Source organism: Camellia sinensis, chromosome 9 (genome assembly GCF_055761805.1).
Source record: "Camellia sinensis isolate YWXY chromosome 9, ASM5576180v1, whole genome shotgun sequence".
NCBI classification, from domain to species: Eukaryota; Viridiplantae; Streptophyta; class Magnoliopsida; order Ericales; family Theaceae; genus Camellia; species Camellia sinensis.
This window is the reverse complement of record NC_138969.1, coordinates 193,276,721-193,411,972: the sequence shown is the minus strand read 5'-3', so window position 1 is coordinate 193,411,972 and position 135,252 is coordinate 193,276,721. Positions and strand designations below refer to the sequence as shown.

At 40.6% G+C, this 135,252-nt stretch overlaps 3 protein-coding genes and 2 long non-coding RNA genes across 9 annotated transcripts; 1 reads left to right on the top strand and 4 right to left on the bottom strand.

The window, feature by feature from the left end:
- Positions 1-5,205: 5,205 nt before the first annotated feature.
- Positions 5,206-5,757, bottom strand: LOC114271028 (uncharacterized). Its single transcript, XM_028212650.2, has one exon. The coding sequence runs from the start codon at positions 5,755-5,757 to the stop codon at positions 5,206-5,208; it is 552 nt and encodes a 183-aa protein (XP_028068451.2).
- A 13-nt stretch (positions 5,758-5,770) lies between these two features.
- LOC114271029 (uncharacterized) lies at positions 5,771-6,598 on the bottom strand. Its single transcript, XM_028212651.2, has one exon. It carries the CDS (start codon positions 6,596-6,598, stop codon positions 5,771-5,773), a length of 828 nt encoding a protein of 275 aa, XP_028068452.2.
- A 4,140-nt stretch (positions 6,599-10,738) lies between these two features.
- On the bottom strand, positions 10,739-13,732 carry LOC114271012 (uncharacterized). 2 transcript variants are annotated; one of them, XR_014340819.1, is made up of 5 exons: positions 13,138-13,732; positions 12,248-12,326; positions 11,419-11,512; positions 11,261-11,332; positions 10,739-11,157 (listed from the first exon to the last, which is right to left on the bottom strand). It is a non-coding gene; the product is annotated as an uncharacterized LOC114271012 (long non-coding RNA). The 2 variants fall into 2 exon arrangements; XR_003632176.2 differs by lacking the exons at positions 12,248-12,326; positions 13,138-13,732 and having other exon boundaries at positions 11,419-12,146.
- A 9,786-nt stretch (positions 13,733-23,518) lies between these two features.
- On the top strand, positions 23,519-23,911 carry LOC145800013 (uncharacterized). The gene has a single exon (XM_082889669.1). It carries the CDS (start codon positions 23,519-23,521, stop codon positions 23,909-23,911), a length of 393 nt encoding a protein of 130 aa, XP_082745795.1.
- A 25,419-nt stretch (positions 23,912-49,330) lies between these two features.
- LOC114271013 (uncharacterized) lies at positions 49,331-112,105 on the bottom strand. Of its 4 annotated transcripts, XR_014340817.1 has the most exons (5): positions 111,775-112,038; positions 111,064-111,154; positions 110,466-110,867; positions 110,306-110,395; positions 109,540-109,678 (listed from the first exon to the last, which is right to left on the bottom strand). It is a non-coding gene; the product is annotated as an uncharacterized LOC114271013 (long non-coding RNA). The 4 variants fall into 4 exon arrangements; XR_014340818.1 differs by lacking the exon at positions 111,064-111,154 and having other exon boundaries at positions 109,552-109,686; positions 110,466-110,498; positions 111,775-112,030; XR_014340816.1 differs by lacking the exons at positions 109,540-109,678; positions 110,306-110,395; positions 110,466-110,867; positions 111,064-111,154 and adding exons at positions 49,331-49,609; positions 51,170-51,208 and having other exon boundaries at positions 111,775-112,066.
- Positions 112,106-135,252: the final 23,147 nt, after the last annotated feature.

Here is a 135,252-nt window from a genome sequence, read left to right as displayed (position 1 = left end):
TGAAACGAAGGTGAAAGTAGAGATTGTGACATAGTGGTGGGTGATGGCGGTGGTGATGGTAGTGGCTATGGTGATGGTAGTGGCTGTGATGAAGGTGAGAATAGTGGTGATAGTGTTGCGAAATTAGTAAAAATTTAATTGAAAAAATACTTTTTGTTTTTTAAAAGTAACAAACAACAAAATTAGTGGGGGACTAAAAGAAGAAGATGGAGGATGGATTGGGTGTGGTAAGGCATAGATATCTTAAAATGAGTGGTTCAGATTTGTTAAAAGGTATAATTAGATTTTGGATAAATTAAAATGAATGGTTCAAATTTGCTAAGAGAAAGATGGTTGAATGTCTAACAGGTTCTTTCACATTTTATTTCTTCAAACAGGCTCTTATAACATTGTAAACAGGTTCTTATAACATGTAGGGGAAAAGAGTGAGAGAGAGAGAGAGAGAGATGGTTGTAATTTTTTTTTAATCTTCCACGTTCTTCCACATTTTTTTTTAATTACTAAAACTTATTTGATTGTCTCAAAATTATATATTTGATTATCATAAAACAAACTTTTTAATTAATTAATTAATGTGTATTTGATTTTGTTGTTGAACCAAATAAAATAAATAAGATTGAATGTATATTTAGCTTTTGTTGTGAACTTAAAAAAAAATAAAAAAATAAGTTGTTAATATTAAATATATTAAAAAAGAAATAAAAAAGATTGAAGGTATATTTAGCTAAAACCTTAAAAAAAAGAAAAAAGAAAAAAGAAGTTGTCAACATTAAATATATTAAAAAAGAAAGAAAAAAGATTGAAGGTATATTTAGCCTTTATTGTGAATCTTACCCAAAAAAAAAAATTGTTAACATTAAATATATTTAAAAAGAAAGAAAAAAGATTGAAGGTACATTTAACTTTTGTTGTGAACCTTAAAAAAAAAAAAAAAAAAAAGTTGTTAACATTAAATATATTTAAAAAGAAAGAAAAAAGATTGAAGGTATATTTAGTTTTTGTTGTAAACCTTAAAATAAAAAAAAATAAAAAACAAAAATTGTTGTTAACATTAAATATATTAAAAAAGAAAGAAAGAAAATTGAAGGTACATTTAGCTTTTGTTGTGAACCTTAAAAAAAAAAAAAAAAAAAAAAAAAAAAAAAAAAAAAAAAAAAAGTTGTTAAACATTAAATATAAAAAATAAAAATAAAATAAAAATAGGGATTAAAGTGAGTTGGGGAAAATCCAAACCCATTAAGAAATGGGGAGAGTGGTACCCATGGAAAATGGGGAATAGAGAATGGAAAAAATTTATTATAGGGGAATGAAAATAGGGAATTAATATCCACCCCATTAATCCCCATTGCCATCCCTACATGTCAAAACTACTTCCAAAAACTAGGTCGTTGTCTAAAGACTACTATACCAACGCCAACACCAACACATTAATGATATGGGGGCATGGGCGGGCCACTACAAATCCGCCCCGCTATGCTACATTGCCATTTATAATTGGAACTTGGAAAGTGTGCTATGAGAGTTTATAGAGTTCATCACAGATTTTACTTTAATGATATATACTATCAATTTTGTTTGTTTGTTTGTTTTTTTATTTATTTATTTTTATTATTGTAAATCAACCACAAAAAATTTGATTGATATGATATTCATAATCATATAATTTGATCATATTTATATTAAAAAAAGAATGATCTATTTTAAAAAATGTATTTATTGTCAATTTTTATAAGATAATGAAATTATATAGTTATGAATATCAAATTAATAATATTTCTATGAATGATCTTCACACAAAACTCCACAAATGAAAAGTTCATATCATTAGAGTGGATCCGCAGTGAGCTCGCAGACCCAAATGTCACCTCTCTGGTCCACAATTCTTTTTCTTAAAAATAATATATATAAATTTAACATAAAAATAGATGTAATAAAAAAATTGAAGGTGGATTCCCTCTGATCCATCTGGGCCCATGGACTCATCACGAGTTTCGTTTTGATAATTTATACTGTTGAATTTGTCAGACATTTCTGATGGAAATAGAGATGATCAACATAATATGGTGTGACTCTCCGCATCCAATTATTTCCCATAGCTTGGTGATTGATCCTTCTGGCAAGAAGGATGTAAATCTAGAAGGTTTGGTTTTAATTCCAAAATGAAGAGATAAGATTATATGAAGCATTGTGACTATTGGGTTTGGAGACTCAATACCAATGGTTATAACCATTGATGAAGAGATATCATGTAGCGTATAAATAGATGGCCGGAACAATGGAACAACATACTTGGAATTGTTAATTATTTTCTCTCTTTGATTTAACTTTTGGATTGTATATTCTTTTTTTTTTTTTTTGATCAGCAAAATGAAAATATATTGAAGATAAAGCAATATACAATCGACAAAACAGCAACAAGTCCGCCGGGGGGGGTTACAAAGTTTGGCGAGGAGCCAATCAAACACCCGAACTCCAAAACTGGACTACTGAACAAAAAACAAAAGAACAAACAAACAGCAGCAAGGCGAAATTGCAACTGAAGGCCTGAGAATTAGCACAACAACAATCCTAACAACAATCCATACATCACCACCTGCTGAAGGCCTGAGAATCATCATTAGTGGCTGCAAACAAGACATCAACAACAAACCAAACTCCAAGCCAAAACCAATTTCCTAACAAGCATAAACCAAACAGAGCAACTCTGCAATGCTGGAGCTTCCTGCGCAACAATCTCTGGGCCTGAGAATCTGCACTAGTGGCTGTGAGTTCCTTCTTAACCTCTTCAGACTTAGGCAGCTAAATCTGCTACAGGGAAAATCTGCTACAGCTAAATTAATCAATGAACACAGAGCTGCACCCAGGAAGGCCCACTACAAGAAACAGCGGACTGCCTGATCTGATTACCTACACAGAATCTGCTTACAGATTTGCCTGCTAATTGACGCACTGCCTGATCTGATGGAGGTTTGAGACAACGTCATGGACTGAGTAATCGACCCTGAAGGACCACTTCACCCACAGAGCAATCTGCAGTTTCAACCTCTCACTTAGACCTGCAAAATCTGGATTAACCCCCTTAAATCTGCACTCGTTTCTTAACTTCCATACAGACCACATCACTAGTGCTGGAACAGCCTACCAAGCTTTGTGAACCCAAGACTTCGCTTTACTCCCAGACCAGCATTGGAGCAAACCCTCAACTGAACCCGGGATGACCCAATGCTGATCCCATCAACTAGCCATGGCTGCCCAGCACTTCCAAACCTGTGGGCAAAACAGCAGCACATGCTCCAACGACTCCACAACAGATTGACAAAAAACACACTGGGTCTTTGCATTGGGAGGGAGAACCCCAATCCTCTGAAGGAAGAGAGAAGTCTTAATGCGGCCTCTCCAAGCAAGCCAGCAAAGGAACTGCATCTTGGGAGGTACCAGGCTTACCCATACCCCAGCTGGCACTCTCGACTCAGGGCCTTTATTTGCACCCCACCAACTCCACACCGATAATGTTGAGAACTTACCAGATGTTGATGCTAGCCAAGAGCAAGAGTCTTCAGATTCGACTCTAAGAACAGGAGATGAGTCCAGGAATGCAGTCAGCCTCTGCAGCTCCTCTTCCTCCCGTGCCAACAATCTCCTTCTGAACTGGAGCTGCCATACCCCGAGTTTCTTTTTGGCACTAATTTGCTGTAATGTTCCATCCTTCTCAGTGGATAGACTGAACAGTCTAGGATAATCCTCATTCAGACTTCTACCATTGAGCCAAGCATCCAACCAAAACTGGATCCTTCTCCCGTTTCCCACTGATAGCTTGAAGTTCTGGGAATAAAACTCACCCAAAGACTGGTTATTTAAATTGAGCTGCACAATATCCTTCCATACAGTAGACGCCCCATCTGTGTTGGGCAAAGTTGGTGCCCAATCCCCTCCTGAACGCCCATACCTTGAGCAAACAACTGATTTCCACAAGGTTTTATCCTCTGACCCAAATCTCCACCACCATTTTAACAACAAACAGTCGTTCACCTCACCCAAATCTCTCACACCCAAGCCCCCTTGACTTTTATTCCTAGTTACCTCACCCCAATTAACTAAGTGTACACACCTCCCATCCTTTGCTCCGCCCCACAAGAAATTTGATTGAATTTTAGCCAATGCCTTAGCAACCCCCTTAGGCATCTTGAAAATAGATAGAAAGTAAGTAGGCAAATTGGAAAGGACTGATTTAATTAAAGTCAAACGCCCAGCAAAAGACAGCAGCTTACTCTTCCAAGATGACAACCTCTTGCTCACCTTTTCCAGTATTGGGTTCCAAGTGCACTTCCTCTTTGGGTTAGCCCCTAGAGGCAAACCTAAAAAGTTAAAAGGTAAGTTCTTCAAATGGTAATTCAAACTTAGAGCTAAACCCAAAATTTCATCTTCTTGGAAGCCCACACCGCATATAGCGCTTTTGTGATAATTTATTTTTAATCCAGACATCACTTCAAAACACCTCAACACCCTCTTAATATTAATCACCTCCTCATGATCACCCTCACAAAACACTATAGTATCGTCTGCAAACTGGAGGTGAGAAATACGCAAATCATTACCTCCCACAGAGGCTCCTCTAAACAAGCCCTTCTCTACCGCCCTTGCTAGTAAGAGGTTAAGAGCTTCCGCTGCTATTATAAACAAAAAGGGTGATAGGGGGTCGCCCTGCCTTAGCCCCTTCTGAGGCTGGAATTCCTCTGTCGGAGAGCCATTAACCAACACTGAAACCCTGGCTGTAGCAATGCAACTCCTCATCCAAACTAACCATTTCTCTCCGAAACCCAGATTATTCATCATCGACCACAGAAACTCCCAATTGAGTGAGTCATAAGCTTTTTCAAAGTCCAATTTTAGGATAATGCCTTTCTTCTTCGATCTTTTCCAAGCATCTACAACTTCATTAGCTATTAGCACACCATCTAGGATTTGCCTCCCACACACAAAAGCGGACTGAACCTCGTTGATCACTGCTGGCAACACTCTCTTAAGCCTCCTTGAGAGCACTTTTGCCAAAATTTTATAGACCGAGCTCACCAAACTGATAGGTCTATAATCTCCCAAGCCTATGGGATTAACCTTCTTAGGTATAAGAACTATGAAAGAGCTATTAACCCCTCTCGCTAGCTTACCATTTTGGTGAAATTCATTGACCATACTAATGATCTCCCCTTACAAGATTGACCAGCAACTTTTAATGAAATTAAGATTAAAACCATCTGGGCCTGGGGCTTTGTTCCCATCGCAAGCCTGCACAGCTTCCCAAACCTCATCTTCTGTGAAAGCAGCTTCCAAACTACCAACATCCGCAGGGCTAATAATAGCAAAAGGGCCAAGAAGTTTTGGCCTTAGCTTCCAATCCTCAGAGAATAGTTGACTAAAATGCCTAACCACTTCCTGCTTGACCTGAACCGGATCCTCCACTCTCCTACCCTCCACTACAACAGAGTCAAGAAAATTCTTCCTCTGCCTTCTGCTAGCCATAATGTGAAAGAACCTAGTGTTTTTATCACCAGACTGAGCCCACATCTGCCTAGACTTTTGGTGCCATAGCCTCTCCTTGCTTCTACCCAGCTGCCACACCTGGCTCCTTACTTCTCTTCTTCTCATCAGTTCCACTTCCTCTAGAGATCTAGACTCTACCTTCAAATCCCATTCATGAAGCTCCTCCTCAGCCTTCTGTAATTGAGTATCAATATTACCAAACACCACCTTGTTCCACATCCTTAAGTGGCTCCTAAGCAGGTTTAGTTTTCTTATCACACCCTTGAACTTGAGCTTCCTCCCACCTCTTCTTTACCTCTGAAATGAAGGATGGATGAGATAACCAGGCATTGATAAATTTAAAAGGCTTTGGTCCCCAATCCCTACCATCTTCCTGTATCAAAATGGGACAGTGATCTGAGATAGACCTTGGGAGACCCCATTGCTTAAACGAAAATTTTTCCATCCACTTCACATCTAACAAAAATCTATCAATCCTACTCCACCTGTTCCCATCCATGGCATTACACCAAGTATACTGCCTCCCAAGCAGAGGCATATCAGTTAGTTCCAATTTTTCCACAAGTTCATTAAAATCCTTCATCCCTCTATCTCTGGATAAGCAACCCTTCCTTTCCCCCATAAATCTAATTTCATTAAAATCCCCTCCAACACACCACGGATTTGGAAAATGATGATGAATACCCACAAGAGCTTTCCATAACTGCCTCCTCCCAAGAACGTCATTAGGAGCATAGATATTTACAAGGGAACACTGAAAAGAAGGACTAGAGGTACCTGATAAAATGATGAAGTTTTTACCACTGCAGCAACACTTAAGCTCGAAGATTTGTGGCCTCCATATAGACAGTAGACCTCCAGCACTTCCCACAGAATCCACCACCATATATTCCATTTCTTCATAGGGCCAAATTGATTTCACAAAATGATCCTCCATAATTCTTCTCTTGGTCTCCTGAAGAAAGAGCACATCAACCCCTCTCTCCCTCACCAATCTCTTTATCTTTCCCCTCTTTTCTGGTCTTCCCAAACCTCGCACATTCCAAGATAATATCTTCATTTAAGCACACTATTGATTCCCAATCTCCTCCGGACAGCCCTCTAAACTTCGGTTGCCCTGCCTCCTCCTCCAAATCTGCTCCTATCCTTCTCTTCCAGCTCCACAATTCTGCCCACAACCTCTTCCTCTTTGCCTTGGTAGTCCATACCCAGCTCGGTGCCTACTCTCACTGTTGCCAAAGCCTCCTCAACCAGTTGTTTCCTTCTGTTCGGTGCTAGGGACTGAGAATTAGAAACCATTAGTGAAGCTGCTGCTTCTGCCGAAGCTCTGAGGATAGCTCCCCGTTGGAAGCCCAGCCTACCAACTACACCTCTCCTTCGGTCTGTGCCTTTTTTCCAAGACTTTCCCCTCCTCTGTGCTTCTCCAACCCGTATAAGACTCCCATTTGCAGTCCGTTGAACCCTTTTTCTCTGATTTGGTTTATTTGTTTGGGCCTCATCTGGTCTACTTAAAAGCTGGGCCATATTCTCACTTAAATCCGAGCCCAACTCCTGAATCAGTCCAATGGGCTCAACCTCTTTCTGTACTCCTTCAATTAAAACTTCTAAATTTATGCTGGGCCTTTCCTCTACTGGCCCACTCAGCTCCCTAAGTAGGCCCATGCTGCGTATGTCCTCTTCTCTACTATGAACTCCGCTCGTTCTTGCCAGGTGGGAGTTGACTTCCTGCCCCATCCCTCTCACCTTGGAACATGCGCCTACACGGTCATTCCCCACGTTCCTCCCAACTGCAACCCCTGCATTTGCATGCTCCCCATCATTATCCCTACCCTGCACCTCTGAGCTACCCATCACTGTCTCCACAACCCGAGAAGCCGCTTCCAGCTCTTCACTCACCATCCCCTCCCTTCCCGCATACGCTACCTGAGCACTCTTGCAAGTTCCACCATTGCCTTCCACCTGGTCTACCTCATCTTCACCTTTGGAGTGCATCCAACTATGGTCTTTACCTCTGCTCTCGAAAGAACTATGACATAAGCTTTTAGGCAACTCTTCACAGACTCTAACCGGGATTAGACTTCCTTTGTGCTGCAAAAAAATTGTTGTGTTGATCCACTCCATACATCTCGTAATCACTCTGACTCGAGTCTGTTGAAAAGTTAAAGGGTTATTGAAGTCCTCTTCATATTGAACAACAAGCCTCCAATTACTGCCTATGCTTCGAACTGTCGTGATACTCCATAAGTTAATGGGGATGCCAAAACAATGCAGCCATACACACCTCTCTTGCTCTAAGAACTGGCCTTTGTCCCACTCAGTGATTGATTCGCACCACTGCTTTCCCCACCTCTGCAACTCTTTCATACCTTCCTGCTTTTGCTGTTCTGTGGGAAAAGTTACCAGAACTATTTTACCTCCCCCCTCTCTAGCAATTACATCTTTCATGCCTCTGCATCTCATTTCCTCTTGAAATGCCTCGAATGCTAAGAAGCTGTTCAACTGAACTAGTAGACTTTCACTCCCCCACCCATTCCCTTCCTCAAAGACTTTTAACACCACCCTATCCTTATCCCTTACTTCATCACTTAGTACTGCCTCTGCATAGGATTTCTAGACTCCCTTTCCTTTCCACTGTTTGATTGCACCCACCGATTCACTATACGACCTTCATCTTCTCTGCTCTGCCCCTTAGACTTCTGCTGCCCCACTGACAGTGGTTTTTGATACTCAGCACACTTGACCCTCAGTGCCTTGTTTCCACACCACAATCCATCTGCCTTTTGAATCGCCACCCGTGCAGCTACCTCACAGTCGTATCTAACGAACCCAAACCTGGAATTTGTTGCTTTCCTCCTCTTCCCCGGGATGAACACATCTTTAACTAGACCAAACTTCCGAAAAAGATAGAACAAGCCTGGAGGATCCATTGATTCAGGGATGTTATCCACGAAAACTGTGATCAGAACTCCTTCCCTTGACTGACCACTATGATTGCCCACGCTTCTCCTTCGAATGACTGGGTTCCAGCCCCCCCGATCCAACTCACTTCTCATTATACCTTTAACTCTCAATATATGTAGTACTCTTCCCCAACTCTTCTTGATTGTATATTCTTCTTACGTGATAAACACCCTCACGGGATTATCAAACTTTGCCATTGTTTATTTTTCTTTCAACTTTATATATATCATTCACACAAAAAATTAAGTCAATCTAACAATCATAGCCTATTTCATTTATCGCGTTTGTCAAAAAAAAAAAAAATTGATATATAAATCCACTTTTTAGACCTATTTTCTAAACCTAATGATGTATAAGTGATATGATTGATTGATGATTAGAGAAGATACAAGAGAAAATATTACCTTTAATATCCTAATTGAATGTCACATCATTGGTCTAAAAAGTGAGTCTAATTTTTGGTTTTTAATAGCAATGCTAAAAAAAAAAATGGTCTACTTGAAAAAACACAATTGTCATTCAATTTTTTATTTATTTAATAACAAATGCGATAAATTGAATAGTTTACGATTATTAGATCAATCTAATATTTTTTTATAAATAATAAATATGAAGTATAGTACCAGACAAAATGAAGAATTTAAATTATTAAAAAAAAAGACCTTAATAAACCCTAAAAATTTGAACAGTGTCTACTAATCCAGATTATGAATTGAAAGAAGTCCACCTAAAAAAACATAGGTTATTAGATGGTACCTCGCGTCACGGAAGGATGGCGCTTTGTCACTAATTATGTTATTTTTTCTCTTTACAGTTGGTAAATGTTGCTTTTGCAATAAAAATAAACTACCATAAAATCTGTGCTATGTATGGTTTTAAATAATTAATTAAAAAATTATTTTAAAAATTAAATACAATATTTTTAAAATTTAAAAGAAAAAATATAATTGAAATCATGTAAATAAGTTATTTTCATTTAAATTGCACTGAAATTGTGTCTAATTATGTTATGATTAGGACTGAGCATAGGGTTATCTGAGCCATCCAACCCATCCAACCTGAACCGATCCGCATACAAATGGACGGTCTCACAAACACAATACAGGTGGATGCGGTTTGAAATATGGCATAATTGCGAGTTGCGGGTGGGTTGCGGGTTTAACCCGCACTCGCAAGAACTCGCCTGCACTTAGATTATTTATTTATTTATTTATTTTAATAAAAAAAACTTGAACCGTTGATTTCATTCGTCCTATTCTAGATATTTTTGGTCAACACACCAAACCCTAATTTCATGATGAACATTGTTTTTGAATGTTTTTGTTTTTCTTTGTTTTGTAAACATTGTAGGAAATTAAATCTACTTCTTCATGGAAAGAAAATTGAATCTGTTAATTACTTTTGAAATTGAAATCAATCTTCTATTATATTGAATCTGAAAATTGAAAAAAGTCCAATCTGCAAACTGTCTGCACATTCGTGAACCCTATCCGCACAAACTGCAACCCACACTGCGGGCGGTTGTGGGTTGAATTTTTCCCAAACTACATATATGCAGGCAGGTCCAAACTGATCTGCAAACAGTCCAAAATCGAACCGCAAACACCCCTAGTTATGATTAATGTTTTATTTAAGTACTGACTAATAAATATGTGTGTCATCTTGTGATACACTACAAAAAAATTGACTTTTTGCGACGGCAAAATGCCGTCGCAAATACTCAAATTGCCGTCTCAAAAGGTTTTTTACGACGGCAGATGACTTTTAGCGACGGTAAGTAGGGGGTCGCAACAAAAGGGGTTGCAAAAAGGTTTTAGCGACGGCACGTTGCCGTCGCCTTTTTTTTTGTGACGGCAAAGCTGCCTTTTTGCGACAGCAAAATTCCATCGCCATTAATATGGAAAAATCTGTCATTTTTTGAGACGGCACTATGTTGTTGTCGCTAAAGGTGTTATTTGCGACGGCAAAAAGGCCGTCGCTAAAGAACTTTCATTGCGACGGATACCTACCGTCGCTAAAAAAATATTTGAGACAGCATGATATGCCGTCTCTAAAAGATTATTTGCGACGACAAAGAGTACCGTCGCAAAAGGCTTTTGTCTCAACTCTGCCGATATCATTTGCGACGACAATGTGGTGCCGTCTCAAAAAAAAAAAAAAAAAAAACCATAAATGGTTGATAGGCAGGTGAATTATAAGATTTTCTTCAACTAGATAATGATTTTGGAAAGGAAAGATATTAATAGATATGCAGTTCTCACATTTCATTTCAAATTCTTGTAAACCCTATGAACGAAACTGAATTTCATAAACGAGTACATAAATAAATAATCTACACAGCCAAAAAGACTAAAATGGCACTGTATAGATGCAACCATAAGGCGATGGTGTCTTCAGCCCAAAATAAAGATCAACAAATCCTCTTACAAATTGAAAACTACTTGACACATTTATCATATATGATGGAGCCAAAAATAATTAAATGTGAAGTTCGTTTTTCTTCTCATTGAGTAGGGTTAGGGTTTCTGCTTTCCTCTTCTTGATTTCACCAACCAGCCTCTTAACTTAAGCAATGTATCCATCAACATCAGATTTCCTTTTACAGCCAGTGTAGTTCATGTATCGTATTTTCCCGAAAACTGGTCGTTCTTGCCAACCCTGCAAAGCCATTCAAGGACACAACTCGATGCAATCATTGAGAGTTTTACAAGCATTTAAAGAGTTGGTTATTATTTTCTTAAAAAAAAAAAATCATCTAGACCTGATCATGCACACCACATATTGACCACATTCAACCAACATATCCATTTGGATCTCTTCCATCTATTTTATACTGTATGCAAAGTTCATATTAGCAATGAAACTTGACGGAAATTCAATCATAGCTACATGCACACAGTGAAGAAATGCTTAATTTACCTTATCATTTAGATATATTGATATTGCAAGAGCATCTTCAGGCCCACTTGTCCATTCAAGAATCTTTTTTGCCCAGTACATCTAGATTACAGTTCTTGACCTCATTAGATTAACAGATTAAAATTGACAAATAATAATAATAATAATAATAATAATAATAATAATAATAATAATAATAATAATAATAATAATTGGAAAGCAAGCAGAAGAATAAATTTCCAATCTACTTTAGAGATCAGCAAACCAACTCCACATGAATCATTGACTTTGCTTATTATTCAGTAGTTGATGATGATGCATCAAGATTATATTTTTAACTTGATCGCTGAGACATGGTCCTTCCAGATGAAAAGTCACAAAGACTTGTAAATGAAGTGTGATCGAGTTTTCTTATGAAGTATTTGGAGATAGGAGTTCTATTAGTTGTGTCTACCATTCCATATCCGTGTAAAGTGCAACAACTTGATTTCCACAACCCTTCATGAGCGACAGCTCAAAGTGAAAACCAAACTATACGTAATTAAGCCTAATATATCCTCGTTTCAACATCCTATCATACAAAGGCATCTCCAATAAGAACCGATTATTTTGACAAAAACCACTGTCAAATATATGACATTTGTGGCAATTCAAGATTCAAAGAAGCACAGATATCATGCAGTAGAAACACTCAGTTGACAAATTATTTCAATAGTTGAAGAAAATCTTATAATTCACCTACCTATCAAAAAAATTGGAATCACAAAACATATACTAATCTCCAATATCAACAACATTGACAAATCAAATATATTTGCATATACTATTCTGTTGATGAATAGGAATATACCTGGTTTCCATATAATAGAGTTCAGCGTGACAGAGTGAATTCATACTATTTTGGAAGCATGTCCTGTGTAAGGTAACCACTAACAAAAAGAAATGTTTTTGAATAAACAAGTAAAGATGAGTTAATGGAACAACAACTATTCACGAAATATAATGCTTAATCAACTGAAAATTATGTCCTATATTGCTGGTATTAGCAAGAACATACCAAAACAATACAAGATTAGAAATTTGATAGTAGAGGAACAAAAAAAAAAAAAAAAAAAAAGGCACTGAAGAGTTAACTATGAAAGTATAAAGTTAAAAAAAAATGAAACTGCTTTGACTGCATAAGACAGCATGTTTTTGATATTGCATTAAACCTTACCAAATAACACACACAGTTTCTAATTTTGTAAAGAAATGTATCTAGTATACAACATACATGTCAGAGGATATTTGATCTCCAGGATGAATGCTGGAGGGAAATATAATAATGATTGGCAAGTGAAACTCAACCCTAACAATATCATCCAAGAAGGCAAGAACCTTACAAGCAAATAAACAAGCTTATGCTATCTTTTGTGTAAGTAAAAAAACATTCATTCAAGAAGGCAAGAACCTTACAAGCAAATAAACAAGCTTATGCTATCTTTTGTGTAAGTAAAAAAACATTCATTCAATCATATGAACAGTAAACAGGAAATGAATACTCAATTTTGAAATAACTTCAGAACAAGACATCCTCACAATCTATGAAAATTTCTAGAACCAAATCATTTTGAGTTATCAATTTTGCAGTTAATTTTAAGTACTATATACATTCAGAAACAAAGTAAATAAAAATAAAAAGTCAAAATCAAACAAAAATAAAAAAAACAATCGAAAAAATGAAGGAGAAAGAGATCAAACCAGGATGAGATCGAAGAGTGCCTTGATCGACTTTGATGAACTCGGAATCAAAGTTCTTGAGTTCATCCTCGGTAGTCTTGTCATCAGACTTGGGAGTATCGACATGCTTTTTGCTCGATGCCGTCACGCTGCTCACTACCGTTGCTCGACACCGTCGATTCGATGCTCGCCATTGTCTGCCTCTGCTCACAGTCGAGAGACAGAGAGAGAGAGAGAGAGAGAGACGTAAGAAGAGATAGGGATTTTTGATAGGGTTTTTGGTTCAAAAGATTAGGGATTTTTGAGACTGGGGATTTTTGGTTGAGACGGAGTGAATTGGCTTCTTTGCAGGTTCTACTTGAGCGATTCAGTGATCAGAAATTGGTGATTCCCATCTGGAGACGAATAGTTTCCATGGATGACGGGAAATAGTTTCCATACTCATCGGCGAATCACACGAAGATGAGTTGCGTGAAGGTGTGGTGGGGAGAACTTAGGAAAATGATAAATCGCATGAAGAAAAGGCATTAGAGTTGAGCGTGAAAAGAAAGAGAGGGAAAACGAAATCAGAGAGCTAGGGTTTTGTGGGAAATTCGAACATTGGGAAATTTGAGATGGAGGTAAAAAATTGAGTTGCTGTTTGGTTGATTTTTTTTTTTTAAAAAAAGGTATTTTTAAATTTTAAAAAATTGTTTGATTTCGATTTTTTTCATTTAATTTTTTAAAAATTGAGTTTTTTATTTTTCTTATTTTTTTATTTTTAGTGAATTTTTAAAATTTAAAGTAATTTTTATTTTTTATATTTTTAGATGCACCTTATTTAGATGTATCTAAAAAGTAAAATATTTGTTCAAAAAAAATTTAAAAATCAATAAATGCACAAGAATACGAAAATGTAATAAATTTTCATATATATATATATATATACACACATATATACTTATAGTATTTAGTGAATTTTATAAATATCTTTTTTTTTTCTCAAATATTATATTTTTAAAGTGTATTTATGTGTGGTGTATTTAAAAATTAAAAAAAAATGCTTAGAATATTAAAAAAAATTACTGAAAGTAAATAAATAACACACATAACAAAAAAATTCAATTTCCTGAAAAATAAATACTGAAAATCTAAACCAAACAAGCTAATTATATCCTTCATAAAATTATATAAAATTGACAGGTATGGTAGTTTTGATTTTTAAAATTTTTTCATGAAACTAATTTTTAGTATATAAAAAATAAATTTGAATCAAGTTTCAGAAGGAGCGGCAGTAGTGGTGAAGTTGTGGTAGTGGTAGAGGAGATGGAGTGGCAATGGTGGATGAGAGATAATGGTAGTAATAATGGCAATAGCGGTGGTGGTCATATATAGTTCTACTCATTGATTTAAGTATGGCGTTTGTTTTGAGTTTCCAAATCATAATTCTACATCCATTTTTCAAAACTCAATTCAAAATATAATCATTACTTTTCAAAACTCATAACCAAACACATAATTCAAAATTCTTTTCAAAACTTAATTCAAATCTGTTTTTAAAATTGTTTAAATATTTAAATATTTAAATATTTTTAAAATATTTTAATTTTGTAAGAGACAGATAAAGAAGAGAGAAAGAGAGAGACAGAGTGATGAGCGAGAGACAGACAAAGTGGATGCTAAAAGTGTATTTTCTTATAGTGGATCGATAAATTGAGAAGGAGCTCAATAAATAGGGAAGATGGGAGGGAGAGAGTGAGCAAGGCGAACATAGTGAGGGAGAAATAGGGAAATATACAAGCAGAAAGAGAGAGAGAATAGTGATGAGTGAGAGAGAGACAAGGCGAGAGAGAGATAGACAGAGAAAGAAAGAGAGAGAGAGATAGAGGGAGAGATGAAAAGGAGAGAGAAACAAGAGATGAGCGAGAGATAGACAAAAAGAGAGAGAAATAGAGCGAAAAGAGATGAGGGAGAGAGAGACATAGAAAAAAAGAGAGACATAGAGAGAAGAGAGATGGTCGAGAGAGAGAGAGAGAAAAGAAATGAGAGAGATAGAGAGAAGAGAGATGAGCGAGAGAGACAGAGAGAGAAAACAGATGAGAGAGATAGAGAGAAGAGAGATAGACGAGAGACACAGAGAGAAAATAAGAAAGAGAAACAGATTGACAGAGAAAGAAGAGTAATGAGTGAAAGAGATAAAGAGAAGAGAGAGAGATAGAGATAGAGAGACAGGAAGATGAAAAAATGAATGAAAAGAGAAATGTTATATCAAAAGAGTAAGACGACATCATTTTTTTTTTTTTTTTTTTTTGTGATAGAAAAATACCGTTGCATTTATTCAAACCATTTTGTGACTGTATATATGAAGCTGTCTCAAAACCACAATCACTATGCTAGGTTAGAGTTTTCCAAAAACTCTTTTGAGAAAATTATACTTTCTTGTTTTTCGTGTTATATTTTTTTTACTAAATATTTTTAATATTTTAAGTAATTTTTTTAATTTTTAGACACACCTAACATAAATACACCTAAAAAGTAAAAAAAAAAATTGTAAAAAAAATCTTTTAAAAATTCACTAAATACCAAAAATACAAAAAAAATACAATAATTCAATACATTTTTTTTTGTATTTTTATGTATTTATTAATTTTTAAAAATATTTTTTCATAAATTTTTTTATTTTTTAGATGCATCTAAATAAGGTACATCTAAAAAATTTTTTAAAATTTTAAAAATATTCGCTAAAAAAAAAACACGAAAGTCACTTTTTGCAACGGCATAAAATGCCGTCGCGAAAAAGGAGAGTATTTGCGATGGCACAATTTGCCGTCTAAAAAAAGCAGAGTATTTGCGACAGCAGAAAATACCGTCTCAAAAAAAGAAAGTATTTGCGATGGCAAAAAATACCGTCGCAAATACTCTGCTTTTTTGAAACAGTATTTTCTGCCGTCGCAAATACTCTGCTTTTTTGAGACGGCAAATTGTGCCGTCGCAAATACTCTGTTTTTTTGAGACGGCATTTTCTGCCGTAGCAAAAAGTGACTTTTTGAGATGGCAAGTGTGCCGTCGCAAATAGTTCCATATTTTAAGCCCACTTTTCTTGTAGTGATAGTAACATATTAGAGCTAATAAATTAAGTGATTTCTTTAAAAAATAATTTATCACATGATAAAAATAAATTTATGTGGATTATCAATGAACCGGTGCTACGTATGAAGAGAATTTTTTTAATTTTAACTACAAATGGTTTTACAAAATAAAATTAATTTATTTTATTATTTAACTCAATAAACCGTGCATAGCCAAATAATTAAATCATTTATTTAATTTAAAAACGTGCTAAATGAAAATATTTAACTAATTGGTTATGCAAGGGATAATTTTTTATAGCTCAATGAGTAAATTTTTCCGCACAAAGCATGGGATATATGTTATATATGGAAATAAAAAACACCAATGGTGGTGCCAATTCAACTTTTTTTGAAAATTGCAGTTAAGTCATAGTTTTGAAAATATCTTTCAATTAGCACCCTCTAAATTATATACATCCTTAACATTTATTAAAATTTCATCCTATCTTTTTTATTTTTTCAAAAAAAAAAAAAAACTCTACAATTTATTTGTTTAATTTTTATTTTGCTATAAAATTTCTTTATATATATATATATATATTAATTTTTTTTTATTTTCTACTCAAATAGAATAGGGGTTTTATTAATTTGTCTATGAGATCATTTAAGATGTTAAAATTATTGAAATTTTGTTAAATAATGGATTGGTTGTGTGAATTATTTACTTTTTTTTCCATTGTCCCTCCTTCAATACACCATTGTCTTGAACATAGATATAGGTTTTTTTAATCTAAGAAAACATTTTGACACAGATTGTATTTTGTTAGCATTATATATTTTTATTTTTGTATTTCTAATGGTTGATAATGATGATTCTTTAGATTTTAATGTTACATTAGTTTGTTGCAGAGATACGTGTAATAGTTTTTATAAATAAAGCAGATTACTTCTAATGAAGGTAAGGGATGGAAAATAAAATTAAAAAAAGAAGAAGTGATACACTAAAAAATAGTGAAAACCCGAAAAAGAGATTAAAATATAAAATTTACCATTATAAAAACAAACCCTCTATTCAAATGGGAGAGAAACTTTTTGAGACATTAAATGATAAAAACTATAAAACCAAAATGTATAAGTAATATAGTACAAACCCAAAATAATCAATGTAAGGCCAAGATTCATTCTATATATGAAACCACAACATAACAGTTAATCTGAACTACACACATATCTTCATGGTAGCTTTGGTGTCCTTTTATTTTTATTTTTATATATAGTAATAGTGTAATCCAGAAAAATATACACATAAAGTTATCAAATTTTTATGCACATATGATAAAATAAAATATCCAAATGGACCCTTTGGACAAAGAAGATACTTACACTAAAAACTTGTTAATGATCGTATAGTAAACTACCATAATACCCATGCTATGCACGGGTTAAAATAAATAATTAAAAATTATTTTTGAAATTAAATTATAACAAAAAATTTGTTTATAACATAAAAGAAAATTGATTTAACATTAATTAGTTCCCATATAATTATTTTTATGAGTGGGTAATTTACGTAGACAAATTGGGCCGAGCTAAGTAGAATCATTTGTGGATGTTGGGCCGTGCAGTGGGCTAAGACAAGAGCTTAGATAGCTCAGTCCTAGGCTGAACGGTTGCAAGGCCGGTCGATGGGCTTGGATCCAGCTATGTATAATCGGGGAACAGACCGAAGTGAAATCCTCGTTAAAAGAGAAAGGTCGATCTAAGGGTAGCTCGGTAGGGTAAGCTCACAGTGGATCGGGATCGCGCAGCTCGGTCAGAAGGATAGCAGAACTAGGTAGCTCGGTTAGGCATGGTTAGCTGAGCAGGGTGTTTGGCCATCTCCGTTGGCTTGCAGTGAGGAGGGTGTTCTAAAGATAAGCATTATCCTAAAATTATGTGACTCTTAGAAGGATTGTGCTAAGGAGAGGTATAGTCCTACTAGGATTGTACCATGCGAAATCTATAAAAGCTCATGACAGAATCTGTTCCTAGGTATTGCAATTCTTACTCTCGACTACACAGAGCTTTTTGTCTGTTGTCTACTTGCTGACTTAGGCATCGGAGGGGTTTCCAGCACACACCTACTGGTAGGCTCACGTTTGTGTTTTCTGGTGATTGGACGTTGGCATTTGGAGGAGTGCAAACTTGATCAACAAGATTATATGAGAAGAATTATTTCATGCATGTAGAATTGGCGTCGTCTGTGGGAAGGATATAGAGAACTTACCTCTTGATTAAGTTTTCTTTCAACTAGCTTCAATGGCGCACAACGAAGACCTACCGTAGTCTGCCGTCAATGGATAAACTCCAAAGGGGAATAAGAGGCGTGAGGATTTGCCTTTTGTTCCACCTGTGGCAGACCTAGACCCTCAACAACGGAACCCTCATAGGGGCGCACGGGAAAATTAAGGCTTGAGTCCTTGTTGCTCTCAAAGCCTAGATGGACAAAGAAGGAGAATGGATGCCCAGATTCTGGAGGATCGTGTGAGGGAGCAAGACGGATTAATTAGGAGAATGGCGGCTGACATAGAAGCCATGAAACGCCAGATCAAGGGTAAAGACGTGGCAAAGATGGAAATCTGCGACGACAAAACGCGTTCTCGGCATTCAAAAGAACATGATATGTAAGCCATGCCAACATATTCTAAGAGCAGGAGCCTCTGGACAAGCAATACACGTTTAAGGACCTCCAGGACTTGTTACTCCAGGTCTGAAAGAAGGAGGACTAAAAGGTCTTGCACAAAGGGAAGCAATTATTGACCCTCACATACTCACCAAACCACCTCTTAGCACACCAAGCTGCTCAGATTGGTGGATCTACGAACCATTCTACAAGAAAGGGCGCGAAGAAGAGAAGACTCCTAGATCCATGATCCTCAAAGGATCTTAGCTCTGTAGCGACTGGCGCCTAGGACACAGAGAAGCGTCGAGGTTAGAACGCCAGTATTGTGGCTTGTCTAGGAACTAGTTGATAAGGCATTGACAAGGTTGCAAAGCTCACCGTTCGTTCTGGCAATAGAGAACGCACCACTTCCATTAGGCTTCAACTAACCTATGTTCATGATCTACGATGGGAAAACAAATCCCTATATGTATTTAAGCCACTTTCACCAAGTTATGGCCATACACTGGCGGAACGAGGCTCTAATATGCATCTTGTTCCCATCCAGCCTTAGAGATTTGGGCTTAACTTGGTTCAAAAAGTCGCCAGAAAGCAACATAGCCTCCTGGGCACAACTTGCGGAGGCGTTTGTTACGAGGTTCAAGACGAACACCAAGACGTTGGTTGAAATAGATCAGTTGCTCGCCATCGACGTAGGCGAGAAAGAAATATTGAAGTCTTACAGCAACAGATATTGGGAGACCTTCAACTAGATAGGCGATTGCCCCACCAACCTAGCTATCGTGCAATATAAGCGGGGTTTGCCAGTGGGCCATAAGTTGAGGGATTCAATGACAATGAGGTCGCCCCTTACTATGGAGGTCGTGATAGAGAGAGTGAACCAGCATATCAGGGTAGATGAAGATGGCGCTCGTGCAAACTAAAGCCAGGCACAATAGCGACGTTGGACAAGAAACTTGTGGAAAAGGTTAATATAGTCGGAAAGAAGGGCCGACCTACCAATAACAATCACGGTGCACCGCCCAATGGTGAAGACGCCCAAGCAAGGAGGTTGAGGGTCTGCACCGCCATTACGATCGTTTTTAAGAAGCCCATCTACCGAATTCTTAATGAAATACGTGATGAACCTTTCGTTCGGTAGCCTGCCAAGTTGGGAGAAGCACAGAGGGGCTATGACAAGAGGTATAGGTGCACCTTCCATGATGAAGTAGGGCACCAAACTTAAGATTGTGCACCTTTAAGGCAACATGTAGAAGAATTGGTGGCAGCTAGCCACTTAGATCGATACATTGAAGTGGGAGTTTGGCATGCCCCTCAAGGTGGCAATGCGGTAGATGGGATACTGGTAGATGGTCCACCTCAAGGCGTGATCGATGTGATTCGTGGGATCATAGAACCTGAGTGAGTTTGTGAGCTTAGAGGGATGATCAAAAAAGTGAAACAAATGAGGGAAGTGCTGAGTGTTCAACCAACAATAAAGAAAGGAAAGACGGAAGCAAAGAACATCATCACTTTCTCTGATAGGGACTTAGCAAGGTTGTAGAACCCTCACAATGACGTGATAGTTATTACTTTGCACATCAAAAAAGTTTGATATCAAGCGGATCTTGATAGACCAGGGAAGCTCATGCGAGATAATGTACTATAAAACCTTCAAGCACTTGAAATTGGAGGTCAAAGACTTGGCACCAGCAACTTCCCCGTTGGTCAGCTTTAATTCGATGCCAGAATGGCTAGTTGGCAAGATAATTTTGCCGGTTAAAACTGGATCGATGACAAAACATGTGGAGTTCTAGGTGTTGAAAGTTCCTCCCACTGATAACCTCATTTTGGGAAAAGCATGTTTGCATGCCATGCGAGCTGTAGCATTGACTTACCATCAAGTGATGCGGTTCCCATTCAATGCCAGAGTAACTGAAGAGGTCCTGGCAGACCAAATCATGTCCGATCATTGTTTCATGATCATGAACGGTAGCCGAGCTGCCAAAGGATTTGAGTAGATGGTAGAAGAACCAGAGAGCAACGAGATGTTCGCAGACGTCGTCAAAGCAACCGAACAGAAAGCAATAGAAGATCTGGTAGAAGTAAGAATTGACGAGAAAGACCTCGAGAAGTTCTTCTTGCTTGACTCATCTTTATCTGCATTGAAAGAACAGAGATCATGGAATTTTTGATCTCCAATATCGAAATGTTTGCCTAGATGCCTTACGATATGCCTAGCATTGACCCAAATCTGTTATTAACTTAACATCAACCCCAATTGTACAACGAATATGCAGGTCAGCTCTACATCACGTCGAGATAGTATCGGAAGATGTGGGAAACTTGTTGGATACGGGGGTGACCAAAGAGGTTCACTATCCCAAGTGGATCTCTAACACGGTGGTGGTGGCAAATGACGCATTTGTGTGGACTACAAGATAGTCAACAAAGCATGCCCAAAATATTGTTTTCCTCTACCAAGGATAGACCAAGTAGTGGACCTAACTGCAAGCCACAACCGACTTAGCTTTCTTGATGCGTATCGTGGATACCATCAGATTGCTATGTATGAACTAGACTAGGAGGTCACATCCTTCACGACTCCTAGGGGGTTGTATTGCTACAAGGTCATGCCTTTTAACCTAAAAAATGCAAGGGTAACCTTTCAGCGAATGGTTACCAAAATGTTTGAACCATTGTTATACAGAACAATGAAGGATTACATTAACGACATGGTGGTCAAAAGTAAGAATGAAGTAGACCATCTTAACGACCTAGCTGAGATGTTGTAAATTTTGAAGACCCACAAGCAGCAATTAAACGCTTCAAAGTGTGCATTTGCCGTACGGTCAGCAAGTTTCTTAGCTTTCTAGTGACCAACTGCGGTATAGAAATAGATCCCTCCCAAATCAAGGCCATTCAAGAGCTCGAAAAGCCTAACACGGTCAAGGAATTGCAACACTTGACAGGCCTGGCTGCAGCACTAAACTGATTCATAAGTCAGTCATCAAATAGATGTCGGCCATTCTTCTGAGCGCTTAAAGCAAAATTTGAGTGGGATGAAAAGTGTGACCAACATGCAGTTAGGAACTTTACTTATACTTGTTAGTGACCCCAGTGCCTAGAGAGGAACTTTACTTATACTTGGCAGTTTCCCAACATGCAGTTAGTGCAGTGTTAGTACACGTAGAAGGAATACAACACTCGCCCATCTTCTATGTGAGCAAGCCAATGCTAGGTGCCAAAAACGAGGTACTTGTCGTTAGAGAAGCTTACGTTAGCTTTAATGATAGCTTCAAGAAAACTACCGCATTACTTCCATGAGCACACTGTGCTCGTATTAACGACATTCCCTCTGAAAGCCTTGTTTAAGAGGGCAGACTTCTCTAGAATAATACTAAAGTGGGTAGTGGAGTTGGGAGAGTTCGACATCGAATTCCAACCCAGAACGGCGATAAAGACCCTAGCTTTGGCAAACTCTGTGGCAAAGTTTGGTCCAGGAAATCACTCTATTTGTTCGGTCTACTTGACAAAAGAAATTGGACAAGGGGGGAAGTGCCATGGGAATAACGCATCCTTCATGGCGAGTTGATCAACCACGCAATGTGTCATTAAGCCTAACAGTGGCTACACTATCCACTGAGGCCAAAAGCGTAATGCCAGAGGGGAAAGGAGCAAGCCGTACAACTACAAGCGTAATTTGCGAAGATATACATGGTAGGGAAATAGTAAGGCAATCGAGCAGAGAGGATAAAGTCCAAACGGAGGACAAAGAGTTGGAAGAAATTACCAATGTCCTATATCCTAAAACATCTTCAGACTCATCCACATGCTAGAAGTTGTTCATGGGAAAGATATGGAAGCTCTTTGTGGATGGCTCGCCCAACAGACGTGGCGCTGGACTTAGGATAGTCCTCATCTTGCTAGATGGACTAACCATTGAATAAGTAATCACACTTGGATTTCCAGCATCCAATAATGAAGCGGAGTATGAAGTACTATTAGCCGGTTTAAAGTTAGCCTACCAGATGAAGGCCACCAGGCTAAAGTATACAGTGACTCCTAGTTGGTCGTCAACCAACTATCATGTGACTATGAAGCAAGGGAAGGGCTGGTCAGAAATGAGATCATGAAATTCTAAGTCGTGAAAATAGAACAAATTGGTCAAGAGAAAAACAACAAGGCAGATGAACTAGCCAGCTTTACATTGATGGTAGACACTTCTATCCCACATCCTTGGCTAATTGACTTCTTGCCAAGACTGAACATCGAGGAACCTGAAGTGGCAGAGGTATTCTACGCCGAGTTAGGTCCCTCCTAGATAGACCCCATCGTCACCTTCTTGAAAGATGAGATTTTGCCAGAGGACAAGAAGGAGGCAAACAAGATCTGAGCAGAGTCACAACGATTTGGCTTTCTCCATCTTTAGCATTATACAAAAAGTCATTCACTAGATCATACTTGAAGTGTGTCCATCCTAGCAAGGTTGAAGCTTTTCTGGTCAAAATTCATGAAGGCATTTACGAAAGCCATCAGGGAGGAAGATCTTTGGCCTACCAAGCTATATCGCAAGGATATTGGTGGCCATGCATGCAAGCAGACGTGGAGAAATATGTCAAGAAAATGTGAACAATGCCAGAAGTTTGCGCATCAAATCCACCAGTTGGCCAGAGATCTCCTACCTCTAACCAACCCTTGGCCCTTTACAATGTGGGGCTTAGACATAATTGGATCACTCCCAACTGTGCCGGGCAATAGAAATTTTTTCATTGCGGCAACATACTACTTCACAAAATGGGTAGAGGCAGAAATATTTGCATTTATCAAAGAGAAAGGTGTCAAGAAGTTTGTCTGGCAAAACATCATAACCCGGTTTCGAATTCCTAAGGCCCTGATATCAGACAATGGCACCCAATTTGATGGAAGAATCTTCAAGGGTTTTTATGAAGAGCATAAGATAGAGTTCTATAACTCTATATCGGTGTACCCTCAAGTCAACGGCCAGGCTGAAGCGTCTAACAAAGTGAATTTAGATGGTCTAAAGAAGAGGTTAGAAAAAGTGAAAGGAAAGTGGGGTGAGGAACTTCTCCATATCTTATAGGCCTACCTGACTACACCAAGGCGGTCAACTGGAGAAACGCCCTTTGCCTTGGCCTACAGCATGGAAGCAGTGATCCCTTTGGAAGTCAGCCTCTCCACCATTAGAAGCAAAAATTTTGACCCAAATTTGAATGGCGAAGCAATTACCTTAGAATTGGACCTTGCCGAAGAATGAAGAAAAAATGTATTAATTCACATTGTTTCATATCAGTAAGAACTGTCCAGAAAATACAACAAGGTGGTACATCCAAGGTAATTCAAGATAGGAGATTGGATACTACGCACAGTAATGAGAAACACTTTGGTGCTAGGTGATGGCAAATTAGCACTCAACTGGGAGGGGCCGTACAAAGTGGTGGGATTAGCAGGAAAATGAGCTTACCACTTAGAAGATGTAGACGACTGAGCTATCCCAAAGCCATGGAATACAGTGAATCTCAAGTTATTTTATTTTTAGCAATTGTAATATTCCTACTTCTTGTTTGGTATTTAATAAAACAAGTAGATAGTTTTTTTTTTTGAAAATTTTTCAATACTTGTACTTATTTCGGTCTATATGTAAAAAAAAAACTTTGCACAATTGAGGGCGAAGTAGGCTAGCAAGTTTGACCAACATTTTGATTCCTTTGACAGGGATGGTTATCTCAGCCAAAGTAGGTTGGCAGGTTTGACCAACTTTCTAATTCCTTTGACTAGGATGGTTATCTCGGCCAAAGTAGGTTAACAGGTTTGATCAACACTTTCATCAAATCTTTGACCGAGATGGTTGTCTTAGCCAAAGTAGATTGGCAGGTGAGACCAATTTTTTGATTCCTTTGACGGGGATGGTTATCTCGGCCAAAGTAGGTTGGCAGGTTTGACAAACAGTTTCATTAAATCTTTGATCGAGATGGTTATCTCAGCCAAAGTAGGTTGGTAGGTTTGACAAACTTTTTGATTTCTTTGACCAGGATGGTTATCTCAGCCGAAGTAGGTTGGCAGGTTTGACCAACTCTTTCTTGAAATCTTTGACCGAGATGGTTATCTCGATCGAAGTAGATTGGTAGGTTTGACCAACTTTTTGATTCCTTTGATCGGGGTGGTTACCTCTGCCAAAGTAGATTGGCAGGTTTGACCAACACTTTCATCAAACCTTTAACTGAGATGGTTATCTCAGTCAAAGTAGGTTGGCAGGTTTGACTAACCTTTTGATCTCTTTGACCAAGATGGTTATCTTGGTCAAAGTTGGTTAGCAGGTTTGACCAACTCTTTCATGAAATCTTTGACCGAGATGGTTATCTCAGTCGAAGTAGGTTGGCAGGTTTGACAAATGTTTTGATTCCTTTGACTGAGATGGTTATCTCGGCCGAAGTAGGTTGGCAGGTTTAATCAACTTTCTGATTCCTATGACTGGGATGGTTATCTCGGCCCAAGTGGGTTGGCAGGTTTGACTAACACTTTCATCAAATCTTAGACTGAGATAGTTATGTCGGCCGAAGTAGGTTGGCAGGTTTGACCAACTCTTTTTAAAAATATTTGACCCAGATGGTTATCTCGGTCAAAGTAGGTTGGTGGGTTTGACCAACTTTTTGATTCCTTTGATTGGGATGGTTATCTCAGTCGAAGTAGGTTAACAGGTTTGACCAACTTTCTGATTCCTTTAATCGGGATGGTTATCTCAGCCAAAGTGGATTGGCAAGTTTCACTAACTCTTTCTTTAAATCTTTGACCGATATGTTTATATTGGTCAAAATAGTAGGTTAGCAGGTTTGACCAACTTTTCGATTGCTTTGACTGGGATAACTATCTCAGTCAAAGTGGGTTGACAAGTTTGACCAACAAGGTTTTTAAACTCTTTCACCGAAATAGTTATTTCGGCTAAAGAAGGTTGGCAGGTTTGACTAATAGGTCTTGTAAACTCTTTGATCGAGATAATGATCTTGGCCAAAGAAAGTTGACAGGTTTGACCGATAGGGTTTTTACACTTTTTAACCGAGTTATCTCGGCCAAAGAATGTTGGCAGGTTTGACCAACAGGGTTTTTATACTCTTTGACCGAGATATTGACAAAGACCTAGTTGGCTAACTCGGCAGAGCATGCAAAGCCTAATAAAGTAAATTAAAGACACAGTTGACGAGCAAAAAGTTAAAATTTTTCATTAATATTGAAAGTGATTACAAGAGGAGAGCTCGCCAGCACGGTTATAATATGGGGAAAAATAGTAAGAAATAAAAAACACAAATAGCAAAAAGATGACGGAGATAACACTCTCACAAGAATAGATCATCAAGCTTAGCCTTAGTGTTTGCACCAGTCTCACCTCCTACCAGTTCGGCCCCAACAGCATCTTCAATTATGAGATCGATGATGCCCACTTCAGCAGTTATGCTTGGTTGGGTTTGGTCGATCACCTCTGGCTAAACTGAAGGCATAGGTTGGCGACTGGGAGGATCAACATTGGTCCAGGAAATATTGCTCAGTGTCGGGCTATTCTCCTCCTCAGTTTGAAGGAATTTCTATTGCACGGCAGTGGCATACATTGTTATGTAACCTAAGATGTAATTATAAGGAGGATTGAGGAAAACATTAGAATCAGGTGCCTGGTTGAGCTGCTTCACCGCTGCTGCCTTCCAGCTACACTTAAAGAAAATATTTTTGGCGGCCTCCCGTTGCTGCATGTAGGCCTGCTCGCCCTTCGCATGGCCGCGGTCTTCGGCATCCTCTATTTTCTTCTCGAGCACTTTGATTTCGGCATTTTTGGTTCTTTCTAGCTTGGCGAGCTCCCGCAAATAGCGGTTCTTCTTCTCCACTAGAGCCTTTTGTTTGTTTGCTTTGATTGTGTAGAGCAGCTCGTCTAACTTGTCTTTCTCAGCATTTAGCTCAGCTAGGCTTGCCCTAAGCTCTTTCAACTCAGCCTTCTTTCCCTCGCTATCAGCAATAGTCGTGCGGGCATTCTTTTTTAGTTTAAGCACGCGTTCATGGGCAACGTGGTTCTTCTGCACGGCCTGTAAGTCAAAATTAAGGGTTAAGCACGACCAGGAAAAAAGAAAGAAAGCAGATAAATTAACAACTTACTAGAACGAGAGACTTCGTGGCTGACCATATTGCCTTCAACTCGGTCAGTTATTTATGCCACTCCATGTCGGCTGGAAAGTAAAGGCTCTTGGCCAAGTTGAAGGCCAACTGATGGTCATTCTCACTGCAAACAGAATCGGTGGTGGTCAAAGCACATCCTTTGAAGGTTACGGCTAATGCCCACGCTGGGGGGCAAATAAGAGTAACATAGCCAGAAAAGTGGCCCCCTTGGGTAGTGTAGACGCGCCCGTGGGCCTCATGCTACAGTTCGGACTCGATTTGTGTCACGGTTCTTAATCTGAACCAAAGAGTCCAAATCCGGCAAATCGTTTTGAGAAACAGATTTTTTGAAAAGAAGTGCCAAACATGGACTGCTTTGCCAGATATAGAGTCGCCACCTAAATATTTTTAAAATGGGAGAATTTAGGAAACCCTGACTCAGTGCCAAAGGCCATGTGCCCGTCATCACCAAAGTTGCCTCGGCTCGGAAACTTGGGTACGATTGGGGAAGGTCAGCTATGAGCACCCCCTCTCGCTCGATTAAAGATCGGCCTCTACTAACCGTGATATCTTGTTTTGAAAGCATTATGTGTTCTTATTCCAGTTATTAGCCTAGAATTACTATGTTATGCGCATAGCAAACAAGTATAGACCAAATCGCCTAAATTGGAACAAAACATTTCATGTTTGTTTTGAAAATGGTTTGCTACTCGCAAGTAGGCTAAAATGCAGGTTTTGCCACCCTCAAGTGGGCTTTTAGAAAAGATGGTTTTGCCACTATCTAGTGGGCTTTAAAACTCACAGTTTTAATGCTTTATCCCAATCTAGGTAATTCAACCTCCATCCACAGGCATTCAAGCAGTTATATCACATAAGCAGCTAGCCTCATGGTAATCATGCTGTCATGATGGCATTCACACTCATGCGAGATGCTAAAGCATAAATACTTACATCGTACTCCGCGCCAAAATAATAAACTAGTTAGTCAACATGCATGGTCCTAGTTCATGTCAAATTGACTAATGCAACGCATACGGAATACAACTAGAATAGGCTCGGCTAACCTAAGCATGGCATGTGAAATGCAGTCAATTGATGCACGTATTCAATTTGGAATTGAAGTACAAATGCAGTTAGCATGATGTACCGAGCCTGATGCATGCAATACAAATGCATGAATGCACGCATGCATAGCATAAGGTATGCTAATTTTAAATGTGCCCTAGTCCACCATCATAAGCAGGTAAATAAAAGGGAAGAAAAACGTGAGGTTGGAAGACATACACACACTCACGCACACTTATTACACAATTGCCCTCACTCGGAGGGTCCGAATAAATATTACAGCCCGAATAATAAACAAATAAATTATTATAGAATTTCTAATTTACTTAACAGAATGAATGCAAAAGGAAGAAAGGTGGCCACAGCCCCCGCCTTGGGATGCGCGAGTGATGCATACTTGAACCCGTCTCGTCCGGAAAGCCCGTACCATACCATTGCTGCCTCTGTTTTCTCTGCCTTGCTTCTCTGAAAAATGCCAAAATTCTGGGACAGGTTCCTTGCACACTGTGGAATACCACCGGCAGAAGGAAATTCCCACCGGCAATATATAATTTGCATCGGCTGCTTTTATAGTTATCGGCCATTCACCAATGGCTGGTCGGCATTGAATTCTGCCGGTCGGCAGAAACTTCCTGCAGAAGACAGTTTTGACAGCAACAGAGGACAGACAGTATATGGCATGGGATTTCAGGCACATGTAAGCATGGTCATGTTCCCCATCATGTTTTGAACTCGGGGAAGCATGGCCCTCGATCCTAGAGCCATCAATTGTGCATGATAGCTTAAGAGATCAAGCTTGCCATTTGATGTGAAAATGCATGCAACACACAAATAAGGACCGAGACCCTATCATGTCGAAGTCAAAGGCCTCGGTGACCGAGAGTTAAGACACGTTGCATCACTTATGGTATGAACGCTCCTTAACCCTCACACTTGGTTTGACACCCCAAACCAAGTAATGCAATGCATGTTATGCAAACATGACTAAAAAATACAACATGAAATCAATGTGCAAGGCATGCTGTAGACGTCCCCGAACGCCCCCGGGAGGGTGAGCTCCCGTTCCGTTCATCTGGGGTCACTACAGCTCAGGACTCTCAAATTGTCACGGTTTTAAGTCTGAACCAAAGAGTCCAAATCCGGCAAATCGTTTTGAGAAAACAGATTTTTGAAAGAAGTGCCAAACATGGACTGCTTTGCCAGATATAGAGTCGCCACCTAAATATTTTATTTTGGGAAATTTAGGAAACCCTAACTCGGTGCCAAAGGCCACGTGTCCATCATCACCAAAGTTGCCTCGGCTCGGGAACTTGGGTACGATTGGGGAAGGTCACTTCGTGAGCACCCCCGCTCGCCCGGTCAGAGACCGGCCTCTACTAACCATGATATCTATTTTTGAAAACATTGTATGTTCTTATTCCGGTTATTAGCCTAGGTTACTATGTGATGCGCACAGCGCACAAGTATAGACTGAGTCGCCTGAATTGGAACAAAACATTTCATGTTTGTTTTTGAAAGATGATTTGTTACTCGCAAGTAGGCTTAAAATGCAGATTTTGCCACCCTCGGGTGGGCTTAGAAAAAGATGGTTTTGTCACTATCTAGTGGGCTTAAAACTCACAGTTGATGATTTGTCCCAATCTAAATAACCCAACCTTCACCCACAGGCATTCAGGCAGTTATATCACATAAGCAAATAGCCTCATGGCAAGCATGCTATCATGGCAATCACTCACACGCATAAAGCATAAAACTCACCGAGTACTCCAAGCCAAAACAGAAACTACTTTAGAAATCATGCATGATCCTAAGTATACAGAAATGCCTAATGCAACACATGCAAAAATGCAAACTATAGCAGGCTCGGCTATTCTAAACATGGCATATGAAATGCTACAGCTAACATGTATTCAATTTGGAATTGAAAGTACAATGCAGTTAGTATGATGCGCCGAGCCCGGTGCATGCAATACAGATGAATGAATGCAAACATGCTATCATACTGTATGCTAATTGAAATATGCCTTAATCTAACCATCATAAGTGGATAAATAAAAGGGAGAAAGACGTGGGGTTGGAAGACATACAACACACACACGCACACTTATTACAGTTGTGCCCTCGGGCAGAGGGTCCGAATAAATATACAGTCCCGAATAAAAGAATATTACAGTCCCAATATTACAGTCCAAATAATGTACAAATTCCTAATTAATTTACAAATTAACTAAGAAAGCTGTAAAACTGGCGTGCAAGCCAGGGACTGCCTTGCTTCTGATGAATGATGCATGCCCGGGTTGCCTTTGCGCGGAAATCCATGACGATGCCCCAATTAGTCTCTGTTTTCACCTGTTCTTGAAATGCGTGTCAAGCCTCGGACGACCGCTGGTTCTTGATTTGCTGCAACAGAGAGCAGGAAAGGGGCATAGCAATGTATTTCTACAAATGTATGCATGCCTCGATCCTCGTGCCACCAATCACGCATATCGATGCATGATGGCCGAGGAGTCGAATTGCACAATTCAATATAGGATGAATGCACATGAAAACACAACTAAAACCTAACTCCATCATGGATAATCCGGAGTGTCGGCGACTAGGGAATTGAGACACGTTCCGTCACTCGGAGTACGAAACGCATCTCGTTTCCCGTGCTCGGGCTAACTCCTATCCCAAGCACAATGCAATATGCATGATATGCATGAAATGCAACTAAGATACAATCCTAACATACACAATGTCATGGAATGGCATACACGTTGCACGAGGTAATACACAACCGAGCATACACAATGCTATGGATGAAATGACATACGCAATGCAATAATGGGCTTACACCAACATGAGAGAGCCTCAGCCACACTCACATAGGAGGCCATCAGATGAAAACAAGACAACTCGAAATGCGTGCACGCGTGTACGCAAACCGAGAACCGACCCTCAAGCATCGAAATGTCACTCTAATGAGACATGGCAAAGACATGGAATATGATATGCAAACATGAAAAAAAAAGAAGTAGCAAAATGAGGGGCAAAACAGCCCCGAAACAAGGCGAAATGACACCCGATGCATGGAATTTCTCCCGAAATGCAAAACTAGGTACATGAAATGGCTTACAGTTATACAAAGCATGCATAATTGGAACATGGAATGAAAATACAGAAGCAAGGAAGCCCCAAAAAAAGCATTTTTACAGTTCAAAGCATGGCCAAACAGTAAACACAAATAGGGCAAAACTAGCATGCAAAAATGGCCCTAAATGTGAGATAAAGAAGCAACTCACAGCTGATGTCCCCAAACAGATTAGGGCCCTTCAACAAAGTTGAAGAGGGGCCCAAAACATGATCTTTTACAGTTCTGAAAATATCCCAAAAACAAACACAGGTATGGCTAAGCTCTCATGCAAGAAATGGGCCAAAAGATGGCCAAAGAAGCAAGTGGTGGTTGCTGGCCTTAAACACAAAGGGGCCCTTCAACAACATTGAAGAGGGGCCAAAAATAATTCATTTTACAGTTGATGGCCGGATCCAAAACAGTATGCATACAAGCCAAAAATATCATGCAAAATATGGCCAAAAAGAGAGATATAACACAAAGTATAGGAAGGGTGCCTCAAACAGTGAAGGACCCTCAATGAAACATGAAGAATGGGTCAAAATAAGACTGTTTTCAGTTCTGAAAATCGCCCAAAAATAGAAGCACAATAGGCTAACAAATCATGCAAAAATGGGGACCAAAGAGGGATATAATGACAAGTGGCACATGGAGGTCCCAAAAAGTGATGAGCCCTTCTTCAATATTGAAGAGGGGATCAAAATAAACCTATCTACAGTTTACATCATGCTCCAAAACAGATCACATATAGGCCAAAAATACTATGCAAGATTATGGCATACAAGAGGGATAATGAAGCAAGTGCAAGATGGGGGGCTCAAACAGTGTTGAGCCCTTAATGAGATAAGAAAATGAGCTCAAAAAAATGACCTTTTCAGTTTTGGTCGGAGCTTAAAACAGCAGGCATGTATGGCTAAGAAATGATATCAAAATAAGCTCAAAAAGAGGGGATTGATGCTCACCCTTGAAGACCAACCCTTGGATGCTTCTTGGCTTGAGAAGTGGTGCCTCTTAGCTGCTGGAAAGCTCCCCAAGCTGCTGGAAATGGAGTGGTGGTGGTGATGCTAGGTGGTGGTGAAGAAAAGGTGGTAGAACTTAGGAGTTTTTGCTTGAAAGAGAGAGATGGAGGGAGATGTATATATGAAACTTGAAGGCAATTTCTTCCAACCCTTCAAACCAGAGCTGGCAGCTGGTTATATGGACCAAGGAGAGGGAGAAAAGGGAGGGAAAGAGTGGGGAGAAAAGACCAAGTTCTCCCCCAAAAGGTGTCCCCCGGATCTAGATATTTCTGGGGGAAAACAGCTATACAGCTGTAAAGTATACATTGCAAGGAGAGAGGCCGGCCAGGTTTTGGAGCTACAGGTGGCCGGCCGGCTACCTCCCATGGCCGGCCGGCCAAGGGTCAAAAAGGTCAAGGTGATTTAGTGGCCAGCCACCACAGATAGGTGTCCTCCCAGGTGTCCTCAACACAACCCTGTGGTTCAAAATTGGCAACTGTAAAACAGGAGAGAGAACAAGCCATTTTTAGGGGGGGTCAAAAGGGTCAGATGGAATTATTGGCTGGCCACCAACTTTTGGTGTCCTCCCATGTGTGTACAACACAAATATGTGGTTAAAAGTTCAAGAAAATGGCTCAAGGTTGTTCAACATTGGCTCGGAAGTGAGAAAAAAAACGGGCGTCGGAGGGCGCCGGAGGAATATAACTGGTTGCTGAAACAATTGCTGGCCTCCCATCCTTCTACGGCCTTCCTGGTGATGAAACAGAGGTACCTGCCAAAAATGAACGAAAACCGATGCAAAACGAATGCTCGGGGGCCAAAACGCGCAGTTCGGGGCCCCGAAAACTGTCTGTTAAGCACCGAAAGTGGCATTCGACCACGAAGTGGGTCTCTCAGACCTCAGTGTCCCTCAAAAGGGAGCAAATAAGAAATATGCCAAAAATCAGAGCAAACGGAGATGGTTAGGCGGTCCCGAACCGAGGCACACGGCCAACGGTTCCGAAAAACCGGGAACCGGGCTCCGAAATGGGCAAAATGGCCTACGGCCACAAAATGTAGCCCACGGCCATTGAGAGATGGTCTACGGGACCTCTCCCTCCCCTCAGGAAAAGAAACAGAGAAAATCGAGTCTGGTTCGCAAACCGAAGCAAGGCACAGAAGAGGGTTCGGAAGTCGGAGGCAGGGCTCACGGCCGAGACTCTGAGACTTCTGAATGAGCACGATATGCAACGTCACCGAGCGCTCAATCGGTGATGTCTGAGTCTTAAGGTCGGTCAAAAATGGGGTGTCTACACATGCCAAATGCCATGCAACTACTATGGCAAGTATGCAATGATAGGCATGCAAGATGCAAATGCAATGCAAACATGGACGATTTAAGTAATAGGATCATCATGTTACAACACCTAATGAAGCAATCATGCAACAAACATGAGACAAGCATGCAATGGTGGACTTAAACCATAAAGGGGCAGACCTCAATCCACCCCAAAACAGTGACCAAAAGTGCCCAAAATGATGGACAAACACTCATGCCAACACACAAGCCAATGGACCTAAGGCTAAGGCACAAAAAGGGGCACTTTACTTCCACCAATATGACCATTCATGGCATGAATTAGACAAGTAAAAACAGAATTTTAATATGCAAAAATGGACTCTAAAACCCACTAATATGACAACTTAAGTGGCTCCAATGAGGTGCATGCACCAAAACTCATTTCTAGGCATAAAAGGGAGCATCCTCAAAGCATGAAAGAGGTCACATATGCAAACATACAAACATGATTTATGGGCTGAAATATGATCCTAAATGATGCCAAATCATAAGGATGGTCTAAGCTACGCATGCTAGAGGTCAATATGCTCAAGGCTTACAAGCCAAAACACAAAGAGAGGACACCAAACATGGCAAGCATGACTGAAACAAATGGCCAACAGACCTTAAACATAGTAAAGTAGTACCAATACCTTCATGAAATTAGGCTAACACATGCAAGCATCATGACCTAAACACAAGATGCATTTCTAGGCCAAATAGAGGGATGTAAAGCAAGTATATTAAGCACGCAAAAGGGCATAAATCCGACCAAAAACAGAGATAACATGTGACCTAGAGACACAAAAAAAAACTCTGAAATAGGGCCAAAATCAACCAAGCATGCATGTTTCCCTTTAAGCCAAAAGGCAAGGAAATGAGGCAATGAAGGGAGAGGGGTGTCCCTCCCCTATACAAGACTTCAAACCACCTTCCTCACCACTGAAAATCCACTGGTTTTCAGTGGTGAGAAGACCAAGACACTCGAGCAAACAAAGCCTCACAAAGGAAGCACCCAAAAGGCCAAGTAAGGCCTAAGAGGGTGAGTTTGAACTCGAACCACAAAACAACCTTAATGAAAGTTCTTAAGCATGAAAATACAAGCCTTTTTTATGTTATGCACAAAACTTAAATCAGCAAGCAAGATAGGTAAAAAACTAGTGCAAGTTTGGGGAAACTAAAACAAAGTGATTACCCTTGAAGAACCCTTGAAGAACAGTTGGTACAACCCTCTTCTTTTGATCAAAATCAGTCCAAAAGCTCAAGAATCAACCCTCAAAGTGACTCAATCTCGGAGGAAGGTGTAATGGTGTGTGTATTAGTGCAAAAGTAAGGTAAAATACACTTTTGGGCTACCAAACACACACACTAAGGGAGGAGAGAGAGGGAAATATAGAGAGATGATGTATCTATATGTATGAGCTCTGGTTTTTCCTTTCAAAGTTGCTAACCTAGAACAAGGAGAAGACCTCTCCTCTTATAGAAGTCCTCCTTGCAAAGCTTACAAAACAAGCTTGCTTAGGGGAAAATCCCTCCATACACGTGTATGGAGGGGAACAGAGTGGGTGCCAATTGTTACAGTTGGCACAAAATATCTACAAAAAGTAGATGCACAGTAATCGGCTGCTCAAAATTGTTATTTTGACAAAATGGAGTGCCGACCGACAATAAATAATGCCGACCGGTAATGTACATTGCCGATGGAAACAAAACACCAGCCAGTGGCCTACGGTCATGGCCGGTGATGTGTGGGGATGCCTGACAAGGCATTCCTTGCCCCTCCAAGGCAAAACACAAGTGTTTGGTGCAAAACCAGACACTAAACAGTTGAGTTCGGAGATCCTGAGGCAAGGCGCGTAGCTGAGACCTCCGGGAACTCCAAACGAACACAAACATGGATGATCACCAGGTGTTCAAACGGTGACGTCTAAGTCTTGAGGACGGTCAAAAATGGGGTGTCTACAGGTAGGTTTAATTTCAGGCTGCTCAATCTTCTCTTCACCCACCAACCATTGTTGCTCGGTGGACGAAGCACGAGCCTGCTTGCTGGGCCGAGATGAGGACAACCTTCTAGTAGGGAAGGCGACAACAGTTTCGCGCAGCTGCTCGGTTGGGTACTGCTCTGTTTGGATCTCGGCGAGGCTTGCTCGATGATTAGAGCACAGTTCCTTTCTTTGCCTTCTCTTGCTCTTCAATAAGAGAGATGGGGTTGATTTGAGAGAGGTTGGGGTCTGACTCAGGCGAAGACTCCAGAAGAAAGGCTATAACTTTGCTCTTTCGTTTACCGCTGTATTGGTAAGTCGGTTCAAAACTCAAGAGCTTGGTCCAATCCCTATGCCGGTATCGTAACGTGGCACAAAGAGCTTCTTGATTTGCGTAAGGGCAGTTCTCCTTAAGTAAGTTCAGATCTGCAAGAAAGAACAGGGGTTAGCACGGCAGGAAGTATTGAGAGTGCAAAAGAGAAAAGACTAAGCTATTCTTACCAACTGATCCTTTATTCCAGTTAATATTGTAGCATGGTATCTGGGCCTCTTAGTCATCGTAATTGCTAGAGCCCCAGAGAAAATCGTCATTATGCAAGTCTTTGTCTGGCGTCCTGAGAGGGTGATTTATGCTCCGGTGTTGGGCCGAGGTATAAACCGAACAGGTTGGGGGCCCAGCAGAGCAGTGGGCCGAGATGATCGACTGTTCACCCGGAGATGGGCTACCAGAACTCGGGCCGGGCAGAGTTTGGACTATGTGCTGCCCCGAACCGTGCAGAAGGTGCTCGGCCAGGAAGTGACCGGTCTGACCAGGATGCTCGGTCCGAGGATTGTCGAGATCAGACAGACCGAGAGGCCGGCGCTCGGAAAGGCGCGGTCAGCCGAGGTAGTTGACTGACCGGCGAGAAGACCGACCAAAGGAGGATCCCGGGCTAAGCTTTGCCGAGATGCCGCCTAGCCCGGTCCTTCATTCGGTTATCCGGTCGGGCGCTTAAGGTATGAAGCATGGTATGACCGAGGTAGGGCAGCTCGGCTGCCGAGCTCCAGCTATGCTGGCAGGCAGTTGAGAGCAGGTGATGAACGGCATGGTTTAAGCTGACAGATGGGATAGCAGAGCCACGTGTCAGGAGATGACAGGGAGTGGATATGGGGCACAGAAGGTATATAAGCCTGTCTGCGCCCCCCATACGCGACAGACGAACACTCTGTAAGAAAATCCTTACACTCAAACACTCTCTCCCTTCTCTCTATTCCCTCTAAGGTGTGTGCTAACTTGACCGTCGGAGGGTTTTTCCGGCCACACACCGCCGGGTAGCTCATCCTTATTGACTCGCAGGTGATCGGACATCGACGGAGCTCGGAAGAAAGGAATACGGGCACGCCGGAATATTTGCTCCCCGTACAATTGGCGCCGTCTGTGGGAATCTTGACAGACAAAACCTTGTCTTCCAGGTTCATCTGATCGCCGTCCATGGCGAACAACGACGAGTTCCCGTTGTCCGCCATCGATGGAGCCACCCCGGAGTATACCCGAAGGAGAGAGGGACCACCTGCCGTCCATCCAATGGCTGAGTTGGGGACGCCCACTGGAGGACAGTCAGGAGACGCGCGGGATAAGCGCGGAAGGAGTCATGGGCATTCACGGAGCCCAGACGGTCACCGGCGGAGAGACTCACACGCCAGGCGACTGGAAAGCAAGTTAAGGGACCAAGACGCTGTCATCAGGCGGATGGCGGCGGAGATGGAGGATCTTAAACGGCATGTCAAAGGGAAAGGTGTAGCTGGAGTGGGAGACCACAGTGAGCGCACCCTATCCCGCCGTTCAGGCGGACAGAGCCAACGACATACTCAGTCCATATCTATCACCAGAAGTTACCAGGTTGGTGATTCCGACGTGCGTGCAGAAAAGTCCAGCGCGCAAGACAGCACCTACAAACCCTCACGTCCGGCGACGACGTCGAGGTATTCTTATTCAGCTCAGTCAGAGGACTTACGGGCAGTATTAAGGGAGCGGGCTCGCCGGCGCGAAGCTCAGAGAATACCTGCTTTCCAGCGGCTCTCCTACGGGGTTCATGCCAGCGAGGAGGTCGGAATGCCTCCACCCCGCCCAGCAATGCCAGTATTCGAAGATACAGACTTGGCAAGGCTGAGTGCCACTCCTTTTTCCCTGGAAAAAGAAACAACGCCGCTTCCGGCAGGCTTCCACCAGCCTAAGTTCACACTTTACGACGGAAAAACCGATCCGTACATGCATGTGAGCCACTTCCGACAGGTTATGGCCGGACATCGGCGCAATGACGGACTTATGTGCCTAATCTTCCCGTCAAGTTTAGGCGAGCTGGGCCTAAAGTGGTTCGAGAGGTTGCCGGAAGGGAGCATACAAAGGTGGCATCAGTTGGCCGAGGCGTTTGTTACGCGCTTCAAAACCAACACAAAAACGCCAAAGGAAGTCGATCACTTGCTGAGTGTCAAGATGGAGCCGTGCGACACACTGAAGGCATACAATTCAAGGTATTGGGAGACCTTCAACGAGATCCTGGATTGCCCGGTCAACCTTGCCATCACGCAATATAAGCGTGGTCTCCCGGTCGGACATAGACTGCGGGACTCGCTTACTATGCACCAACCGACCTCCATGGGCCAGCTCATGCAGCGCATCAATGAGCACATCCGAGTAGAGGATGATGCGTCGGCTTCCACCGTGAAGGCCACTCCGGTCGGAACAGACAATAAGACAGCAGGCAAAGTGCACGCAGTTGGGCAAGAGTCCAGCCGCTCAAATGACCGAGCAGAGGAATCAGACCGAGGTTCAAATCGTAAAAACCGGGGTAGAGGACGTCGGAATGACCGGGATGACTACCCCCGTGATGACGTTGAGGACGCAAACAGGAGAATGAAGGCAAGGACTGGCATAACCACGGTCTTCAAGATTCCAATCTATCGCATACTTAGCGAAATCCGAGACGAGGAGTATGTCCGGTTTCCTGCTAAGTTGGGCGATGGACAAAAGGGGTACAATCCGCGGTATCGTTGTACGTTTCACCGGGAGAGGGGCCACCGAACTGAGGACTGTTTGCCTCTGCGACAACACTTGGAAGAACTGGTTGCGGCCGGGCGTCTGGACCTTTACATCGATGGCGGAGTGAAACCGAATCAGGCTCCGGTCGATCCCAGGGGACAGGACGACCGAGATGCACCACCACAGGGAGTAATTAATGTCATCCACGGAATCGTGGAACCGGAGCGTGTTTGCGAACTCCGGGGCATGATTAAGAAGGCAGAGCATATGAGGGAGGTTTTGTCAGTACAGCCTGCCATCAAAAGGGGGAAGACAGAGGAGAAAGACGTGATCAGTTTCACCTCAAGGGATTTAGAGCGTATCCAGACGCCGCACAACGATGCTCTTGTCGTAACACTACGCGTCAAAGAATTTGATGTTAGACGGATCTTGATCGATCAGGGAAGCTCGGTCGAGATCATGTATTATGATGCGTTCAAACAGCTCAAACTTCGTGAGACAGACTTGGCACCGGCCACTTCGCCACTGGTTGGATTTAACTCGCAGCCGGAGTGGCCATTGGGAAAGATTATCCTGCCGGTCAAAGCGGGATCCGTGGTCCAGCAAGTGGAGTTTTGGGTGCTACAAGTGCCTTCAACATACAACCTTATCCTTGGAAGAGGATGGCTTCACGCCATGCAAGCCGTAGCATCGACCTACCACCAGGTGATGAGATTCCCCTCGGCTATGGGGGCAATCGAGGAGATTTGGGGTGATCAGGTCATGTCCAAGCAGTGCTTCGTGGCGGTCAACGGGAGCCGGGCTGCCAAAGGATTCGTCCAAATGATCGAGGGACCGGAGGACCAGAGTGTCTTGGATGATGTTGGCACCAAAGTAGAAGACAAGGCAGTTGAAGAATTAGTTGAGGTGCGGATTGATGCCGAGCAGCCGGACAGGTTCTTCTTGCTCGGTTCAAGTCTCTCGGCCATGGAGAGAACCGAGATGATCGAGTTTTTAATGGCGAACATCGAAGTCTTTGCATGGTCGCCCTATGACATGCCTGGTCTTGACCCGAGCTTTATCTGCCATCACCTCAATGTCTTCCCTGGAGCAAAGCCAGTCATCCAGCGAACAAGGCGATCGGCGCTGCATCACGCCGAGGTAGTAGCAGAGGAGGTAAAGAACTTGCTTGAGGCACGAGCAATACAGGAAGTGCACTACCCTCGGTGGATTTCCAACACGGTAGTGGTGCCCAAGAAAAATGAAAAGTGGCGAGTTTGTGTCGACTACAAGACAGTCAACCGAGCTTGTCCAAAAGACAGCTTCCCTTTGCCGCGCATTGACCAGCTAGTGGATTTGACGGCTGGACACAGTCGGCTCAATTTCTTGGATGCATACCGCGGCTATCACCAGATTGCCATGCATGGGCCTGACCAAGAAATCACCTCTTTTACGACTCCAAGGGGACTCTTCTGCTATCGAGTTATGCCCTTTGGTTTGAAAAACGCCGGGGCAACCTTTCAGAGGATGGTGACCAAAATGTTCGCTCCTTTGCTCGGCCGGACAATGGAGGCTTACATCGATGATATGGTGGTAAAGAGCCGACATGAGGCACACCATCTGTCCGACTTAGCCGAGATGTTCGCCATTCTTAAGAAGCACAAGCTGCGCTTGAACGCCTCGAAGTGTACCTTTGGCGTGGGATCCGGGAAATTTTTGGGATTCTTAGTCACGAACCGAGGCATCGAAGCAGACCCTACTCAGATCAAAGCCGTGCAAGAATTGAAACAACCTAGCTCGGCTAAGGACGTACAGCATCTGGCCGGTATGGCCGCCGCGCTTAATCGATTTATAAGCCGGTCATCAGATCGCTGCCGCCCTTTCTTTCAAGCATTGAAGTCAAAATTCTCATGGGATGACGAGTGTGACCGAGCTTTGGCTGAGCTCAAGGATTATTTGTCTTCCCCGCCGCTGTTGGTTACACCAGAGCCCGGTGAGGAACTCTACCTTTACCTTGCCGTCTCCCAGCACGCAGTAAGTGCGGTGTTAGTCCGGGCTGAAGGAATTAAGCACCTTCCAATTTTTTACGTAAGTAAGACCCTTCTGCCGGCTGAGACGCGGTACTTGCCGCTGGAAAAACTAGCGTTGGCACTGATGATGGCTTCGAGGAAATTGGCACATTATTTTCACGCCCATACCATCGTCGTACTGACCGAGTTCCCTCTCAAGGCCTTGTTTGAGCGCGCAGACTTTTCCAGCCGAATATTAAAATGGGCGGTCGAGTTGGGACAGTTTGATGTGAAGTTCCAGCCGCGCACCGCAATCAAAGCCCAAACCTTGGCCGATTTTGTTGCCGAGTTCTCACTTGGCACTCATCCGGTATGCCCGGTCGTCATTGCCGGGGCAGATGATGAGACGCCCACAATGCCAACCGAGGAACTACTATCTGCAGAAGGTCGCGCCGCGGAGTTAGCGCGCACCATCGAAATTCCCTCAGTTTGCACGGTAATACCTCCCGGTGTTGCGATGACGGAGTTGTGTATCACCAACCCATCCACTCTGTCCGGTACCGCATCACCAAGGGGGGAAGGAATGGTTCCACACAGCTCAGAACTTGATGATTCGCCTACGGACTTGGGCATTCTGAACCAACTTGCTGAGTCCGGTGCCGAATCCTCAAGGGGGGAAGGAATGGTTCCAGGCAGCTCAGAACCTGCGGCCGGCTTCACACCGCAACCTGGTGTTTCGCCTACGGACTTGGGCATTACGGACCAACTTGCTGAGTCCGGTGTCGAATCACCAAGGGGCACTGACTTTGGACCGGTCAACACCAAACTTGACACCGCACAGCCGAGCAGTTGTGATCCCATTGCCCTTCGCAACTCTCAGGACCCATCTGACTGCTGGAAGCTTTTCGTGGGGGACATGTGGAAGCTTTTTGTTGATGGAGCGTCCAACCGCCATGGTGCCGGCCTAGGTATTGTTCTTATATCCCCGGACGGCCTAACCATAGAGCATTCTATCACACTCGGCTTCCCGGCATCTAACAACGAGGCTGAGTACGAGGCGCTTCTTGCTGGGCTCAAGAGCGCAATCCAAATGAAGGCTACCGAGCTTCTGGTATATAGTGATTCCCAGCTTGTGGTTAATCAAGTTTCCGGGATTTATGAAGCGAAGGACGACAGGATGGCGAAGTACCAAGCTCTGGTCAGGGACCATATCAAGCAGTTTGAGGCAATCAGAGTCCAGCAGATTGGCCGGGAAGAAAACAGCCGGGCTGATGAACTCGCCGGCCTCGCTTCCATGGTAGATAGCACATCTCCAAACCCCCTGTTGATTGACTTTCTTCCGCGGCCAAGCATTGAAAACGCCGGGCAGACGGATGTACTCTGCGCCGAGCTAGGTCCTTCATGGATGGACCCATTGATCTCGTTCCTCAGAGACCGGACTCTTCCAGCGGACAAGAAAGAAGCACACAAAATCCGGGTGAAGTCCGAGCGGTTTTGGCTCTCTCCATCAGGCGCGTTGTATAAGAAGTCCTTCACCGGTCCTTATCTCAAGTGCGTGCACCCGAACAGTGTGGAGGCCTTCTTGTTTGAAATTCATGAAGGCAGTTGTGGCAGCCACGTCGGGGGACGGTCCTTGGCTTACCGAGCTATTTCGCAGGGATACGGGTGGCCGTGCATGCAGGCCGACGCCCAAAAATATGTCCGCAAGTGCGAGAAATGCCAAAAATTCGCTCATCAGATCCACCAGCCTGCCAGGGAACTTCTTCCCCTCACCAGTCCTTGGCCTTTCGCCATGTGGGGGCTAGATATAGTGGGACCGTTGCCAACAGCACCGGGCAACCGGAAATTCTTCATCGCGGCCACAGATTACTTCACAAAGTGGGTTGAAGCTGAGCCCTTGGCAACCATCAAAGAAAAAGACGTGAAGCGATTTGTCTGGCAGAACATTGTCACGCGGTTTGGCGTCCCCAAGATTTTGATCTCTGACAACGGTACCCAGTTTGACGGTCGCCTATTCAGAGGATTCTGTGAAGATCTAAAGATAGAATTCTACAACTCCACCCCGGCCTACCCGCAGTCCAATGGTCAAGCCAAAGCATCAAACAAGACTATACTGGATGGGTTGAAGAAACGGTTGGAAAAGGCTAAGGGCAAGTGGGCTGAAGAATTACCGAGCGTCCTTTGGGCATATCGAACAACCCCGCGACGTTCGACCGGGGAAACTCCATTCGCTTTGGCTTATGGCATGGAGGCGGTCATACCCTTGGAAGTTGAAATGCCCACCCTCAGAACTGAGAGTTTTGAGCCCGAGCTAAATGCCGAGGCTATTGCCTTGGAGTTGGACTTAGCGGAAGAGCGCCGGGAGAAAGCCCTCATCCATGTTGCCGCTTACCAACAAGAGCTCTCCAAGAAGTATAACAAGACAGTGCACCCCAGACCGTTCAAAGTTGGGGATTGGGTTTTGAGGAAAATTATGGGCAACACCCTGGTGCCAGGAGAAGGCAAACTAGGGGCAAATTGGGAAGGACCTTACAAGATCACTGGTCTGGCGGGCAAGGGGGCTTACCACTTGGAGGATCTAGAGGGAAGAGCCATACCCCGGCCATGGAATGCGGCCAACTTGAAATTGTATTATTTTTAAGCTTTTTACTTTCCTCTTTTTTGTAAAGCAATTTTTTGGCTTGCAAAGCAGAATGTAATTCTTTTTGTCAAATTATAGAAGTCATTTTGCATTAGCACTCGGATTGTTCTTTTAATGTTTAAAACCGAGATGATCTGCTCCGGTTGGAAGAGTTGGTGTTTTGTCCAACTTAGGATTCCCAACCGAGATGATTTGCTCCGGTTGGAAGAGTTGGTGTTTTGTCCAACTTAGGATCCCCAACCAAGATGATTTGCTCCGGTTGGAAGAATTGGTGTTTTGTCCAACTTAGGATCCCCAACCGAGATGATTTGCTCCGGTTGGAAGAGTTGGTGTTTTGTCCAACTTAGGATCCCCAACCGAGATGATTTGCTCCGGTTGGAAGAGTTGGTGTTTTGTCCAACTTAGGATCCCCAACCGAGATGATTTGCTCCGGTTGGAAAAGTTGGTGTTTTGTCCAACTTAGAATCCCAACCGAGATGATGTATTCCGGTTGGAAGAGTTAGTGTTTTATCCAACTTTGGATTCCCAACCGAGATGAAGTACTCCGGTTGGAAGAGTTGGTGTTCTGTCCAACTTGGGATTCCCAACCGTGATGAAGTACTCCGGTTGGAAGAGTTGGCGTCTTGTCCAACATGGTATCTTGTCCAAACTTAGCAACAACCGAGATGGATATTTCGGTGCGTGAATTTGTTTTGTTATGCTCAAGTGCGTCGACCATGTTATGGACTCCGGTCGACCAAGTGTTCAAATGATAAGTCATACCGAGATAGTTTGCTGAAGACGGAATTAATTACTACCGGGCAAACACTTGGCGAAAATTCAAAATTTTTCATTGATAAAGAAATTCATTACAAGAGGTGGGGACAGAGCCCGGTTACATCTAAAGTATTGAAAGCAAAAATGCAAAGAAAAGAAAACTAAATCAGGGGGGATAGATTGGTGAATTCATCCTCGGCAGTCTCAAGGTTGGTGGTTGGGCTCGCTTCTTGGGCACCGGGCTCAACTTGACCGGGCTGCACTTCCACTACGGCGTCTTCAGCCTCCGAATCTGTCTCATCACTCCCTTCTTCAAGCCCCTCCTCGGCCTCCGCTTGAAGCGCACTGAATACATCATTTGCATATGGCACGAGGTAGACCGGTAGTGAAGCTTTGGGAGGATTGGCAAAAACGTCGGTGTCAGAGCCCTGGCCGAGCTGTTCGCAAGCGGATTTCCAGCCAGCCTTGAAGTATATGTCTTGTGTTGCAAAGACTTGCTTCTTGTAATTCATCTCGGCCTCGTTGAAACCCGCATTGTTGGCAGCCCGGCAAGCCTTCTTCTTCGCCTTCTTCAAAGTGTCAACCTCGGCCTGGAGCTCGGTTTGTTTTTTCTCGGCTGCATTCAGTTGACCGAGCAGCCTATTATTGTCATGGTTGGCCATCTCGAGAGAAGCTTTAGCCCGGCCAAGCTCGGCTTGAAGGCTTTCAACATGGCTGGCAGTGTCGTTGGCTTTCTGCCTAAGCCGGTGGATGCGCTCCAAGACCAAATGTTGTTTTTGAATGGCCTGCACAAAGAAGCAAAGTACATCAGAAAGGGGACCGAGCAAGAAGGACCGAGCAAACACTTGTTAAATGTTAAAAATAACGCCGACTTACCCTGGCCATCGACTTCACGGAAGATTTTACCAGCCGGGTATCAGGGACGTGGTCACTGCCTACCACGTCGCCCGGTAGGAGAAACGCTTTGGAGAGATCGAAGGCAAGCAAATGTTCTTTGTCTGCCTTGATCGATGCAGTCGCCGGGATGTCCTGCCCCCGGTGCTTCAGCTGAGGACGCCAAGCGGGCACGGGAGCCGGAGTTTCAGCAGGATGTTCGGTTGTCAGCTCGGTGACAAGCTCGGCGGAAGGATCTGCCCTTGATCTTTTTCCAGCCCGGCGCGCTTCTCTGGCGGATTGCACGGCAGCTGGAGCCGGAGAAGCAAGGGCTACGACGGCTGCACTCGATTGACCGGCAGCCGGGGAACGGGTGGTGACGCTCGGTATCTCGGCTGAGGTCGCGGTTAGAAGGTTTTTGATCCGAGATCTTTTGGCCATTTCTTGCTCGTCAGTTAACCGGATTAATGGGACGTCTGGTAGTGTTGGATCTGGAGGTGGCGAAGGAGCTCTGAGGAAGTCAGTTACTCTACTCCGGCGCGGAGCAGAATATCTGTAAGTCGGTGTGTAGCCGAGCAATTCGTTGCAGTCTCGGTGACGGTACCTAAGCACGGCCCGAATTGCCTCGACGTTGGGGAATTGGTAGTTGGCTTGCAAGGCTTGGATAGCTGTAAAAGAAACAGGGAAACCGGTTAGTAAAACTAAAGAATAAAGTTAGCCGAGCAAGTTTGAGTGGCTTACATGAAGAACCGAAGTCCTTGCTTATGAACCAGCCCGGCACCTCGGCTGTTTCGTAGTTGCCGGACACCCAGAAGAAATCATCATCGTGCATATCTTTGTCCGGGGTGCCGGTTACGATTTTTTCCTTGCCCGGTCTTATTTTCAAGTAGTAAGCCAGGCCGTCACCGGTGTGGCCCATAGTGTATTGCCTTAATATCTCGGCTAGGCCTAAGTTGGCGCCCAGCCGTTGGTTCAATTCGTGTACGCCGTTGATTATTCTGTATGTGTTGGTGGACACCTGTGTGGGTGCCAGCCCGGTTCGGCGGAGGAACTCGGTTATGAGAGGGTTGAGTGGGAAACGAAGACCCCCTTCAACGATGGATAGCACGGTGAAGGGGCATTCCTCCCTACCCCAAGGCGTGGTCTCTTCCTCGGCCAGCTCGAGATGGACGTCGGCCGGGACGCCGTAGTCCTCTCTGAAAGCGGCTAGCGCGGCCGGAGTATCCACAAGGAAGCGGAACTTCCCCATTTGTGGCCGACTTACTATAGCCCGGTTGATGGGTTGGGCACGGTGATAAATTGCTGCAGCTCGGTCCTGAGAGGTTCAGGAATGACAGGGGTCCCCTTGGACTCTGCAGGAAAAGGATGGTAAGTGTAAGTGTGTGGTTTCGCTAAGAGAGCTAGACTTCAGCTCGGTCGGTAAGGGGGCCAAACTACCTCGGTTGTCTGATTAAGGAGCTCGGTCGCCCAAGCAGACCTGATGTTAGCCCGGTTAAGCGACCAAGTCCTTTGGTTATCTCGGTTTTTGCCATGATTGGAACAAACACGTTGTTTGCCCGGTTTGGCTAACTTTTCGGATCAAAAGAAGGCCCAGAGCTCGGTTCACCCCAGTTCTTCGATGTTCTTCAGGAAGACGAAGAACACCAAGAACAGTGGGAGGTTTAGGACGTTTTCTATGGTCTAAGCCCTAAAAGCTATGTTTTCGGGTCCTAATGTGTGCAAAATAAGAGTAAATAGCAACATAAGAGAGATTGGACATCTTACCTGTGAAGGGCCGAAGGTGTTCTTCCCAAACACGAAGAATGGCAGGATGGCAGTCGAGCTTGGGTCTGAGAATCGACAGAGATGGATGCAGCAGTAGAGGAAAAATGGAACTGGGGGGGCAAGTTTGTATAGGCGTTAGAGACCGCCCAAATTCAAATTCTGGCAAAAACGGCGGGTTGGCTGCCCGATGACCAATGGCAGACCGCCAGGTGTCACCATTTATGGCTTTGGCAGGACTGAAGCGACGGGTTGAAAAGACGAAGAGCCAACCGAGCTACTTTCAACGAGAAAAGGTCAGCCGAGGAATATAACCGGTCAAATCTGTGGACAATTGCGTCAACTAGCTCGGTCGAAGCTTGGCATCTTGACGACCGGATAAACGTTATCTCGGACGAGGTGAATAATCCCAGTCACGCTTCCGCGGACGGAATTAAGGGGCAATTGAGAGGGTGATTTATGCTCCGGCGTTGGGCCGAGGTATAAACCGAACAGGTTGGGGGCCCAGCAGAGCAGTGGGCCGAGATGATCGACTGTTCACCCGGAGATGGGCTACCAGAACTCGGGCCGGGCAGAGTTTGGACTATGTGCTGCCCCGAACCGTGCAGAAGGTGCTCGGCCAGGAAGTGACCGGTCTGACCAGGATGCTCGGTCCGAGGATTGTCGAGATCAGACAGACCGAGAGGCCGGCGCTCGGAAAGGCGCGGTCAGCCGAGGTAGTTGACTGACCGGCGAGAAGACCGACCAAAGGAGGATCCCGGGCTAAGCTTTGCCGAGATGCCGCCTAGCCCGGTCCTTCATTCGGTTATCCGGTCGGGCGCTTAAGGTATGAAGCATGGTATGACCGAGGTAGGGCAGCTCGGCTGCCGAGCTCCAGCTATGCTGGCAGGCAGTTGAGAGCAGGTGATGAACGGCATGGTTTAAGCTGACAGATGGGATAGCAGAGCCACGTGTCAGGAGATGACAGGGAGTGGATATGGGGCACAGAAGGTATATAAGCCTGTCTGCGCCCCCCATACGCGACAGACGAACACTCTGTAAGAAAATCCTTACACTCAAACACTCTCTCCCTTCTCTCTATTCCCTCTAAGGTGTGTGCTAACTTGACCGTCGGAGGGTTTTTCCGGCCACACACCGCCGGGTAGCTCATCCTTATTGACTCGCAGGTGATCGGACATCGACGGAGCTCGGAAGAAAGGAATACGGGCACGCCGAAATATTTGCTCCCCGTACACGTCCTTTTGATGATTTTCTCTCGGCCTTTTTTTACTTTAAGATAAAACACCTAGCCGTCATCATTTTGACAAAGTGAATATTGATGGAATATCTCTGCCAGTCTAAGGTTCAGGCTAAGACGACGGTTAAGCTCAACGATGCCATTTATTATTCTGTAACTATTTATAGAAAGTTGGGTGGGATAGAGCCTAGTCTATCTAAGGAACTCGCACATAAGAGGTTGGACAAGGAACTAGAGCCTACCCTCTACGATTGATAGCATGGTGAAAGGGTAGAAATCGGGTTTGCGCCAAGGTATAGTGTCTTGCTTGGCCAGAGTGAATTGCACGTCATCTGGGATGTTATAATTCCTTATAAATTTGGCTATGGCACCTAGAAAGCTCACCATGAAATAGTATTTTCCCATGGTACAAGTGGTCTGCTCGGCTAAGTAGCTCGGCTCTGACTCGACTGCTCAGTTAAGCAGCACCGCCAGGTAGTAAAGTGTGGGTTTGCCTGGTCAACCTAGTCAAGTCTGCGAAGTGAAAAAATAAATTGTGTTATGCTCAAGTGTTGACCTAGCTAAAACAGTGCACAACTTAAAGTTTAGTCGGGCAGAAGAGTGTGTGCACATAGAGCTTAGCTCGGTCCTGAGCAGTTCGGTCCGATGCAAGGGCAAGGTTTTATCCCAGCTCTCATTAGGATCATGGAATTAGTGTCACAACCCAAACCCACCCATATAGGTTTAGTGCCGTAAAGCGCCAGTAATCTGTGATTACCAAAGGCATGTTTAATAGTAATACAGTAACGGGGCTGACGAAAGCTAATAAATAAGAAAATAAAATGTCCAACGAGCTGTGAAGACTTAAATAAAACAAAAGGAATTTTTATATAAACATATATATACAACAGTCCATGTCAAGATTGTATATCAAAACATAAACAAAAGGAGGGACTTCAATCCCATTACCAAAAGGTACACAAAAAATCATAAGTCATTTATATTACATGAATGAATTTCAAAAGAGTGATTCTCATACCACCTGAAAGCCTTGACACTCGATCGGTAAGAACCTCGCGATGAGGCACAAAAGTAGGCTTGACAAAATAAAGGCTAGGTTGACGCCGCTAAGGTCCTCATTGTCTTTGATCACCTACATATATTTATAAAACAGTGAACTAGAGCCCAATGAATAACAACTATGTAAAGGGTTATGAATGATGTCCTTACTATAATCCAAATCAGTCAATTTCAACAGTAATAAGAAAATCAAAATCATTTGCTTATTAAATCCATATTTCATACAGAAATCATCGTAGTCATACGTGGTACATCCAGTAGCAAAACAGTGCAGTAGGCCGTGAAGACCGAATAGTCAGAATTGATGGACATATCGTTAATACAGTAAACAGAAGTTCCAATAATTGGAACTGACAGAGATCTCTATAACAATAACAGTAAACAGATGCAGAGTATGCCATGAATACTGTCACGCCCCAAACCCGCCCCTAGAAGTTTGGGCATGACCACTTCAGAAACGGACACTTAACCTGTTTTATATCTATATATATGGGGCCTGAACGGAAGCACTAAATATTAAAATTTGACATTGGAAACAAACTCCATCAAGCTACTACTATCATGCCATGATCACAAACTTTTAATAAACAAATAAAATCTAAAACATACACCTGAACATCGGTTATATACATATATATATACAGACTCAGCCCTATTATTGGGCATGTACAAAAACATGAGAGCTATATACATCACTCTTAGATAGACATTCAAAAAGCAAGCCAACATCTTATCAGCTTAACAAAATCAATGATTGTGTATAATGCCTGGACACACGAAGGTTGACAAAAGAAGGCAGCGTCATGGCTAGGACTGACCATCTGATTGGTGACCTACAGAAACAGACATAACAGAGAGTGAGCCGGACTCAGTGAATAGTAATACATAAATAAAACGATGCTTAATTTGAAACATAACATAGGGCAATGCATATAAAGATGTGGAATTCACATAGTTAGTCTGATTCTGTGCTAAGTACATAATGGCCTTAGGTTCAATCTTGCAACATAAACATGGTGGCTATAAGCCCTTGAAACATGTGGCATGAAGCCCTTATAACATATGGCACTAAGGCCCTTGAAACATGTGGCATAAAGCCCTTGTAACATATGGCACTAAGGCCCTTAAAACAAAGAACTTGTAACATCCTTGAGCTTGTAACAGACTTAAACTTGTAACATACACTTGAAACATACCTGAATATGCTTGAACTTGTAACATACTGGAAACATGCCTAAAACACACTTGAACATCATTCATTAATTCGAATGGAACATATCATAACTAGAGCATTTCTTGTTGTATCATGTCATTATCGTACGCTTAACATTGAGAGACTAATTCACATTTTCATGAGGTTCACACAATGATTCTAAACTTTGCACTTATAACGTAGATTCTGAATAACTTCCAATTTATAAGCATCATAGCAAAATAACTTCAGTTCATATGGATGCACATAGCTACTCTTATATTTAATCAGAATCCATCATTCAAGAATGAACATAAGCTCTTTTGGGTAAATGACTTACTCTACGTGCTCTATTAATCAATAGCATACACCTTTGTTTAATCATTCATGTATGTTAACATAGTTGCCTTGCCTTGTAATTAACACAATCCTAATGGTAATCGTTACATCATTCCCATGAGTTGACATAATTAACGTAAAGTTGACAGGACATTCCTGATAATTAGTAACGAAAAGTAAGCACATTTTCATTAGATTACAGATGACTTTATCGGTTTCACAATTTCATAGTTCGGCCCTTGGCCTGAGAGGTTTTCACATTCACAATAGCCTTTGGGTTTCATAGAGTCACAACTTATCACATCGGCCTTCGGCCCTTTGGATTCACAAGTTCACAAGTGTGGCCCTTGGCCTCATAGCTTCATAAGTCACAAGTCGGCCCTTGGCCACATAGGTTTGATCTTCACATATGGCCCTTGGTCACATAACTTCATATTTCACAAATGGCCCTTGGCCACATAGATTCATACTTCACAAATGGCCCTTGGCCACATAGATTCATAATTCACAAATGGCCCCTGGCCACATAAATTCACAAGTCGGCCCTCGGCCTCATAAATTCACAATTCATAATTCGGAAATTCATACTTCACAAATGGGCCTCGGCCACGTCGTTTCATATTTCACAAGTTGGTGATCCATACTTCACAAATTCGATATGCATATTTCACAAATCCTTTTTGATGTTTTCATAATTTCACAATGTTCCTCATGTAGCATACACCTTTGATGTTACCATAATTTCACAATATTTACGTAGCATACATAACATACATGTCAACATAATTCTTATGACGAAGATCATAACGTCAATAACAATAATCATTAATGATTAAAGATACATCGAAGTACTACTACTCACAGTGCTACAATAGAGTGCTTGGCCCTCCTGAAGTGTGCCCTGTACACATATATATAACTTAGTCATTAGTTCTTTTTCCTTCCTTCATTATTCTTCACAAGCCTACCATTATCCATCCATTATACCACAATTTCCTCCATCTCAATATATCGATATATAGAAATAGAAGATTACTATTCTTGCAAACACAATATGGAATTTATAATCAATCACTTCGATTTCAAGATAGGAAGGAATTGTATGGACATCTTCCACATTTTTCCAAAAATAAATCATTCACTTGATTTTAATAACTAAGCAAGCCCACAAGTATTTAGCAAGATAATTTGGGATTAACCCATTTTGGAAAACTCCACATTTTAAGTCACAAAAATTAAAGTCAACATAGTCAATACCATCGCACATAATCATTATAATTCAACATAAGCAACATGATTCAACTCAACATCATTAAATATACTTCAAAAGGAATTCTTAAGTTCCATTTCAACATTCCAAAACCAAGTTCATATCATTCATACCCTTAATAGATTATTTCCCCAATTTTCCCTTCACATGCTAGCATGAATTCCAATATTCATAACAAAGTTCATTCGCAAATTTTAAACATAATTTTCAAACATTTCCAAATTCTAATTAAACTTGAACACATATAATTCAATACCTCAATTTCATTATTCTACTCTCAATTTGGGCCAAATCATTGAGTATCATCATTAATCAACCTAGGGTTTCAAGAAAAATGAGGATTTTTAACAAAAATTCACACTTCTTAAATTACCACTTTTAATTCCAATTTTCCCAATGATTCTACATCTAGGATTCACAATTCATCATTTTAACCCATTAATTAACTCCAAACATCTTCAAACCATAAAACCCCAAATCTCATACTATACACTACATGCTCTAAACATGGAAATTTTGTATTTAGATAATAAAATGTCACAAATCTATCTATGGATATAAGTATTGAAGAGTATTCAAACCATTACCTCAATAATCAAGCAAAGAAGTGAGCTTGAGAAGAAGCCTTTACAAATCCAAGTTTTAATCGGGTAAAAACATTGATCCTCCCTTGTTCTCCATCCTTGATGCCAAAAACCATGGTGGATCATGAGCAAAGTAAAGGAATTCAAGGATTTGGGGCTAGGGTTTCGAACATGGAAGAGGGGAGAAGAAGAGAGGAAAAGAAATTGCAAGAAATGGCCCAAAAATCCCGTTTTTTAGCTGCTGCCCCGCACATCGCCGCACGTGCGCCGCATTTCCCGCACGTGCGGTCCTGCTTCCAGCACAGATATGAAAACTTCAAACAGGCGTAACTCTCTCATCCGGACTCCGTTTGAGGTCATTCTTGTGCCCAAATTGAAGCCCCGAAAATAAGCTTTCCAATGGTTCTAACCTAACATCCAAATTCCAAATGTGGAACAAGAAAAGGGAAAAAGAGTGACGGTTGGTCATAAACGAATTATTCAAATTAAAGTTTTTGATCCAATCTTACTTTACCATCATCTTATCATCTCAATCAATACCCCAAAATAAGGTAAGAATATTCCAAACACACTAAGAAGAACATCAAAAATGAGTCCACGTGTTTCAGAATCAAACTTAACCAGGCAACCCACTCGAGCGACCACTTATACGCTCGAGCGGAAAATCACCTATCCCAGAATTTCAATCCGCATGCAAAATTACAGGAAACCCCAAAAGGACGCTCGAGCGCCAACTACTCCGCTCGAGCGAAGGGAAAAATTTTAGATTGTTTGGTAAAGGTCACCAATTCCAGTTTCAAAGATATAACCCAACGGATAATTCTTCAATTCCAATAGCAAGCACATTAACCCCTAATTAAATAAGGATAACTTTTATACGCACTTTGGGGTCATTACAAATACAGTTGTAGACACCCCATTTTTGACCGCCCTTAAGACTTGGGCACCACTAATTGCTCACCCAATGATGATTTACACGCTTGTCCAAATACTCGATTTCCTTAGCAGGAAACCTCTGTTTTGAGCCTCAAAAAACCTACAAACCTTATGCCTTGTTTTTGGACGAAAACAATAGTTTTTCAAGCCTAACCATCCAAAGGACTAGCCGACCCACTAGTAGCCTGCCGCCCACTTGTGTAAAAATTTAGATCTTTTTGCCAGTTGTGCCAACTGTTACCATAGATGCATGCACTGCCTTAGCTATATCTGTATGGATATTTTCAAGATAGTCTCATCTATTTCTATATATAGATGACTCCCTCTCATAATTTAGGGTTAGAAAAATTTGTGGAACAAAGTTTTGGAAAATATTTCTCTCTCTACATTTCTCTCTATCCCTTGCAACTTCTATACCCTTTTCCTAAACATTCCAAACCAAACCTTGAGGGTTATTTGTTGAGGTGTTTGAGCTTGGATTTTAAGCTCTTGAGAGTGTGAAATTAGTGGTTTGTGATTCAAAAGGGTCATTCCTCTTCAAGAGGTATAACTCCAAGCTTCTTTCCCTGGTTCATTGACCATCATTTATTGCTGTTTTTGTACTATTTTTCACCTATATTTATGGGCTGAAACTTGTGGTTTAAGTCCATTAAAGGTAGAGGGGTGGATCACCTTTCTTTGAACCTTGCATCTTAGGCTTTTACCCTTGTGTTTCCCATCTTTTCATTATCTTTTTTTTAGCTTGTTAACACTAATTTTCAGAGGTTTTTCAGAGGCTAACATATGGTTTTGAAGTCCCAAAAATGAAAGGGTTAGCCTCCCATCCTTTGGCTTGTTTACTAGCTTAATTGCTCCATTATTTTAGTTTCCTTTGATAGATGATTTTACCTTAATTTCAGTGCTGTTTTAGTCTATTTTAAGACTATTTTTAGTTGTCCATGTCATTTATGCTTTGTATTGCATGCTTGTAGTGTAACGGTCCTCATTGGTTTGGTGTCTTAAGCATTAGACACTAACCTAATTGAGTTGATAGCATTTATTTCAAACTTTCCATACTTGTGTTCACTTCTAATCATCTCTGCACTTCTCCATTTTCTTGGCTTCTTCTTTGCTTTGAGAGTCGTTTCAAACCAATTGTTTGTTTAAGCTTGAGATAGAGATTGTTGTGCTTAATGGTTTAATCTCTTTGGAGGTTCATTACCAACGACATGACATCTCTCAGAGGCCTTAAACCAACCCTTGGTTTGACACTTCCCTCCTTTAGTGGACTTAATGCTCATTATTGGACTCAATCAATTAATGAATGGAAAGGTAATGAAATGAAATAATAAAATTGGGGTAAAATGAAGCAAGATAATAAAATCAACTTGGGTTCAATCGGACGTTAATTGAACCCATTGAGTCTTGAGTCGTTTCATACTTGTTAGTGATGAAAACAGTTCAAGAGTCGATGTCAACTGCTTTCCTTGATCAACATCATGATAGGGAGAAGGTTCATGAGTCTTTAATTATGCATTTATTCAAATTGTATCACTTGATTCATAAACCATCATCCAATGAATGTGCATCGATTGATGGCTTGCGAATCGAGTCTACTTTTCCTTTGAGTTGTTTGATGATAATAAGAGGCAGGGTGGACAAATATCCCCTGAGAATGCTCTATTTGTGCTCTGTTTGTTTTCTATTACAGCAGGAAAAACCAAACATTAGTGGGCGGCTAGCCACCACTGTTGGCCTGCAGGCCACCTTTTTCAACCAGGTAGTACCACTTTCTTCACAGTGCAGAACAGAGCAGAGGCTGAGGTGTAAAACAGTACAGAGGCATTCTCGGGGGAGAAATTCATGTGTATGCATACACTATTTTCTTGCTCCTTGGGACCTATTAGACTTGTTTTGTTACTAGTAGTATGTTGTGAGTGAACATGTAATTAATTACATAGTTAATTAATTTCGTAATGTAACTAATTAGTTAGTTTAATTAGTTAATTTGTATTAATTAGTTAGAGTAATTAATTTTGTGTTGTAATTATTTAATTAGCCAAAATAGTTAGTTAAATTTGGTGTTGTAATATTAATTAGTTAGCTAGCTTAGCTAATTCATTTCTTCAGATCCTCCCGTGTGAGGGCGAAATATGTAATAAGTGTGTATGTCTTCCAACCCCACGTCTTTCTCCATTTTATTTCCCCGCTTATGATGGATAGTGTAGCACATCATATTTTGTTTAGCATTTTCCATGTACAAAGAATCCATTGTCTTGCATACATAAGTTTCGGTTCATTATGCTAACAAGCATTGTCGTTTAAATACTTATTTGAAAACGTGCTTGAAACTGCAAGCTATCAAATTGATTCATATGCCATATTTATAGCCGAGCCTATTAATTGCATATCGCATGTGTTGTATTGGTCATGTTGCATTTGTTAAGAGCATGCATGCTTTCTAATTCTTTTGCTTTGTTTCGGCTTGCTTTGGAGTACTAGGTTGTAGCTTGGCTTTTGCGCCCCTCCTCCCCTTTCGGAAGCTCGAAAAGAAGCCCTGCAGTTCGGACTCCCATGGTTCTAAATGTAATCTCACAAGTGCAATGTGAAACTAATAATCACCAAAAAGTCCAAATCTAGCAAATCATTTTGGAAAATTGATTTTGAATCAAAAAGTGCCAAAATTAGACTGCTTTTCCAGATACAGAGTCGCCACCTAAATATTTTATTTTGGGGAAATTTAGGAAACCTATGACTCGTGCCAAATGCCACATGTCCGTCATCACCGAAGTTACCTCGACTCGGGAACTTAGTTATGAGAGGGGAAGGTCATGAATTGAGCACCCCCGCTCGCCCTATTAAAGATTGGCCTCTACTAATTATGACATGAATTTTATCAACATTATGTATTCTTATTCCGATTATTAAACTAGCATTACTATGTGATGCGCACAAGCAAGTTTAGACTAGAATTGCAAGACTTGGAATAATTCAATTCATGTTTGTTTGTGAAAATGGTTTGAATTTGCCACCTCAAGTGGGCTTAAAGTTTGCGGATTTGCTACTCAACAAAGTGGGCTTAAAAAAAAAAACATTCATTCATTGAATCGTTCCAATTCAAACAACTAGCCTTCATCCACAGACATTCATGCAGTTTAGCAAGTAAGCATTCAGCCTCATGGCAACATTCACATTCATGCGAGTATGCTAAAGCATAAAAACTCACCTAGTACTCCAGGCTAAGAAAATATGAGTTAGAAAACTATGCATGATTCCTAACTATACAAGATGCCTAATGCAACATATGCAATATGCAATTTAATAGACTCGGCTACTAATATGGCATATGAAGCAATTTGATAACATGTAGTTAAACACGTTTTCAAAGAATTATTGAAATGGCAATGTAGTTTGAATGATGCACCGAGCCTTGGTGCATGTAATACGAATGAATGGATGCAAGCATAAGGTATGCTAATTGAAATATGTCCCTAATCTAACTATCAAAAGCGGGTAAATAAAATGGAGAAAGATGTGGGGTTGGAAGACAAACACGCACGCACGCACGCACACTTATTACAACATTACGTCCTTGCGAAGGAGGTCCCGAATGAAACTAGCTAAGCTACACTACTTAACTAATTATTACAACACTTTGAATAAATAAAAAAAAGCTTACTCTAAGCTAATTAATTATTACAACACACTTAACTAATTAATCAATTAGACTAAGCTATTTAATTAATTAATTACACAACATGAACTAATTAACTATCTAAGCTAATTAAGTAAAACAATTAAATAATTAACTATCTAAGTTAATTAAATATTACAAAGCTAACTATTTAGCTAAATACTTAACTAATTAATTACAAAGCAACTAAGCTAATTAATTACAACATTAATTAATTAACTAATCTACTTAAATAGTTACAACATTTGCATGAATTAGCTACCACTAATTAACTAAGCAAATTAACTAAATGGCCTCGGGAAATGAGAGATGCATGCATGCTCGATTTTTTCACCCGAAGAATATCCACTGTTTGCCACTAATTGCCTCTGTTGCACAACACTTTCACTGTTCTCCTCATCCAGATCAACACTACTCTGTTTCAGAAGCACAATATTGAATTTTTTCACTGGTGGCTGGCCGGCCACAGATGAGGGTTTGCCAGCTAACACTGAGGGGTTGCCGGCCATTGGAGGTGGCCTGCCGGCCACTGATAAGGGTTTGCTGGCCATTGAAGCCAATTCTTTCCTTGCTACAACAGAGGACAAAACAGAGCAAGAAAGGGGTGGTCTCACAGGTAGTTTGTACCATGTATCACCCCTTATCATCAACACAAGCTCAAAGGAGTGATACATTTGGCCCTCAAGCCATCAATCAAGCAATTTCCACGCATGATGACTAAAGGACCAATTTGTACAAGTTCAATGAATGCAAAACAAGACTCAAATGCCATCACCCTATCATGCATGATCAAGGGCAACAGAGACCTAAGAAAGTGGCACATTTCATCACTTTTGAGTATGAAATGTCCCATTTTCCTTGTATTCAAATTAACGTCAAATTTGAACACATACAATGCAACACAAAGAAATGCTTATCTTGCCACTTTTACTTGCCAGTTTTGTTTACACATTTTAGTTACCAAATCATTCTTTAATCAATTTATCCATTGGTGAATGTCCTCTAAGATGAAAGAAGTGTCAACCAAGGGATAATGTAAGGCAAGAGAGGGAGATCATGTCGTTGATACTAAACCCTCAAAGAGGATTAAACCATTAAGCATGACCTCAATCTCAAGCTTAAAGGATCCCAAGCTTGAAATAACCATCAAAACCAAATAGAAGAGTGAAGCAAAGAGGGAGGTTGCAGAGCTTATAGTGCTGAAATGGAGTGAAAAACAACACCAAAAGATGCTATCAACTCAAACAAGAGGTATCTAAGACCCTAAAACACCAACTTGTGAAGACTATTACACTACAACCATGCAAAACAAGACTTAAATGAACTAACAAGCCCAAAATAGAGCTAAAGTAGGATATTTTAGAGGCTAAAACATGCTGGACTTGAGCTAAGTTAAGCTAGGAAAACGTGCTAACATATAAAGCTAACTATGAATGCAAACAAGACACAAGGACTCTCCAAATTTAGACTTCAAAATGAGTTTTTTGCTACTGAAAAACCTCTAAAATTCAGTGGTTAAAAGGCCCAAAAAAATTGGTTTAAAAGTGGTGAACAAAGGTACAAAAGCTTCACAAACAAAGAAGTAAGAAGGGTGAACCACCGCCTAACTGAAAATGGCCTCAAACCACCACCTTTAGGCCACAAAAATAGAATTTTTTACAGTTCAAAATCAACCCCCAAACAGCCCAAAAATAGTAGAAGAAGATGGCAAAGCAAGTATGTAACAAAGCAAGTGTTATACCTCTTGAAGCCAAGGCACAAATTAGGCAACAAAGTAAGCTACGACCACCTTTAAAAGCTCAAAGAGGGTCTTAAGTGACCTTAGCCCAAAGAGAAGCAACTTTGGTCAAGGTTGATAGACAAAAGTGTAGAGACACTAAGCAACTAAGTACAAAATTTCAAGAGAGAGAGAATTTTGTAGAGAGGGAGAATTTTGCTCCAAAATTTTCTAACCCCCAAAAATGGGGGAGGAAACTCCATATTTGTTGAAAAAAACATGCATTTAGTTGAGTTAAATCAGTCCATACACGTGTATGGTGATCAAGCCCATTGTGCCCACAACTGGAACAACTGTCAAGAAAATATCTGAAAAAAAGGCATCAGTGGCCGGTAGGTGACCAATGATGGTTGGCAGGCGACCAGTGATGGTCAGCAGGCCACACCACTGGCCGTCAAGACACAATGGTGGCCGGCAAGGCACACAAGGGGGCCGGCGAGGCACCAGAGGTGGTCTGCTGGTCCCAAGATGTTTAGGTTTGAAGAACTGGAGTTTTGGGTGTGAAAAACTAAGGTTTTGGTCCAAAAAAAAGCACAAAACTAACACAGTTTTAGGGCTCAAAAGCAGGGCACTCCCCCGAGGACTTTGAGCACTCGAAACAGACACATGTAATCACAATCACCGTGTGCACAAACGATGATGTCCAAGTCTTGAGGATAGTCAAAAATGGGGTGTCTACAGAGGTGAGCACTTATTGCTTTAGCATATTGCATAAGTGTGATTGTTTCCATATCAAGCATGTTTTCCATGAGGCTAAGTGCCTAATTGATATACCTGTTTGAATGCTTGAGGATGAAGGCTAATTTCTTAAACTGGGATAATTTGATTAATGTACATACAAGATCATTTTTTTTTCTTCAAGCAGTACGCATTCAAACAATTTTGCAAAACCAAACATGAAATTAAAGTGTTCCAACTTTCGCAAATTAGTCTATACTTGTGTACAACACATAGTAATGTTAGCCTAAAAACCAGATCAAGAGCATATAATGTAAATAAGATTCACATCATGATTAATAGAAACTGATCTTTGATCAGGCAAGTGGGGTGTTCAATTCATGACCTTCCCCTCTCGTACCTAAGTTCCCGAGCCAAGACACTTTGGTGATGACAGATAAGTGGCCTTTGGCACGAGTCTCAGGTTTCCTAAATTTTCCAAAAAATATTTAGGTGGCGACTCTGTATCTGGAAAAGCAGTCCATTTTTTGGCATTTTGATTTAAGATCGATTTTCCAAAAGAATTGTCGGATTTGGACTCATTTGTGTTTAACTATTTCACATTGCACTTGTAGAATCAGATTCAGAAATCACAGAAGTCTGAACTGTAGGGCTAGTCGTATCCATACGTGCGGTGGCTTGGGCCTCTCATGCGGTGGAGTAAGCTACTCGTTTGAGCAGAATGCAAGCCTGAGCAAGGAGGGAAGGCTGCTCGTGCGGTGTCATGACCCTATTCCGTCCCTAGTAGAATGGTGTCGTGATGGCCAATAATCCGAGATTACTAAAGGCCAACTTACAAAAATTCACACAACAGAGTCTACATATAGGGCCTACATGTGTGGAAGCAATAAATTTAAATCTAATTAGTCCATAAGAGTTGTACATAAATCAAATGAAATGACATACATATTAATATGGTTTTACAACTTGATTACAAAACAACATAAGGTACATATTACATTTTGATCAAAAGGCTTCTCAAGCCGACATACACAAAAGACATGAACTACAAAGCTAAGAAGCATGACCTTCAAGATGCTAGCAAAACATGAATCCAAAACAACTTGCAAATAACATCTAGGCATAACTGCTTTCTTGCTCGTCACCTACATATATATAAAGGGGAGGGTGAGCTTGGATACTCAGTGAATGATATTGTAGACGCGCCCGAACGAGGCCTTCGTGCTATAGTTCGGACTCAATTTGTGTCACGGTTCTTAATCTGAACCAAAGAGTCCAAATCCGGCAAATCGCTTTGAGAAATAGATTTTTGAAAAGAAGTGCCAAACATGGACTGCTTTGCCAGATACAGAGTCACCACCTAAATATTTTTTATGGGGGAATTTAGGAAACCCTGATTCGGTGCCAAAGGCCACATGTCCGTCATCACCAAGGATGCCTCGGCTCGGGAGCTTGGGTACGATTGGAGAAGGTCAGCTATGAGCACCCCCTCTCGCCCGATCCGAAGATCGACCTCTACTAACCGTGATATCCGCTTTTGAAAACGTTATGTGTTCTTATTCCGGTTATTAGCCTAGAATTACTATGTTGTGCGCACAGTAAAAAAAGTATAGACCAAATTGCCTAAATTGGAACGAACATTGCATGTTCGTTTTGAAGATGGTTTGCTACTCGCAAGTAGGCTAAAATGCAGGTTTTGCCACCCTCGAGTGGGCTTTTAGAAAAGATGGTTTTGCCACTATCTAATGGGCTTAAAACTCACAATTTTAATGCATTATTCCAATTTAGGCAATTCAACATCCATCCACAGGCATTCAAGCAGTTTATATCACATAAGCAACTAGCCTCATGGTAATCATGCTATTATGGCCACACTCACACGCATGCGATATGCTAAAGCATAACTGCTTACCTAGTACTCCGAGCCAAAACAAAAACATGTTAGCAATCAATGCATGATCCAAATCCATGTTAAGTGGCTAATGCAACGCATACAGAGTGTCACTAGAGTAGGCTCGGCTAGTCTATAAATGATATGTTAAAATGCACAAGTAGCATGTATTCAAGTTAGATTTGAAATACTTATGCAGTTAGCATGATGTACCGAGCCTGGTGCATGCAAGACTAATGAATGATGCACGCATGCATAGCATAAGGTATGCTAAAGTAAACATGTCCTAATACTAGCCATCAAAGCAGGTAAGTAAAAGGGTGAAAGAAGCGGGGGTTGGAAGACATGCACACACGCACCCACACTTATTACAGATTTGCCCTCGCTCGGAGGGACCGAAAGAATAAAACAAGTTAATTAACCTACAAGCTAATTAAATATTACAAATCAATTAATTAATTAACAAAATGACTAATCTAATGAAAGCAGTAAACAACCTCGGGAAGAGGGCCCAAAGCAATGCGCGCTCGGCTCCGCTTGGAAAGTCACTGCCATGCACAAGTTGCCTCTGCTTTGACTGTTCTGCTCCTCTGAAAATTGCACAACTCCCAAGATTGCTTCTTTGAGTGTTGTGGAACACTACCGGCTGAGTGGATACACCACCAGCCATGGAGAATGGTCACTGGCCGCAAACTTATGCTCTCGGCCAAACATGTTTTGCCGGTCGGCACCCAACACTGCCGGCTGGCCAATTCTTCCTGCTGAAACCTATTTGACAGCAGCAGAGGGCAGACAAGGCATGGAAATGTATTTCAAGCAAATGTATGCACCAACCACACTCCCTATCATGCAAGGGACTCAAGGGAGAATGGCCCTCGACCCTCGGACCACCAATCGCGCATTTCAATGCGTGATGGCCCAAAAGCCAAGTGTGCAATTTCAATATGGAATGCAATACACAAAACAAACAATGGGCCCCAACCTCCATCATAATCAATTCAAGAGGCAAGAGATGTATGTTTAATGTTATGCAACCTAGGCATGGAAGCTAAGCATGCATTATGAGCATGTGAACAAGCAATGTAAACATACAAGCATGCAAGTTATGCAAACTAACGAGCATGCAAGATGGATGAGCATGCAATGACATGTGGGAATGGTCTTAAACCAAAATGGGCAGCTCTCAAATAGGCCCAAATCAGTGGCCAAATGCCATGGAAATGAGGGCCAAAACACATACAAGCATGCATGCACACAAGGTCCAACACTTAGGCACCAAAGAGCAACTTTTAAGCACACTTAAGAGAGGATAAACATGGATACATGGAATGCATAGAAAGCTCTGAAATCATATTATAGAAGGTGCAAAACCAAGTAAACAAGACAAGCTAAGCATGCAACAATGGTCTAAAACTCAAGGTAAGCCAAGGGGGGTTACATGGTAGTTATACAAAGTAAGCCATGGATGGCCTAAGCAATCAAAAACAGACCTTAAGCATGCTAAAACAAGCATAAAAGCTTCACAAAGCTAGGCCAAAACAAGTAAGCATAGTGGTCTAAATGCTAGGCACATGTTAAGGCAATTCATGGCATTACAAGACAAGTATGCAAGGCAAGCATGGTGTTTCTAAACCAAGTAAAAACAGTGCTATATCATGGCAAAATAAGCACAAATAATACTTAAGACATGGCCAACATGAACTTAAAAATGGTGCTCACACATGAGGCTAAAATGGCACTTTTTGAAGGGCAACAAAGAGAGGGGGTGGCCCTCTCCTTCTTGGGACCTCAAGGCATCATCCTTACCACTGAAATCCCTCAAGATTTCAGTGGTGAGGAGGCCCAAACACCAAAGTCCTGGAGCTCACACAAAATAGCACAAAACAAGGGCCAAACAAGGCTTAAGAGGGGTCAAACAACCCCAAAGCTTAAAACACTCTTAACAAACTATTTAGAGGCCTTAAAAATAGAACTTTTATGTATTATATGCAAAGCCAAAAAATAGTTGTAAGATAGGTAAAAGTAGTGTGCAAAAATGGGGTAAAAAGGGACTAGTTTCTTACCCTTGAAGTCCTCCTTCACAAATGATGATCTTGTTGCCTCCTTGAGCTCAAATCCAGTCAAGAACACCAAGAACAACCCTCTGGTCCCTCAACAACCAAGAGAAGGTGTAACACTATGTGTTTGTGTGCAATAGTATGGACAAACACACACTAGACACACACAAGAGAGAGATATAGAGATAGGAAATATGTATCAACCCTAACCCTAATCTAGAGCTCCCTCTGAAATTTTTGTAACCCTAATGCCAAGAGAGGAAGCCTCTTCTTATAGGCAACTCCCTCTTGTAAGGCTTCCAAAACAAGCCATCCAAGAGGGAAATCCCTCCATACACGTGTATGGAGGGGAACAGAGTGGGTGCCAGCTATCACAGCTGGCACAAAATATCTACTAAAAGTAGATGAACAGTGATTGGCCATTCAAAATTGCCATTTTGGCAAAATAAATGGCCAACCGGAAACAAAGAGTGCCGACCTGCAATATACATTGCCGATGGCATAAAATCACTGGCTGGTGGCCTTAAGCCATGGCCGGTGATGTGTGGGGATGCCTCACAAGGCATTCCCTGCCCCTCCAAGGCAAAACACAAGTGTTTGGTGCAAAACCAGACACAACACGGTCGAGTCGAGAGATCCTGAGGCAAGGTGCGCAACCGAGACCTCCGGGAACTCAAGACGAACACAAACAAGGGTAATCACCAAGTGTTCCAATGGTGACGTCCAAATATTGAGGACGGTCAAAAATGGGGTGTCTACAGATATTAATAATAAAGGTTTGAATGAATGATATCCGAGATCTTTATCAAAACAATACATAGCATAACTTGTACAAAACATGGGATGAATCAAGTTCATCAATCAAAGTCTTTCAAAACTTCTTGGATGTTTAATAACATCTACATAATACCAAGGGATGACATTCCAGACAAAACAAGGGAATAACCGTCCCGAAATCGAAGTACACCCGTTCACGACCGTCGGTGGCCGACCCGAAATCGGTTAGACAACCCACCCGAAAAATCGTCGGTGGCAAAACAAAGAAATAATCGTCTCGGAATCAAAGCACACCCATTCACGACCGTCGGTGGCCGACCTGAAATCGATTAGACAAACCCACCCATACAAGACCGTCGGTGGTAAAAGAGATATCTCAAACAAGGGTACTAGTTGCATTATAGTCCCCTAACACTAAGGACTTTCCAAAAATGTCATCAAAACAAACATAATACTTGATACAAAAACTAATGGATGATCATTCATACTTGAACAAATACTTTTCCAAAATGAAACAAAGCAAAGCTTTTATCAAAACATTGTAACATAGCTTTATTAAAAATAGCACTCACATAGCTCTCGGGTGTATAGATTAAGGCAAGGATCCAAGACCTACAAATACATGGCAAAGTCTATTGAATGAATCTCAAGAAGACAAGCAGGAATGCTCAAAGATAGTGTGCAATGCACTCTTAAAACAAGCTTTTCATGAATGAAAATGATCCCGGCATTTCTTTCCAAAAACCAAGTCAAGACAAACCAAAACATGTGCTGGGAGTTAAAAACACTGTTTTTCTTCTAGGGAAAACATGCTAGGTACCAACCAGGTCTCGGAATAGATGCACATAGATGATTTAGGCCAAAATAGCCTAGCTGGGTGAACTCAAGCAGTCTTGGCCGAGGTGTGGTCTCCTAGGCCTAGGTGTGCGGCTGCCTGCCGAGATGTTACAAGGTGCCGGCAAGCGTGTACCATGGTCAGCCTAGGTATGTGGTGGTCAGCCTAGGTGTGCATGCAAGATAAGCTAAGGTACAAGTGATCATGCAAGGTAAGCCAAGGTGAGACACGATACTTGGCCTAAGTGTGAGATCTAGGCAAGAGTGGGTCTTAGTGACCACACTTAAACAAATGAAGTCTGGAAATCTGGGTTTCCTCTTGAAGAACATGAAGAACATGAACAGGAAGAGCATGAAGAATATGAATGCTAAAATCATAACTTCTTATTCAAAATTTGAGATTTCATGTTATGAGTTCAAAAACATGGACCTGGGTATCCATACTTGAAGATTTCATGAAAACAAACACAAAAACATAGGACTTGGCATAAACTTTCGAATCAAAACATGGTTTTTCTTGAAGAACACAAGAACATCATTTTCTCTTTCTAAAACCAACTTTAAATCAATGCACGGCTCATGAATCATTCTAGATCATGCAATGTGATTAGGTCAACATAAACAACAACAAGAGTGGATCAAGAATCTAACCTCAAAACACGAATCTAACGGTTCAAGGTGTGAAGATCAAGCTTGAAAATTTAGTTCTCTCTCTAAGAACTTCTCCCTCTTCTTCCTAGAGCTTCTCTCTCTTCAAGGCAAAGATATGACAAAATGATATGGGTTTCTCACTACTAGCTGGCTAATACCCAATTCTGGGACACGTGGCAATGTCTGGTTGGATCTCCTCAAAAAGGTGCCAGAATGACAAGACAATAGTATGACAAAGTGTGTACAACAAGTGAGGTGACAAGGGCGTTCTTACAATGCAATGATCTCGGATTAGGACATAGGCTTCGGACAAGAAGGTTTCAATGATCTCAGTTAGGAAGGATAACACTTGACCTAGGTGTGCCACACCTTGGCCTAGATGTGCCACACCTCGGCCTAGGTCATACCAGTCTCGGAATAAAAGGTTGCTAGGTTCAAGGATCAAGGATCTAGGACGCCTAGATGATTAACATCTCGGCCTAGATGATACACACCTTGGGCTAGGTGATGCACATCTCGGCCAATATGCCTAGGTGATGGTGGAGGTCAACCAAGGTGGTTCCAAGATGGTCCTAGGTGTTGGCGCTCAACGACCGAGGTGTAAGAGGTTCAAAGGTGTGACCTAGGCTTGAGACAGCAAGGATAGATGATCTAGGCTTAAGATGACCTAGGCCTGAGATAATCTAGGCTTGAGATGACCTAGGCTTAAGATGACCTTGGCTTGAGACAGCAAGCAAGGAACAAAACATGCGAGCAACACTTAGGCAAATCACATAAGCACAAAATAAGACAGGGACCTTTGCTTAGGCAAAAAAAGTCAAAGTCTGCAAATGCAAGCTTAACAAGACAAAATCATGCAAATGCACATGAACGTGGCTAAGACAAGAATGAGGGTTATTACATGCGGTCACCATGGTTGCTCGTGCACTGGAAAAATATAATACACTTTAAGCATGGGAGGAGTTGGCCGCTTGTGCGGTGGCCCAGGCTGCTCAAGTAGTCTGGGTGGAATTGCAGAGCAAAAATTTGTTGAAAAGAGCAACCTGTTCCCTTACAAAACCAACTTCAAATTCATGACAGTCATGGTGCAAAGCCCTCAAAACATACTCAAATTCATAACTCTTAACTCCAAACACAATCATAACTTAAAACAAAAGTCCATTTTGTCATTTACAAAATCAAAAACTTGAAGTTAAGGATGAAGTCAAGAACAATACGAATGAGAAAGTCTAAACTCAAAACCCATGGAGTTTCTTTCTACATCTTTAAGAATCATGCAAGAAACAAGTGATTGAACAAGAATAATGCCATGAATGACACAATTTTCAACTATTTCTTTCAATTTCTCCCTTTAGGGTTTTTAACTTCAACTTACACCACCCAACTCCTTAATTCAATTTAGATTCTATAATCTCATGTGTAAATTAACTCAATTTCATGAATTTAGAGAAGATTTCTTACCTTTGTTAGTGGAATGGTTGAAGACTGACCCTAATCTTCCTTGATCCTCTTCTTTCTCTTCTTTCCTAAGCTCTCTCTTCCTGTCTAGAACTCTCTCTACAAGATATCTATCTTTATCATTTCTCCCTCTTATTTGTTGACTTGAGCTAAAGAAGGGCTTAGGCACTAATAAACTCAATAATTCCTAATTAATCCTAAGTTTAGATTACTGAATCAAATTCACTTATTAATTCAATTCTTATCTCATACTCGTTCAAATTACACTAAATTTAATCATATTACGGTGAATTAGGCTCTAATTCTCTATTCCCAATACTTAATTTTAACCTTAAGGTTTAACGATTCAGATAGGTCCTTTCACAATCTATCATATCTGTTGACTATTGTGGGGACATATTTTGTGAATGACAGTACATGGCCAAGGTGACGCTGAAGTGTCAGCTGAGGTTCCACGTGACTTGGTCCTGATACCGAGGTGACCTTGGCTAGGCCAAGGTTACCTGCGGAGATACCAAAATCCGAGATGAGCAGATAAGGGGTAAGAGTCCTAGAATAGGGGAGGATCTCAGTCTGGATAAGGATAAAGCTCAATAAGAGTTTATCTCAATCTAGATGAAAGTCTATGATGAGCATTGAGCTTAAGTCCACTGAAGTGAGGCTTCTAGAGGGATCTGGTCAATGATGGTTATAAAAGTAGGGCACTCTTGTGGGTCTCAGGTATGTGTGATATACCGTTATTTCTTGTGAGTTAAGCACAATTTGCTATCTTTGAGAGATATATAATTACTGACTTGATCGTCGAAGTGCCCCTGGGTGGACAAACCACCACCGGATTCTTATCTTTCTGTGACAGGTTGCTCGAGCTAATATATTCTGCTGGTGCTTTCCAGCTGAGTTCCCGTTTGGTTGTGTGGTCAGAAATCAACACCCATAATTTGGCACCGTCTGTGGGAACGTAAGGAGAATAGATGACCAATGACGGGAAGAAAGAAAAAATCAGGGATGACGTCCCGTATGGGAGTGGTAAGCATGCCGATCCAAACATGGAGGAAGAAAATCGTAATGAAGGAACACGAGATCAGAATCCTAAGGATAAGGAGGGACGGCGAGATGAAGGAAATGGAAAACAAGTTGGTAGACCTACAATCGATTGTCAACTTCATGATGCAGAACAACATCATGCAACCACCATTTCTATTGAAGGACACACCGATTCTAGCGGCCAAGAATGATGCCTAGAAAGGGGGGTAGAAAGCAATCCTAGTGGTCCCTTAGCATGACAAGGTGAAGGAACGCTCACATCGACCTTCACGGGATACCGAGCGAGCAGAGTCAATGAGAGGAAAGTCTTAGAGGACGCCTCATACCAACGGAACTTATTTCAAGGAACATCGGCATGTTCAAGGAAAGGAACTTTGTTTTGACATAGTGAATGAAGAGAAGTCTAAGAGGACACATAACGACACTGGGAGCAGCGTACCAAAAAGGATGAAATCTGTTGACAGCCGAGCTCCTTGTCGGACTAAGGAGGATTTGAGGGACTACCTCCAGAGGAAGTGACAAAATTCTAAGGTCACATCTCCTGTCAGGCCGAAAACGCCATGCTCAGTAGAGTTGGATATGTTTGAGGCCCCAAAAAGGTTCCATATGCCGAGGTTCCAAATTTATGATGGTAAATCCGATTCGAACTTTCACGTTGGCTTATATTTGAATTCAATGGCCTTGTATACTGGGAACTAACCGTTGCTGCGCAAGGTGTTCCCCTTATCCTTTGGGAAAATTGCATCGAATTGCTTTCACAAGTTGCCGAAAGGAACTGTGAAGAGCTGGGAAGGCCTAGCCAAGATGTTTGTGGCCAAGTTTGTCATGAACAAGTTGTAATCATTAAAGGTAGACTCCCTGATGGCTTTGAAAATTGGCGAGGGTGAGAGCCTCAGGGCTTATGCCAAAATGTATTATGAGTTGTTCAATAGAATACCAGGATGTAACCAAGAATTGGCGGTTGTGTCTTTCAAGAATAGCCTAGAGTATGATTGCATGCTTCGGAAGTCGTTGGCAAAGACTCTGCCAAAGAGTACGGAAGAGCTCATGGCAAGAATTGAGAAATATGACAGAGTAGAAAAGAATACACCGGGAACGAAGGGGCTGAAGCCGGAGAAGAGAAACGGCTCGCCGAAGTGAGACCGAGGTAATACTGGATTTAATAGGCAAGAAAAAGGGTTGAGGGTTTCATAGGCAATCACCACTGTGTTTTGGATCTCGGTTTATAAAGTTCTAGAAAGGATCAGGAACCAGTCGTATTATACAGTGCCAGAGAAGATTCTTGGCGAATTTATGAGAAGGAGTCTTGGAAAGCACTATGTTAACTACAATGAGGATGAGCACTTGACTCAGAGGTGCAGAGCCCTAAAGACGCATTTGGAAGATCTAGTTAGGCAGGGTCAGTTGAGGAACCTGGTAGATGAGGCCAGAATAAGGGAAGAGTAAGCGAGACTGCCCCAGGCACCAGTAACACCATCTCCACCACCACTACAACAGTAAGCAGATTGACCTCAAGTGATCAATGTGATTCACTCGAGGGTCAATGACAATGAGGTACGTGGGGAGACACAAAGAGTGAAGCAGTTACAACATGTGTATTAGGTCCAGCAAAAAAGGCCTAGGACAAATGAGTGCCAAGGGCTAATTGTGTCCTTTACTGAGGCAAACCTAGACATGGTGCAGCATCCACGCAACGATGCTCTGGTAATGACTGTCAAGATTGGAGAGTGTCAGGCAAGACGCATTCTAATCGGCCAAGGCAACTCTTGTGATATCGTCTATATCAGATATTACAAGAAGCTTGGCCTTCACCAAGATGATTTGGAACAGTCTGATAGCTCAATGGTCGGGTTCAAAAGAATGCCGACATGGCCTCTGGAAGCAATAGATTTGGAAATACAAGCAGGCACCAAGAAAGTAAGCACAGAGTTCACAATAATTGACACCCCCTCTCCTTATAATGTTATCTTGGGAAGGCCATGGTTGCACGCAATGAGGGTTGTTCCCTCAACTTTGTACCAACTGTTGCGATTTCCAACGGAGTATGGAATTGAGCAGGTTAGAGGGGATCAGGTGCAAGAAAAAATTACTCCATGGTAGCAATGAAATCCACTTGCAACGTGCGAGAGACAGAAACAGTAAAAATTGAAGACAAGGACATGGAAGTCCTGGATGATGTCGGCAAAGAGCCGGCCGACAAGAATGAGGAAGCCTTAAAGAAGATTCCAGTAAAAGAAGATGAAGAAGAGTGTTTCTTCTTTCTTGCCTCAGGCTTAGCTGAGAAGAAGGAAAGGGAGTTGGAGACTTTCTTGCCAGCAAACATAGAAGTGTTTGCCTAGACGCCATACGAGATACCTGGCTTTGACCTCGAGGTCTCTTGCCATAGACTCAATGTAGATAGGTCGGCTAAACCCGTCATTCAGTAGGCAAGGAGGCTGACGTTGATTCATGTGGAGGCAGTAGAGGAAAAAGTGGACAAACTGTTGGAAGCCAAGGCTATTCGGGAGTGAATTACCTAACTTGGTTATCCAACACAGTAGTTGTGAAAAAGAAGAATGGGAAGTGGAGGGTCTGTGTGGACTTCACCAGCTTAAATAAGGCTTGTCCCAAAGATAGTTTCCCACTACCCAAGATTGATCAGTTAGTAGATGCCACTTTAAGGCATAAAAGGATGAGCTTCCTGGATGCTTATAGAAGGTACCACCAAATAGTAATGTACCCTTATGACGAGGAGAAGACTGCATTTATCACCCCAAAAGAGTTGCAGTGCTATAGAGTGATGCCTTTTGGGCTGAAAAAAGCAGGAGCACCCTATTAGAGGTTGGTAACCAAGATGTTCAAACATCTGATTAGAAAAACAATAGAAGTGTACATTGATGACATGGTCGTGAAGACCAAAGAACCTGAGAATCATCTGGCCAACTTGAAGGCAGTTTTTGATATCCTGAAACATATTGGCTCCAACTCAATGCTTCGAAATATGCATTCAGAGTTGGGTCTGGTAAGTTCCTGGGATACTTGGTTACCAGAAGGGGCATTGAAGCAAGCCCGGATCAAATCAAGGCCATCATTGACTTGAAAAGCCCAACATCGGTAAAAACAAGTGCAAATGTTGAATGGAAGGGCTGCAGCCCTGAACAAGTTTATAAGCAAAAGGTCGGATGAGTGTAAACCATTTTTTAGTTTATTAAAGAAGGCCACAGATTTTTTGTGGATGGAAGAGTGCGAAGTTACCTTGGCCGACTTGAAAAAGTACCTGACAACAGCTCCAATTTTGTCAAATCCAATACCTGGAGAGGAACTGTTCTTATACTTGGCAGTTTCAGAGCATGCAGTGAGTGCAGTGGTAATCAGAGTAGAGAAGGGAGAACAAAGGACATTATTCTATGTGAGTAAAACCCTAGCAAGCGCAGAGACTAGGTACTTATCCTTGGAAAAATTAACACTAGCCCTGGTAATGGCTTCGAAGAAACTCAATCACTACTTCCAAGCCCACAAGATTGTAATACTGACTAAGCATCCTTTGAAGTCCCTGTTGCAGCAAGGAGATCTGACAGACTGGGTAGCCAAATGGATAGTAGTGTTGGGCCAATATGACCTAGAATTTGGGCCCAAAACAGCAATTAAGGGCCAGGTTTTGGCCGACTTTGTAGCCGAGTTCACACCTGGTGCCATCCCACATCGGACTCCGGTGAGCCGCTGCTTGGGGTGCCCAGGAGAGCAAGAAGAAACCCAGCTCGGGCCAAAGAGCCCCACTCAAGCAAAACAGAAGAAAAAAGAGAAACCAAAGCCCTGCGATATCTACGTCGAAGACTCCTTCCACCTGTTTGTTGATGGAAGTTCAAACAGTCAAGGAGCAGAGGCAGGAGTAGTGTTAGTATCGTCAGATGGGCAAATGTTAGAGCAGTCTATTTGTTTGGGGTTCAAGGCCTCAAACAATGAAGTAAAGTATGAGGCACTAATCGCAGGGTTAAAGTTTGTAGCAGCAATGGAAGCCAATGAGGTGGTAGTCTTTTGTGACTCCCAACTTATTGTAAATTTGGCAATAGGGGAGTATGCAGCCTGAGATGAAAGAATGATAGCCTATGTCAAAGAAGTTGCTAGACTGCTAGCATTGTTCCAGGATTGTCGGCTACAGTAGATTAGCCGAGATGATAACAGTCATGCTAATGCCTTGGCTAACCTGGCAAGTGCAATGAAATCAGGAGAAGCAAGGACAATAATGGTTGATTATTTGTCAAGCCCAAGTGTGGAACCACTAATCACATAGTACGAAGCAATGTGTATGGAGATGTGTCCAAGTTGGATGGACGCAATAATGACGTTCCTTAGGGATGGCAAGCTGCCAGACGACCGAAAAGAGGCACATAAGACTAGATTGAAGTCGGCCAAGTTGAGCCTAACAGCAGATGGCCATCTCTACAAGAGATCCTTCACTGGTCCCCTTTTGAGATGTGTACATCCCTCCCAAGTTGAAAATTTCTTGTATGAAATACACGAAGGGGTATATGGAAGCCATACTGGGGGCAGATCACTTGCTCATAGGGCCATTACTCAGGGGTACTGGTGGCCCTACATGCAGAAGGATGCTGAAGCCTACATCAGAAAGTGCGAGAAGTGTCAAAGGTTTGTACCTTTGATACATCAACCAGTAGCAGATTTGAACCCAGTATTTAGCCCTTGGTCATTTGCCCAGTGGGGCATGGATCTTGTTGGACAACTGTCCCAAGAAACTGGGCAAAGAAAGTTTCTACTAGTAGCAACTGATTACTTCACGAAGTGGGTAGAAGCTGAACCCTTTACCAAAATTCAAGATATTAATGTGAAGAATTTCATATGGAAGAACATCATCACCGGGCTTGAGATCCCAAGGGCAATAATAGCAGATAATGGTACACAGTTTGACAGTAAGCTAATCAAAAGCTTTTGTGCAAAGTACAAAATCAAGAACTACTACTCCACTCCCAGTTTCCCTCAGAGCAATGGTTAAGCAGAAGCATCCAATAAGACTATTTTAGATGGGATCAAGAAAAGGTTAGAAGCAGCAAAAGGGAAATGAGTGGAAGAGTTACCTAATGTGCTTTGGGTATATCGGACTACGCCGAGAAGATCAACTAAGGAGTCTCCTTTTGCCATGGCTTATGGCACTGAAGTAGTTATCCCACTGGAAGTCGGTATCCCTGGGATCAGAACACAGGGAGTAGAGAATGGGACTAATGAGGCATTCCTGGCCCGAGATCTGGACCTACTGGAAGAGAAAAGAGAGAGAGCAACAGTTTGGCTAGGGGCATACTAGCAACAACTTGCTAGGGCTTACAACAAGAAGGTTAACCTAAGAGAGTTCAAGTTTGGGGACCTCATCCTGAGAAAAGTCATTGGCAACAAGAAGGATCCCAGGGAGGGGAAACTTGGTCCAAACTGGAAGGGGCCTTATAGAATCATCTCAGTTGCCAGTAATGGGGCATATCGGCTTGAATACACTAATGGCAAAGAGTTGCCAAGACCTTGAAACACTTGCAACTTGAAATTTTTTTATCATTAGTTTTTTGTTTTCCAAAGTTTATGTCATACTTTCATTAGCTGAAGTAATAATAAAATTCTAGTCTGATTTTTATGAATTCAAAATTTGTGTGATAGGACTGGCCAGTCTTATGGCGATGTTTCCGAATGAAATATGACGAATAACTTAGACTTATTATATGGCAGAGTTGAATTATACTTGCATATAATAGAGTTGAACTAAGTTGGCGATGTTTCCAAATGAAACATGACAAATAACTTAGACTTATTATATGGAAAAGTTGAATTATACTTGCATATAATAGAGTTGAACTAAGTTGGCGATTTTTCTGAATGAAACATGATGAATAACTTAGACTTATTATATGACAGAGTTGAATTACACTTCCATATAATAGAGTTGAACTACGTTGAATTAACCTTGACTTGCCATGTCGGCAGAGCTGAACTTAGCGTGGAACCAAGCTCGCTTCAGTTAGATTAACAAAGAAACCAAAGTTGAACACCTCGGCTAGTCTTTGTTTGAATTTGACCTTGGTGAAAGACCATAAACTGATAATGTAAACCTAAATAGAACTTAGGCTCACATTAGGAGGCAGGGAGCAGGAATGATAAATAGACTTGAGAGCTTGGGACTTGTTGAAATTTTTAGAAAAATTTACAAGTTAGAATGGACTTGACACTTGTTGAAATTTTAGAACAATTTACAAGTTAAAGTTAGCCAAGATATTCTAATTATCGGCCGAGACAAGCAGTCAAGGTTTGTATCCGAGGTAACTTACCCCAAAGTGATTGCATAAGTTAAGGTGTACTTTGAAGAAATGCAAAATTATTCTAAGTATGGAAGCATGAAAGACATAGAAGGAAAGCAGTAAGCATACATGAAGCCAAGCATCCAACACTTAGGAGAAAAGGAAGAAGGCAAGCATGCATTCAAGAAAAACTTGTTCAGAAACAAAAAGGAACTTCGGCCTGGCAAAAGAGATTACTGTCCAAAAGTTACAAAAAATTACAAACTATTCAAAAGTAAAGTTCAAAGTAAAAATTCCTAAGTGTTGGAATTATGGGCATCGGTCTCAGATTGTTCAACCTTGGCTGTTAGCGTTGTGTCGACCTCAGTTGGCAATGTGGCTTTCTTCTCCACTGCTATCTCTGCATCAATTTCCATAAGGGTCTGGTCTAAGCTTTTTCGACTGAACGGACCTCAGCCTCAGAAGTTGTTTGTTTGGGAGAAGCATCCTTGGAAACCAAGTCTTCTTCCTCATTATGTGTGATAACCCTGTTCTGTACCATGCTAATTGATCTATATTATGAATGTGATTATGTGTCTAATATGATTTTGTGTGCCATTTATGTGAATATATGTGGTTTTCAATTTATATTTGTTCATCATAGGAAAAATCTGTTTGACTTTCTGCTTTGGAAATTAAATTCAAGGTCTTATCGGCCACAAAACCCGAAATTGACTACGCCATTGTGATTAGTGTAATTTTTAGAGCCTACGGTGAAATTTAATTAAAAATTGATTCGGATCAGATTAAATAGATTAAATTAATGAAATGGTGCTCAATTATTTAATATTAAAGAATTGTGATTAGAGGAGCTTATTTAAATGGGCCATTTCCACTCAATACCTCTCTTTGTATTCATTTGGCTGAGATTACCTTAAGGATAGAGGCAGAGGGTCGGCTAGAGAGGGAAAGAGGAGGAATTGCATAGTTTGGCTCAAGGTTTATGAGATTTGAAAGCTAGGCTCAAGAGTTAACTTCATTGGTGAAGATTAAAGCTCCAAGGTGAGTAAATTCATGAGTTTGAGCTTGTAATTTTGTGAATTCAAGGTTGAATAATGATCAAGAACATGAATTGGATGGGTTATAATGAAATTGAGTTGGTTTTGGTGAATTGGAGGTCAATAGATGCATGCATGTGGGAAAATTGCTATGAATTTGCATGTTTGAGCATAAAATGTATAATCCATGCTAGATGTTAATTGAAGTTCATATTTTTGATCACCTCTTCACCATCTAAGTTGAGAATAGAAGTCATGTTCCACATGCAAGTGCAATTCATAGAAGCATGGGTGTTGAATATATGAATTTGTTGTGTTGGAAATAAACTTGATATAATTTGGAACATGCATGTGTTTGATTCATGGAATTTGAGCTTCATAATGTTGCAATTTGGTGTTTGTACCATGTCAGTATATGTATATGAGAAGTAAGGGCCGTAAAATGCAAGAAATACCAACTTGAATGCTTGGTTGAAGCTCAAGAACAATTCTAGAAAACCTAGAATTCATGATGTCCGCTCGAGCAAGGGAACCGTCGCTCGAGCGTGAAATGCGGGCTCCCGGAAGTTTTGCAGACATGGATGTCTGCTCGAGCAGGGAGTTCACACTCAAGCGGGGAGCCATGTAGTGAGACTTTCCGATTGAGCGTTCAAATTCACGCTCGAGCGTAGAAACGAGACGACCAGTACTTTTGCAGACCTAATGGGGCCACTCGATCAGGAAAGTCCACGCTCGAGCGAGGACCCTTGTTTCTGAAATTTTGTAAATGTGTTCTATGTTCCATTTTCCGTTCTTTTTCACTTCTAAGTGCTCTTAGGCGTGCATTAAGCATTGTAAATGAGTTGAAAGGATAAAAATGAAGCCTAAAGAGGAATATGTGAATTAAGAATGGATTGAATTGTTTGTGACCCACTGCGTTCATGGAATGTGTAGGGTCGAGCTCCAGGGCAAATCATCCAGCCGATCACTGTGAGTAATATCTTAATAAAGATGTCTGAAGTATGTTATTTGTCCAATTGCTCATTTCTATGTAAGACTTATAAGTTCGTTAAGTCAAATGGTGGACAAATGTTTGCTATGCTGAATAAATGATTGGGCCAAAGGTCAGTCTGACATGAATGAATGATTGGGCCAAAGGCTAGTCTGACATGAAGGAAAGGTTGGGCCAAAGGCCAGTCTGACATGAATGAAAGGTTGGGCCAAAGGCCAGTCTGACATGAAGGAAAGGTTGGGCCAAAGGCTAGTTTGACCTAAATGAATGGTTGGACCAAAGGCCAGTTTGACATGAATAATTGGGCCCGAGGCCGTCTGATGTGTTTGGGACCGCAGTTACTTGACCTATATATATATATATATATATACTGAATTGAAATATGAATTGGGCCCAAGGCCGTTTGGTGCATGTCGTTCTAAATACTGTTTGTGTACCTTCTTTATTTGATATTATTCACTGGGCTTTCGCTTACGCTCATTCATGTGTCTGTGGGTGAGCCAAGGGAGGTCCAAACCCAGCCTCAGTGAAGTTTGTGAGAAACAGTCAAGGTTTTGAAGAGTCATCCCATGTGTCTCACGCACGAGACTTGTTTTCGCCCTTTTGCTATTTCGTTATCTTTTGTCACGTTGGCGAGAACTTTGGATCACGGTTCTATATAGTTTTGATTGGCTGACTTAGACTTGAATAATCCTGTTTGTATAGAACTTTATGTTATTACATATTCTGATGTGAGTTATTAACATGTATATGTGTGGATTATTATGACGTGCCATGTAAGCACAACTCTATGGATAAAAGTTTTAAATTTTGCTTCTGTTTGACCCTTTTACTCTGATGAGTTATGTTTGGTTTGGTTTGAGACCGTAGGTAATCCCTTGATTACTGGCCGGTTATGTCCTTAACCCATAGGGACGGGTTCGTGTCATGACAGAGTGGGATCAGAGCACGAGTTAATAACTCACATACTTGTCCAAATGAGCAATAAGCGTCTAGAAAAGATCTAGGATGCATTTATGTGATAAGCATGAATTTGAAAGCATCAAGAACGCGCTTAAATGTTTGATGTAAACAACTATGCGATAAGTTTGTGATTTGCTTGCATTGCAATTATTTGAATATGTATGCTCTTTAGTATATGCATACCTGTGAATCTTTTGTATAAAGTGTAATGCAAGTTTAATCAGATGGTGAGAATAAGAGGTGATGAGATAGAGGAGTCCTCTACTGCCAGAATGGATAGGATGAAAAGATTGATTCAGGAAATGGCAGAAACATTGAGGCAACAACAAGAGTGGCAACAACAGTGGCCGCAACCACATCCTCCACCTCCATCTCCGGCACCACCTGTGCCAGACCTACAGAATGTTGACCAAATAATGGCTCTCACCAAAGGGTTTAAGAAAATGAAACCACCACAGTTCCACGGGGGATTAGATCCGTTAAAAGCCAAAGCATGGGTTCTCCGCATCGAAAAGCTATTTGAAGTGTTCCTTTGTTTGGAGACACAGAAAGTACTTCTAGCCACCTTTATGCTAGAAGATGAGGCAAGGAGATGACGGATGTCAATGCGTGAGAATCACAAAGATGTTGACTGGGCTAGATTTCTGGAAATTTTCTATGATAAATACTTCCTACAATGTGTCCGTGACAGAAAAGTATTGGAGTTCATGGAACTTAAACAACATAGCATGACAGTGGCTGAGTATGAGGCTAAATTTACTGAATTGGCCAGGTTTGCCACACATGTGATTGATACCTATTACAAGAGTCATTTTGAAGGTGGGCTTCGAAGTGACATTTTAGAAAGGGTGAATGTCTTGAAGCTGGAAACCTATATTGGGGTACTAGACCGGGCCATAATATCAGAAGCTAACATAGCTAGACAGGCTAAGTCAACAACTGACTAGAAAGGCAACAAAAGGCAAGGTTTCTTTGTAAAGAAGAAATTTTCGAAAAAGCAAAACACAGGCTCCTCAAGTACTTCGAATTCTTCCTGAGATACATCTCCTATGTGCAACATTTGTAGTAAAAGGCATCGTGGGGTCTGTTACCATGTGTCGGGAGCCTGTTTTAAATGTGGGAAACAAGGGCATATGGCCCGAGATTGTAATCAGAACAGTGTGAAGATAGCTGCTAGTTCCACTGTATCGGTCCAAAGCCGGGAAATACTATGAGATCTACTACCACCGGGGATACCGTGAAGCAAGGGAGAGTTTTCGCGCTTGTTCTGGGCGATACACGGAATGCTAACGCAGTTGTCTCAAGTACTATTTCTATATGTAATCAGGATGCTTTTGTGTTAATTGACTCCAGATCAACACACTCTTTCGTAACATGTGCATTTGCATATAGATTGAGTAGACCTCTAGAATTATTGCCATATCTGCTATGCGTATCTGGAATCTGTATATCGTTTTTGTGACATGCGTGTTGGGAATGCCATTATTTATGTGGATTTGTTGCCCTTGAACTTTAGGCACTTTGATATAATTCTGGGCATGGATTGGCTAACTAAATATTGTGTCACCATTGATTGTGTGACAAAACGGGTTGTGTTTAGACCACCAGAACAGGAAGAAATAGTGTTTGTGGGGAACGAGGTAGTACCTCCACCTTATTTAATATCTGCAATGAAGGCATGTAAACTGATCAGGAAAGGGTGCCAAGGTTATCTGTGTTATGTGTTGTTTGAACAATCTGTGAATGTTGAGTTGAATAGTATCCCTATTGTTAGAGAATTTCTAGATGTGTTTCCAAATGAATTACCAGGAGAATTGGTGGATAGGGAGATAGAGTTCACAATTGAGACTATGCCAGGCACCCAGCCTATTTTTAAAACTCCCTACAGAATGGTTACTACTAAAATGCAAGAACTGAAAGAACAATTGCAAGACCTGCTTGACAAAGGGTTTATCCGACCTAGTATTTCACCGTGGGGTGCACCGGTGTTGTTTGTGAAAAAGAAAGATGGAACCTTGCTTTTGTGTATTGACTATCGAGAATTGAATAAGGTAACAATAAAGAACAAATATCCTCTACCTCGTATTGATGACCTCTTTAACCAATTGCAGGGATTGCAAGTGTTTTCCAAAATTGATTTGAAATCCGGGTACCACCAGTTGAAGGCAAAGGCAGGAGATGTTGAGAAAACCACATTCAGAACGAGGTATGGTCATTTTAAGTTTCTTGTTATGCCATTTGGAGTGACTAATGCTCCGGCAGTGTTTATGGACTTAATGAACCGAATTTTTAAAATCTACCTTGATGAATTTGCTGTGGTTTTTATTGATGACATTTTGATATACTCCAAGAACAGACTTGAACATGAACAGTATTTGAGAACTGTCCTGCAAACACTTAGAGAAAAGAAATTATTTGCTAAACTAAAGAAATGTGAGTTTTGGTTGGATGAAGTTATCTTTTTAGGGCATGTGATCAACAAGGAAGGAATTTCAGTGGACCCACAGAAAATAGAGGCAATTGTGAATTGATCTACATCGACAAATGTGACAGAAGTCCGCAGCTTCATGGGTTTAGCCGGTTATTACAGGAGGTTTGTGAAAAACTTTTCAAGGATAGCTGTACCTCTTACCTAATTGACACGCTAGGGGCAATCATTTGAGTGGAACGAAGAAAGAGAATCTGCCTTTCATGAACTAAAAGCGAGACTGACCACTGCACCAGTATTGACATTGCCCACAGGTATGGAAAATTTTGTAATTTTCAATGATGCGTCTTATAAAGGTTTGGGTTGTGTGTTAATGTAGAACGAAAAGGTTATTGCTTACGCCTCCCGATAGTTGAGACCACACAAGAAGAACTACCCAGTACATGATTTAGAATTGGCCATAGTTGTTTTTGCTTTGAAAATCTGGCGGCATTATTTGTATGGGGCAAAGTGTGAAGTCTAAATGGATCACAAAAGTCTGAAATACTTCTTTATGCAGAAGGAGTTGAACATGCGACAAAGGAGATGGCTTGAACGGATAAAAGACTATGATCTTGAAATCCAATATCACCCCGGGAAAGCTAATACAGTTGTTGATGCCCTAAGCAGAAAGTCGATGGGGAGTATGGCTTGTTTGCTTACAGAATAGAAAGAGATCTTGCAAGATTTTGAGAAGTCTGAAATTGAAGTGGTATTGCGTGAAGAGGGCGGATTGATAGCCGCTATTTCAGCTGAACCAGCAATCATTGATGAGATTAAACAGAAACAAAAAGAGGATGAATTTCTCAAGAAAGTGATTGATGAATTTGAGACAAGTCCAAAAGCAGAGTTCAGCATTGAAGGCGAAGTGTTGAGATTTCAAAACCAAATGTGTATCCCAGATATTCTAGAGCTAAAGAAAAGAGTTCTGGATGAAGCTCACAAGTCAGTATTTGCTATGCATCTGATTAATAACAAAATGTATCGGGATTTGAAACAAAGCTATTGGTGGCCTAAAATGAAGAAAGAAATTGCAGAATATGTGTCCAAATGTCTTCAATGTCAACAAGTTAAAGCTGAACATCAGAAATCGGGCGGTCTACTTCAACCTCTCCCTATTCCTGAATAGAAGTGGGAGCATGTGACTATGGATTTCATCGTCGGTCTACCTCGGACTCCTCGACGTATGGATTCTATTTGGGTTGTAGTTGAGAGACTGACTAAGTCTGCACATTTTCTACCAGTTAGAACTACATTTAATGCTCATAGATTGGCTACAATATATGTTGATGAGATTGTCCGTTTACACGGAGTTCCGGTATCTATTGTGTTAGATAAAGATCCGAAATTTGTATCAAGATTGTGGAAGAGTTTGCAGGAAGCTATGGGGACAAAACTGAGATTTAGTACTGCATTCCATCCACAGACAGATGGACAATCAGAACGGACCATACAAACATTAGAAGATATGCTGAGAATGTATGCCTTAGATTTTCAGGGGAGTTGGGAAGACTATTTACCACTAGCAGAGTTTGCATACAATAATAGCTTCCACTCCAGCATCGGTATGGCACCGTACGAGGCTTTGTATGGTAGAAGGTGTAGATCACCAATTTGTTGGACAGAGGTCGAGGATAGAGCTTTACTTGGGCCTGAAATTGTGCAAGACACTTCCGAGAAAATCAAAACCATTCAACAAAGGCTCAAAACAACTCAGGACCGGTAAAAGAATTATTCAGATGTCCGAAGAAGACCTCTTGAGCATGAGATTGGTGACGATGTATTTATCCGTTTGACTCCGATGAAAGGCCAAGTCAGGTTTGGAAAGAAGGGTAAGTTGTCGCCCCGTTACATTGGGCCGTTTCAAATTCTAGAAAGACTTGGTCCAGTTGCTTATCGAGTCGCCCTGCCATCGGGATTCGAACAAATCCATAATGTGTTTCATGTGTCAATGTTGAGGGGTTATCTTCGAGACCCATTTCATGTGATTGATTATCACCGGGTAGCTCTTGACGAAAATATAGAGTACGCCAAATGGCGGGAATGAATCACTGACCGGCAAGTGAAACAATTGAGAAGCAAGTCCATCTCAATGGTGAAAGTGAAATGGAAAGAACACTATGGGACAGATACCTATAGCGATCCCAGTTTTACCCTTGTTGTACAGTGATCCGGACATGTGTCCGTGGATGATAGTAATTGATTATTGTCTTGTTTACACCTATTACTACTTTGTATATTGAGTTATAGGATGTGTTGGGCAAGTTTGTTACAGGTTGGTTGTGTTTGGGAGCCTAGTGCTGCTGCCCAGATTTTTGGACCTTCGCTCGAGCGAGGAGTTGGTCGCTCGAGCGAGAGTTGAGTTCGTGTCTGGTGGATCGAGCCAGAGTGGCTTCGCTCGAGCGAGCGATTGCGTCTGGTTCTGGACCTGAGAGCTGCATTCCTTGGCTCGAGCGAGCTTTCTTCGCTCGAGCGGTCTGGTTTGTTCTTCGCTCGAGCGAGAAGTCTGTCGCTCGAGCATGCTTCTGGTTGCAGACCTGAGGGTTTGAATTGTTGGCTCGAGCGAGCATTCCTTCGCTTGAGCGCACTTCTGAGTTTTCGGCTCGAGCGAGAACTTCTTGGCTCGAGCGAGATTTTTCTGTGTCTGGTCGCTCGAGCGACAAAGTCTTCGCTCGAGCGAGCGTGTTTTATATCAGCGGACAGTAGCGTTTTTGAACATCAGTTTTTCACTTCCTTTTTCTTTAAAACCCTAGATCCGAGACTCTCTCTCTCTAAACTTACACTCTCTCTAAGATTTGATCTCCCTAGAGTGTGAATCTAGCCTAGGGTCTTTGTTAAAAAGATAGAGGGCGTTGAGAGCTTCGATTTAATCTGAAAAAGTTTGGGTTTGGAGCACGTTGATCTTCGAGCCTTCATCTCCTTTTTGGCTCAAACTTCGAGGTAGGGATATCCTACTCCTCTCTATGGATTTTGTCTTTAAATTTTAGTATTTTGAGATGTTGGGGTTGGTTTGGTAATTTTGTGAAAGTTTGGGGCTTTTGTGTTATTTTACAAAAGTTGGGTTTTATTTATAATAAACCTAGATGTATGTTTGGCATAGAGAAATGGAATAAATGTTGAATCATTGATGAAAATGGGACCTAAGAGTTGAAATGTTAATTATGGAAAATGACCTAATTACATTGTTTGATTAATTGGGATAATTAATTGTGAGAAACGAGAAAATGAGATGGAATTGTTGGGATTGGGAATGTATGGGGTTAAAGGGTGTAGTTGAATTATTTGTCACTCACCGGAATGAAATGTTGATTGAATATCCATTGTGCATTTATTTTCTATTTAGAGATAACTGCTTTGGGCTATCGGTGGAGGATAGTCGTGATTGTTGTAGACAATGCATGATGATTAGGCAAACTAAAACTAATCAATGGAATGTGTCATGGAACTTGACGGTTGATAGAATACATTAACTGTATGTATTGAGTGATTGTATATAAAACCAATGTGTTTGTATACGTTATGTGTAGAGGAGGAGATGTGGGATGTACTCCGCGGTTTAGGGGAAGATGGAGGATATACCTCTAAATCGGATAGTATTGGGAGAAGATAGGGGATGAACTCCGTAGATACAGCTCATATGCTTGTCTAGAGAAGTGAAGATAGAGCTCATATGCTTATCTTTGTGAAGTGTGGATACAGCTAATATGCTTATCTGTTGAAAAAGGGAAAATGAAAAGTAACTTGGACTCTTAAGTCGTATAACATAAAATATGATTTATGTGGATGTATTAGTGTTGGCCATCTATCAATTGCTAATCTTTTAGTCATTGTTCATGGTTGGTTTAGTGTATTTCTACTAGGCTGTGGCTCACCCTATATGGGAATATCATTTTCAGGTACAGGTAGCATGCCACCTCCAAGGACATAGCCTGGGAGGCTAGAGGCGGGCACATTTTTGTCGTTTTACTTTTGATGTATTACATGTAAATTCAAGCCAAGGGCTTAGTGTGTATGAGTTAGTACTCTTTTGTTGTAACCAAGTGTTGACTTGGAAAGCTGTAAGCCCATAGGGCATTTGCTTTTGTTGTTAACATGTAATACTTTTGTAATGAAACTCTGATAAATAGAAGAATGTGGTTATTTCATATGTCTTATTTGATGGGTTTAATGTTGTTAATTTTGAGGGCGTTACAACTTGGTATCAGAGCGTACCGGGTTCGAATACTTTGGGTACGTGGGAAGTGATTAGGATCACAATGGGTTTGTCTCGCTTGATAGAGACTTAGATGTAGTGTCACATGCTATGTGCTAAATTGATAACATGCTTATGTGACTATGTAGGTATGGAATGTAGTTTCTAGGATGTTGATTGGATCCTTGGATTTCTGGGAGTCTTGTTGGAAAAGCACTTGATCAATGCTGTTTCTAACTGGAACTCTAGTAATGCCTCGGGACTTTCATTATCTAGAAATGAAATTCGTAAGTGCTTATGTGTTTATGTGCTTATGTGGAGTGAATTACAGTTGTCCATGCATTAGGACGTAAGTGTTTAGTTTCGGCACATTTGTGAATGTGCTAACGTTCTGTGTTACCTTTATTAGGATGTCAGGACGAAGAAGAGGTGCTAGGCGTGGTAGGCCTGCGAGGCAGGAAGTACCGTTACCGGAGGAGGTTCCGGCAGTGCAGGAGGGAGTTGGTCAGGCCAATGTGGCCGAGCCAGTGGGTCAGCAGGCCATGGGTGCTTTGGCCCGAGAGATAGCAGGAGCTTTGGGTATTCTTAGAGCTGGGAATCAGGCAACTGAGGCAGGGCCTTCCTTCTTGAAAAGGGAGTTTTTCCCGTCTAATCCGGATGAGTTTATCGGGGATCCGAAGGAGCCACTGAAGGCTGATGAGTGGCTAGAGCAAATGAGTAAGACGTTCGAGATGCTTGGCATCGAGGACGGAGCACTGAAAGTGACCTTGGCATCCTTCCAACTGAAGGGAGATGCGGGTCAATGGTGGAAGTACGAGAAGACTCGTGTTGGTGGTACATGGGAGGCGTTTGTAAATGCTTTTCAGGAGAGGTTTTTGTCTGCAACAGCTAGGGAGAAGCTGAGGGATCAGTTTAGCCGGCTTAAACAGCAGGGCTTGTCAGTGGCCGAGTTTGAGGCTACTTTTACCAGTCTGTCCAGGTTTGCACCGGAACTGGTGGCGTCCGAGGAACGCCGTTGCTATGAGTTTGAGCGGAAGTTGAGGCGAGGCCTCAAGTTGAGAGTTGGTGGGTCTTATATCCAAGAGTATAGACACCTGGTAGATGCTGCTGCTCATATGGAAATTATGATGCATGAAGAGCAGGAAGAGCAGAAGGGCTCCAAGAGGAGCCAGGATGGTCAGAGTGATGGCAGGAGGCAGAGGGGCTACAGCCCTCAGCAGCCTCAGGGTGCAGTTTCTAGATCGACCTTTCTAGTGCCGAGTGCCGGCTCGGGGAGAGGCAATCAGGGGGAGTTTGCTTGTTACAAGTGTGGCCAGCTGGGTCACAAGGTTTCAGTTTGCCCGCAGAAGGGTGGGGGTCAGAGAGCTGCTTCTTCTTCAGCTAGACCGCAGAGTCAGAGTTTGGGCAGGGGGCAGCCCTTGTCTTGTTATCAGTGTGGACAGTCTGGGCACCTGAAGAGGTTTTGCCCGCAGTTGAGTGCCACTTCGGGAGCGTCTGGTTCTAGGCAGACGCAGGGTTTTCAGCCAGCTCAGTCTGTGCAGGCCTCGAGGGCCAATCCGGGAGCTTCGTCATCCCAGTCTGTGCAGCAGTCTTTAGCTCCGAGAGGTGAGCAGGTAGACCAGGGGCCTACGGGGCGCGTGTATGCTGTTACCGCGCAGGATTTAGTACTGGCTCCATCGGTAGTGAGAGGTACTTTTCTGTTTTGTAACTCGGTTGCTAGTGTGTTGATTGACACGGGTGCATCTCATTCTTTTATATCTGCTGCATTTGCATCTGTTTTAGAATTGGAGTTGGCACAGTTAGCATCTCCTATTTGTGTGGTATCGCCTTTGGGTGGTGAGTTGATCTTGAAACAAGGTGTTAGAGGTTGTGATATAGGGGTCGCCGACTATAGACTTCCTTTTCCGTTTGTTGTCATGCCCATGAAGGGCTTTGATGTTATTTTGGGTATGGACTGGCTATCGTCATACCGGGTTGTTATCGATTGCTACCGCCAGAGGGTCACGTTATGTACCTTGAGCGGGGAGTGGTTCTATTTCTTGGGAGACCGGGTTGGTTGTGTGTTGCCGCCGGGGTATGATTCGAGAGGGCGAAGTGAGCTTAGTAGTCTACTTGCCAGCTTTGAAAGTGGTGAGAGTGGTGAGACCCAACTTTTGTTGCCAAGGGTGGTTTGTGAGTATTCGGATGTTTTTCTCGAAGACCTTGTTGATTTGCCACCTCACTGAGAGATAGAGTTCTCTATTGATTTAGTGCCTGGCACGGCGCCGATTTCTATGGCACCTTACCGTTTTGCTCCAGCAGAGTTGGTTGAGTTGAAAGTTCAGCTCCAGGATTTGCTAGATAAGGGTTTTGTTCACCCTAGTGTTTCACCGTGGGGAGCACCGGACCTCTTTGCTAAAAAGAAAGATGGTGCCTTGAGATTGTGTATTGACTACCGGAAGTTGAATCGGGCTACGGTTAAGAATAAGTATCCTATGCCCCGTATAGATGACCTGTTTGACCAGTTGAAGGGTTCCCGTTGTTTCTCTAAGATAGACTTGAGATCGGGTTACCACCAGTTGAGGGTCAAGGAGGAGGATATTCCTAAGACGGCATTCCGTACGCGGTATGGCCATTACGAGTTTCTGGTGATGCCATTCGGGCTTACCAATGCACCGGCAGTCTTTATGGACTTGATGAACCGAGTCTTCCGGGAATTCTTGGATCGATTTGTAGTCGTTTTTGTGGACGACATCCTTATCTATTCGCCTTCTGAGGAGGAGCACGAGGCACACTTGAGGGTGGTGCTTGAGTTACTTAGAGCCCATAGGCTGTATGCCAAGTTTGGGAAGTGTGAGTTCTGGCTGAGGGAAGTCAAGTTCTTAGGCCACGTGGTATCCGGGGAAGGAGTGTCTGTTGATACATCCAAGATTGAGGCAGTGCAAGACTGGGCACAGCCTAAGAGTGTGTTTGAGATCCGCAGTTTTCTGGGATTAGCTGGGTATTACCGTCGGTTTGTAAAAGATTTCTCCAGGTTAGCGTCATCGTTGACTAGACTGACTCGGAAGGGAGTCAAGTTTGTGTGGAGTGAGACTTGTGAAGAGTCGTTCCAAGAGCTGAAAGTTAGATTGACCACCGCCCCGGTGTTGATCATTTCGGAGAGAGGGTTGGGTTATACGGTTTATTGTGATGCCTCACGAGAGGGTTTGGGTTGTGTGTTGATGCAAGAGGGGAAAGTGGTAGCTTATGGCTCACGTCAGTTGAAAATACATGAGAAGAATTACCCCACACACGACCTAGAGTTAGCAGCAGTGATCTTTTCCTTGAAAATCTGGAGGCACTACCTTTATAGTGAGAAGTTCGAGGTGTTCTCGGACCACAAGAGTTTGAAGTATCTGTTTACACAGAGAGACTTGAATTTGAGACAGAGGAGATGGATGGAGTTCATTGAGGATTATGATTTTGAGTTACACTATCACCTGGGAAAGGCCAATGTTGTGGCCGATGCCCTTAGTAGGAAATCCATTAGTGATGTAGCTTGTATAGCCATCCGGGAATGGGAGATGTTGGGAGCACTTGGCGAGTTTGATTTGCTACTGGGCGAATCTATTGAGGTTGCGGCCTTGTTTTCCGTTGTCGCGCAGCCTACACTTGTGACTAGAGTGTTAGAGGCACAGGGAGATGACCTTGAGGTAGAATCCCTCCGAGAGAAGATCTCCAGTGGGAAAGTTGAGAAGGGTTTGACGGTGTATCCCGACCAGAGTGTGAGATACCGAGACCGTTTGTTTATGCCGGAGTCTTGCCGAGAGGAAGTACTCCGAGAGTTTCATCATTCGCGCCTTGCGGTGCATCCGGGAGGCACTAAGATGTATCGGGATTTGGGTCGCCAGTTTTGGTGGCAGGGTATGAAGAGAGATGTGGCTATTTTCGTATCGAAGTGCCTTACTTGCCAGCAAGTGAAGGCCGAGCATCAGAGGCCAGCGGGTTTGTTGCAACCCTTGCCTATTGCCGAGTAGAAGTGGGAGCATGTCACTATGGACTTCGTTGTAGGTCTTCCGAGGACTCAGCGGGGTAGTGATGCTATTTGGGTGGTTGTAGACCTGTTGACTAAGTCGGCGCACTTTATTCCTATGCGCGTGAGAGATTCGGTGGATCATCTTGCCGACTTGTATATTCGGGACATAGTGAGATTACACGGGGTCCCAGTGACGACCGTCTCGGATAGAGATCCTCGTTTTACTGCTACGTTGTGGCAGAGTCTACAGAGTGCCTTGGGCACTAAGTTGACCTTTAGTACGGCTTATCATCCTCAGACGGACGGGCAGTCCGAGCGTACTATTCAGATCCTTGAGGATATGCTTCGGGGTTGTGTCCTTGACTTTAGCAGGACGTGGGAGAGGCACTTGCCATTGGTAGAGTTTGCCTATAACAACAGTTTTCAGTTGAGCATCGGTATGGCACCGTTTGAGGCCTTGTATGGCCGACCGTGTAGGTCTCCAGTTTGTTGGGCCGAGGTGGGTGATGCACCTTTGTTGGGTCCGGAGTTGATTAGGGAGACGACGGAGAAAGTTGAACTTATCCGTAGGAGGTTTGTTACAGGCCAGAGCCGTCAGAAATCTTATGCTGACCGTAGAAGGAGGCCTTTGGCGTTTGAGGTAGGTGATCATGTCTTTCTGAAGATATCACCTAGGCGAGGCTTGATGAGGTTTGGGAAGAGCGGGAAGTTATCCCCTCGGTTTATTGGGCCTTTTGAGATCCTTGAGAGGATTGGCGAGGTTGCTTATCGGTTAGCTTTACCGCCGCAGTTGTCCGGAGTTCATGACGTGTTTCATGTGAGTATGCTTCAGAAGTACGAACCAGATCCATCACATGTGTTGGATTGGACCGATTTAGAGGTAGATGAGGATGCCTCGTATGAGGAGAGACCGGTTTGGGTCTTGGATAGGCGGGATCAGGTCCTGCGTGGCAAGACCATTCCTTTGGTGAAAGTCTTGTGGAAACATCACGGAGTGGAGGAAGCCACTTGGGAACGTGAGTTGGGAGTCCGTGAGAAATATCCGGACTTGTTTGTTGATATGTAATCTTGTGTTTAAATTTTGAACTATTGTTGAACTTAAGAGCTTTTATATATGTCTTAAGTTGTGAAACATTGAAAATGTTTTGGTTTATTGGAAGTATGTTTTGGAACTTGCCTCATATGGAAGTTGAATGTAACACTATATATGTTGAATATATTGTTGAAATTGGAAAGATAATGTGTAATGTTGATGCATGTTGACAGTACATATGTTGTTTACATATTGTGAAATGCCTCTTGTTAAAGGGATGGGATGACCGGTAATGGGTCGAATTGCTGAATGTTAAAATGTAACATTGTTTAAAAATGGAGGAAAACCTGTTTTTGAAAACTTGTGCTTAATTTCGGGGACGAAATTCTTTAAGGGGGGGAGGTTATAGCGATCCCGGTTTTACCCTTATTGTACAGTGATCCGGACATGTGTCCGTGGATGATAGTAATTGATTATTGTCTTGTTTACACCTATTACTACTTTGTATATTGAGTTATAGGATGTGTTGGGCAGGTTTGTTAAAGGTTGGTTGTGTTTGGGAGCCTAGTGCTGCTGCCCAGATTTTTGGACCTTCGCTCGAGCGAGGAGTTGGTTGCTCGAGCGAGAGCTGAGTTCGTGTCTGGTGGATCGAGCCAGAGTGGCTTTACTCGAGCGAGCGATTGCGTCTGGTTCTGGACCTGAGAGCTGCATTCCTTGGCTCGAGCGGGCTTTCTTCGCTCGAGCGGTCTGGTTTGTTCTTCGCTTGAGCGAGAAGTCTGTCGCTCGAGCGTGCTTCTGGTTGCAGACCTGAGGGTTTGAGTTGTTGGCTCGAGCGAGCATTCCTTCGCTCGAGCGCACTTCTGAGTTTTCGGCTCGAGCGAGAACTTCTTGGCTCGAGCGAGATTTTTCTGTGTCTGGTCGCTCGAGCGACAAAGTCTTCGCTCGAGCGAGCGTGTTTTATATCAGCGGACAGTAGCGTTTTTGAACATCAGTTTTTCACTTCCTTTTTCTTTAAAACCCTAGATCCGAGACTCTCTCTCTCTAAACTTACACTCTCTCTAAGATTTGATCTCCCTAGAGTGTGAATCTAGCCTAGGGTCTTTGTTAAAAAGATAGAGGGCGTTGAGAGTTTCGATTTAATCTGAAAAAGTTTGGGTTTGGAGCACGTTGATCTTCGAGCCTTCATCTCCTTTTTGGCTCAAACTTCGAGGTAGGGATATCCTACTCCTCTCTATGGATTTTGTCTTTAAATTTTAGTATTTTGAGATATTGGGGTTGGTTTGGTAATTTTGTGAAAGTTTGAGGCTTTTGTGTTATTTTACAAAAGTTGGGTTTTATTTATAATAAACCTAGATGTATGTTTGGCATAGAGAAATGGAATAAATGTTGAATCATTGATGAAAATGGGACCTAAGGGTTGAAATGTTAATTATGGAAAATGACCTAATTACATTGTTTGATTAATTGGGATAATTAATTGTGAGAAACGAGGAAATAAGATGGAATTGTTGGGATTGGGAATGTATGGGGTTAAAGGGTGTAGTTGAATTATTTGTCACTCACTGGAATGAAATGTTGATTGAATATCCATTGTGCATTTATTTTCTGTTTAGAGATAACTGCTTTAGGCTATCGGTGGAGGATAGTCGTGATTGTTGTAGACAATGCATGATGATTAGGCAAACTAAAACTAATCAATGGAATGTGCCATGGAACTTGACGGTTGATAGAATACATTAACTGTATGTATTGAGTGATTGTATATAGAACCAATGTGTTTGTATACGTTATGTGTAGAGGAGGAGATGGGGGATGTACTCCGCGGTTTAGGGGAAGATGGGGGATGTACCTCTAAATCGGATAGTATTGGGAGAAGATAGGGGATGAACTCCGTAGATACAGCTCATATGCTTGTCTAGAGAAGTGAAGATAGAGCTCATATGCTTATCTTTGTGAAGTGTGGATACAGCTAATATGCTTATCTGTTGAAAAAGGGAAAATGAAAAGTAACTTGGACTCTTAAGTCGTATGACATAAAATATGATTTATGTGGAAGTATTAGTGTTGGCCATCTATCAATTGCTAATCTTTTAGTCATTGTTCATGGTTGGTTTAGTGTATTTCTACTGGGCTGTGGCTCACCCTATATGGGAATATCATTTTCAGGTACAGGTAGCATGCCACCTCCAAGGACATAGCTTGGGAGGCTAGAGGCGGGCACATTTTTGTCGTTTTACTTTTGATGTATTACATGTAAATTCAAGCCAAGGGCTTAGTGTGTATGAGTTAGTACTCTTTTGTTGTAACCAAGTGTTGACTTGGAAAGTTGTAAGCCCATAGGGCATTTGCTTTTGTTGTTAACATGTAATACTTTTGTAATGAAACTCTGATAAATAGAAGAATGTGGTTATTTCATATGTCTTATTTGATGGGTTTAATGTTGTTAATTTTGAGGGCGTTACATACCACATGGGAAAAAGAGGATGAAATGCGAGAACGCTACCCACATTTGTTTCCCGACGAAGGTAAATTAAGTTTGGAGGACCAAACTTCCTAAAGGGGGGAAGACTGTGATAACCCTATTCTGTACCATGCTAATTGGTCTTTATTATGAATGTGATTATGTGTCTAATATGATTTTGTGTGTCATTTATGTGAATATATGTGATTTTCAATTTCTATCTGTTCACCGTAGGAAAAATCTGTTTGACTTTCTGCTTTGGAAATTAAATTGAAGGCCTTATCGGCCACAAAACCCAAAATTCACTACGCCATTGTGATTAGCGTAATTTTTAGAGCCTACGGTGAAATTTAATTGAAAATTGATTCGGATCAGATTAAATAGATCAAATTAATGAAATGGTGCTCAATTATTTAATATTAAAGAATTGTGATTAGAGGAGCTTATTTAAATGGGCCATTTCCACTCAATACCTCTCTTTGTATTCATTTGGCTGAGATTACCTTAAGGAAAGAGGGAGAGGGTCGGCTAGAGAGGGAAAGAGGAGGAATTGCATAGTTTGGCTCAAGGTTTATGAGATTTGAAAGCTAGGCTCAAGAGTTAACTTCATTGGTGAAGATTAAAGCTCCAAGGTGAGTAAATTCATGAGTGTGAGCTTGTAATTTTGTGAATTCAAGGTTAAATAATGATCAAGAACATGAATTGGATGGGTTATAATGAAATTGAGTTGGTTTTGGTGAATTGGAGGTCAATAGATGCATGCATGTGGGAAAATTGCTATGAATTTGCATGTTTGAGCATAAAATGTATAATCCATGCTAGATGTTAATTGAAGTTCATATTTTTGATCACGCCTTCACCATCTAAGTTGAGAATAGAAGTCATGTTCCACATGCAAGTGCAATTCATAGAAGCATGGGTGTTGAATATATGAATTTATTATGTTGGAAATAAATTTGATATAATTTGGAACATGAATGTGTTTGATTCATGGAATTTGAGCTTCATAATGTTGTAATTTGGTGTTTGTACCTGTAGACGTCCCGAACGTCCCGGTAGGGAATCCCGTTTTGTTCATTGGGCTCACTACAATTCGGACTCAATGTCACGGTTCTTAATCTGACCTCGCAAAGTGCAATACGAGATTGATAAATCACCAAAGAGTCCAAATCCGGCAAATCATTTTGAAAAATTGATTTTTAGAAAGAAGTGCCAAACATGGACTGCTTTGCCAGATACAGAGTCGCCACCTAAATATTTTATTTTTGGGGAATTTAGGAAACCCTGACTCGTGCCTAAGGCCACGTGTCCGTCATCACCAAAGTTGTCTCGGCTCGAGAACTTGGGTACGATTGGGGAAGGTCACTTCATGAGCACCCCCGCTCGCCTGATCAAAGATCGGCCTCTACTAACCATGATATTGAGTTTTGAAAACATTATGTGCTCTTATTCCGATTTATTAGCCTAGAATTACTATGTGATGCGCACAACATACAAGTATAGATTGGATCACCTAAGTTGGAACAAAACATCTCATGTTTGTTTTTTAAAGCAGTTTGCTATTCGCAAGTATGCTAAAATGCGGATTTTGCCACCCTTAAGTGGGCTTAGAAAATATGGTGATTTGCCACTCTCAAGTGGGCTTAAAACTCATAATCAATGAATTGTTCCAATTCAAATAATCCAACCTTCACCCACAGGCATTCAGGCAGTTATATCACATAAGCACATAGCCTCATGGTAAGCATGCTATCATGGAAATCACTCACACACATGCAAGGATGCTAAAGCATAAACACTTACCGAGTACTCCAAGCCAAAGAAAGAAGCTAATTAGAAAACATGCATGAATCCTAACTATGCTAAGAATGCCTAATGCAACACATGCAAAAATGTAACTACAATAGGCTCGACTATTCTAAAATGGCATATGAGATGCAACAATTGATACATGTATTCAACTTGGAATTGAAATACAATGCAGTTAGCATGATGCGCCGAGCCCTGTGCATGCAATATAGATGAATGAATGCAAGCATGCGAACATATAAATGCTAATTGAAACATGCCCTAAAACTAACCATCATAAGCTGGTAAATAAAAGGGAGAAAGACGTAGGGTTGAAAGACATACATCACACATACGCACACTTATCATAACATTGCCCTCTCTCGGAGGGTCCGAATGAATAATATAACACCAACTAGCTAATCTAAGCTAATTAAACTAGTTATTACACAACCGAAATGAATAACGAATTACAGCTAAATATTACACAACATTAATTAATTAACAAATTAAACTAAGTAAGCAAATAAATTAGCATGCACATCTACATGCAATGGACTGCCTCAGCTCCGCCTTGAATGATAAGGGATGAATCCATGCTCGAGTCGCCTTGTCGGGAAATCCATCGCAATGCCCCGATTTGCCTCTGTTTGTAACCGGTCCCAGAACATTGTATAAAACTCCAGAAGGCTAAAACTCCACCATGGGAACTTGTAGGGGTACTGCCGACCAGTTTTTGCTGCTGGTTTCTGGTTTGTTGCAACAGAGAGCAAGAAAGGGGCATGGCAAAGTATTTTCAACATATGTGCACGACCACTCTCCCCATCATTGCATAAGCTCTAGGGAGGGTAGTCCTCGATCCTTGTGCCACCAATCATGCATCTTGATGCATGATAGCCGAGGAGTCGAATTGCACGACTCGATATGAAATGAATGCACATATGACCACAATAAGGCCTAAACTCCATGATGGATAGTCAAGAGTGTCGGCGACTGGGAATTGAAGCACATTTCGTCACTTTGAGTACGAAACGTCCATCGTTTCCCGTGTTTGGACTAACTCCTATTCCAAACACAATGCAATATACATGGCATACACAATACGACTAGTATGCAACCCTAAACGCAATGCAACCTAATCATGCTAGCATGCGAGGGATGATATGCAAACATGCAACTAGATACACAATGCTATGAACTAAGAATGGCATACTCAATGCACATACGAAGATGGACATGCACGAAGATATGAACAAGACATACACAATGCGACGATCAAGCATGCGACAACATGGATATGGCATACATAATGCAAGATGGACTTAAACTAAAATGAATGGGCCTCAGCCACACTCAAATCAGTGGCCAAACATGATGAAATTAGGCAACAAAAACACATGCAAACATGCACAAATGCAAGGGACCAAACCTAAGGCACCAAATGTAACTCTACCAAAGCATGGCAAGGGATGAAATATGGCATACAATCACACATTTTCTAGCTCTGAAATGATATGGAAGATGGTCCCAAATCATGTAAACACCTCACACAATGCATGCTAGATGGCCCAGATACCGAAACTAGTGAAGTGCATTACACTAGAGGTACACAAAGCAATGCTCAAATGACCCAGCCCCAAACAGTCCCTATGCAGGTCAAAACAGTAGCAAATATGGACTAAAATGATGACTTGCAAAGCATGGAAATGAAGCTCATGCAATGGCCCATAAATGAGGTATTTAAGCACGACTCTCAAACATATTTAAAGAGCGGAAAACATGGGAATATGACACAAGTATAGGCTCTGAAATGACATGCTCAATGACCCCAAAACATGAAAGCACCACCATTCAAGCATGCAAGAAGCTTCAAAACTCAAAGCTAGGCATGGGCATTACACTACAAGCATGCATAGCCAGCATCATTCGACCAAGAGGCCTAAAAAAAGAGCTAAGGCAGTCCAAAACATGCACAAAATCAGTTTGGAGTATGGCCAAAATATGCTAGAATCAAAGGCAAAAATAGCATGCAATGTAAGCTAGTAAAGAGGATTTACACTACAAGCATATGAGGCATTCAAGAGGTCACTAAATCAGAAAAACTCAGAGGTATGACATGCCAAATATAGCCCAAAAACCCACTGAAACATGGTCAATGCATGGAAGAATGGCATGCTCCTTTGATAAGCTATGAAAAGGGTTGTTCCACACATGCAAGATGGACACCCAATATGGAAAAACAAGCTCTGGACAGAGCCTATGCAGGTCCTAAAACTCACCAAAAATGGCCTGAAACATGGCTCGGAAGCATGCAAATAAGGACTCCTTTGTTAGGCCAAATATGCTAGGAAACAAAATAAGGGGAGAGAGGGTCACCCCTCTCTCATTTTAGTGGCTAGAGGGCCAAACAAAGGTCAATGCAATGGCCCTAATGCATGGCTCAAAATAAGGCAAAATGAAGCATGCAAGGGGGTAGATGACCCCCAACAGAAAAATGATCTTAAACAAACATGTTAAGGACCTCAAAATAAGACTTTTTTCAGTTGATGAAAAAGCTCAAATATGCTTGAAAATAAGGCTAAGAAATGGATCAAAATAAAGCTCAAATGAGGGAATAAGTGTGTTACCCTTGTAGCTCAGTAAGACAGTAGCTTTGAGACCAAAAATCCAGACCTTCAATCTCTGAAAATGACCTCCAAGGACCTCAAAGAACTGGTGGAGGTGTTAGGCTAGGAGGTCGTGTGCAAAGGTGCAAGAACCAAGCACTTTCTAAGCCTAAGTGTAGAGATATAGAGAGGGAGATATACTTTTCCTTCAACCAATTTCTGAACCCTTGCAAAGGAAGAGAAGGGCTTCCATTATAGACAAGAGGGACTAAAGCTTCTCCAAGAAGCTTCAAACCAAGGTGAAAGATCCTCCATACACGTGTATAGAGGATCCAGTCTTTGCCTCCCAACTGGCACAGCTGGAATCAACTCACTCAGACTAGATATGAGGAAAGGGACCGACCAGTTTAGGTGGTCAGCCAGCCAGTTCAAAAGGGTCAACTCAACAAAAAGTGGTTAGTAGCCCCATTTGGTGGTCTCCCAACTGAATGCAAGCTAGTGGTGTGGTGGGAGACTAGCAATTGTGGCCCAAAAATAAGGGAGACTAGTTACCTAACAAGAAAATCGACTGGCGGGGGAAAAGTGGTCTCCAAGGAGAAAAGGTGGTCTCCCACCCTTGTACCACCTTCCAAACAATGAAAACAAGATCCATGCCAAAAATGAACTAAGACGGATGCAAACTGAGGGTTCGGGGGTCAAAACGCGCAGTCGGGTGCCCCGAAAATAGGCCGTTAAGCATTGAAAGTGGCGTACGACCACAAAGGTGGTCTCCCGGGCCACAGTGTTCCTCTAGAGAGAGGAAACAATGTGTACGCCAAAAACCGGAGCAAACGGAGAAAGTTAAGCGGTCCCGAACCGAGGTGCACGGCTGACGGCTCCGAAAATCAGAAACTGGTCTCCAAACGGGAACAGTGGTCTACGACCACGAAAAGTAGCCTACGGCTACTGAGAGATGGTCTACAAGACCTCTCCCTCCCTTCGGAAAGAGAAAACAAGACCTGGTTCACAAACCGAGGCAAGGCACAAAAGGGTCCCGAAGTCCGGGGGTAAGACTCTCATCCGAAACTCCGAAACCTTGAAATGAGCACAAAATGCGCAATCACCGAGTGCTCAATTGATGACGTCTGAGTCTTAAGGTCGGTCAAAAATGGGGTGTCTACAGTACCATGTCAGTATATGTATATGAGAAATAAGGTTGTTAAATGCAAGAAATACCAACTTGAATGCTTGGTTGAAGCTCAAGAACAATTCTGGAAAACTCAGAATTCATGATGTCCGCTCGAGTGTGAAATGCGGGCTCCCATAAGTTTTGCAGACATGGATGTCCGCTCGAGCGGGAAGCCATGTAGTGAGACTTTCCGATCGACTGTCCGAATTCATGCTTGAGCGTAGAAATGAGGCAACCAGTACTTTTGCAGACCTAATGGGTCCGCTCGAGCGGGAAAGTCCACGCTCGAGCGGGGAACCCTGTTTCTGAAATTTTGTAAATGTGTTCTATGTTCCATTTTCCATTCTCTTTCACTTCTAAGTACTCTTAGGCGTGCATTAAGCATTGTAAATGAGTTAAAAGGATAAGAATGAAGCCTAAAGAGGAATATGTGAATTAAGAATGGATTGAATTATTTGTGACCCACTGTGTTCATGGAATATGTAGGGTCGAGCTCTAGGGAAAATCATCCAGCCGATCACTGTGAGTAATATCTTAATAAAGATGTCTAAAGTATGTTATTTATCCAATTGCTCACTTCTAAGTAAGTCTTATAAGTTCGTTAATTTGAATTGTGGACAAATGTTTGCTATGCTGAATAAATGATTAGGCCAAAGGCCAGTCTGACATGAATGAAAGGTTGGGACAAAGGCCAGTCTGACATGAAGGAAAGGTTGGGCCAAAGGCCAGTTTGACATGAATGAATGGTTAGGCTAAAGGCCAGTTTGACATGAATGGATTGGGCCCGAGGCCGTCTGATGTGTTTAGGACCGCAGTTAGTTGACCTATATATATATATACTAAATAAAAATATGAATTGGGCCCAAGGCCGTTTGGTGCATGTCGTTCTAAATATTGTTTGTGTACCTTCTTTATTTGATATTATTCACTGAGCTTTCACTCACGCTCATTCATGTGTCTGTAGGTGAACCAAGGGAGGTCCAAACCCAACCTCAGTGAAGTTTGTGAGAAACAGTCAAGGTTTTGAAGAGTCAGCCCATGTGTCTCATGCACGAGACTTGTTTTCGCCCTTTTGCTATTTCGTTATCTTTTGTCACGTTGGCGAGAACTTTGGATCACGGTTGTATATAGTTTTGACTGGCTGACTTAGACTTGAATAATCCTGTTTGTATAGAACTTTATGTTATTACATATTTTGATGTGAGTTATTAACACGTATATGTGTCGATTGTTATGACGTGCCATGTAAGCACAGCTCTATGGACAAAAGTTTTAAATTTTGCTTCTGTTTGGCCCCTTTACTCTAATGAGTTATGTTTGGTTTGGTTTGAGGCCGTAGGTAATCCCTTGATTACTAGCCAGTTATGTCCTTAACCCATAGGGGCGGGTTCAGGTCATGACATTATGAGTCAAGTCCAAAACTTGATCATTCAATGTCGGGGATTTGGCACCCTTAGCAACCTTCTCCTCTTCTTCAACGTCATCAGACTCAACCTCCTCTTCATCGGCCTCGCCGCCTAATCTTTTGGGAGGCGAAGGGAAAGGTACTTCGAGTTTGCTGATATCTCAGAGGTCGGAGTCCATAAGGACGGATAATTTGTTGAGAGCTGCTGTCCAGCCAAAATAGAAGCCTCGGTTACAGGCTTGGTTGACTTGTTCTTTGTACGCGTCACGGATGACAGCCTGCGTCTCTAAGAATGCTTTCTTGTCAGTCGCCTTGATCTCAACTTCCTTCATAACTAGTGCTTCTTGGAGCTCTGCCTTAACCTCAGCAGTTTTGGCCTCGGCGTCCTTGATCTTGGATTTTAGTACTTTAGCTATAGCCTCGGCCGCCTCAATTTTTTCCTCGGCCTAGTCTTGTGCTCATTTGGCTACCTTGGCCAGATCCAACAGAACTTTGATCTTGGCCTCGGCGTTCTTTAGGGAGGAGAGGAAACAAGCAGCTTCCTTGGTTTTGTGCACCAACTCTTCTTTGAAAGCCTCGGCTTTCGTGATAAAAGAATAGGCATGCTGGATAGCCTAGAAAGAAAGAAACAAACAAGTTAGTATGAAGAACTTAAAATAAAAGCCACAAAGTACCAAGTATTGGGAACTTACCAAGACGGAATGCTGCATCATCAGAGAAAAATTTTCATATTCATTGATCTCGACCATGCAATTGAGATCAGTTGGAAGGAGCACGACTGTGGAGATAGCAGCGCCGACCTCGATACTGTCAATGGTGCTGTCACCAACCTTCATTGGCTTAGCACCAATCATGATTGTCGGGGCCCAAGGCTCATCAGCTTTGAAAGCACTTGGGCTTGCAGTGGTTTTTGACCTCGATTTCTTTGACCGAGCGGTATTGGATGGTTTATCCTCGGCAGGCCTCTTTTCGACATTAGAGGAACTTTTCCCAACCTCGGTCAATCTCGAGATCAGCATGGTGTCTTCAGTGTCAATTTGAGTTACAATAGTTTTTGCCTTGGCACGCTTCACCCTTTTTGCCTTAGGCTTGGGCTGGGACTCTAATGGAGAAGAGGTGACAGTAATCACTCTTGGCAAGTCGGCCAAGAGGTCTTCCACAACAGTTTTTTGGTCCATATCGTTGGCGGTTGTAGCAAGGGTAAGTTCGGTGCCAAAGTGAATTGTTGGAAGTGCAATGGGTGGGTTTGCTGGATCATAAGCTGACACTTCAGAGGCTTGACATTTGCGGCTACGAGTTTTGCTTGCTGGCATCTTTGCTGGGGCACGACGTCGACGCCAATGCTGGGATATTAGGATAAGTTGGGGGGCAGAGGTTGACGACAACTCAACTAGATCAGAAGAGGAAACTTGATCAACTCTTGGTGAAGAAGTGACTAAAAGGGTTGAGGCAGACAATGGGGTTTGACTCCTTCAAGGGACAATGGGCAAAGTCGACTTGTATGTGGGAATGTAATTCAACAGCAAAGGGGCCTTGCGTCTCTACACAGGGAGATCCAAGAGCTTCCTTAGATTTCGGCTGGAGACGTATGATTGCCAAAATCCCTTCTGGCTGGAGAAAAACTGCAAAAAACAAAGAGTAAACATTAGTAGAGATAAATGAGTTGGCAAGCCTTAACCAAAATGGAATTACAGTAGGATAACTAAGTCTTACTATCACCCTCTTTAAAAACTGCTTGGCACAGAGGATAAAGATGAAGATCGTCATTAGGAGTAAACTCCCAGTTGCCCGAGACGATGAAGTAAGCATCTCCAACACCCTTGTTGGAGTCTAGGATGTCGGCTATTATTTTGAATGTGGTGGATCTGGGCTTAAGGTAGTATATATAGCCTTTTTTAGACTTAAAGCCATAAATGGTATAGTAGCATTGGATATCGGCTAATGTGATCCTAGCCTTTTCTCGGTGTGCTAGTTCAATTATGCCATTGATAACCCTATATGAGTTTATGGCAATCTTTATGGGGTTGAGTTTGTAATAGTGAAAGATTTCTCGGAAGAAAGTATTAAGGGGAAATCGAAGTCCGTATTTAATGAATGCAACAACAGGGAAGGGCATGGAGTCTCCATCAGGCATGATAGAGTCCTCCTCCTCAGCTAACCTCAAATGGACGTCAGCTGGAATACAGAACTCCCGCCTAAAATGTTCTAGCTTTTCTAGGGTGTCTACCCTCCACCTAAACAAACCCATTATCTCGGTAAGAAGGGATTGGGCAACAAAATGATTGATATAGGTTTAAAGACCTTGGCTAAAAATCTAAACAGGCACTGGTGTCAGGGTTTTTGAAGATCTAAGGGGAATTCGTTTCGATTTTCCTAAAGAACAAGGTTCTAAAGCAAATCTCAAACCTAGAAACTACAAAAGTAGGAATTGAAGGCAAAATCTGAAAATACAACAGGACAAACAGAAAAAAGAGCATGATTCAGAAATCAAGAACGCAATCGAGATTCAAGAATTAAGAAAATCATAAATTCCCAAAACAATGAGTGAGTGTGTGCAAGGCAGTGTGCAAGAACCAGAAGCAATACGCACTCTCTTGAATTCAGGAATAAATTATGAAACATCAGACAGATTCAAGAAACAAGAAATGGTGACCAAAGCACGAAGATGGAAACAGAGTGCAATTACAAATACAGAGACAAATTCCACAAAATAGGTGTGAAGAGAAACATATAGCAATATTCTGATGGAAGTTACATGGAAGAGCAAGGCCAAGAATAGTAAAAAACAGTGGGGAATTGAAGCTAAAATAAAAATCAGAGGATTTATTGATTAAAGCTAGAGTAAGATACGCCAGAGTCAGACGAGTTGAACGATCAGAGTCGAATGATGAATGGTGCGTTGGTAGTGACGAAAAAAGCAGTTGTAGAGCTTGAGAGCTTGAAAAATGGCAGTTTGTGAGGGAAATGTTAGAGAGAGAGAGAGAGAGTCTGAGAGACAAAACAAATTGAATTCGTAAAAATGAAAAGACGGATGGAGAATCAAGAGTTTTGTGGAAAAAATTGAAAATACGGCAAAACATAATAAGACGCCTTGGGCGACGTGCTTGTCAGGCAACATGTGCAAAAGCGGCTCGACCTGATAGCGTGTGTCAGGTACGAACTAATGAGGAACGGATGCGTAGAGGAAACGGTTGAGTAAACTGTGCGTGACAGCTCAGACGCAATCAAAACTCTTGGAGTTCTTGATTAATAAAGCAAAAAATTGGCTAGAGGAGCGATCTCAGTTAAGGTATTAAAAGAACTTGACTCTTAGTTCTTGATCATTGGTAAAGATGGATAGTTGAGTCCTGAGTACTTGAAATTGATGAGTCATGATCTCAGTCAAAGGAAAGAATGAATTTTAGCCGACGTTCTAAAGGAAAAAATGATATAGGTTCCATCACCTCAGATTGCCGAGGTAATAGAACCTAGAGGGTAGTTATGGGGACATATATTGTGAATGACAGTACGTGGCCAAGGTGACGCCGAAGTGTCAACCGAGGTTCTACTTGGCCTGGTCCTGATGCCAAGGTGATCTCGGCTAGGCCGAGGTTACCTGCAAAGATGTCAGAATCCGAGATGAGTGGATAAGGGGTAAGAGTCCTACAACAGGGGAGGATCTCAGTCTGGATAAAGATAAGGCTCAAGAAGAGTTTATTTCAATCTATATAAAGGTCCAAGATGAGCATTGAGCTGAAGTCCACTGAAGTGAGACTTCTACAGGGATCAGGTTAGTGCTGGCTATAAAAGCAGGGCACCTCCGTAGGTCTCAAGTATCTGTGATACACTGTTATTTCTTGTGAGTTAAGCACAATTTGCTATCTTTGAGAGATATACGATTACTGACTTGATCGTCGAAGTGCCCCAAGTGGATGAACCACCGGTGGATTCTTATCTTTCTGTGACAAGTTGCTCGGGCTAATCTATTCTGCCAGTGCTCTTCAGTTGAGTTTCCCGTTTGGTTGTGTGGTCAAAAATCAGCACCCACAATTTGGCGCCGTCTGTGGAAACGTAAGAAGAATAGATAGCCAACGATGGGTAGAAAAAAAAGATTGGGGACGACGTCCCATGTAGGAGTGGTAAGCATGTCGATCCAAACATGGAAGAAGAAAGCTGTAATGAAGGAACACGGGATCAGATTCCTGGGGATAAGGACGTCGGCCAAGAAGGAGACGCACTGAAGAAATCCTCTCTTATTCAAATAGCACATGGCATGTGGCACATAACACATGGCAATTACTGAACAGATAAACACATAATTAAGACAAATTACATAATTAGTAGTTAATTATAGAGGTGGTTGTTACAATTAGCCCGGTCAATCTTTGAAGTATAGTAATTCTAGTTCGGTCGGGTTCGCTTAAGGGCGTACAAACAGCTTTTAGCTCGGTTACTATGCGATTGAGGATCAAAATAACAGTCCGTGACTGGTTTTTATTCCCAGTCAATGGGTACTCTTCCTAGAATATGGAATTTCAAGGATTTTACAGAGGTGCTAAGGCCATATCCAGTTTGTATTATGCTCGTTACCATATATTTCGTCTTGGTGAATTTTGTAATTTTAGTTTTTTAATTTACCAATTATCTAATATCTATTATGTAAAATCAATTACTTTATCTATTTTGTAGAATTCAATCAATCAAAATTGAAGAATAAAAAAAAGAAAAGAAAAAAAACTAGAATATCAATGACCCAATCTTCAACCCACTGCTTAAATAAGACTTCGATGACTTCGATCATGTTAGGATGCTAGGAATGACCTTTAAAACAATCTTATTAAATATTAGTTAATTATATTTACTAATTTTTTTAGAGGTTGGACAAATTGAATATTTTGCAAACTGTAAAGCTATTTTTTTTTTTAATTTGATCACCACTATAGATCATTTTTAATTTTTGGTTTTTTATATTTTAATTGGTTTATATTAAGAAAATTTATAACTAATATACTAAACAAATAAATTGAATTGAATATATATATAACAACTTAACTCTAGACCATAGGTCTAAGATTTGTATTGTGTATTTGATTGAAAATGTGTTAAACCATTTTAATGGCAAATACTTAAACCTTGATATTTATACAGTGAGTAGCTTGAGTCAGAATGACTACTTAGCCCATAGTTGGCATAGTTCAAATAAAAGATAATATATGTACTATATGTGAATTTATAATTTTTTTTCTCATTTGTTGATAGTTTATGCATAATCCACATTTCAAATAAGAATTTTTAAAATTTTTAAGAGTTAATCACAAACTTTCAAAAAAAAAAAAAAAAAGTACATGATACATTATAAATATTTATGACATAACCTTATTAATAAACTATTTTAATTAAAAAAATTCTATACTTAATCAAATAGTTTTTCTAACATTTGAAATTTTAATATTTATGAATAAATTTAATATTTTCAAATACTCCTAGCATTTTTCACATTTAATATTTATGAATAAATTTATGTAATTTAAAAAATTTATATTTTATTAAAACTTTTTACATTAGAAAATCAATAATTAAGTTTTATCAAATATGCTCTAAATTTAATCATCAACCTATTTTATAAGTTAATTTTTTTCATTCAAAATTTTGGCAAACATTTTTATTTAAGAAAACTATCCACATGTTAGTGCACCATATTCAAAGTCATTATTAAGCTTATGTTACTTAGGCCCTAACCTAAATGCACCTTGTATTTCTTAAACTTTGTTTAATATTTGGCACGACCCATATAATGGTTATAAATTGTAAGTAAAATTGTAAATTATTAACTTAAAATAAGTTGTAAATTTATTTGCTGCAATGTAACTTTTGATAATCTATTTAACATTTTTATTATGTAAATATTCATAATGCCTCAAAACTTATTACTATATGAGACTCTTGTGTTCATATGTATTCAAGGGTTTCAAATAAGTTTTTATTTAATTTTTTTTTAAAGTTACAAATTGTAGTTTATAAAACCTCTATTTTTTTCAGCCAAATAAGCTATAAAAATATCAAATAAATTATAATTTAAAATTACAATCAAATAAACTTAATCACACAATAAAATAAAAAGAGATTTATTAGAAAATCCTTTTTTCCAGTGTATGTATCCTAATTAGTCTATAAGATATTCTTATATTCCAATAAGTCCTATTATTTGAACATTTGGTCTATGAAATTCTAATTCTCATATTTAAAATATTTTATAGACATTTCTACCCTTACAAATATTTTTTGAACGGTTAGCAATTTGGTGATGTGAACATTCATATTTTATAAAGTGAATATTCACATTGACATGTGAATGTTCACACATTGACAATGTGAACATTCACATTGACATATTAACATTCACTACAAAAAAATTGACTTTTTGCGACGGCGAAATGCCGTCACAAATACTCCAAATGCCATCTCAAAAGCTTTTTTGCGACGGCAGATGACTTTTAGCGACGGCAAGTAGGGGGTCGCAACAAAGGGCGTTGCTAAAAGGTTTAGCGACGACACAATGTCGTCGCCTTTTTTTTGCGACGGCAAAGTTGCCTTTTTGCGACGGAATTCTGCCGTCGCCATTAATATGTAAAAATCTGGAATTTTTTGAGACGACACTGTGTTGCCGTGGCTAAAAGTGTTATTTGCGGTGGCAAAAATACCGTCACGAAAGTGTTTTATTGCGACGGGTAACCTGCCGTCGCCAAAAGTTTATTTGAGACAGCACGACAACGCCGTCTCTAAAAGGTTATTTGCGACGACAAATAATGCCGTCGCAAAAAGTTTTTTTCAACTTTTGCAAATATCTTTTGAGATGGTGTGGTGCCGTCTCAAAAAAAAAAAAAAAAGAACTGCAATAAAATTATTAAAAATATGAAAATTACCTGTATTAAATGAAAAATAACTGAAAAATAAACCGATAATTACATAATAATATAAAAATTTCAATATAAAAATAACAATTCTTCCATAATAAAAATATTCTTCCATTCATAACAATACATCAGCAAAATTATCCCACTACATAATGTTGCATAATATATATACAATGTTTAAATACATAATGTTGTTCACAATTCAAAATAACGTAAATCAAAAACAAAAGTTTTCGTCATGATTCTTCCATGGGTAACAAAAACAAAAGTTAATTGCAATCTTCACACTCCTGCATTCCACAAGAAGCAAACTGCTAGTGGAGATATAGTGATCTAGGTTTTCCCTCCATTGTTTATTGTACTCCAAACTCGGTTACGTGGATGATTGTTGTTATCTGTATCGCATTTCCGTCCTTTAATTCCTTGTATTTGAGTTTTGGGATGTGTTGGGCAGGTTTGAAACAGGTTGATTGTGATTTGAAACAAATAGCTACTGCCCAGATTTTGGTCTCCCCTCTCGAGCGAGACTTTTCACGCTCGAGCGGGCCCTTTTACATTTGCTCCTCCGCTCGAGCAGCCAGTCTGACGCTTGAGCAGGATTCTTCAGCCTTTAGTATTTTTCGCTTGTCTGTAGAAGCTGGAAGAGTGCTTTCGACGCTTGAGCGTCGAGCTGGAGTCTATGTCTGACGCTCGAGCGGGGCGTCCCACGCTCAAGCGGACTGTGTGTATTTCTGTCCGAGAAGATGCCATTTTGAATCACTTTTTTGGCTTCCTCTCTCTCTAAAGCATTCCAAAACCCTAGGTTGAGAGCTTCTCACTCTAGAATACTCTCTCTCTACATTTTGATCTTGATTTAGTGAAACCCAACCCTTATGTCTTCATTAAAGTTTTGGAGCTTCTCAAGACCTCCATTTCCATCCGAATAGAAGTTGATTTCGCCACCTTTGGAGTTCACCACTTGCTTGGTTCATCTTCTTCTTTGAGCTCCAAAATTTGAGGTAGGGATATTCTACTCTTCTCTATGAGTTTTAACATAAGTATTGGTCATTTTGTATAAATGGTGGTATTTGGGGTTTTTGGGTGAAGTTAAGGTTTGAAATTGAAATTATAAAAGAGGGGTTTTCTATTTTTGGGGTTCCAAGTGTATGTGTGGTCCCTAAAATGAGGTTATTGTGTATGATTGATGAAATTTGGCCTTGGGAGCAATATTTGAGAAAAAAAAAAGGGAAAATGTCCTAGTTGGGATTTATTGAACCAATTATAAAAATGACGAAATTATTATGGAAATATGAAATTCAATTGAGAAGCATGAAATTGGAGGAAATTGTGATGAAATTGCGTAGTTTGGTTGATAAACCGCTCACCTATGGAAAATGTAATAATTTATCTGTTTGATAGATTTATTTATCTGTCTAGATATAACTGTTTTGGGCTATCGGTGGAGGATAGTCATGATTGTTGTAAAACTGCATGATGATTAGGTAAATTGAAACTAATCAATTGGGTTATGTCATTGAATATGACGGTTGGATTAACACATTGAATATGTGGTGTGATTGATCATTGTATATGATCACGCGTTTAGATATATTGCATATGTATCTTTGTTTGGGAGAAGAAAGGGGATGTACTCCATTGGGTGGGAGGAGATAGGGGATGTACTCCACTATTTGGGAGGAGATAGGGGATGGACCCCATTGATAATTAAGTTGGTTGGAGTGTCCAGGGTGAAAGTCCCGAAACCTTTTATACATCTGAATGATGTTGATGATTGAAATGTTGATAATATGAGTTGTAGTCTCATTTCGAATTGTTAATGATTGAAATGTTGATAATATGAGTTGTAGTGTCATTTTGAAATATTCGAGTGAATAATGACCCATGCTTATGAATTAACTTGGGTGGATGAATAGAGATGGATTTGAAATATGGATGTACTTGTTGATAGTTTTGGTAAAGGGTGTAATTTGGCTTATAATGCTAATGTTTTAGTTATTTCTCATATTTGGTTTAGCATATTTCTACTGGGCTTTGGCTCACCCTTCTAGGGACACCATTTTCAAGTACAGGTGGCATGCTGCATCCAAGGATATAGCTTGGGAGGTTTAGAAGGATAGAAGTGTATTTTTGTATTGTTATTTTTGGTGTTACATGAAAATCAAGCCAATGGCTTAATATGTAAAGAGTTGGAACTCTTTTATTTTGTAACTAAGTGTTGACTTGGAAAGTTGTAGGCCCGTAGGGCATTTACTTTTGTTGTCAACATATAATACTTTTCTACTGAATACTCTGATGAATGCAATATGTAATCTTTTTATTATGCTTTATGGATTATTTGAATGGTTGGACTATGTCTTATTTTGAGGGTGTTACAGGGGAAATATCTGAAAACAAAAAATAAAAATAATTAATTACAAAAAAACATAAAAAAATTAACTACTATATAATTACAAAGATAATTAAGTAAATAATTTTGGCTAGATAGAAATCCGACTCTAACTCCCAAACTGAGAACCCGATTTGAGCCCCGTTTTCTCCCACAAGTCTCTCGTGCCTAGGCGGTCGTATGTGCCACGTTTCATGCCCATCCGACCTCGTTTGGTGATTTGGGGCGTCAACACCTTGAATTCAAGTTTTTTAAGGAACTAGTTTGCCTTGAGTGAAATCTGACTCTAACTCCCAAACCAGGAACCCGATTGGAGTCCTGTCTTCTCCCACAAGTCTCTCATGCCTAGGCGGTCGTGTGTGCCAAGTTTTGTATGAAATCGACGTCGTTTGGCGATTTTAGGGTGTCAACACCTCGAATTCAAATTTCTTAAGGAACTAGTTTACCTAAACTGAAATCTGGGTCTAACTCCCAAACCAAGAACCCGATTCGAGCCCCGTCTTTTCCAACAAGTCTCTCGTGCCTAGGCGGTCGTGTGTACCAAGTTTCATGCCAATCCGACCCCGTTTGGTGATTTTGGGGCATCAACACCTCGAATTCAAGTTTCTTAAGGAACTAGTTTGCCTAGAGTGAAATCCGGCTCTAACTCCCAAATCGGGAACCCGATTGGAGTCCCGTCTTCTCCCACAAGTCTTTCGTGCCTAGGCGGTCGTGTGTGCCAAGTTTCGTGCCAAATCGACGTCATTTGGCCATTTTGGGACGTCAACACCTTGCATTCAAATTTCTTAAGGAACTAGTTTACCTACACCGAAATCCGAGTCTAACTCCCAAACCAGGAACCCGATTCGAGCCCCGTATTCTCCCACAAATCTCCCATGCCTAGGTGGTCGTGTGTGCCAAGTTTCGTGCCAATCCGACCCCGTTTGGTGATTTTGGGGCATCAACACCTCGAATTCAAGTTTCTTAAGGAACTAGTTTGTCTAGAGTGAAATCCGGCTCTAACTCCCAAACCGGGAACCCGATTTGAGTCCCGTCTTCTCCCATATGTCTCTCATGCCTAGGCGGTCGTGTGTGCCAAGTTTCGTACCAAACCGATGCCGTTTGGCGATTTTGGAGTGTCAACACCTCGAATTCAAATTTCTTAAGGAACTAGTTTACCTAGACCGAAATCCGGCTCTAACTCCCAAACCGGGAACCCGATTCGAGCCCCGTCTTCTCCCAAAAGTCTCTCATGCCTAGGTGGTCGTGTGTGCCAAGTTTCGTGCTATTCCGACGCCGTTTGGGAATTTTGGGGTATCAACACCTCGAATTCAAGTTTCTTAAGCAACTAGTTTGCCTAGACCGAAATTCGGCTCTAACTCCCAAACCAGAAACCCGATTCGAGTCCCGTCTTCTCCCATAAGTCTCTCGTGCCTAGCCTCTATCCTTTTGGGCTGTGTACAATTAATTTAAAAACTATCTCATAACAACTTAAAATTTAAAATTAACTAACTAAGAACAAAATAGGACTAATAATGCTAAACTACCAAATATATAAAGCCAAATAATAACATAACAACTAACACTACAAAAATAACAACCCATCAAAGATAGCAAGTTCAATTAAAACAGTGAAGACAACCTATCAAAGATAACAACCCATCAAAGATAGCAAGTACAATTGACACAAACAATCAAATGAAATGTGGAAAACAACAAAGCTTACATAACCATTAAATTGTTGAGCAACTGCCTGAACCTCATCAACTGTAGACATTATCACGAAGACATTTCCTCCCTCATCAACAATCAATATATATATATATATATATGTATTTTTTTTTAATTGATTGAAGTAGTAAGGTGTAAATTAAGGAATTGATCTAGTAAATTAGACGCTCAACTTTTATTACACATGGCAGAGCCATATTAGTGATGGCTGATAAATGTTAAAAACCAAGATGTACCTTGGAAGGAAGGGTTGGTCCACCTACAAGGGTGATGGCTGATAAATGTTAAAAAGCAACCCAACCATATTAGTGACAATGTGACGTGTTCCCTCCATGATTTCCATTCAAAGTTCCCCAAGTTCCAATTTTCAAAGACCTAGAATGCTTCCACATACCAAAAAAATAAAAACCACTTGGGAGAATGTCCATACATTTAATCAAATATGAAAAATGATGCAGGAACAAACTTTGTTTAAAATATAAGTCACAATGATAGGTTTTTTTGACAAAAAATTGCAAATCAGTGTTTTCTTCCAAAATAATTACTTATTCATGAAAAACTTTATGACTTTAATTATTAAAATTTATCACTAATCTGAGTTTTTTTGTTTTTTTTTTTAAATTTTTTTTACGAATATAAATTGAACTGTTATAGGGAAAACATCATTTCAGTTGAATTTAGGAAAAATCATTTCACATTAATGAAAAACTTTGTTTGAGATTGATATTTTTTTAACTTTACAACTAAAATGTTATTTCCCCTATTGTTATATCATAAGCCTTGGCTTGCTTATGAGTTTTTTTTACCTTTTTCTCACAAGCCATGGCTTTCTACCTGTTCTCTAAATGTTAGCAGTTTTTTTGGGAATGCATAAATGTATTAATCTTTCAAAAAAAATTCAAAATAAAAAAAAATTAAAAATAAAGATAGGTGAGAGTTCATTGGTGGATCTTTCACCACACAATAGCAATAAGTGCATACATTAAGGGTAAGAGAAATTACCTTTATGTAGTAATTTATGCATCATTATCTGCTACTCTCTCTCTCTCTCTCTCTCTCTCTCTCAAGAATATCTTCTACCCATGACCAGCACTGCAAATATATAATTATATTTTTTTTACCGAAATTACTGATATGAAAGAAAATATTTGTAGTAACTTACCAAAGAGTTACTAGTTCCATCAAAGCTTCTATGCTGATCAGGAGAATAATCACATGCAAGCTCAGTAGTCATCCACACCAGCACACATGAGTCTTTGGTACTCCACAAAATGAATAATATCGAAATAAACAAAAATAAAATAAAATAAAACAGACATAAAGACATGGCATCAAACACTTACAGAATCTATAGATAGATTTCTGTAACTTAAGAATCACCTTCTTGAAATGCAAAATGAAAACTAGACATTTAGAGACTTGACTTTGACTTCTAGAATAAGAATTCTTAAATAGAAAACTGGAAAAAGAATTACATTGGTATTTACAAGCTATAGAGGCTCCTGCAGTTTTGTTCCCAATCCAATTGTCAATAAACCCAAGTGTAATCACCACATCAATTGTCCTAAACATTAGAGTTAGAAAACAAACCAAGAGTAACATAACCAATAGGTGACTTGATCAGCATATAGCATTTGTAATTCTTTATCATTTCAAAATAAACATTTTTGGGTCAGACATTTTAACAAACAGTTCAAAGACTATTTGGTGACTTGAAATTGTAAAGCTAGATCAAAGAGTAACATAACCAATAGGTGTACCATGTAGTGGTTGCCTTCAACAAAGTTACAGAATGAGACCCAATAAACTCCCAATAGTTATGCACTTCTCATGGAAGAATGACCCTGTTGACTGAAAACCAATCATAGTGTAATCAAAACCAGAGATTCATCTTAAGCAACCACTTTTATATTACTAGTTAATTTGCACGTTCATATTACAATTTATTTTGCAATTTTCCTATCCATTGACAATTTTCCTACTTTTATTAATATATAATTTTAATTTAGGACCAAATCAAACACATGCCCCTTTATCATTCGATTATGATAATGCTAAGTCAAATTTCTAAATTTGGCATATCTATTTCAAGGAAAATACATCGCCCATGAGTATTTTTTTTTAAATATTTTGGCATATCTTTTTTGAAATATTCACCACTTTTTATGGGTATACCTACCAATGTCAAGCAATTCGACCCATAAATCTGATCTGAAAATTTTTTCCAACTTTGAACCAAATATCTCTCATAAGTCTCATAAAGACGCATGATTGAAGAATCCACCAATTGCTCATAATATATATATATATATATATAGAAAAGAAAAATTGAATAAAACAAAAAACCATCAAATTCATGTAACAGAAAATCAAACCCACAACAACAATGAAGAAAGAATAATCAAGACCCACCAATTGTTCGATCAAATGTATGAATCAAAAAATGCCGAGATTTGATCAGAAACTGTTACCTTAGTACCAGGGGCTGCTTGGCAGATCTCCTCCTCGGGGATAATAACAGGCCACTGCTCACCGGCGTCGCAGAACATTTGCTTGGTCTCGAGAAGCCGACCCTTGTCGAGAATCATGGTCCTGCTGGTCGCTTGTCCAAACCAAAATTCGCTGCTCGCTGCTCGCCTCCGTGAAAGAGAGAGAGAGAGAGTGTGTTGTTTCAAAACTTAGGGCTCTACAAACCTGAAAGGAAATGAAAAAAAGGAAGGGAAAGACAGGAAAAAAAATGGGGGGGGAAATTAAGTTTGGGATAAAATTGAGATAAAATTGCGGGAAAACGAAAAGAGTTTTTTTTTTCGTTAAATTTTTTTTTTTGGTAGTTAATGAATTTATTTTTTTTTTTCATTTTTTTTAGTTAATGAATTGTTTTTATTTTGCATTTTTTTTAGTTAATGAATTTTTTTTTTTTTTGGATTTTTCATTTTTCATTAAAAATTTCTTTGTTTCATTTTTATTTTAATGAAAAAATTTATTATTTTTTTTTCTTTAGTAGAAGTAAGGGTAATATTTTAATGAGAAAATATTTTCTATTAAAATAAAGTTTTTTTTTTTTTTTTTTTTGCGGCCCATTTTTTTTGGTTACTATAAATCAGGAACTAATTTTTTGTGGTAGAGGAGAGGGAGCGACAGTAGTGGTAAAGGTGATGGTGGTGGTGATGGCGGTGGTGATGGCGAAGGAGATTAGTAGTGAAGTTGTGGTACTAGTAGAGGTGATGGAGTGGCGGTGGTAGAGGAGAGGTAATGATAGTAGTAGTGGCAGTAGTAGTGGTGGTGGTGGATAAGAGGTGATAGTGGTGGTGGTGGTGGTGGTGATGGCGAAGGAGATTAGTGGTGAAGTTGTGGTAGTGATAGAGGAGATAGAGTAGTGGTAATGGAGGAGAGGCAATGGTAGTAGTAGTGGTGGTAGTGGAATGATGGCGAAAGTGGTAGTAATGATAGTTGTAAAGGTGCAGTGGCAACAGTGGTAGTAGTTGTGGTAGTGGAATGGCATTTGCAGTAGTGGTGAAGATGGTAAAGGAGATAGGTGGTATGAGCGAGATGAGTGAGAGACAGATAGAGAAGAGAGATAGAAAGATAGAGAGACAGAGTGATAAGCGAGACAAAGACAAAGTGGTCGCTAAAAGTGCATTTTCTTGTAGTGTCTTAATAAATCGAGAGGGAGCTTGATAAATAGAGAATATGAGATGGGGAGAGTAAGCAAGGCGAACACAATGAAGGAGAGAGAAATAGATAGACAAATAAATAGGCAGACAGAAAGAGAAAGAGAGAGACAAGAGTTATGAGTGAAAGACAGAGACAGAGAGAGAAAGAGACAAAGAGAGACAGAAAAGAGAAAGAAACAAGAGATGAGCGAGAGATAGGCAAAAAGAGAGAAAAAGATAGCAAAAAAAGATGAACGATAGAAAGACATAGAGAGAGAGAAGAGAGATAAGCGAGAAGAGAGATGAGAGAGAGAGTCAGAGAGATAGAGATAAAAAGATAAGAGAGATAGAGAGATGAGCGAGAGAGAGAAATAGAGAGAAGATAGATAAGCGAGAAAGACAGAGAGAAAAACAGATGAGAGAGATAGAGAGAAGAGAGATGAGAAAAGAGAAAGAGAGAGACAGGTAGATAGATAGACAGATAGAGAAGAGAAAAGAGTGATAAGTGAGAGAGAGAAAGAGAAAAAGAAGAGAGAGAGGAAGATGAAAAAATAGGTGAAAAGAGATAGACAAAGAGAGAGAGAGAGAGAGAGAGACAGGGAGAGATGAGCGAGAGATCGAGAGAGATAAAGAGAAGAAAGACAGAGAGAGAAGAGAAATAAGAGTGATAGAGATAAGAGAGATGGGTGAGAGACACAGAGAGAAAGAGAGAGAGAGAGAGACAGATAGAGAAGAGTGATGAGAGAGAGAGAGAAAGGGAAGAGAGACAGAGAGAAAGAGAGAGACAGACAGACAAAGAAGAGTAATGAGTGAGAGAGAGAAAGCGAAAAGAGACAGAGACACATAGAGAGAGAGAGAAGAGGGACAGAGACAGAGACAGAGAGATAGGAAGATGAAAAAATGGGTGAAAAGAGAAATGTTCAAAAGAGTAAGATGATGTCGTTTTTTTTTTTTTTTGTGACAGAAAAATACTGTTGCATTTATTTAAACCATTTTGTGACTATATATATATGAAGCCGTCTCAAAGCCACAATGTATATATATATATATATATTTTTACTTGTTTTTTTTTTTTTTTTGCAACGGTACCTATTACAATCGCAAAAAACTCTTCTTTTTTTTTTTTTGGCGATTGCAGCTGTTGCCGTCGCAAAAACTCTATTCTTTTGCGACAGCAATCTCTGCCGTCGCAAATACTCTCTTTTTTCGCGACAGCATTTTATGCCTGCGCAAATACTCTATTTTTTGCGATGGCAAGTTGTGCCATCTCAAAAAGTCACATTTTTGGCGACGGCAAGTTGCACCGTCACAAAAAGTCACATTTTTTGCGACGGCAAATGTGCCGCCGCAAAAAGTTCCGTCTTTTAAGCCCCTTTTCTTGTAGTGATTCATATTGATGGTGTGAGCATTCACATCATAGAACATTCACACTATAAATGTGAATATTATTAGAGATATTTTGGTAACTATGTCACTCATAAGACTTATTGGAATATAAGAAAATAATGTGGACTAAATGAAAAATAAGTAGGAGAAAAGGGATTTATGAAAAAGTACCCCTTAAATATAATATAATATAAAAATATAATAAGTATAAAATATTCAAGAAAAAAGGTCCATCTATAAAATCTGAAATTAAATTAAAAGAAAATTTTATAGAAATTTTGAAATAAGAAATCATGGAAACTACAAAATATAAATGCATAAGTAATATTATAACCATATGCATCATCTAGAAGAAGAAACAACTTATAATGAAAATTTGTTACTGATTATTGCGAATAAATATATACATTTTCTCAATAGCCTCTGTCATCCATATTATGCACTTGATAATTATAGATTTTAAACCACTGAACCACGACCAAAAAGATTAGAGATTTATTTTATAAAAATACAATTAAATTAAATAAGTATGCAATAAATTTTTAGAAATTAACATAATTGTTATATGCATAACAGAAATAAGGATGCAGGAGACACTAACGATTATAAATTGATCTTTTTAAAAAAAACATAAACTTACTGTGAAATTTTTTATTAATTGAATTATTCACAATTGCTCTCATCACTAATAGTTATAACACTTGATGAATACCGACTTTAATTTTGACTTGAATCCAATGAGTGCATGAAAGAAGATTTATGGGAGATGTGAATTGCTTCTCGTAATTTGTGATACACAATTTTGAAATTTTTAAAATTAATTTAGTGTTCTTTCCTTTTAAAAGCATAAATTATGAGAGAAATTAAATTTTTTTAAAATGGTTAGATGGCACACTTTTAAATTTTGAAATGGGTTAGTATACTTTCCTTTTAAATTTCATAAATCATTAGATAGTTATATTTTTATTGTTGAAAAAGTGTTACCCAATAGATTTTTTTTTAATAGTAAATAAAAATTAATCAAGAAATTTAGTATGCAGCTTTGGAAATAAATAAAAATAAAAATAACTTTGATTTTTTTTAAATGTAATTTTGAAAGCTTACTATATTGAATATTGAAAGGAGCATTATTATAAATTTTGAAAAAGATTTCTATATTAGTTGTCGCATAGATAGCAAGACAATTTGAAATATTTTTATAAATTTTAGATTCTATTGAATTGTTTATCATATTTAATGACACATAATTTTAAATTTTGAATGGAAATATATATATATATATATATATTTTTTTAAAAATCATACATTATGAAATAATTAGAGTTTTTTTATGATTATAATTAGATTTTAGTGAATTGCTTCTATATTAGTGGCACACAAATTTAAATTTTGAAATAATTGAGTATACTTTCCTTTTAAAAGTTGTAATTTATGGAATAATTAGAATTTAATTATTATGGTTAAATCAGAGTTAACCAATAGAATTTTTTAAAATAAAAATAATTAGATTTTAGTGAATTGTTTCCATATATAGTGGTACACAAATTTAAATTTTGAAATAATTGAGAATACTTTCCTTTTAAAAATCATAATTTATGTTTTTATAAATTTTAGATTATATTGAATTGTTTATCATAATTAATGGCACATAATTTCAAATCTTGAAATGGAAATATATATATTTTTAAAAATCATAAATTATGGAATAATTAGAGTTTTTTCTTATATTTATAGTTATAATTAGATTTTAGTGAATTGCTTCCATATTAGTAGCACACAAATTTAAATTTTGAAATAATTGAGCATGCTTTCCTTTTAGAAGTCATAATTTATGGAATAATTAAAATTTAATTGTTATGGTTAAATTAGAGTTAACTAATAAACTTTTTTTAAAAATAAAAAATAATTAGATTTTAGTGAATTGCTTCCGTATATAGTGGTACACAAATTTAAATTTTGAAATAGTTGAGAATATTTTCCTTTTAAAAATCATAATTTATGGAATAATTAGAGTTTTATTGTTATGATTAATAGAGAGTTTAACCAATAGATTTTTTTTAGTATTCAAAAATCAAAAAATTTAGTTTGAGGGTTTAGAGCTCCCACAAGTGTTGTCATTAGAAACCCCATTTTACTTATATAATATATAGATAAGCGTGCAATTCTTTCCATCATCCACAATTACGCTCTTGATGGATGTGCATTTGAAACTACTGAATTGTGAGAGGGAAGAGATTAGAGATTTGTTTAATAAAAATACACTAACATCAAATAAAAATGCAATAAACATGTGGGAAGGTTTTAGATATCAAAATAATTGTTGAATGCATGGTACAAATAAACATGCGAGATATTAGATATTAGAGATAAAAATATTCTTGACAAAGTAGTTAGAGATTTGAGAGGGATCTTTTCGAAGAAACATAAACTTTAATAGTGACTATTTTAATTGAAATCTTTCGAAAATGTTGATGCACTTGAAGCCATTAAATAGTTAGAGAAAACACATATAGAAAATATGGATTGATTCCTATATTTTAGTGTTACCTAAATTTAAAATTTGAAATTGATTAATTAATTTTCCTTTCAAATTCCTAAATTTGAATTTTGACATAGATTTGTTAACTTTTTCTTTCAAATTTTTGTATCATGGCTTAGATTTTTTTTATTTATTTTTTAAGCCATTAAATAGTAAGAGAAAACACCTATAGAAAATGTGTATTGATTCTTATATTTTAGTGTTATCCAAATTTAAATTTTGAAATTGATTAATTAATTTAGTGTTCAAAATCCTAAATTTGAATTTTGACATAAATTTGTTTTCCCACTCAAATTCGTAAATTTGAATCTGAGATGAGAGCTAACACATTTAGGAAGATTAGGGATATTAGGAAATGGTTTTTTTTTTTTTTCATTTATTTATCTTTTTCTTCTGTGAAATCATAAATTATGTGATCATTTATATTATTGTTAGTTTAATGGATTAACCAATAGCATTTTACAAAAATCACATTAAACACATAATTACCATTCATAATTAACTAAATAAAAGTATATTACGTAATGGGGTTGTCACATAGACAATGTTGGGTGCAACTATTGAGCTGCATATTTTATTTTATTTTTAATTTTTGAGAATTTTTTAGCGTTTGATACAATTTTGCTTATAACTTAAATAGGTATTATTTTTCTAAAAATACTAATTAGCTAAAAACAAGTGGAGGAAAATTTTAATTTATTGATTGTTAGCTTTCAAAAAAAACTACACCAAACACGCCTTAATTCATTTCATTAAGTAAAGCATAATACAGTCACATTTTGAGACAGAAATAACTTAAATAATTTTTTTTTAAATACTAATTAGCTAAAAACAAGCGGAGACAAATTAAGGTTTTAGAGGCAAAATCATTTTTAGAGACAAAATATTTTTGTTGCTAAAAGTGTCATTATTGTATTTTTAGCAAGGAAATTGGACATTTAGTAATAAATTATTATATTTTTGGGACTAAAATTTTTGTCTAATAAAAAAATAAAAAAAAATAAAAAAAAGACTTAATTATTTTGTCCTTAAAGTGCATTTATTAGTGACATTTTTAAAATTTAGTCTTTAAAAGTCAATGTTTTTATTGAGATCACCTTTTAACAACTATCCTAGAAGAAGATAATAAATTCAATGGCTTAATCACAATGTATGATTAGCCTTGTATATATATATATATATATCTATATATACTGAATTGAAGAGATTACAATTTAGGAAGATAAAATAACAATAAAATCAAATATAAAAAAATATGCCTAAAATCTCAAAATCACACAATATACGGGATTCACACAATATACAAGATTCACATATTCCAATACTCTCCGCAAGCTGGTTCGAAGGTATTCACTAATCCCAACTTTACAATAGAAGACTATAGTAAGGTTGGACTGACTCACAACATTTGTCCTAACTTTTTCTCTAATAAAATGAATATCCATTTCTATATGTTTAGTCCTCTCATAAAGAACTGAATCAAATGCCAACGGAGTTGCAAACTTATTGTCACAGAATAATAGAGACAAGGTATTTTCCTTAAAACCCAATTTTGCAAGTATTGACCTAAGCCATAGGATCTCACAAATGCCTTGTGCCATACCACGGTACTCAACCTCAGCCGAAGATCTCGAGGCAACTGTCTGTTTCTTACTCTTCCATGAAATAAAATGATTACCATAGAAGGTACAAAAACTAGGGGCAGAGCGCCGATTAGTTTTGGAGCCAACATAATCTACATCAGTGAAACACGACAACCCAAACTGAATGCCTGCAGAGAAGACTAGCCCTAAATCAGGAGTAGTCTTCAAATATCGCAAGATATGATAAACCGCATCAAGATAAGTTGTACGAGGTGCATGCATAAATTAACTCATAACACTTACAGCAAATGTCAAATCCGGTCTAGTGTTGGTTAGATAAATCAATCGGCACACTAATTGTTGATACATGCCTGATCACTCAATACCTCACCAGATTCAGTTGTAAGCTTCAAGTTAAGATCCATAGGTATAGAAGTTGGTTTACAACCTATCATACTAGTATCTTGAAGAAGATCCAAGGTATACTTTCTTCCAGACAAGAAAATCCCTTGGCAAGAACGAGTCACCTCAATACCAAGAAAGTACTTGAGAAGACCCAAATCTTTAATGTCAAACTCATGGCTAAGATCCTTTTTGAATGGGGAAATTCCTGTTGCATCATCGCCTGTAAGAATAATATCATTGATATAGACAAGCAAAACTATGCACTGGTAATTCACTTGTCACCTAATGAAGCAGGTATGATCAAAGTGGCACTGAACAAAGCCCATAGAAAAGATAACTTTGTTGAAACGGCTAAACCAAGCCACCATACAAAGACTTGCGAAATCTACACACTTTCCTTGTATAATCTCACTTAGCCTGAAACTCGGGTGGAGGATCCATATAGATAGTCTCAAGTAAGTCCCCATGGAGAAAAGCATTCTTGACATCAAGTTGGTGAAGAGGCCAAGCATGAGCAGCAACCAAAGAAATAAGAAGGCGAACCGAAGTAGTTTTGCCACTGATGCAAAAGTCGTACCAAAATCCTTACCAGGGACCTAGGTGAAACCCTTGGCAACCAAACGAGATTTATAGTAATCCACTAACCCATCAGCACGATATTTAACAGTAAATACCCATTTACACCCAACCGTCTTCATAGAAGTAGGCAATGGAACAAACTCCTATGTCTAATTTTGTTCTAAGGCATCCATCTCAGCCTGCATAGCTACTATCCACTTGGGATTCCGAAAGGCCTCAAAGACTAAATAAGGAATAGAAACAGACTCAAGTTTGCCCAAAAAAGAGCAGTAAGAACCTATAAGACCATCGTAAGAGAGATATTGAGAAATATGATGTTTAGTACTACCAAGCCAACAATAACAAGTAGGGGGATAACACTCTCTATCAAGATATTGAGAAAAACATATAGGAGTAAGAGGACAAGGAGAATTACTTAAACTGGGAGAAGAAGAGGTTTCTGGTGGAGGCCGAGGGCGACGAGTGTAAACTTTCAGAGGCAAGGCAGAAGGTAAAGATGGTGGAGGGCTAAGTTCTTCAGAATTATCTCAGGCATCTGATGTGTCAAGATTAAAAATGGGAACAAGACGAGCAGAAAAAGGTTGGGAAGAGGAATGAACTTCAAGAGGAGCCTGCAAGGGAATATTAGAACAAAAAAATAACACATCCTCATAGAAAGTCATATCTAAAGAATGATAAAAATGCCTAGACATGGGATCATAACATCTATACACTTTAGATAAAGACAAGTACCCCAAAAAAAATGCAACGGGCAACCTTGTCATCTAGTTTAGTACAGCAAGCACTTTGATTCTACACAAAGCAAGCACAACCAAACACACGAGGAAGGATAGGAAACATGGTGCTATCAGGCCTAAGGACTTGAAAAGGAGCAAGGCCTTGCAAGCCACGACTCGAAGTGTGGTTAATTAAATAAACAGTTGTAAAAACAACCATGCGCCAGTACGACTTGGGAACATTCATACCACGAAGCAGACATCGAACCACAGACATAATATGATGATTCTTACGTTCAGCCGCCCCATTTTGTTTAGGAGTACGAGGACAAGTAAGTTGCTATAGAATACCCGCCTAATTAAGATAAGAGCGAAAAGCATCTGAGATGTACTCCTCCCATCATTATCAGATCGGATATTCTGGACAACAGACTTATCTTGAGTTTTAATCATTTGTAGGAACTGAACAAAAATGGAAAAGACCTCAGATTTATATCAAAGAATACACATCCATGTACATCTAGTGTGATAATCAATAAAAGTCACACAATATTTATGACCAAATAAAGCAAGCACAGGAGAAAGGCTCCAAATATCAGAATGAATAAGGTCAAAGGCACATGGTGCACGAGTCATATGAGGAATATAATTATTATGTGCATGCTTAGCCTACTCACAAATTTCACTATGAAAATGAGAATCCTTACAAGTTTTATTTAAAGAGGGAAAAAGAAAAACATAAATATTGAGTGTTTGCATGATCTAAACGAGCATGCCACAAGGCTACAATGTTACTAGAAAAGACATAAGATACTGAAGTAGGCAAAATAGATGCATGTAAACTAGATAAATAAGGTGGAGGTAGTGGTGGTGAAGGTGAAGGATCCCCAAAGTAATACAGCCCATCGCGCTCATGTCCCTTGTCGAAAATCTTTTTCGAACTCAAGTCCTGCAAAACACAAGAAGTGGGTAAGAAGATGACAACACAATTAAAAAATTTGTCAATATGACTAATAGATAATAGATTATAGGAAAATTTAGGAACATGAAAAACAGATAAGAGATACATCAAGAGATAAAGAGACAACAACCTTATGGCTCACAGACAAGAGAGAGCCATCCACAAGACAGACACAATTAAAAAATTTGTCAATATGACTAATAGATAATAGATTATAGGAAAATTTAGGAACATGAAAAACAGATAAGAGATACATCAAGAGATAAAGAGACAACAACCTTATGGCTCACAGACAAGAGAGAGCCATCCACAAGACAGACAGTTTGATTCACAGTAAGAAGAACCGGAGAAGAAAGAAAAGAAAACCCGCCAGTCATATGATCATTAGCCCTTGAGTACCTGTCACTGTACCTAAACATTTAGAGACAATAGAGGCGGCCTCCACTAGAAAGTCGCTCAAGGGCTCAACCGAGAGACCCAAAGTTGTTTGAGAAGCATGAGAGATGTCCTGATAAAGCTCAAAGATGCGAGCATCATTGTGAGCATGAGTATACATCTGAGTAAGAGCCTTCTATAAATGAGGAACCGTGTCACAATACATGAACATGTGATAAATCCGATCTTCCATAGAGTCAAACATCCAACCCAAGATAATACAATTATCAATATCCTACTACCAATGCTTAGGATCATCATCAGGAGGTTGGGTTTCAGTCATAAGGAGCCAATGAGACCTGTCTTTGCCCCCCTCCCCCAAATACAATTTAAGAGCATGACTCTATGCTGCAAAATTCATCCAATTCAACAAAAGACTCGTAATACAATGAGCAAGAGCTTGTTGAGAGAGAGAGAGAAAAGCAAACCCAATTGGTTTACCAAGAATAACAGGTGCATCAATCCCACTAGAAACGGTTGATTCAATCATGATAACAATCATAGAGAAATTGACAACCAGTAATATCACAAGCAAAGGCCAAAAAAATGGTGTACTATAAATGCTACTGAACACATCAGTAGCCCAACACAACAAAAAAAAAATGTCTAGAAAGTGCTTACCACATCAGCACAAAGCCCCGTATAGGGTAAAGAAGAGTCTGGACTGCCCTTGAAAGGGCTGTCGAATAGCGCGGGCCCAAAGATAACCCTGGTTAGCACCAACAGAGGTCTCGACAGTAACTAAAAGGGACTGCCAAGGGTCAAAGAGGGGAGAAGGGTGGCTGTCAGCTGGGGTAGAAAGAGAATGAGGGTTATCGGATGGTTGGGTAGAAGATAATGGGTTGTCGGGCTAGTGGGTGGATGGAGGGGCTGCCGAAATAGAGAGAGAGGATGGTGGGTGGCTAGGGTTTGGCTCTGATACCAAGAAGAAGATAATAAATTGAATGGCTTAATCTCAATATATGATTAGCCTTGTATATATACTGAATTGAAGAGGTTACAATTTAGGAAGGTAGAATAACAATAAAATCAAATATACGAAAATATGCTTAAAATCTCGAAATCGTGCAATATGTAGGATTCACATATCCCAACAATCCTCACGACGATATGAATTGATTCCAAAATATTTTTTGTAACAAAATTTTCTCTTTTTTTAAAAAAAAAAAATTAGATCCCTACTCTTCTTGCAGTGAGAATTTTTTTAATTTCTACTTATTGATTACTAATTTTTAATTTATAACAAAACTTTACCAAACAAGCATTACTCATTTCATTAAGCAAAGCATGATAAAATCACATTATTTGATGTAACTGAACATAAGTCGCTTCATAAGATAAGAAATACACAGCCAATGACTAATATAATGTTAGTCAGAACAAAAAATTAGTACCTTGTGTTATACCATGGAAGCATCCCCAAACAGTTTATTCCTTAATTCCAGTTTTTTCTTTACAAAAATTATTCATTGCCCCAACAATTATTCATTGTCCCAAAGGTATTGACATGGTAATGTTCCAAACCAATCCAAATCATTCATTTGTGGGCAACACAAATAAATGATTTGGATTGATTTGGAGTATTGTCACATGGGGCATGGAATAATTTTTCTCATTGCCCACACAAACTCATCATTATCGTTGATTTGTGGTGATGAGTTTGTGGAGAAATTATTGGTTGGTCTTGGGGCATTGTCAGGTGTCAGGTGGTGTCCCAATAGTATTGTGATTGGTGGAGGAGGTGTGGTCTATGATTTTGTATTAGGTGATTAGGGAACAGTAGAAGACATGGTGTATTGTGATTGGTGAGGAGCACTGCCATGTGACCCCTCAGGAATACCAAATAATTTTTTGAGTTTCTAGCATTGCCATGTCAATCATTTTAGAGTTTAGAATTTAGGATTTAGGTGTCAGGTGGTGCTCTAACAATGTTGTGATTAGTGAAGGAGGTGGGGCCCACGATTTTGTATTGGGTGATTGGGAAACAGTAAGAGACATAATGTATTTTGATTGGTGAGGAGCACTATTACGTGACGTCCTAGGAACATTAAATAATTTTTCGAGATTCTACCATTGCCACGTTAGTCAATGTCGTAGGTGTATTGTATAATAGTTCTATATAAAATCACTATGTTCCCATATTTAGGACATGTGCAATGATGTATAGACACAAAAAAAATTATATATATAGAGAGAAAATTGGGTACAAAATTTTTGTACGAATAATGTTTCAATACTCATTAAGTATTACTGTGTCATGTGCAAGTGGCCAAACTTGTCTCTTACCTAGGAGTATAAAATGGGCCGCAACCCATGGAAGGCCCAAAACACGCCCGCGACCCAAGGTGGGCCCAACCCGATTAGGCCTGGTTAGACCTAGGCCTGAGCCTAGCCCAGCCCAGCCCGAGAACCTGGGCCTAGGCCATCATTTTTAAACCTAACTCAGCTCGAGGCCCGCTCAAGGCCCATTCAAAGTTCGATTAGAGGCTCGGCTCGCCCAAGGCCCAGTGTCATTTTTGGTGAAAAAAATAAATTTTTGGTGAAAAAAATAGAGAAAAAAATGTTCAAGCCCTACCCAAGCCCGAGCCTAGGCCCAGGCCCACCGGTCCAGCCCGTCCAAGGTCCAAATACCCCCTGGGCCTAGGCCTAATTTTCTAGCTTGTAGGCTGGGTTGGCAGGAGCCTACGAAGCCTGACATGGGTTGACCCGGACCCGAGTGGGTCGGGCAGGGCCGAGCCGGGCCAAATTTACCCCCTACTCTTACCCAATCAATTAAAGTAGGTCGGTTCGGCTTCACTCTTCCCATTAAGGGTTGAGATTTGTATTTATTTTTAAGTTTTTTTTTTTGGTTTGCTAGTTAACGAGCCGCCTTTCATGAGTCAACGGGCTTGACTTTAACACTTACGCCTAAGTCCAATCCCAGTATTACTCAAGCTAGACTAGTGTCAGACTTGGATTTTTATTTTTAATAATTATTTGAAAAAATTTAAATTTTCAATAACCACGATTAAAATATTATTTAATATTATTACTTTACTTATTGATGAGCGTAGCCCAGGAGGGCCCAACCCATGGCCTAGGAAGGCCCAACCCACCTTCTTCCTAAGCCTCCCAGACAGTTGCATGGTTAAAGGCCAATAGCAATGAGAAGTCGATATCGACTTAGGTGCAGTAACATTTAGACATTTGTCAAATAGGGAGTCAGCTATGTGGCAGACAGAGATCCTGCAGAGTTATTGAACCCACACATCAGGTATTAAATCAGGTTGTCATAGCATTAAATACAGCAGGACCTCTCATGCCGGAGGATGCAAAATCACCGTGACCGATGATAACTAGGCTATAGACTTTCAGCCAATAAGACAGGTCGGAATAGACAAGGAGATGATTAGTAAAGGGATAAGGAAGCTTCTGAAGCACGTTTGGTAAGGGGTAATATTCTTCCTCAACCCCTAACTTTCACTATTCTCCTCTTTTCGACCACTTCTTGTCTAACTTAATCATCAGAGAGTCTACGGAGAGAAACCACTCCAATCTTGAGTCCACCAAGCCTCAGCCAGACTCAGCATGAAAAGTTCTGCCAGACTGAGTCCAAAAGCCTCAGCCAGATTAAGCCCACCAAGCCTCAGCTAGACTGAGCATAAAGAGCTCAGCCAGACTGAGTCCAAAAACCTTAGCCAAACTAAGTCCACCAAGTCTCAGCCAAACTAAGCCCACCAAGCCTCAGCCAGACTGAGCCCACCAAGCCTCAGCCAGATTGAGCATACAGAGCTCAGCTAGACTGAGTCCAAAAACCTCAGCCAGACTAAGCATGAAAAGCTTAGCCAAACTAAGTCCAAAAAACCTCAGCTAGACTTAGTCCACCAAGCCTTAGCCAGACTGAGCATGAAAAGCTCAACCAAAGTGAGTCCAAAAGCCTTAGCCAGACTGAGTCCAAAAACCTTAGGCAGACTGAACGCACTAAGCCTTAGCCAGACTGAGCCCACCAAGCCTCAGCCAGATTGAGCATGAAGAGCTCAGCCAAACTGAGTCCAAAAAATCTCAGCCAAACTGAGCCCGCCAATCCTTTGCTAGGCTGAGCATAGAAGAACTCAACAAGACTGAGTCCAAAAATCCTTAGCTAGGCTAAGCATGAAGAGCTTAGCTAGACTAAGCATGGCAATTTTAGCCAAACTAGTCGTTATTCTCTCAAATTGGCTCGGGACCTTTACGATACCAGTTTAATCTTTCGTTCCATTTTACCAGTGGGTTCTCCAGTTATTATTTCAGCCAACTTCATTATACCAGTTTGGTCTTAACATTTCCTTATTTTTTATGAGGACCACAATCACAAATCTGACTTAAAAGATAATCAAATGTTAAAATTTTCACAAGTCACTTTAGTTGTTAATGTTTGAGCAAACTTCAACACAAATTGAAAAGAACACTTCTTTATTATCACCCTTACAAATTTTAATTTTCGTACATTTCTACAAAGGCAAATTAAAACAAAACAAACAAAACAGGAATAATACTACTCTCCTAACAACTCAACTAGCTCCCCCATATCTCCTCACTAGAATTAGATCTTCTTCTTCAATACCCTCATCCAAAGGAGTATGAGCAATGGCTTCCCCTCCTGGCTTTATAAGCTTGAAATCAATGTTTGGGAAGGTCTCTTCTGCTCTATGCTAGAAGCTCACCCACCCAATATCCCAACATATACCCAGCAAATGCTTGAAGTAGTCAAATTGTTGGAAGTTTTGTATTATTTTGGCTTTAGTTTGCCCCACCACCAGTTCAGTCGCTGTTACATTTGAGGGCCCAGCCTCACCTCCTTCCCCTTTAGTTAGGCTTGTGGTCACAGCAGCATCTATGGCTATCTGGAATTCCGTTGACAGCTTATATTGCTCTATTGTTGCGCTACACAGGTCTAGATAGGCCATTTTCCCTACCACTATTATTCTCACCAAATCCATCGACTTGCCTTTCTCCTCTTCTAGGGCTTCCTTCTCTACAGCCAATGTGTAACGCCCTCAAAATAATAACGTTAAACCCAATAAAAAGACATGCATCGATATACAAAAGTTCCACATTCTTTCATTCATGAGAGTTTCATTATATAAGTATTACATGTTAATCAACAAAAGCAAAATGCCCTACGGGCTTACAGCTTTCCAAGTTAACACTTGGTTACAACAAAAAGAGTACTAACTCATACACATTAAGCCCTTGGCTTGAATTTACATGTAATACATCAAAAAGTAAAAACGACAACGGTATGTCCGCCTCTAGCCTCCCAAGCTATGTCCTTGGAGGTGGCATGCTTCCTGTACCTGAAATGATATTCCCATATAGGGTGAGCCACAGCCTAGTAGAAATATACTAAACCAACCATGAACAATGACTAAAATATTAGCAATTGATAGATGGCCAACACCGATACATTCACATAAATCACATATTTATGTCATACGACTTATGAGTCCAAATTACTTTTCATTTTCCCTTTTTCAACAGATAGGCATATAAGCACTACCCACATTCTCGATAGATATGTATAACAACAATATCCACATTCTCAGATAAGCAAATAAGCTATATCCACACTCTACAACAGATATGTATAACAACAATATCCACAGATAAGCATATAAGCTATATCCACACTTCACAAAGATAAGCATATGAGCTCTATCTTCACTTCTCTAGACAAGCATATGAGCTGTATCTACGGAGTTCATCCCCTATCTCCTCCCAACACTATCCGGTTTAGAGGTACATCCCCCATCTTCCCCTAAACCGCGGAGTACATCCCCCATCTCCTCCTCTACACATAACGTATACAAACACATTGGTTCTATATACAATCACACAATACATACAGTTAATGTATTCTATCAATCGTCAAGTTCCATGACACATTCCATTGATTAGTTTCAGTTTGCCTAATCATCATGCATTGTCTACAACAATCACGACTATCCTCCACCGATAGCCCAAAGCAGTTATTTCTAAACAGAAGATAAATGCACAATGGATATTCAATCAACATTTCATTTCCTCATTTCTCACAATTAATTATCCTAATTAATTAAACAATGTAATTAGGTCAATTCCCATAATTAACATTTCAACCCTTAGGTCCCATTTTCATCAATGACGTAACATTTATTCCATTTCCCTATGCCAAACATGCATTCAGGTTTATTATGAATAAAACCCCAACTTTTGTAAAATTACACAAAAGCCCCCAAACTTTCACAAAATTACCAAACCAACCCCAACATCTCAAAATACTAAAATTTAAAGACAAAATCCATAGAGAGGAGTAGGATATCCCTACCTCGAAGTTTGAGCCAAAAAGGAGATGAAGACTCGAAGACCAACGTGCTCCAAATCCAAACTTTTTCAGATTAAATCAAAGCCCTCAACGCCCTCTATCTTTTTAACAAAGGCCCTAGGCTAGATTCACACTCTAGGGAGATCAATTCTTAGAGAGAATACAAATGTAGAGAGAGAGAGTCTCGGATCTAGGTTTGAAAGAAAAAGGAAGTGAAAAAGTGATGTTCAAAAACGCTACTGTCCGCTGATATAAAACACGCTCGCTCGAGCGAATACTTGGTCGCTCGAGCGACCAGACACAGAAAACTCTCGCTCGAGCCAAGAAGCTCTCGCTCGAGCCAAAAACTCAACAGTGCGCTCGAGCGAAAGAATGCTCGCTCGAGCCAACAACTCAAACCTTCAGGTCTGCAACCAGAAGCACGCTCGAGCGACAGACCTCTCGCTCGAGCGAAGAACAAACCAGACCGCTCGAGCCAAGAAAAGCTCGCTCGAGCCAAGAAATACAACTCTCAGGTCCAGAACCAGGTGCAAGCGCTCGCTCGAGCGAAGCCACTCTGGCTTAACCCACCAGACACGAACTCAACTCTCGCTCGAGCGACCAACTCCTCGCTCGAGCGAAGGTCCAAAAATCTGGACAGCAACACTAGGCTCCCAAACACAACCAACCTGAAACAAACCTGCCCAACACATCCTATAACTCAATATACAAAGTAAAAAGGATGCAAACAAGATAATAAACAACTACCAACATCCACAGACACATGTCTGGATCACTGTACAACAAGGGTAAACCCGGGATCGCTATACAATGCCTTCTCCAACTCTGTAATTTGTGCATCTAGCTTCTCATTCTCCTTCAGAGACATAGCGCGTAATTCCTCATTATTGCTCAGAGCCTCCTTCAGTCGATCCGTGGTGGTCTAGCAAGTCTACTCAGCCTTCACACTCTTCTTCTTCTTTGTCCCCAATTCAAATTCCAATGTGATTACCCTACAATGAGCATTCTCCAGGTCTTTGGAGGACCTATTTGCTTGTGTTTTGATAACTGCCAATTTAGCTTTGGCCTCAACGGTATCCAACTTCGCATGATTGGCTATATGACTCTAGACACTCCATTTTTGATCACCTTTAAGGCTTGGACACCTCATGATGAACACTCAATAATGAATTGTTATGCTGTAGAATCATTTAATTTCCTCAGCAAAAGGCTTCGATTTTCAAGCTTTAGAGCCCAAACCTTGCACCCCATTTGGACCAAAACCTAATTTGTTCTAGCCTGACCACTTAGAGGCCTATTGGCCAAAAAGTGGCCGGAGGGCCAATTTTGTTAGCCGGCCATCCCTCTTCATGGGTGACTGGACATGTCCAGCGGCAGACAGATATTTACTGCCAGTTGTTTCCCCCATGTGCATACCTTGCATCAGCTGGCTCAATATAGATATTTCGACAGAGGAACTTGTTTTTCTATAAATAGATGACCATCCCTCATGGTTTTAGGTTAGACAATTTTTCCTAGTGCTCAAAACTTTCTAAACACTCTCCCTCTCTATCTTGCACTGTGCATACACTTCCTAAACCAAAATTTTGAGGCTTTTTGCTGAGATTATTGAGTCAAAATTTCAGCTCTTGAGGGTGATCACTTTGTGGTTTGTGAACCAAAGAACATCCTCTCTTCAAGAGGTATAACTTTTACCCTCTTTACACTACTCTTCGTTACTCTTTTCATACTATTTTCCACACTGTTTTGGACTGATTTTGTGGGCTGAAACTGGTGATTTAAAAACTATCAAAGGTGGAGGGGTTAACCACCCTTTCTTGAACGTTATTCCATAGATTATATCCTTGTGTTTCCCACTTGTTTCTTTAATTTTAGCTACTGATTTTTAGAGTTTTCAGAGGCTTAAAACATGTGATTTTAAAGTCCAAAAAGTGGAGGGGTTAGCCACCCCTTCTTTGGCTTGCTTACTAGCTTTGTCCTCCTCTTCTTTTACTTGCTTTTTCTAGCTTTTCAAACTAAATTTCAGCGCTATTTTTTAGTTTTTGGGGCTGTTTTAGTATGTTTACTTAGTTATGCTTCGAATACCATGCTTATAGTGTTGTAAAGTCCTCATGGATTTAGGGGTTTAGGCCTTAGACACCAATCCATTTGAGTTGATAGCTTTTCATTCATTATTTTTGTATCAATACTCATACTTATGATCATCATCTTTGCCTAATCACCTTTGCAATCTCCCTCCTTTCTTTTTTCCTTTGATTAAGAGTTGGTTGAAACACTTGGTTGTTGTTCAAAATGTGAGAAAGAGACTTTCCATACTTAATGGTTTAATCTTTTCGGAGGTTCATTACCAAGGCATTACATCTCTCCCATGTTAAGCACAACCTCTTGTTTGACACTTATCTTTATCATTTTTTGGCGCTTAGTGAACGTAGTGATCACTTTGGGACAAAGATAAATAAGGAATGGAAGGCAATGTAAAATAGGCTAATAAAATTGGACTAAAAGAGGTAAAAGATAGTAAAATTGAGTTGGGGTTCAATCAGATGTTATATTGAACCTATTACGTCTCGAATCATTACATACTCTTTAGTGATGTCAATGATTCAAGAAGCAATGTCTACCACTTCCCTTGAGGTAACTCCATGATAAGGGAATGGTTTTGTTGGTCTTTTACTTTTATTTTTTGAGCCTTTGTCCTATCGGTTCATAGATCATCATGCAACAACTTTGTGAATATTGATGATTTGGGAATTGAATCTACTCCTCCCTTGATCAGATTCATGATAGGGAGAGGCAGAGAGGATAAATATTTCCTGGAAACACTCTATTTTTGCTCTATTTTGATTCTATGGCAGTAAGGCAGAACCCAAAAATAGTGGCCGGTCGACCACCATTTTGTCCAGTCGACCACTTTCCAAGGCTGATCGGCCACATTTCGTTATGCAGGTGTAGACACCCCATTTTTGACCGTCCTCAAGACTTGGACGTCACTGTTTGAACACTCGGTGATTATCCATGTTTGTGTTCGTTTGGAGTTCCCGGAGGCCTCGGCTCGCGTGCCTTGCCTCAGGATCTCCGAACTCGACCGTTTAGTGTCTGGTTTTGCACCAAACACTTGCATCTTGCCCTTGAGAGGCAGGGTAGGGTTTGTAGACCATTCCCACCCATCACCGGCAGTGGCTAGATGCCACCGGCTGGTGTTTGCTGCCACCGGCAATGTAGTTTGCCGGCCGGCACATTTTGTTGCCGGTCAACACTATTTGTTGCCGACCGGCACTCTTTTTGACCAAGATGGAATTTTTGGCCGGCCGATTGCTGTTCATCTGCTTTTGCAGATATTTTTAGATAGCTTTCTTGCTTTTTCTCCCCTCCATACACGTGTATGGAGGGATCTCCCTCTTGCAAAGCTTGTCTTGTAAGCTTTACAAGAGACATATAGAGAGGAGCTCTCTCTAAGGCAAAAAGAGGAGAGACAAGGTTAGACTTAGGATTTTTAGAGAGCAAAAGCAGCCATTGTTGAGCTCTTGTTCTAGGGTTAGTGTTAGATACACACTCTATCTCTCTTTCCCTCTTATTTGTACACTAGGTGTTTTGTGTCTCACTATTGCACACAAACACCTAGTGTTTCACCTTCCTCTTGGAGCTGAGGTTCTAAAGAGCTTGTTTTGAGATTTTGGTGTTGGATTCAAGCTAAAGGAGGCCATTGGAGCACCATTTGTACATGGGTCTTCAAGGGTGAGATTCTAGTCCTTTTTTTTCCCATTCTTGCATTGATTTTATACCTATCTTAGAGCTGTTTTTGTGCTTATTGTATAACATAAAAAGTTCTTTTTTTAGGCCCTCTTTATTGTTTATTAAGAGTGTTTTGTTGTTTGAGGGTTGTTGACCACCCTTAGGCCTCAAAAGGCCTCTTTTTGAGCCATTTTGTGCTAGCTCCGGGATTTTGGTGTTGAGGTCTCTTCACCACTGAAATCTTGAGGGATTTCAGTGGTGAAGATGATGCTTTGAAGTCCCAAGAAGGAGAGGGCCACCCCCTCTCCTTGTTGTCCTTGAAAAGGGCATATTTTGGCCTCTTAAGGAAGCCTATGCTTGAGTGTGTGTTGAGCATGTTTGGTTTGTTTTTCATGCTTATATATCCATAATATAACATGATTTCAAGTTGGTTTTGGAACTCCATGCATGCTTAGCATAGTTGCCATGTAATGCCATGTTTATGCCTTAATATGCCTTAGGTTGTTAGCCTTTGTTGGAGCATGTTTTAGGCTTAGTCTTGTGAAGATTATGTGCTTATTTTGCCATGTTCTAGGTCTGTCCATAAGTGTTTGGGTCGATTTTAGCATGCATTATATAGCTCCTTTGTATTTGGGCTTGTTAGCCTTGAGTATGTGCATGTGTAGCATGCCATCTTTGCATTGTTTTGGTGATTTGGGATCATTCTATATGCCATTTCAGTCCCATTTCCATGCTTGTTGGATTGCCTTGCATGCCTCTTTAATGCTTTGGAAGCATGTGTAGCATTGCTCCATGTTTTGGTGCCTTTGCATGCCTTTGTTTTTTGAGCCATCTAGATGCCATCTAAGTGGTCTTTCGGGCCTTATGTTATGTGCTAAAACTCTGTTTTGGGTCAATAAGCTCATACCATGTTTAGTCTTGCAAGTGTATTTCAATGCTCCTTGGGTTCGCTTTGAACACTTAGACTATTTGTTGCATGTTTAGCTTGATTTGTTGCTTGGTTTGGCACCATCCTAACATGCATTTTCAATGCTTATGTTGCATGCTAATTGTCCATGATTCCCCCTTTCAAGTGTGCTTGAATGTTGTTTGATTTGTGCTCAAGTGTTGGTCCTTATGTGCATGTGTGTGTGCATGCCATTTAGCCCTCACTCTTTAGCACTTATGGTCACTGTTTTAGGCCTTATTAGAGCTGCCTAATTCATGTGTAAGACCACCTTTCCATCTATTTGCATTGCCATATGTATGCTTGTATGCTTGCATAAGTGCTTCGCCATGCCATGTTGCATCCTTAGCTTGTATGCCTAGGTTGCATTGCATCTTGCATGCATTCCTTGTCCCTTGACTTGGGTGATAGGGATTGGGAGTTTTGTTTGATTGGTTTGCATACATTTGAAATCAAAGTTGCATACTTGGTTCTTTGGGCCATCATGCATGAAAATGCGTGATTGGTGGTCCGAGAACCGAGGCACATGTCCCTTTGAGTCATCACAATGATAAGAGACATGGTTGGTGCATACATGCCTTGAATTGTGCTGCCATGCCTTGTTTTGCCCTCTGTTGCTGTGAGTTGCAGGTTCTGCAGGAATACTCTGCCGACCGGCAGTGTAATGTGCCGACCGGCAACAATTTCTCTGCCGACAGATTCAATTTTGTGCCGATGGCCATACCACACTGCCGGTGGCAATTTCAATCAGCCGGTGGTGATCCTCTCTGTCCAGGGGATCAGTCCTGAGGCTTTGACAGCCTCCAGAGGAGGAAAGGAAGGAAAACAGAGGCAGCCCATGCATGGTGGCGCGCTTCCCGAGGCATTTTCCTGTTTTAATTAATTTATTTAATTTGTTAATTAAATTAGTTAATTTGTAATATTAATTAGCTTGCGTAGTTAATTAATTTGTAATATTTATTCGGTCCCTCCGAGCGAGGGCAAATCTGTAATAAGTGTGTGTGGGTGGTGTGTATGTCTTCCAACCTCACTTATTTCTTCCCTTTTACTTACCCGCTTTAATGTTTAGTATTAGGGCACGTTTAATTTAGCATACCTCATGCTATGCATGTGTGCATCCATGCATTTGTATTGCATGCATTAGGCTCGGTACATCACGCTAATTGCATCAATACTTCAATTCCCAAACTGAATACGTGATAATTGTGCATTTTCACATGACATGTTTAGGATAGCCGAGCCTATTCTAGCAACACTTTGTATGCGATGCATTAGGCACTTAACATGGACTTGGATCATGCATATTTGCTAACAAGTTCTCTGTTTTGGCACGGAGTACAATGTAAGTATTTATGCTTTAGCATATCGCATGAGTGTGAACGTTGCCATGACAGCATGCTTAACATGTGGCTAGATGCTTATGTGTTAAACTGTTTTGAATGCCTGTGGGTGAAGGTTGGATTGTTTGAGTTGGAAAAACTCATTGAAATCCGTGTTTTAGCCTACCTGCGGGTAGCAAATCCAAAGCATTTTCAAAACCTACGGATATGCAATGTTTATTTCCAAATTAGGCAATCTAGTCTATACTTGTTTGCCGTGCGCATAACATAGTAATTCTAGGCTAATAATTGTTTTAAGAACACATAGCGTTTTCAAAATCAGATATCACGGTTAGTAGAGGCCGGTCTTTGGACCGGGCGAAAGGGGGTGCTCATAGCTGACCTTCCCCGATCGTACCCAAGCTCCCGAGCCGAGACAACTCCGGTGATGACGGACATGTGGCCTTCGGCACCGAGTCAGGGTTTCCTAAATTTCCCCATTTTAAAAATATTTAGGTGGCGACTCTGTATCTGGCAAAGCAGTCCATGTTTGGCACTACTTTTTCAAAAATCTGTTTCTCAAAACGATTTGCCAGATTTGGACTCTTTGGTTCAGATTAAGAACCGTGACACAAAATCGAGTCCGAACTGTAGCATGAGGTCCCCCCCGCGGGCGCGTCTACAGTTTCTGGCGACTCTGCTGGGGATTTTAGAGAGCTTGACTCGAACTCGTGATATCCTGTTTTGATCTCATTTATGTGTTTCTTTGCATTACATGTGCATTGGTGCGCCTAGGAACACAGTGTTTGCCGTCTGCCATTCCTGAACGGTTTGCTGGAGGCTTGCCTTGTCAAGGCATGTCCATAAGGCTGACCGGCTATGGGCTCTGACAGTATGGGAACACAAACCCCGGTTTTTACCGGGGCACCCTTTTTGACCATTCGACCTAGTGCATATTCGGAATCCGTAGTGACCATTCCAAACTAGGACAGGTTGCTTACCTGATAGGTTGTTTGAAACCGCTGTGTGCATAGTGAAACCCTAGCTCCTGACAAAATAGGACAGGGAAACCTTACCCCAACATAGGGGTGTTTTGTTCTCTTTACTTGCTATGTGCTTTTAGAGTGTATCTCTACATGAACGCATATACTAGTTTGCGAGTTTGAGTATCGGGCCCGAGGGCACCAGAATCAGTATTATTGAGAATCAGTTATCAGGAATCAGTTATCCGCGGGTATCAGATTCAGTGTTTTGGGAACAGAAATCTGGGAACAGTGATCAGCAGTAGGGTACAGTTGTTTGGCTACACCCGTGTTTGATCAGTTTGGGCTGAAATGCTGTCTGTTTTTCTTTCAGTTCAGAGGGTTGCAGAG

Coding starts and splice junctions, on each gene's coding strand:
- LOC114271028 (XM_028212650.2), bottom strand. CDS start 5,757: ATGTGGAACAAGGTGGTGTTTGGTAATATTGATACTCAATTACAGAAG.
- LOC114271029 (XM_028212651.2), bottom strand. CDS start 6,598: ATGAAGATATTATCTTGGAATGTGCGAGGTTTGGGAAGACCAGAAAAG.
- LOC145800013 (XM_082889669.1), top strand. CDS start 23,519: ATGTGGGGCTTAGACATAATTGGATCACTCCCAACTGTGCCGGGCAAT.